This window comes from Glycine max, chromosome 17 (assembly GCF_000004515.6).
Source record: "Glycine max cultivar Williams 82 chromosome 17, Glycine_max_v4.0, whole genome shotgun sequence".
Classification (NCBI taxonomy): Eukaryota; Viridiplantae; Streptophyta; class Magnoliopsida; order Fabales; family Fabaceae; genus Glycine; species Glycine max.
In genome coordinates, this window is record NC_038253.2 from 40,622,591 (window position 1) to 40,765,233 (window position 142,643).

General features: G+C 32.3%; 16 protein-coding genes and 2 long non-coding RNA genes across 25 annotated transcripts; 10 read left to right on the plus strand and 8 right to left on the minus strand.

Moving 5' to 3' along the window:
* Positions 1-7,339: 7,339 nt before the first annotated feature.
* LOC112999981 (uncharacterized) lies at positions 7,340-8,598 on the plus strand. The gene has a single exon (XM_026126562.2). It carries the CDS (start codon positions 7,995-7,997, stop codon positions 8,376-8,378), a length of 384 nt encoding a protein of 127 aa, XP_025982347.1. The 5' UTR covers positions 7,340-7,994; the 3' UTR covers positions 8,379-8,598.
* A 6,533-nt stretch (positions 8,599-15,131) lies between these two features.
* LOC100791920 (probable methyltransferase PMT28) lies at positions 15,132-27,630 on the minus strand. The gene is made up of 16 exons (XM_003550331.5): positions 26,441-27,630; positions 25,814-25,963; positions 23,875-24,145; positions 23,683-23,775; positions 22,961-23,135; positions 22,273-22,515; positions 21,862-22,056; positions 21,132-21,327; positions 19,395-20,291; positions 19,064-19,179; positions 18,522-18,697; positions 17,381-17,571; positions 17,213-17,299; positions 16,097-16,254; positions 15,792-16,002; positions 15,132-15,703 (listed from the first exon to the last, which is right to left on the minus strand). Exons 1-16 carry the CDS (start codon positions 27,212-27,214, stop codon positions 15,551-15,553), a joined length of 4,086 nt encoding a protein of 1,361 aa, XP_003550379.2. The 5' UTR covers positions 27,215-27,630; the 3' UTR covers positions 15,132-15,550.
* Positions 27,631-30,526: 2,896 nt separating this feature from the next.
* On the plus strand, positions 30,527-37,492 carry LOC100814787 (5'-nucleotidase domain-containing protein 4). Its single transcript, XM_003549386.5, has 17 exons — positions 30,527-30,863; positions 31,908-32,224; positions 32,498-32,575; positions 32,718-32,938; positions 33,440-33,532; positions 33,733-33,816; positions 34,471-34,581; positions 35,003-35,108; positions 35,190-35,252; positions 35,415-35,468; positions 35,651-35,708; positions 35,994-36,070; positions 36,298-36,368; positions 36,455-36,515; positions 36,602-36,661; positions 36,750-36,812; positions 37,157-37,492. The coding sequence occupies exons 1-17, from the start codon at positions 30,776-30,778 to the stop codon at positions 37,277-37,279; spliced, it is 1,728 nt and encodes a 575-aa protein (XP_003549434.1). The 5' UTR covers positions 30,527-30,775; the 3' UTR covers positions 37,280-37,492.
* A 1,229-nt stretch (positions 37,493-38,721) lies between these two features.
* On the minus strand, positions 38,722-44,031 carry LOC100815313 (probable LRR receptor-like serine/threonine-protein kinase At2g16250). 2 transcript variants are annotated; one of them, XM_003549387.5, is made up of 5 exons: positions 43,338-44,031; positions 41,175-43,244; positions 40,665-40,790; positions 40,154-40,176; positions 38,722-39,842 (listed from the first exon to the last, which is right to left on the minus strand). In XM_003549387.5, exons 2-5 carry the CDS (start codon positions 42,998-43,000, stop codon positions 39,253-39,255), a joined length of 2,565 nt encoding a protein of 854 aa, XP_003549435.1. In that variant the 5' UTR covers positions 43,001-43,244; positions 43,338-44,031; the 3' UTR covers positions 38,722-39,252. The 2 variants fall into 2 exon arrangements, with proteins under 2 accessions (XP_003549435.1, XP_025982170.1); XM_026126385.2 differs by having other exon boundaries at positions 41,175-44,031.
* Positions 44,032-55,020: 10,989 nt separating this feature from the next.
* Positions 55,021-55,791, plus strand: MYB97 (MYB transcription factor MYB97). The gene is made up of 2 exons (NR_157113.1): positions 55,021-55,347; positions 55,569-55,791. It is a non-coding gene; the product is annotated as an MYB transcription factor MYB97 (long non-coding RNA).
* A 1,268-nt stretch (positions 55,792-57,059) lies between these two features.
* On the plus strand, positions 57,060-61,970 carry LOC100792444 (maf-like protein DDB_G0281937-like). 4 transcript variants are annotated; one of them, XM_006600126.4, is made up of 10 exons: positions 57,060-57,241; positions 57,308-57,379; positions 57,457-57,531; positions 58,124-58,207; positions 58,930-59,010; positions 59,473-59,542; positions 59,688-59,779; positions 60,709-60,750; positions 60,885-60,965; positions 61,578-61,970. In XM_006600126.4, the coding sequence occupies exons 1-10, from the start codon at positions 57,221-57,223 to the stop codon at positions 61,647-61,649; spliced, it is 690 nt and encodes a 229-aa protein (XP_006600189.1). In that variant the 5' UTR covers positions 57,060-57,220; the 3' UTR covers positions 61,650-61,970.
* Positions 61,971-63,342: 1,372 nt separating this feature from the next.
* LOC100816382 (3-ketoacyl-CoA synthase 4) lies at positions 63,343-65,439 on the plus strand. The gene is made up of 2 exons (XM_003549389.4): positions 63,343-63,545; positions 63,689-65,439. The coding sequence occupies exon 2, from the start codon at positions 63,689-63,691 to the stop codon at positions 65,228-65,230; it is 1,542 nt and encodes a 513-aa protein (XP_003549437.1). The 5' UTR covers positions 63,343-63,545; the 3' UTR covers positions 65,231-65,439.
* A 3,081-nt stretch (positions 65,440-68,520) lies between these two features.
* On the minus strand, positions 68,521-73,552 carry LOC100793493 (sugar transporter ERD6-like 6). The gene is made up of 19 exons (XM_014769742.3): positions 73,536-73,552; positions 73,107-73,393; positions 72,955-73,017; positions 72,637-72,726; positions 72,456-72,515; positions 72,212-72,277; positions 72,055-72,120; positions 71,879-71,954; positions 71,152-71,216; positions 70,975-71,067; positions 70,779-70,859; positions 70,565-70,649; positions 70,088-70,134; positions 69,939-70,001; positions 69,786-69,845; positions 69,566-69,631; positions 69,414-69,473; positions 68,980-69,094; positions 68,521-68,891 (listed from the first exon to the last, which is right to left on the minus strand). The coding sequence occupies exons 2-19, from the start codon at positions 73,296-73,298 to the stop codon at positions 68,779-68,781; spliced, it is 1,461 nt and encodes a 486-aa protein (XP_014625228.1). The 5' UTR covers positions 73,299-73,393; positions 73,536-73,552; the 3' UTR covers positions 68,521-68,778.
* A 3,675-nt stretch (positions 73,553-77,227) lies between these two features.
* On the minus strand, positions 77,228-81,815 carry LOC102667893 (uncharacterized). Its single transcript, XR_419265.4, has 3 exons — positions 81,255-81,815; positions 79,336-79,594; positions 77,228-78,646 (listed from the first exon to the last, which is right to left on the minus strand). It is a non-coding gene; the product is annotated as an uncharacterized lncRNA (long non-coding RNA).
* A 3,395-nt stretch (positions 81,816-85,210) lies between these two features.
* Positions 85,211-87,428, plus strand: LOC100816907 (U-box domain-containing protein 5). Its single transcript, XM_003549390.5, has 4 exons — positions 85,211-85,446; positions 86,294-86,479; positions 86,650-86,757; positions 86,918-87,428. The coding sequence occupies exons 1-4, from the start codon at positions 85,387-85,389 to the stop codon at positions 87,323-87,325; spliced, it is 762 nt and encodes a 253-aa protein (XP_003549438.1). The 5' UTR covers positions 85,211-85,386; the 3' UTR covers positions 87,326-87,428.
* A 2,086-nt stretch (positions 87,429-89,514) lies between these two features.
* On the plus strand, positions 89,515-92,216 carry LOC100794017 (uncharacterized). Its single transcript, XM_003550335.5, has 2 exons — positions 89,515-90,707; positions 90,993-92,216. The coding sequence occupies exons 1-2, from the start codon at positions 89,673-89,675 to the stop codon at positions 92,037-92,039; spliced, it is 2,082 nt and encodes a 693-aa protein (XP_003550383.1). The 5' UTR covers positions 89,515-89,672; the 3' UTR covers positions 92,040-92,216.
* A 1,209-nt stretch (positions 92,217-93,425) lies between these two features.
* LOC102661091 (proteoglycan 4) lies at positions 93,426-95,261 on the plus strand. Its single transcript, XM_026126373.1, has one exon. The coding sequence runs from the start codon at positions 93,426-93,428 to the stop codon at positions 95,259-95,261; it is 1,836 nt and encodes a 611-aa protein (XP_025982158.1).
* Positions 95,262-95,505: 244 nt separating this feature from the next.
* On the minus strand, positions 95,506-99,487 carry LOC100794899 (tubby-like F-box protein 5). Its single transcript, XM_006601253.4, has 5 exons — positions 99,149-99,487; positions 97,999-98,395; positions 97,770-97,857; positions 96,546-96,678; positions 95,506-96,457 (listed from the first exon to the last, which is right to left on the minus strand). The coding sequence occupies exons 1-5, from the start codon at positions 99,184-99,186 to the stop codon at positions 95,749-95,751; spliced, it is 1,365 nt and encodes a 454-aa protein (XP_006601316.1). The 5' UTR covers positions 99,187-99,487; the 3' UTR covers positions 95,506-95,748.
* A 5,273-nt stretch (positions 99,488-104,760) lies between these two features.
* LOC100795432 (F-box protein PP2-B3) lies at positions 104,761-108,023 on the minus strand. 2 transcript variants are annotated; one of them, XM_006601255.3, is made up of 3 exons: positions 107,639-108,023; positions 107,104-107,221; positions 104,761-106,798 (listed from the first exon to the last, which is right to left on the minus strand). In XM_006601255.3, exons 1-3 carry the CDS (start codon positions 107,876-107,878, stop codon positions 106,512-106,514), a joined length of 645 nt encoding a protein of 214 aa, XP_006601318.1. In that variant the 5' UTR covers positions 107,879-108,023; the 3' UTR covers positions 104,761-106,511. The 2 variants fall into 2 exon arrangements, with proteins under 2 accessions (XP_006601318.1, XP_025982177.1); XM_026126392.2 differs by having other exon boundaries at positions 106,599-106,794.
* Positions 108,024-113,559: 5,536 nt separating this feature from the next.
* Positions 113,560-115,142, plus strand: LOC100798264 (uncharacterized). Its single transcript, XM_003550344.4, has 4 exons — positions 113,560-113,735; positions 113,855-113,973; positions 114,190-114,320; positions 114,632-115,142. Exons 1-4 carry the CDS (start codon positions 113,684-113,686, stop codon positions 114,765-114,767), a joined length of 438 nt encoding a protein of 145 aa, XP_003550392.1. The 5' UTR covers positions 113,560-113,683; the 3' UTR covers positions 114,768-115,142.
* Positions 115,143-120,811: 5,669 nt separating this feature from the next.
* Positions 120,812-124,682, plus strand: LOC100795959 (uncharacterized sugar kinase slr0537). The gene is made up of 8 exons (XM_003550339.5): positions 120,812-121,424; positions 121,850-122,131; positions 122,488-122,559; positions 122,666-122,704; positions 122,941-123,048; positions 123,266-123,363; positions 123,497-123,608; positions 124,272-124,682. Exons 1-8 carry the CDS (start codon positions 121,266-121,268, stop codon positions 124,530-124,532), a joined length of 1,131 nt encoding a protein of 376 aa, XP_003550387.1. The 5' UTR covers positions 120,812-121,265; the 3' UTR covers positions 124,533-124,682.
* A 4,442-nt stretch (positions 124,683-129,124) lies between these two features.
* Positions 129,125-131,186, minus strand: LOC100797380 (proteasome subunit alpha type-1-A). Its single transcript, XM_003550342.5, has 2 exons — positions 130,707-131,186; positions 129,125-129,735 (listed from the first exon to the last, which is right to left on the minus strand). The coding sequence occupies exons 1-2, from the start codon at positions 131,055-131,057 to the stop codon at positions 129,232-129,234; spliced, it is 855 nt and encodes a 284-aa protein (XP_003550390.1). The 5' UTR covers positions 131,058-131,186; the 3' UTR covers positions 129,125-129,231.
* Positions 131,187-132,183: 997 nt separating this feature from the next.
* On the minus strand, positions 132,184-137,095 carry DFR2 (dihydroflavonol-4-reductase). Of its 3 annotated transcripts, XM_041010934.1 has the most exons (7): positions 136,892-137,086; positions 136,579-136,748; positions 135,357-135,551; positions 134,567-134,726; positions 134,030-134,222; positions 133,681-133,926; positions 132,184-132,363 (listed from the first exon to the last, which is right to left on the minus strand). In XM_041010934.1, the coding sequence occupies exons 1-6, from the start codon at positions 137,013-137,015 to the stop codon at positions 133,704-133,706; spliced, it is 1,065 nt and encodes a 354-aa protein (XP_040866868.1). In that variant the 5' UTR covers positions 137,016-137,086; the 3' UTR covers positions 132,184-132,363; positions 133,681-133,703. The 3 variants fall into 3 exon arrangements, with proteins under 3 accessions (XP_040866868.1, NP_001341095.1, XP_006601319.1); NM_001354166.1 differs by lacking the exon at positions 132,184-132,363 and having other exon boundaries at positions 133,516-133,926; positions 136,892-137,095; XM_006601256.4 differs by lacking the exon at positions 132,184-132,363 and having other exon boundaries at positions 133,561-133,926; positions 136,579-136,709; positions 136,892-137,087.
* Between the last annotated feature and the right edge of the window lie 5,548 nt (positions 137,096-142,643).

The following is a 142,643-nucleotide window of genomic DNA, read 5'->3' on the forward strand; positions in this document are numbered from 1 at the left end:
TGCTTGGTGAATAATTTTATCTTATAAACATGTAAACATGAGTTCGATTCTTAACTCATGCGTATAAAAAAACATATGTTAAAAGAAAGTCAACTTCTCAAATCAATTTTCATACTTCTAAAAATTAATCTTTAACTTCCAGTAAAAAAATAACGTAGTTGACACCAAAAATCTATAAATCATGCACTTTACTCAACAATTAATATAGAGCATATTTGAAAGTTAGAAGCTACAAAGGTAACTATTAAAGTAAAACAGTTTGCCACATGCATGGTCTATGATGAAGGGTTGGGGTTTATTAAAAGAATTTATGGTGGGCCTAGCCTGCTCATTCAGGTTGTAATGCTTGTGCCAAAGATTAATGGGATGCGGCTGTACGTTGAAACTACAAAAAGCTCAACCCACAGTTTATGCATCGAAGTTTTTTGAGTTGGCCCAGTTTAATAATATAAATAAGGTGGCATAGGAACTGCGGAATCTTTACAGATTATATTTTTTAAGAGATTCATTAGCGATGCAATCCCTTGATCTAGATTTAAAAAATTATTTAATACTGATATTTATATAATTTTGTTCTGGAGGTATCTTGGGCCTGTCACGTGATCCATAGTCCGCAATAGTTGCTTAACTAATTTTTCTTCTATCTATCATTATATAAGATATTTTATGCCTACAAATATGCATTTCAATAGTGACCTCTTACATTCTCTGACTTCGACATCGAAATGTATGTGCAAATATATGTAGGTCTTGTTGCTCCATCCCTTACTTATATATTTTAATGCACGATTACTCTTAGTGAGAGTCAACAAAAACGTGATCCCAAGATCAGAATTGATTTTGATACTATCTTAAAATGTATAATGTGAGAGATTTAACTTAACTCCAAAAGCTAACTTATAGAGTAAAGATTATCCTCACCTTATAAATTCTATTTTGAAACTATATCTAGTCAAAGTGAGATTTGGATATTTACCAATAACTTGAGTATCTCCCAATAGGATTATTTTGAACAATTTTTTTTTATAAATTATTAATTGGTTTAGTATAATAGTAGTAACTACAATGTACTATTTTTTTAGTTAGTGGGGTTCAAAAGCTAGAGAAAAAAAAAGTGTTGTTATTTAGGTTTAAAAAATTCTTATCTCAAAATTTGTTTTAGGCCTAAAAATATGTCAGATCGGGGTTAGCTTCATCCTATCTTTAAATATTTAATATAACACACGTACAAAAAAAATCCAGTAAAACTAGGAGCTAGCATTTGCTAGAATTTGATGGAACCCATGCAGCTTGAAACAGAGCAGTTTATTGTTCCGTGACGCTAGCTTCGGCCTTAATTAACATTAACACTAACATGAAAAATGTATGTATAAATTATAGCCAACATTTCAAGCTCTCAAATGCTCTACCAAACTTCAGAATATATGATCTCATCATAAAGTCCAATCAACACCGTGTGGAACCTCCTCCACTAAATCAATGCCTAATAAACGTGGTATATCCAGAAAATGGGTAGAGGGGATGAATTGGGATTTTAGTATTTTGATGAATAGTGGAATTGATTGCTCATTTTAAACTCCTAAATTGAAGTGAAGTTTGCAAGTTTAAATCCTCTTCCTGTGAGTTGTCTATTTAATTTAATCAAATAGCTAAATATTTAATAATCTTTTTTCAATAGAAACCACATGTATTTTCTGTAGAAGATAATTATGTTAAAATTAGATAAAATCATTGTGAGTATTTAATATAGTTACTTACATAAACCTGAAATGTGAGATCTTTATTTAAATTAAAATAACCTCGTATCATTTCAATTAATTCATACGTTTAGCAGTAACCAATCCGCTAAAACTGCAATTGAAAGAATCAATAATAAAACAACTTGAAAGTATAAATTGAGCGCAAATTAGAAATCGTTATCAGCATGAAAAGGTATGTAATCCCTTTTCCTTCCATCAAATACCAATATTTAGTTGTGTAAATCCCATAAGTATGATTAAAAAAAAATAATACATTACTAGAAATTCATACATAAACTTGATATGTATGTCGAAATTAAATATACTAGAACGATGAAGTATTGATGTACTATTATTTCTGAGTATTATAACTAATTACAAATTAAGAAGCATGATAAAATATCATCATTCATTGAAGTGATTGAACTATATAAATTAATTCATCAAATGAGATACAACAAATTTATGCTAGATAGTTGCACCTCTTTTGAATAAAATCCAAATGCACATGGAAGGGGCAAGATTTTCTTCGGATTCGTATTTTAATGGTCATGATGAATCGGTCCCACGAAATATAACACAAGTTGGGCTATGATAGGATTAGCCCCTACCAATTGCTCCATTCCTCAGTTCCTCCTAGAGGAAAAGTCCCACAAAAAAAAAAGTTGATTATCATGCATGGGACGTTGGAACTCCTTGCAGAATTGCAATTTATGATAAATAACACACCGATTATGCAATATTTGTCCTAGGCACTAGGCAACTAATACACAAGATCTAGGAGATTAAAATGAATTGAACTGTTTCAGTTCGATTGGTTAATATTCGATTAAATAGTTCATGTGTTGAACTAACCATTGGGCATAGATTATTTAAAGTTAAATTTTCTAGCTAGACATATATGGAGAATATGAATTGAACCCGGAGTATATCAACTTAAAAAAGATGGAAAACTTTTAACCTCGGAAACATGGTCATTCCTATGACTTAACTGTCACAGTTCATTGATAATAATATTTTTATTTCGATCTTTCAACCAAGGATTGGACCACATGCTGTCGATCGTGCAGTAGATCCTTTCTTAGGTTTAGCCCCTCTCCTAGATTGATCTTCACTGGTCGATCTAGTACCATGGCTGAAGAACCCTTGTATGTTTATGCTAGGAGAAGTGTCATATCATAAAAAGTTTGTGAGCCTTTGATTAATTATTGGACTCAGTATGCCAGCAGAGTTGTAATATCATAAAGAAATTATGTGAATTTTTAACAGATTTATTTTAATCTTGATTTTTTATGTTAATATTCTGTGACATAGGTTTACTTCTCCTACGTAAAAAATGTAGCCTAATTAGAGATATAATTATACACATAAGAGATAATGTTGAAAAAAAATCTGTAGTTCCTAACATTTATCTTAACACTAAGCGTGAACTTAAAGACGAATTCTGAAAACAAAAGTTTTCGTTTAAGTAGACAAAAGACAGAGTATATACATTGTTATTTTAACAAGAGACTACATGAATATGCTATATATATATATATATGATAACTTATACAAAATAATGAAGAGATTAATGAGGGTTGCTTGTGATTGTAAAATATTTATCAAACTCAAAGATAGGTTTTATTGCACAATTATACATTCAAGCATCCAACTATACTATATGCAGTGAATTTAGAATTTTAAAGGGAGAAAAAAATGAAAGAAAGGTGGAGTCACAAGTAAGGATGAGATGGATGCATGACGAAAGAAAGGATAAAATATACTTTTGAATGTATGTTTGGTTCTTCTAATTTAGTGTTTTTTTATTTTCATCCCTGTAAATTTATTTATTTTTGTTTTAATCTTTATAAAAATATGTTTATTTTTTTTTCTTAAAATGTTTTAGATAATATTTTTTTTTCACTGTTAAATTTTTTATTATTATTCAGAGTGTTATTTAAAATACTTCAAAGAAAAAAAATAAAACAAATATATTTTGTAAGGATGAAAAGAATTTTTTTCAAAGACAAAAATAAAAAAAATGTTAAATTACATTAAAAAATATATTTAAACCTAAAATATAACTTGATTATACACGGGAAATAATAGTGTAACATCAATTGAAAAAAATGACAAGAAATCAGATAAGTACCAAAACCTAATCAGACAAGAAACTAAAAATTACAATTTTTCATACATAAGAGAAAAATTGTAAAATGGAATTGAAACCACTATAAAAACAAATTATAAATTAAATCTTAAATATGTGTTGCATATATGCCTTTTGAAAATACTAGACCTAACCATTTAGGCCATTGTTATAGGTAATGTAAAAAAACATCCCCTACTTTAAGCAATAGGATGTATTACTGCGATACCATAAGTTATTACAACGTGGCCATCATATATTTCACACAAAAGTTTTATTACTGTGTGACCGTAAGTTATTACAACATGAACATAAGAAGAAAAATAATAGCTGCCCATAGAAAAACGCAATGACCACTTAAAGTCGTTGTTACCAAACCATCGTCTATAATTTTAGTGACGTTTGCATATACCAATGAGTCTTCATAAGCGTTCTGCGTACCTAAAGATTGCTTTGTCTGTATATTTATCTCCACGATAATCTTTGATTACAAAGCAAAGTATCGTTTTTGTCTTAATTATAGATCATTGGGGGGATTTAAGCCATTATTCAAAAAGTACACAATTAGTGGTCCTCTCTTCTTGCACGAGCTAGAGTACTTTTCCTAAACATTATAAAAAGATGTTATTTTCGCACAGCACATTTTTTATTATAATTTTTCTTCACTGTCTTAGTTAAATAATTAAAAAAGTGTGTTGATTATTTTTTTGGTCAAATTAAAAGAAAGCGTACAGGCCTAAGTGCCTAACAACACAGTACTTGTACATGGAAACATATACTTACCTTATTAACAGTGACCTAATAGTAGGTTAATATATAGTAGTATAACTGGAACCATATGTAAATACTTTTATTTTTAAGGACTGTCGATTAGTGATGCAAAAAACCACCAAGGCTCTTTATGACTCATATATTTTGACAAATCCTGAGTGTATAAAAACAAAATACGAAGCTTCGTTAAATGTTATTAGAAAGGTGCTTCTCCCCCATTTATATATATCTGAATAAGAGTGTCAAAAGCCAACACACAGCGTCATAGATCGCTAATTTGGTCCCGCAAAACAAACCACACACACTCGTGTGTTTTTTCTGTCGTCAGTTTATCATCTGCGCTATTCAAGTTGCCACAAAAAACATCTATTTTTTTTTTCTTATAATATTTCAATTGACTAGTGCCCACAACCAGAACAGTAAAGTACTCCCCTCACTCGTGCAAGCAGAAATTATTGAATAATGTTAGTTGGGTCATGGGTGGATGGAGGAAAGAGATAAAGAAGTAAAAAAAATAAGAGATATGAAGTATTAAATCAAAGTTACCAGAAGTACTGAATTCCGGCTTGATCCATCCGGAATAACAAACTCGTTCTCGTACAGACATATATATGTAGCGGGTTCTCAACTTGCATGGCACGCAAATTGTGTGAGTTTATTAATGGTTTTTCACTTCATCCACGTGCGACTCTAACAGTTTCGTCAAATATTTACTATATAAAGTAAAACTCAACGATCATATGTATGATATCTCCCATATGCTTAACATCTTCCTCGATCGTACTCTTAATTATATATACACTGAGACACCGGAATCCCTACAAGCTACGAAGCATCGACACGGACATCGGACACGACATGAACACGTGGACACCTGTAATGTCCAAAATATAGAACGTAGTACGGGTGTCGTGTCGGTATCGAATACGGACGCGTGTCGGACACGGGACATGGCAAAAAGCTGAGGTGTCCGTGCTTTATAGCCTACAAGTGACCACCGCATCAGAGTTCTCAGTCCGCCAGCTCCACTGCTTCATCACATTCACACCATAGCTAATCCAAAACAAAAAGTAGTAGGTATTATATATATGTGACGTGTGACGAGAAAGATAGAAAAAAAAAAACGAAGAAATAATGAAGTTAGAGTAAGTTGTAAGAGAATAAGATCTATATTTAGAATTATTCATAATTATTATTATTATTATTATTATTATTATTACATGCTACAAAATCATTATTATATGTGTCTAATTTATGCATAACATATAATTAACCCTTTTTTAATTTACTAAAAAAACTAATAAAACTCAAATGTGTTATATGAAGATTGTTTGAGACCAATGACAGACCCATGTAGAATTGAGGTGGTGCAGATGCACCCCTTAGGCCTTGACTTTGAGAAAACATAAATATATATCTAGGTGTTGTTATCCTTTTGCCCCCTCTCCTATTTTGAATCCCTTGCTTTGTGTTTAATTGGTTAATTTTTCGTGTTCTTAAGTTTTGTTCTCTTTTCATCTCAGTAAGTATTTTTATACTTTATTCAATTGAAATATTGGAGATTTTATTCCCTTTTCAATTTACTGTACTTTATTTTAATATTTATGTCTTTATTTTCATCTTCATGATAATAATATTTTTTAAAATAAATTTTCTCCATTAACTCAAGGTCCTACCTAATCTGCCACTATTTGAGACTATATATATTATACCCAGACATGTAATAATTCCTCCCTTCGAATGTTAAAACACTCAATCTCGTTCTCATGTTCCATTAATTTACAAGGCAAGACACTCTTTTAATTATCTATGTAAGCTTAATTAGTAGCAAACAAACCTAGTGATCCACAGATTTATCGGAACCCCGAATCTCTTATCAACTTGTTGGATAACTAGTCTGATCACTTTAATAGGTTAGAAATAAGTTAAAGTAGTATTAACAAGGAGGATGATATGTTAGTTCATTACAATATTTTGGCCAAAGAGGTCTCACATAAGTTGAAATTCTAATGACTCACTCTCTCACACTCTATTATAACTATGCCTACAAAACACAAACTCTAATAATTAATTAGCTGCATTAAGCTTGTGTCTCGTGCGATGCTCCTCACATCACAGTTACAACACTCAAATCCAAGTAATTAGTAGTACCATTTTGCATTGATCATGGATGGATGGATGATGTGTTGAATATTTTTGTATCGGGATCTAATCCAAGATATCTGATTCTGATTAATCAGAATCTGATGTTCTGTATTAGGATCAAATATAGTCCGTATAGTCAAATTATAGAGATAATTATCATGCGAATTGAGGATCTTGATGGATGGATGATTGAAGATAGAATTCACAGTCAAAATTAAAATGGAAAGAAAAAAAAAAGAAACAAGAAAGGGTGGTGCTCACACACTTACACTTACACACACTTGGATACACTTGTGTGATGACCCCAACATTTAAAGCTGCAGAAGAGTAAGGACGCGAAACCCGGGAAGCAACACAAGTGGTCAGACTGGAACACTGCGTGTGAGTAGTACAACACACACACCAAATCTGGCTACCTTACCCCTCGTAAAAACCCCACATGCCCTTTTCCCATCACCTCTTTGGTCCACACCCCTAACCATGGTTAATTGCTTAACTTTTCCACTCTCACCACACTTCCTTTTGGGTTAGTTTTCTAGTTTAGTTTAGTTTAGTCAAGGCTACCTCTTATCAATTCATCTTTGCTCTCTCCTCTGCACACACTGTCTCCTACTACTACTCTACTTTCTTCTACTAGCATAAGCAATTAAGCATACCATAGCTACTTTTTTTTTTTTTTAATTCTCTCTTTCTATTTTTAATTTATCTTTCTGATGTGTGTGGTGGAAAGAAAATAAGAAAATAACGTGTAAATTAGTTAGAATGACACACTAGACGGAATAATGAATGGACAAAAAAGGAAAGTGAAAGATGATGCTATGAATGGTTTATTTAATTGGCACCCGAATGAAGACCTATAGTCATTTTTGTTTGTTTATTCCACTATAGTTTACAAGGGCTCTTCGCTTTTATAGCGTTTCCAGAACCCGGATTCTGGTCAAAGATATTGGTCTTCTTGCTTTTTACTAACATATTGCAAAATAGTAAAAATTAAAGAGGGAGAGAGAAAGTGTGTGATGTGAGTATATGTATGTGGGTGTGTGTATTTTGCATTAGATACAGAATCATCTTCTTTTTTTCTTCCTATCCTATCTAGTGAAAATGAATTGAAGGGCTAAGGGATGAAAGGTTTGATATTGATGGTCTAGCTTTAGTAGTGATCTCTTGGAATTGAAAGTTTAGAAATTAGAAATTAATAGTGACTATTGATGATGGGTAAGAAGAAGCCACAAAAAACTAAGGAACTTTCCGTGGCAATAGCTGAAGCATCATCAGCAATTGATGAGAAAGAGCAACAAATTCAAGTTCAAGTTCAACCTCAACCTCAAGCTCCTAGAAAGAGAGGTAGACCTCGTAAGATTGTTTTAAAGAGGGAGGAAAGTGAAGAGGAAAAAACACAACTGATGATAGGGCAAAGAGGAGCACAAGGCACAGAGAGTTCAATGGAAAAAGGTACAACCAACGAGCAAGAAGGAACATCATCATCAGCATGCATGAGGGTTACAACAAAACAAGAGGAGATGCAGCTTCCAAAAGTGGAGCCATCGAGAAGCAGAGCTAGGAGGAAAAGCAAACCCAGAAAGAGTAGTTAATTAATATATATAATCATTGCTCCTTTTTTTTCTCTCTTCTCTTTTATAATTTCTTTCTTTCCCTCTACTTTTTTCATGAAGCAATTAATTCTTGGTTGGTTCCTTTGGTCTTGCCATGTTTTTATTTCATTTTCTTTTGGTGATTGACATTTAAAACTGATATTGTTGTTGTTGGGGAACACAAGTGTCAATAGAAACACTTGAAGTTATTATTGGTTTAGTTCTTTGGTGTAAGTGGTTTTTCTTATCTAATTGTGTGGACGATATGTATTGTGTTATGGTTGGTTCCATTAGTTCAATTACTCTTTCTGTAGTTGAACTTGAATATTGCTACTATTATTCATTGCTTCATTCACACGCAGAAAAGAAAGTTAATCAAGATGTTCTTATTTGAATGTGTTTTTTGCTAATTTATTGCTTGCAACTATTAACTAGCTATGCATAAACGATAATACTTATCCTATTGGGTATTTTCTTAATCTTCCAAACCAAAGTTTTCTCTTTTGCTCTCCTTTTTTTCCCTCTGTATAAGCTATTCCATCATCAGTTTGATGTTTGCATATTAATATCTAACTTTTTTTTTGTTGTGTTGTGTTTGTTGCTTAAAAGTAGTTGTGCATAAACTATAATAGTATTGAGCATGTTATTGATATTCTATAGCTATCTTTTTCTGTGTTTTACACCTCTATGCACTATACCATCATGGCATCACCATTTTGATATTTACAGCATATTGATTAATTATGTGAATATATATAATTTGATAGAGGGTATTTTTTACATTCCAAAAAGGTTTTTTTTTCATATACCTTACCTTCATGGCTTCATAAGCTTGATGTTTGATATTACTTAATTATGTGAATTTATATAGTTCGACTGCTACTATGGTTGTCTCTTGATAGATTCTACTTCTAGTTCCAGAAATTGAGGTTGTTGTTGTATTTTCTTTTTCTCTCCCTCTGATTATTATTCTTAGCTGTAATCTACCTTCAGTTCATTGATTGCAAACGATTTAACGAATGGGAGAAAGTTGGGAAAAGAGAAAGGAACGATAGTAGGACGAAGAGGTGAATTAACAAATGGAGTGAAAAGAATCAAACAACAAAAGGTCAACTCAAACAGGTAAGGTTTGTTTACCTGTGTAATCGAAACTAATGGGTACAGTTATAACAATGACTCATACAATTAGTATAATATAATAATATTTTCTTGCTAATTTTTATAATATCAGTATTATTTTTCATCATATTTTATATTTACTTGATGAAAGTTAAAAATTTCACGTAAAAATGACATTAAAGAGAGTTAGAGCTATATATCTGACTTCTCCCATCAATTGAATTCAATGTTCATCAACTCAGTCGTGGTTTCTCTCAGAGGTGTGTTACACTGTTGTTACTGTATGTCTGAATTTTATAAATTGATTTTAAAGTAAAATTCAGTATTAATTTTTTTAACGTGAAATCAAATGTGTAAAAACGAAGAGAGTGGGAAATTGTGCGAGTAGTGACGAGAGAAAGTCACGTTCCAATGAAGAATGTAGTAGCCGCCTCAGCGCACCAATGAATGATAAGGATTGTTCCAATGCTCTACGTTGGACGTGAACACCACTTCCTTGTTGTGTGCGAATTGCTCACACCAAACCACGTCTCCACTCGTCTTTTTATTCGACGTCCATCTTTTACCTTACAAGTTTGTAAGTACATGTTTGCTTTCAAAATTAAGATGGGAAGATTAATTTCAAATTAGGAAAAATTATGGTGGAGTTGGACTCGTATGATTTTTGTTTTTTGCTTCATCCAAATTAACTCTAAACTTTTAATTGTTATATTTTCTCTTGCCTACCTCGCTTATATTCTTCGATTAAAAATTATATTGTACTTTGCATTATGTTTCTTATTTGTACTTTTTGATTTGAATACCTTTGAGTTTGATGTTTTGCTAATTTAATACTTTTATTATGTATTTCATTCAATTTTAATGTTTTTACACGGGTTATGGGTTCTATTAAAAAATAATAGAAGAGAAATATACATGGACTCTAAAGTTTATTAGCAATTATGCATTCAAAATCAATTATGTTTTTAAGTATTTAAACAACATTTTCTTAAAAATTTACTTTTTGATCTATTATTTGTTATCCAAAAAAAAATAAGTTACTTCAAAATTAACTTTAATCATAATCAATTTTGCAAAATCTTGTTGATTTAAAATGAATTCTGCCAAACACACACTTAACTCAATTTGACCTTACAAAATAGACTAAGAAGAAGATTACCCATACCTTACAAGTATTATTTAGGTTATATATATATATATATTTATATATATAATAGTATCATTAAGAGATAATTACGGTCGAATTAAAATAATTATGAGTAATAAAGTTTTTTTGATTAAAAAAACAATATTTTAGTATTTAATGCATATTTAGAATTTAAACTCAATCACTAATTAAGGTATAGAATAATCGTAAATCAATTGATGCATGTGCATAATTATAAATAGTCAATAAAAATAAGAACAGCAAAAATTCATGTTTTTTAATAGCAAGCATTCCTCTGTTGGATATCAGGTGTGTATCACCTATCTTCAAGGCTGATGGTACCTTGTTGGAACAAGCACAACATTATAGTATATTGTTGTTTGAAGGATTTTACGTGGGTTATGCTGAAAGCACTTAGTAAATTGAAGAACAAGATATAAAAGTAAAAATCATTAACTTCTAAATGCAATTCTTTTATTATTTAACCAATCTCTTTAAGACACATCAGGAAGGTTCATTGTCTTTTCAACTTTTTTCTCTTCGACGATATCAATTATGATGATTAAGAATGATTACCATCATTTATGTTATATTTTGATTGCTTATTACTAAGCTCGCATTTTTCCACTTACAGAAGGATCGAGTAGTTTGTATTTCTCAAACCTATAGTTGGTCCATTGAATCAATGACAGATTCCGTCCATGGCCTACAACTAGTTTTCATTACTTTCCATCTGTATCTTCTTAAGTGACGTGTAACATTTTTCTCCTTTAATTTTACATGGCAAATGTGGCAGCATTGAAGCCGAAGTTAAAGGTTTGAAAGTCCAAAATTAAACAAAAAATTGCAAAGGGTGACTTAGTGCAATGCTTTCGGTAAGGGAACAAATTAAAGCTAGAGATGAAAAAACTGGTAGAAGCGTAGAATTTAATCTCAAAAGCATTAACTATCTTGATGTTAAAATCTTGACGTTCCGTGTGATGATGTAAACCTTTTAAAACATTTAACTTTTTTTAGGTTTCATGTTAAAATATTTAATAAAAATTAAAATAATTGACATGTCTAAACACAGGTGAGGCACCTTATAGTAATCGGGTGACGATGCCGTTTTAATTATAAAACACAATCATGCATACTACTTCGTAGCAAGGTCGACCATTCAGTGACAATCAGAAGATTCTAGATGATGGTTATCGTTTTTTTTTTTTTTTTTAAACCAGCAAAAGAATATATTAATCATGGTACCAGTGGTACCATAAACAAAAATTCTGATAACACCCCCAAGGACAGCATGCACGGTTAGGTTGTATATATACCCAAAGGATGAATATAGATACTAATTACACCAAAGAAATCTTCTACCCGCAACAAAAATACATTAATCCTTCCCGATCACCAAGCAAAGCCATCACACAATTATATGGCTTATATTCCCCTTTCCATCATAGTCTAATCATTTGTTTATTCTTGTTATAAGTTTATATTTTTTAGGTTTAATTATATTTTTTATCCCATTTTTTTAAAATTTTTTTATGAATTTTATTTCCAACAAATTAATTTGACACATTTTATTTCAATTTTTAAAAAATTTATAAATTTTACTCGTAATATAATTTCATTTTTTATTTCTAACTTTTTATGTTTTTGAAAAATTTTACACCCAATTATTTATTTTCTGACAAATTTTACTCCCAATTTTTGTGTTTATTAATGGATAAATGATTAGAATAAAATCTACAAGTTTCTTAAAAGTTAGAGATAAAATATGTCAAATTAAAAATTTAGGAGTAAAATTTGCCAAAAATTAAAAAAATTGGGGTAAAAAAAACTAAGCCTATTTTTAAGTGTTTGATTAGTTCTTTTAATTAATTTATAATTTATTTGACTAATTTCGGATAATTTTAATGGAACAACTCTCATGAATTTCTAAATATAATCTCATCTCTATCTTGAATGAGAATGTACTTAAAAGCTATTTTTTGATAGTATTTTAAGGAGGTTTCTTATATTAGAGTGTTTTTATGAGTTATTAACTTCTTCTTCTTATTATTATTGATTTACATGTTTTTATCATAATCTTATATATTAACTGTGTCTCTTTCACTCTACCTTTTAAACTTTTATTTCTAAATCAAATATTAATATTTTTTTAAAAAATGAAAATATATTTACATCACATTATAATTCTTTAATATAAATCCAAAGTATAATTTATATTTTTATTAAAGAATTAATTATAATATAATTTATATATTAAAAAAATTTATATTTGCTATTAGAATTGTTCTTGTAGTTGTTTTTTCAAGAGCATCCTCCACTGGAAGGATTTTTATAAGTTTATTTGAACAAAATAGAAATGGTAGATGAAATGTTTATTTAATTAGTTTATAACAATTTTTCAAAAATTAATCATTCATACTTAGAAATTATTTAATACTTTTCTATTTTTAACCTTAGTATTTCAATAAAAAAATCATTTCTCCCTTCCATGATTATACTATTTATTTTAATATAATTTTTCCTTCGATAATACATTACTCATTTTAATTATAACACGTATACTATTTATTTTATTTTTCTAATAAATTATTTGGTATTTCAATAAAAAAATGATAAAAGTTCAAAATTAACTAAACCCTAAAACTATAGTTACATAAAAATATATTTATCTATACGAATAAAAAAATTTATATAGATGTTTTCTATGTTATTTTTTATTTATTAATTAATAGTTCGTTTTAGTGCGTTTGGCCATGTCTTTTATACGAGTCTAGTGGTATTTTTAGCTTGGTTTGGTCAAGCTTGTAATTTATCTTTTGTCCCTATTGGAAAAAGATATTTAGATTTTAAAATTTGTTAACGAAGACGAACAGGGCGGTGCTGTCTGAGAGAAACTATTGGTTTACTTAACTTTGGGGGTCGGGGGACCTAGAAATGGTGTTCCTTGCAATTTGTACAGAGGGACAAGAATATTGTACTGTATTTCGTTCACGGAATAGACCACATGAGTCCTATAGACAATGCTGTTCAAGTTGAAAATAATTTTTCCAACAAGATTTTTTTTTTCAATTCACAAAATTCGAATCTACAGTATTATTTAAGAAAAAATAAACACGCATCACTTTGCTAAGAACATGCAAAAATATTTACAGCCTGAAAATGGATAGTTTAACTTTTGGGATTTTTTAATTATGTTTCTGATCTTTAAAATATATTTTAGATAAAAATAAAGATATTAGTCTTATAATCTGAAGTTGATGTAATAAATTCAATTTTAAGATTAAGATGTTAGAATTTATTCAGAGGTTTGCTGTCATTTTCTCGTTCATATTAATGAAAAATGAATCAAATACAGATTACTATATACAAGGACAAAGTCATGCTGCTTAGATAGTTCAATAATTTGTCAAAAGCAGGCAAATTGAAAGCAGGGAATCTATATGACCATCTCTCAGTTAACTAGCTTCCCTTGGGGAGTATGATTATGTAGTACGAAACATTAATATTTGAAACTAATTACGAAAGGAACCTACATTGAAGTGAATCAGATTTCAAATTAAACGATTCTATTGTGGTCCAAAGTTGTCTTCAGTCAAACGGACAGATAGAAAATGGATTATAAATTTATAATTGAAAGGGACTGCTAAGGAAAATTGACAGAACATAGTAGCGGCTGTATGAAAGCATGCTTTGGGAGAAAAGGGAAATCTGACTTGTAATACTAGCAAACCAAAATGAGAAATAATACTTCTCGCAAAACCTCCTGTGAAACCAAATTAGAGTAGAAGTATATGATTAAAATGAATAACACAAGACGGGACCAACAAGAAAATCACGCATGGTAAAAAGCGTGAAAATGCGATGTCTGTACAATGGTGTGAAGGCATTGAGGTAGCACTGATAATAGAGATGACTGATGAGTATGACTCAGCCAACAATTCTACAAGTGCATTGCATATGAAGGGAGTGAGTGAGAGAGTGACGCAGCATCATCCAGGAAGCTGCTTTAGATACCAATATTTTGACTTTAATAGTATATTGCGGGTGAGGTGGGAGGTAGGAGAACTTGATAAAATAATAAAAACTGGCATCAATTTCACCATAAAAAGTATGTGACATTAACCTAATTCTCTTAAAAAATTAACATTATTCGGGCCCCTCTAACAAAATTTGGCATTAATTAAGCTCCTCTCGATTATAGGAAGTTGGCATCACTTTAGTTTTTTTAATAAAATGACATTGATTTAATTTTTCAATCTCATCGTTTGTACTTTGATATATGATTTAGAGACAAATGATGCGATAAAATCTTTCAAGGACCAAAGATGTTTACTCTTGAACAAACAATGAAATTGTCAATAACTAGCAAGGTTGTTTATTTGTAAACCTAGATTTCTACATTAACTTGTGACAATAATATTCTAAAACTTTTACATTACTATTAAACTCTATAAGGAGGAAAAAACGAGTAGAGCGTTACTTTGAGATTTACACGTTCTACATGATTGCATTGTATTATAATATTTCCAGCTAATCTTCCTCTCCTGAAAGACCAACTGAGGAATTTGCTAAAATATTACAACAGAGCAACACTAAGCAATAGCTTGGTGCAGCAGAAGCTCAAACATATTCTTCTGATCTCAATCTCAAAAACAAATTACTTCTGTGACTGCAACATTGACATCCAAAGTACTATTTGTGGTAAATAAGAAAAAATGTTCTGTTCATTCAACTGCTGATTGGGAAAACAATGGGGCTTAAATACACAGAAATGGTACTAACCTATGTGTGAAGCCATGTATTACAAAACTGTCCTATTGAAGTATGTTGTATAACCTAGAGTTATACACTGAAGAAAAAAGATCAACAGGAAAATGAGTGTTGGCTGCCAAAGGCTCTTAAATGTCTAACCTGCTTGATTGCGGGTAGACTTGTGATGTCTCTCTTTCCTGTATCTCAATTGTCCTGGATCAAATCCACCTTCCTCTGATCCATAGACGGACCACGATGGTGTGGCAGCCATGTAATCTCTGCTGTCAAAAGTTCTTCCAGATGCCACCTGAAAATAAATTGAGGCTAAAATATCATAAACAAAACAATAACCCAAATTTGGTCCAAAAGAACAGTTGTAGGACTCAGATACCCACCAGATCATGAAATTTTTCATAGTCTATCCATGTATACCACTGGCCATCAATTTTGAACTTATTAGTTTTTGCTAAGAGGACACAGCACGAGTGAGCATGCTCACATGCAACTTCATACTCTCCTTGGCTTTTCAAAGCTAGGGCCTCAGAAAAAGCTTTCACATCAGCATGCCAAGGGACATTATCCATTGTCAATTTTGACGTAGTGGACCTGTGAAGAATTCATTGTCATTTGAAAGTGGGTCTCAGATACTAAATGCTAGCTGGAGTGCTGGACTAAAGGAGGGAAAGAGTGGGAGACTTACGAGCCACAATATGTAACTCCCTTGATTTCAACAAAGTCAGGTTCTCCTAAACTAAAGAGCTTAGAATAAGCATCAACTTCTTCGGTATTCCAGCCTTTCACCAGGGTCAGGCGGTATACTGTTCGCTGATGTTTTTCCTTTAGAGCAGTCAAGGAATCCTGGAACATAGTTATGAAAATACAGACAAGCTGATCAGGAGGACAAAGTATACATCCAATGACAAATAGTAAGATTAAATCCAACTTAAAAGAAAAAGAAACTGAATTAGCTTTTCTTTTCTGTCATCAAATAATATCTATTGCTAATATTGTTGATTCTTGTAGGTAGACAACTAATCAATTCCATTCTTTATAATGATAAAAAAACGGATTCTAACAAAAAAAATACTCCATCGGTCCTTTTTATAAGAAACAAATTGATGATCTAGCAGGTTCCCATCTTTTACAAAAAAGGAAAACCAACCCCCCTTGACATACATGAATATGTGTCGCTCAACATATCTGGAAGCCAAGGAGAACATTCTTTTGCAGATATTATTACCCATATTCAATATTATTGATAGCATTTATATACCCTCCCTATTCATTGCAGGTTGATTATTTTGTCAACACAGGTTTGCTTACAATGCATTAAGCCCCCACCCAAATAAGTATTTTACAAAGATTCTTCAAGGAATTCCATTAATAACTTACTATTTTGATCCTTTTGAACAACTCAGTGAATTTAGAATATTAGCTTAAAATCTGAATGGTCTTTTTAGAAGGCTTGAATGATCATTAGATCAGACCTATACAATTTTTACAGTACGAAGATTAGCTATTCACAGACTAGTAATACCCACTGTTTCTTGTTTGGGATTTAGCACTGACATCAATGCTTCAAAATTGGTAATCATGAAGGAAAAAGGGTATATTATCACCCACGAACTACAGATCCTAAAATAGAGCTCTTAGACAACAGAAAAAGGCATTTCTGTAATTCTGTTAAGCTGCTCCCTAAAATAAAAGTAAAACATACAGTTTCTGCTCCATCTTCATGCACTTCTTAAGACATGGTCGGATTCTACTAAGAAAGGATACATCTAAATTTTCACTTAGAGAATGGGAAAATACTTACAATGAATCGCTCCCAGAAATCTCCAAAGAGTGGTCTATCAATTGCCTTCAAAGAGTCCTTTGTTGCAGCATCTACACTTACATATAACTGCAAAGGGGAAACAAGAATATTAAGTTTTACTAGCATTAGCATAACCAACCATGAGTTTAATTTGGAAAGTCACAAAACCTGGGTGATAGGTTTCAGTGACTTAATTTTCTCTGGAAATTGTGCATTTGTAACTAGAAAAGTGGAAATCCTCCTTTTGTGCAGCTCATCCACAAGTGCATTTATCTCTGGATACATAATAGGTTCACCAACAAGCGATAATGCACAATGACGTGGTGAGAGACCTTCAGATAATCGCTCCAAGGTAACTCCTACAGGAAGAGTTAAATGAGCCAGTTTAGAAACTAATCACACAACACATGAAGACAATGATGTGCAGAAAGGAAATTAATCTGAAGCTAATCTCCCCAATATCAGTCAGAATTGATACATAACAGGGTACTTGCACCAAAAAAAAATCTTTTGATTTATAAAATTACACACAGCATGGCAATATGGAAATTAATGTCAAAATGGGTGTTGTCACCATATAAATGTACATGCATTAGGAAGGGCTATCTAGATAGAAGACAGTGTTGATATAACAATACAATCACTGAATAAAACATCAACACTGGAATTTTTTTTAAATGACAACATAATTTAAGTTTTCATTGAGGGCATGGTTTAAATGGAGAGGTTGTTTTTGAAGGGAAATGGAGCGACAATTAAATTTTCATTTTTGAATAGGGAGGGATATATGTGTTCCAAAGGGATGATTGAAAGGTTACATGATAATAGTTGGAAAATAGGTCATGATGTACCTAGAGTAGTAGCTTACATTTTATTTTTTGTCTTTTGTATACCTGCTCTTTTCAGAGCTCTGTATTTTGTACTTACCTCTCTTCAGCTTACTGAGTAAGCTAAGTTTTCTAATATAATAGAGCCTAAGTGTGGAGAACACACTTGAGGATTTCCATTCAATCATCTCTAGTTACATTCAAGTATAATCTCTCACTTAAAAAAGTTCTCAAACAGGAGAATATTTACTTGAAATGAAAACTATACCCTCCCCTTCTCTTTCCCTCAAAACTCCTTCACCATAGCACATCCTTAGTGTGCCCAATGCTTTCAATGAGAGCATGGTGATTGACAGTACACAAGACATGATCAAGGGCTACTTTAGCTACTTCACTATTGACCTATCACCTATGTGTCCATCAATCTGACAAATAGCCTTATACTACTTCAACATGATTGCATCATAGAAACATAAATTTACCAGGAACTCCTTTCATTTGTTTAATCATATTTGTATGCAGGTCTATTGCAGAATTTACAATCTCTATTGGATCATCCATCTGCCACTGCCAACTTTTCCCAACTGGATTTGTGTGATGCCTCCAGCAGAAAACACATTTATTTGCACAAGCCAAGCTAGGGGTTGCCTCCATGCATCTGTTTCAACTCAAAAAAAAAAATGACATTGTGAATTTGGCAGGTGAAATATGGTCGCCAACATATAAAACAATCGCTAAATCAGGATAAAGCCACCAACAGTATGGCCAAGCTTCAGATGATGTGGAATGGCAATCCACCACATTTTTCCAAAGTCAAATCATTATATTGCAGCCCAAAGTTATCTTCAAATAAAGGTACACCCATTTTAGTACCAATGAACTCCATCTTAAAATTCAGCAGGCAAGAATAAGGTAACAAATTCAAGCACCTAGTGTTACCAGCTAAAAGATAATGAACGAGTTGTAGCATGAAGCCTACCTAGACATATAGCATAAAATGAATAGCATGTCAACTTGTCATTACCTGTGACTCTCAATTCCATAAAACGAGTGCTTATAGCAACCACCTCGACCTCGAAGCTGCGCCTTGGTCCATCTACAAAGCTTGACACCACTATGCGACCCAATAATTTTATACCCCTGCAAATTGAAAATTGATAACCATGAAGGAAGCCAATTCTAATTAAGAACCTACACCCTAATTCAAATCTACCAAAGCTAATTCTGAATTAAGAACCATCACTAATTAAGCAACACAATAAACTCAGCAACTCTAACTCATGCAAACAATACACGAATTACACAAAGTGCCATGTGACATTATCACATAATTCATGTTATACATATATATATACCTGCTTCTCTAAATTTGCTCGAATCACCGGAGTGACCATTTCTCTACTGCCATTCAACTTCCCATTGCTCTCTTCCCCATTAGCCACCACCTTCCGCCGCGAAGGAGCTTTACCAGCAATGTCCTCAAGATCAACAATCTCACTACTTTCCACATCAGACTCCTCTTCAGAACTCGAAACCACGCCGCATTCCTCAGCACCATCATTATCACAGCTTTCCACAACACCAACGCCTTTCAAAACCGCCACCACCTTCTCACACCACCGATCGAAAACCGCGTCCACGTCATCGCCACCGTCGATGTCCCCTTCGGACAGGGGAACGGCCTCCGTCGCGCCGAGTGCCCTCAGGTGCATGGCGAGGCCCTTCGCGACGGCGTTGAAGGAGTCGTCACCGTAGGCCCGGCTCCCGACGCCGAAGACGGCGAAGCGGCAGCGGGAGAGGAGAAGGGAGCCGGCGCGGAAGTCGGCGGCGGCGTCGGCGAGCCACGTGGCGAAGAAGCGGGAGGCGGCGGGGGCAGCGCCGTCCTGCCACGTGGAGGCGACGAGGAGGATGAGCGTCTCCTTGGGGAGGTCCTCGGGCTCGTAGTGCTGCGCATCGACGAGGTCGAATGCGACATCGTTGGAGGAAAGGAGCCGGTGGAGGCGACGCGCGAGGGTTTTGGCGGTGCCTGTTTCGGAGAGGAAGAGAATCTTAGGGTTAGGGTTAGGGTTAGGGTTAGGGTTTAGGGAGAGTTTAAGGTGTCTTAAGCGGCGAGACTTGTAGAGACAGTAGAAGGTGGTGGCGGAGAAGAGAGCGAGGAGTGTGAGACGCGCGGGAACTGAGGATAAGGATATTGATATCGACATTGTTGGAGTTAGAAGATGGAGATTATGAAAGTGTGGTGAATAGTGATATTAACTAACTATTTATGTGTTGTTGTTATTGAAAAATGGGAGTGAAGTGAAGAGTGCATGATTTAGTTCGCTGATCTGTTTCGGGAGCGGTTTTCAGCGGCCAACACTATCGGAGGAATCAACCAAGTGTGGAGTTTATGGGCCGGGGTTTAAAGTTGCAGCTTGCAGGCCTGGTTCTTTTGTGATGGAATAAAGAAGGATAAATCATTTGAAAAAAAATAATTAAAAATGAAACAGAATTAAATTTAAATGAATTGCTTCTGTTATTTGAGTTCAAAATAAAATGAGATGAAATAGGACGGTTGCATTTTATCCTATTTTACTTTTTTTTTAAAGGAATTTTACTTATTTTTTATGAACTAGAAATATATTATTCCTTAATTTTTATTAAAAAATTAAAATAGTAAAAGAAAAAAAAAAGTATTTTACTATAGAAATTGTGTCACTTAAAGTTAGAACTACTAGCATTCATTTAGATATGAAACGTACCAATAGTAAGAACTTATTATATAAACTTGGTAAAACTTTTAAAAATAACTTATTTTTAGTTTATTCTTATAAATTTTATAGTCAAATAATCAAATTTATGAGATAAGAACTTATTAAATAAATTTTATCCAAATGTACCTTAAACTCCACATATTAGATCTTAATTATACGGGGAGGAATGGTTAAAATTGAACACTGATGGATTTGTCGGATGAAGGATGCCTCTAAAAATTCCTTCATATATATCATATTTCACGTTGAAGAACATGGTAATATAACTCGTACACACACTTGTGGTTGATGTTGATGTTGATGTTATACAAGAAGAAAATTGCATATAATAGAGACTCAAGGCCTCCACATAGTTTTCCGTGCACACAAGATACCCTCCTTGTCTTGAGCAAAAGTCATTCTAATCTCCCACTGCATACTTTTCAATATTTCCTCCAACGGATTTAGAATTTCAACTTTGTCACGTATAATTATCCAACCTCCTGGCCGTAATATACGGTCCATCTCGACAACAATGGTCACAGGCTGCTTGCACCTACAAAAGAATTGTTTCAAAAACATGTCATGGAAGCAATTTGATCACAAGTCTCACCTAGCAGGAGCAAGTTTTAAGGTTCATATTAAATGGAACATGCAAGTGATCTTTAGCATGTAGTTAACACTCAAATTGTAATATATAATTCTAATTTAACTACAATCCACATGAACCTATCCATTTAATGTCATGTCAGCATGTGGCACCTGTAAATCATTTTTAGATTCCTAAAATACTGATTTCAGATTTTGGAAGATGAAAATCAAAGAAAAATCTTCACAGCAACCAAAACAAAAAAATTTCTAAATTTACATAGACCAAAATAGTGATTTTAAACTTTAGATGAATGAAAATCAAAGAAAAAAGTTTACAAGAACCAAAACCAAAAGTGGTTTATTTTATTATATGGACTAAAAGCATACTTAAACCTTATAACTTTACTATAATCCACAAGAACCGAACCATTTAATGTCATGAAAGAACATCAAGAGAAAAAACATACATAAAACAATGTAAGACATTATCCAGCCATACCTGTTTTTGAGCCGTGAGAACAAATGATCAGCATGCAAAAGGTCATATGTTCTTGGATAAGTGCCAAATGATTCACACCAATCATGGTATATACCAATTAGTCCTCGTTCAAAAATGATGGGAAGCGTATCCGGTGCATGAACAGGTACAACATTCATCACCCAGACCTTTTGTTGAGAGAGAGCAACAGCCAATCTGCATTTTCAAGGGAAAATTGTTAATTTATTTTTACCATTGTTCCTAACATGTGTAGGAAATCATGCAATGAACATAAACATGTGCATTAAATATGTGTAATGTAAGCAAAAAAAATGCAGCTCACTCATTGATGCAACGAACTTATCCATGATATCTATACAAGCTCTAAGACTTTCAAATTTAGTACAAAATCAAGCTGGTTTTCTGGCATACCCTCCATAAACAGATTTCATGTCCATTACATTTCGGATACTTGTCCAGTTAATGCCCAACCCATTGAGATATGACTTATTAGCAACAGCATTCCAGTGGTTGGTGTCTGCAACCACTTTCTCTTTGTCGTTCACCCAGTCAGGATAAGATTCGAGCCTCTTGGGCCATTCCTCAGGCCACTCTGCTCCATGTAGTTCAATTCCAATTGGAATGGTGTGCAAACAAGTCTTTATGGGAACATACCTATTCAAAGAATATTGAAAAATAATAAGTCATACTATGTGATGAACCCAAGCTGTAAATGCAGTAAACAAACAGATTTACACATACAAACACAAAAGCCATAATATAGCATAAATGATGAGTTTGGTTTGGAAGTATCCCAAGCATCTAAACAACATGCAATTCAATAATACTTTTTTCCCAGTTTGGTTTGGAAGCTCAAATGATCGATTATAATCAGAGGCTGCACTATCATACTAATGTGTAATTACATGGCATTACCAGATTAAAGAAGTTCGGCTGACATGAAGTAACACAGAAAAATCAGGTTTGCATGTCGAAGATAAATACACATTTTGACATTAGCATTCAACTATAAGAAAATTATAACTGGACATATATTGTAGAAAGCAATGTCATATTACTAGAAGATCAATTTTGCAAAATAATATTTACAGTGGGATACCAGGCTGCATCAGGATTTTCATTTTCTTTGCAAATTGGTGGAACCTTCTTCCTTCTCAATTCGTAAATGTCATTTCCTTCAGGCTTTTGATATATTTTAACTCCAACTTCGCCAACATCATCACTTTTATGCGCCAGAACATTCCAACAAATAGATGCGGTTAATGTGGTCATGGCTGGAAGAGAAAAGACATGTAACTGTCACTTGTATGGCATTTCAATTGCCATGTAACAATGCAGAGCAAGGTTCATTTCTACACAAAGCATTGCCAGATCTTATAATGTATTTCAATATTTTCTGCTATAAGGCAATGTGCATCTGATCTCCAATGGTTAAGTACCAATGATATGGAACACACTGCAAATTTTATATCTTACAGGACATATAATGTGATCATTTAATGCTAATTTAATTTATTTTCCTATATTTATATTATATAATATTCAAAATGTATAATTATTACGAATTTGATCAAAGCTCAATGTGATCAAACCTGTAGACCATGATGATAAATGGTCCATTTTTTACAGAATAAATAACCTGATTAAATATCCTGCTTCAGTTTTGTTTAAACAAATGGTCAATGAATAGAAATAGCATCAAGTTAGCACTATCATAATAACCACACTTAAAAGCCAGGGTGAAAAAAGAAATCTTTGACAAGAAACAAAGTTCATTTATTTCATCTGTGGAGGCACTTTTGAATCAAATGTGAGACCGACCTTCTTCTTCTTCAATGCTGTCATGTTTAGTTGACATAATAAAGTATCCACCAGGTCGTAGAATCCGATTCATCTCTAATAGAAGCTTACCACCTGAAAAAGTGGGGAAATTTAACCTATTCTTCTACGAAAATAAATATAATTTGGAGAAACTATTTTCAGAAACAAGTGACAAAAGACAGCAACACAAACCATTGGAATGCCAAGGTATGCTGCAACCCCCACAATGTATAGCATCAAAACTTTGACTTGGAAAAGGAAGCCTCCTTCTACCTAAAGGACTAATCACTGCTGGGAAGCCCCGCTCAAGCGCCACCTGAGCTAAGTCCACTAGGTCATTCTTCAAGCCTAGTGATAATGTTAAAATCTCCTTGTCAAAGAGAGCAGCTGCCAAGCTTGAATCTGTACATCCAATGTCCAGGACAACACGAATATTTTTACCCCATTCAATGTCTGGTACCATCTATAAAATTCAGAATGAGTTTCAAAATGTTTTCAAGATGACAGCAATAGATAGTGGAAAAAAAATATTCTGTTAAGTTGATAGTTATTACTTTAGCCAATATAAACAAACATCAAAGATTGACATCACAATGTGATTATATAATACACAAAGAAATGAATAAATGTGCAAACAAAACCAAGTGCTGAAAAATAGTTGTGACAAAGAAAACCCAAGAAATATTCACTAACTTATTGAACAAACCATAACAAGACAATCCTAGAAATTTCATCTATATTTTCATCTTTTGGTATCTGTTACTGTTAGAATATATGGCAATATCCAAAAACATCTTATAATATCTTAAACTACCCTCAAGGATTAGCTTCCCTATTTCTTCATTATCTTGTACGATTAGTTACAATATTTTCATATCATATCATGATGTGTTTCCTTAATTAATTAAACTTATAGTTATAATTAGTATAAATGAGAGTAAGTACTGTAAGTTTTATGAATACAATACAATAAATAATATATGCACTAACACACTCATCCAATCACAAATTATTATGTATGATAAGTTTATTAACTATTGTAGCGTAAAAAAATTTACGCTAACGGTACATGCTCATTAACTCTTGCGAATATATCAAATTGCCAAATTCCCTAAAATTTGGAGTTCTACTTTAATTTCAAATTAATTGCATCTCATGCCATGTGAACCATCTGACTTCTCTTGGTGCTTTAACTCCCTTCCAATATGTGATTCCTTCATGCAAGTTCAGCCTTCTTCCAGTTGGGTCCTTAATTTAGATCATTTCTTTCTCCATCTTAGCTTCAACTATGCATTTGACAATTTTCCAGCTACTGTGTCCTCCTTTCAGTGGTCATTGATCGTGTTCTTTGGTACCATTGTGACATCTCCACCATGCCCTAACACTTGTGCATGTTTCTCTCCAAGTTCCTATCTCCCGTGTCATGCATTTTTTCGGCGCATGTTTCAAATAATCTCTAGTCATCGTAGCTGATCCCCCATTATTGATCATCTTTCTTATAGATTTTCCCTTTCTGCTTCAAATCATGCACTGAGAAAAGAAAAACATCAACCTACTCTCATGGCTTCCCCAAAGAAATCAATCCGGTCTTGTGACCTTACCAGAAATATCAAACCTTAGGAACTAAAGCAACAGTGAGACAGTGACAATGGCAGCAGAGTGTCATAATAATTGACATATTTTCATTATGCAAAATTAAAATGCCGATGGTTGATGTGCTAAAAGAATAAACAATGATTTTCAAGGCATAACACTCTGAAAATAAGAATTGAGCTTACTGAACTAGCCAGTATCTAGATCTAGAAATTATCTAACTACATGAAGTACTCACCATATGTGTTTTGTAGTGTTAAAAGAAGAGACCTACTATAACTGGTAATTTCCCTTAATTCACTGTTCTCTCCTAACAGAGAATCCTAGGTATAGTGAAAAAAGAAAAAAAAATATCAAATCAACAAATTACTAACAAGTTAATCTCTAATGTCATTAAGGTAATTCTGAGTTTATCATGTTTGAGAAATAAAACTCCAGCAGTCCCTCTTCTTATTGTTTTCATAGGTGCATCGATTTTGTTTGTCAAGAATCATGCTTAAGAGGTACCAAACATAACACACCCTAGTAGAAAACTTACCTCTTCAATGGACTCAAGATAGTGAAGAATCCCTCCCTTGAACTCAGATTGGTTTTGGGGAAAAGTAAGATACTCTCCAGACTCCATCAACCAATTATGCCTTTTTACGTATGCAGCTAGTTTCGGGTGTGCAACATTCTTGTACAATATCTGCACTGACACGAGATCTTACCATGAGAAAACAACAACACACCACACCAACATTTAAGCTTATGAGCCAGTTTGAATAAATTTCAAAGAGAAATGCTAGGAACACAATCATTCGAATTCACTCTCTCTTATTGGTTGAAATTTATTGAAAATCACAAAATTTTGTAGGTCTCACATCATATTTAATGAACCTCTCATAATTTTGAAGTTTTCGATAAATTTCAACTAGTAAGAGAGTGTGTGTTAGAGAGTGTAATCCTAGCATTCCACAATTTCTAAACAAACACTAAACACCTATAAGGCAAAAGAATAAAATAAATCAAGTAAAATGAATCAAACTTCTTGTAGGAATTAAAATCAACTTATCCACCTTACTTCTCTAGAACCTACCTTATCTAACTTGTCCATAATCACCTATAAACTTATAATGGCTATTTTGTAACTCAGAAATTAAACAGTTATCTCAATTTCATATACCTTCAATTTGCTTTCAGGCCAGGGTAGTGGAGACTCATACCCTTCATGAGGAAGAGGAACCAGACACATGAAGGGTGTCCTCGGGCAACTCCTCTCCGTGTGCCGGTAACTAGGTACCTTCCCACCACCAACTTCAATATCAATGCAGGGAATGTAATTATGCTTGCTTCTAGTGCTACACAGTTTCCAGCTATAGGTAGCATTTGGATCAAACAAGGGTCCTTTCACCTTTCCCTTTCCCTTGCTTGCTTTTCTCACCTCCTCCACATCTTCCACCGCCTCATCAGAGTCGCCCTGATCCACAGATTCAGCCAAATCGCCGCCGCCAGCATCCACATCGGCCTCACCCTCCACCTCCACCTCCTCTTTCTCTTTCTCTTTCTCTTCTTCCTGGTCATGTTGTGGTTGAGGATCTTCATTCCCTTGATGATTCCCTTTCTCCTTATTATTATCCTCCTTATGCACGTGTTTCTTCTCTTTGTTGTCGTTGTTGTTGTCTTTTCCCTTATGTTGTTCAGGGTGGTGACGCGTGGCAGCAGAAGGGTGTTTTTTAGATTCATCTTTCTTCAACTTTTGAGGCTTGTGAGAAGAGGAAGAGGAAGCAGGTTCTGCAATGTCCTCAAAGCTCTCCCTTTGGGTGGTGACAGAGGTTGAAGAAGACGAAAACACCCCCCACACGAAGATGAAGCAGAGACCCAATATGGTCACAGCTGTCATCTTCACCCACAACCCATGAGGCCGCTTTGCTTGCCGAACTAACCGAGCTATGGCCATATATATATCCCAATCCAAACAATGGAAAATATTGAAAATTGAAATTCAATAATCGATTTTCAGGCTTTCAGCTCTTTGAAATTTGAACTAGCACTTCCAAGTACCACCCTTTGGAAATGAATCTGATCTAACTCTATTAGTCCAACACAAGAGAATGAGAATAGTAAATGAATGGGAAATCGAAAAAAAAAAAAATAACTCGTTCAAATCTGAGAAGTGAAACAGAGAGGTTGGTTAGGTGGTGTTGCCTTCATCAGAGAAAAATGGTGTCTGTCTCAGAGTGACGAATGGGAAAGTAAAAAAAGAAAATTGAAAAAACAATGGAAGAGATGCGAATGGTTATTTTAGAAAATACACAAAGAGTTAAAGAGGATATGTTGTTCCTCGGAGCTTCGATCTGTATGTATGAGGTTGGATACGGAGGCACAGAGTAGATTATACGAAGTCAGCATTTAATCAACGGTAATAACTAATAGCGAGATTAAACACTTTTTTTTTCTTATAAAGTTTGAATTTGGTAATAATAATAACGTTGAAGCTTTTTATTACATGTAATTTGCTGATTTTGCTTTTTTTTAATCTCTATAAAATTATTTTGTTCATTTGAAAAGATAGTGTGACAATGTCATGTTTATGTAAATATATTTGTCACATTACGAATAAAGAAAAAAGTTTATATATCACATTATTAGACTTTTTAAAGTAAAAATATAAAAAAATAAATATTTATTTAAATAATACAATCTAAAAAATATTTATTTCGATATTATAAAATACTTTGTCAAGTGAAAAATCAAATCTTCTCAACTGATTTCTCACTAATTTTTTATTTATTTATTTTTTATTACTTAAGAAATTGGTTTCTTAGGAATTTATTGAAACTAATTTCTTGAGTAGTGTTTATTTTATAGACGCTATGAAATCGTAATCTGTGTTTTGTTTTTTTTTTAAATTATATTATGAAACTAGGAACCGATTTTATAACCATTTTTTTCTTATTTGTTTTTTTTTTTTTCTTTTTGTGGGGTGTTTTCTGCTATTTATGTGTGACTTGTTTCATCTGATCTAACAATAACAATGTCAATGGCACGTTTCTTTGATGTGACATGTTGCGTTGTTTGAGAAATGTGTTAATTTATTTTTCGAAATTATTACCTAAGGAGGTCAGAAACAGCGTCTAAGTCGATGACTAAAAAGATCTTCGATGAGAACTTTTTTGAAGATGAGAAAGAATTTAGGGTTCAATTAAGTTGGGTTTTTTTTTTATAAAAATAAAACTGAGGAAATATAGAGGAAAGGATGAGAAGCTGCTAATCAGTTTATATTTTCAAATTGCTACTTAAGGATATTGGCATTAGGATTTTTTTTTAAAAATCTAAATGTTTTCCTTAAGTAGAAAATTGTTTTTGTTGAGCAAAAGGACTATCTCTGCTAGGAAACCTGGTAACTTACTTATTTAATGGGATCCATGTACACTTGAATAAGAATATGTTTGGGCATCATAACCCAGAAAAATGTTTTATCATAGTATTTATCATGAATTCACTTGAAGTCATTTACAACCAACCAGAGCAAAAGTATTATCTACTCCACTTTATTATCCATGCCATTTTTCTTTTTGAAAACCTACTTGCACCTATAAGAAAACCCTTGGGGTGACTCTGTCAACAATGTTCACATTCGTCTACATAAGAAAAGGCACAACCATTTTCTTGCTTAAATTCGTGTTACTGATGCCTTTGGGGGGGAAAATCATATCCAAAATTATGTAAAAGTAAGGAAGAAGGATAACATGAAAAAAAAAATATTATTAATTTCATTTTGTAATAAAATTTTTGTTTTGTTTCATTATAAAATATCCAAACAACTGAAATGACATTTTTATTTATTTTCATTATATTTTAAATCATTTCATTATTATTATCATTTTTTTATATAAATCACATATTATTTATCAAAAACAATAATGTTTGAGTTAGACTAAATTATTCTGAATAATCAAACTCTCTCTATTTGATATAATTACATTCTGATAATTTAAATTTAAAATCTCTGATTAAATTGAAATAATATCAGTCAATTTATCTACACATTTAATAGTTATTGTTATCAATCAAAACATAACTTAAGGTGGCACCAGAAGTAAATAAGAATGTCAGTTTATTGGCAAATAACTTTTTGTAGGGTTTAGTTTTTAAAAATTTTAGAATTTATGTTCGTTCCTAATTTCTTTTTTGATTGGTTAACATTTTTTTCTTAAGTTTTTGTTAAGAAACTAAAAGTAAAACTCAAAGAAAAAAGAAACTAAAAGTAAAAAAAAAAATAGTTAAAAAAATAATTTAAAACTACAAAAATTATAGGAATTATAAAGATAGTAATCTTTTCTTTTCTTCCTGCATGTGAGACAAATCTTCTATTATGTTGCTAACGAAGACAGAAAGAAAGAAAGAAGAGATAATGGAAACATAAAGAGTATTCCCATAAACCTATCCATGTTAGAAATTATGAATGGTCACGAACCGATTTAATTTAATGAGAATAGAAAAACCCAATCAAAAAATTGAAAATTGAATAAACTGAAATTTGAATGTTTAAAAAATAAAAAAATGATTTTTTTATTGGATTGAATTGGATTTCAGATTTAATTTATAAAAGATAATTTAATGAAAAATTATTTAATTTATAAAATATAATTTAATAACAAATTAATCCTTAAATTTTATACCTTAATATTAAATTGATTTTCAAAAAATATAACTTATCATCAAATTCACTATTAAACATTATAAGTTAATAATAATTTGATTTCACAAATTTAATGATTAATTTGTTACATTTTTTATATATTTAAAAACTAAATTTATATTTTTGATATTTTAAAAATTAATTTATTACCGTGTCATAATTTCAAAGAAGAACTTAACTATTTAACCAATAATAAATTAGGTAGGGTCTATAATTGATAAAAGACAACTCCTATAGAATTTAGGTAGGGTCTATAATATCATTTTTATATCCACATTTAAAAAGAATACTTTATATCGGTTCGTGTAATAACTTTAATCTTTATTATGATACATTTGAGATATTTATAAACTCTCATACTCATGATTCATGATTCATATTTTTATTTATGTATAAAGTTAATAAATAAAAAAATTAGTCGTACTCATAACTCCCTTCTCACTTATATATATATATATATATCTTTGAGGATGGCTTGAGATCCATTTTGTGACCCCACTCTAGCGGCTGTCCCTACAAGAAATCAGCACAATAGGTCCCTCCTTCTCTTCCACGTGGCAGTGTCCCTTCCCCTCCTTCTCCAACTCCGCTCTCTTTATTTCATTTTCCCAACATTCTGAGCAATCCATTTCCAATTAAACCCGGCTTTTAATATTTTTTATATTAGTTACTTATCAATTTAGCTAGCAAGCACAATTTCAAAGGACATTATTGCCTTTCCTTCTCTACCCCACGCTACCCAAGGTTGCATTGCCATTCTGAACCTGCATTGCCAACTTGCCACCAATTCCGTTGCGTATATAAAGCAGTAGCGCGATGCAAAATCTTAACCGTTTCGTCTCGTTTTCTCTCCCCAACACTCGAATCTTCTCCTTCCCCGCACGGTTACACTCCGCGTCCGCAGGTTCGTCTTCTCCAAGGCTTGATTTCAGATTCTCTTGTTGATTAATTAATCCTAGTTCGTTCATCGCTTGATTCGTTGGACAATTGTGCATGGCGAGATATGGCGGGAGTGCTTGTTAGATAGTAGGAACTTGAAAGTTTAGTTCAATTGAGAGGTTGAGGTTTCTTGATTTATGGTGTTTGACTGTTTGTTTCCTAATCGATGGCTATTTCTGAGTGTGATTCCGAGATTTAAGGTGATTTTGTTCGAGAAAAAGGATTATCGTTACTACTCTATTTTTTCCCTGTTTTAGCTTATCGTCCGAGAATGTGTGTTTATATGTTATAATTTTTCTTATTGCTTTATTTTTTTTCGCTGTATTTTTCTGCTGTTAGCTTGCCTTATCGTGAGAGTGCACACACACAAAAAATAGTGTAAACTCTTCAGAATGTGCGTTTATATGTTATAATTTTTTATTGCTTTATTTTTTTCTTAATTTTTTTTCGCTTCATTTCTTCGGTTAGATCACATATATCTTACCTTATCGTGAGAGAGTGTAGGAATGTGCGTTGATATGTTTATAATTTTTTATTTTTATTACTTTACTTTTTTTGCTGTATTTTTCTGCTATTAGATCCAATATATGTCTTACCTTTTCGTGAGACAGTGTAAGAAGTGCGTTTATACTTTACAATTTTTTTTTACTTTATTTTTTCGCTGTACTTTCTGCTGTTAGATCAAATATATGTCTTACCTTACGCGTGAGAGGCAGGAATGTGCGTTTATAAAATGTTATAACTTTGTCGCCTATTTTATCCTGAATAAATGTATACGTCTGCATGATTTACAAACCGCAGGATGTTTGTACCACAATGGAATTATATTTACATGTTCAATCAATGCATTGATTTCTAAATAGATTTTGGACTAAAGCTTTTGGAGAAAATTGAGGAACTTCACTATTAATGCATTGGTTTGTTGTTATATGTGCTAAAGTCATTCCCATGTATTGCTGGAATATAATTCTTTGAACATTTTTGTTTTGTTGTGGATAAAATTAATCAGGAGCTAATCAGTGGCTTGCTCGATTTTCAATGGATGGGATCCATGCAATTGGTGCACGTCACCAAAACTCAGTTGATTTTCCTGACAGTGATAGTGCCAAACAGCTGCGTATATTGTCATCATCTCCTGATTTAGGACCTACAACTGATATAGGCAAGCAGATTTTCTGTAACCGGTCACTGAATATGAAAAACATTGTTGCTGTGGGATTTGACATGGATTATACTTTGGCACAATACATTCCTGAAACTTTTGAATCTCTTGCTTATCAACACACAGTTGAAAAGCTGGTTTATGATTTGGATTACCCTAGAGAGGTTTGTACAATTAACCTTGTAGTAATTATCACCATATTTAAGTATTTTCTGTTTTTTTTTTTTCCAGTGTCAATAATGATATAATGAAGGTATTGTATTTTTTTTCGGGGGTTTATTGACTTGTTTTTGGTTCACTTTGTATCCATCAACTTCTTGCAATGTAATATCCTTTAATCATGAAGGATTTTATTTGGTACCACTTTGTTTGTAGGTATAGTCAATCTTGCGTCATTTAGTTGCTATTTTGGCTAAAGGAATGTTTTTTTTCTGCAGTTACTGAGTTGGTCATTTGACTCGAATTACATGGTTAGGGGCTTGGTTCTTGACAAAAAGAGAGGCAACATCTTGAAGGTTAACAATGAACAAATGTTTTTTTTATACATCCACTCTTACCAGGGGAAAACTGTATAAGGGGATTGTATGGGAAACAATTATTTTTTTCCTTTTTCCAAAATTTCTGTTTGATTGTTGTATTGTTACCTCATATTTTTAGATGGATCGCCACAAATATGTGAAAGTGGCCTATCATGGATTTAAAGAGTTGTCAAAAGAAGATAAAGTTGGAACATATGAAAATACTTTAGTACATGATTCTTTCGATGGGCCAGACTATGCTCTCATTGATACACTTTTTTCACTTGCGGAAGCCTACTTATTTGCTCAGCTTGTTGATTTTAAGGACGGAAATCCTGGAAAGATTCAAGAGCATGTAGAGTAAGTCCTATTATTGTTTGCACAAGTCATTTTTTCCTACAGGAAGTCTATACACCTGCATTTTTCAAGTTCAATTGCATACTAAGATTAAGGCAATTGTTGATTTTATTTCATTGAAATTGGAGGCAATCTTTTGGTTAGCTTCTTGAGAAGCATTTTATTTAGGTTATCATTTATGATTATTTATTAGCTTCCATGTAGAGGTGTGCTTTTTATGGGTAGGGGCATATCTAGAACAGTATCATTAATCAATGTTGATTTCAACATCCGTACAACTTACAAGGCATTGAAAGGTTATGCTCATTTACTGCTAAACTTGTTTATGCAAAATTAGAGGACAATAAATAGTTAGTGACAGTTTTTCTGCATTAATATTAAGCAGGCAAAGTAAATGTATATTGAGCAGTGACTGTAATTTTTCTTAAAATGTCAGAAAATCATAGATTGTGATATAGAAATGAGTGCTTATTCTACTATACTTTTTATGGGTTGTCCTTTTAGTTATGCTCGTCTGTACAAAGATGTTCGAAATGCAGTAGATTTGTGCCACCGAGATGGAACATTAAAGCAAAAGGTTGCTATAGATCCCAAAAGGTATGACTGTAAAATCACCAGCACTTCACAATGAAAAAATGCATAATTTTTTTTTTTTTTTTTGCGTTATCTGAGATCTTTCTCATTAAAATATCAGATTCTTTATTAAATTTGTATGCTTTACTATAATAAATTATCTTTGGATTCTTGCTGATATTATACTGACGTGGTCATTTTTCTTTTAAAACCGAAAATATTAGGTATATCAATGAAGACACCTCCATAGTTCCCATGCTTAAAATGCTTAGAGATTCTGGACGAGCTACATTTTTGGTGACAAACAGGTACCGGTGAATTATCTATATAAACCAAAGTACAGGCTTAAAATTTATCAGCAAGTTGTCAAACCATCTTGTTATCAAAATGTATAAACTAGTTTGCAGAGCAATGCAAAATTATTTTTGTTTGGCAGATCCATTTTGTCAGTTTTCTTCAAATAAGAATTCCTTGTATTTGTTATTTAATAATTTAATGCTCAAATTATGGAACATGGTGGATTATCTTATATCTCTAAAGTTTTAAGTGTTAGTGTGTAACGCTAAAAATTATTTTTGTGCTTTCATCAATCAAATTAAGGCTTTCAAATAATTGGTTGTTGAGATGGCATTAAAGCTTGTATGACATTGTGGTCTAGAGTTTAATCATTTTTGCTGTTCTTTCAAATAAAAGTTGAATTTCAACTCAAGGTAGGGAGTGCCTGGCAGTATCCTCACTTCAAAGTCCGAAGTGCTACTTGCATGAGGTGTGTTAGAGAGAAATGTTAGTGCCTCCACCTAACAGTTAAATCTTTTTGCAAGAGTTGATTCATTACAAAAAAATATGGGTTGAGATGTTTCTTTACAATTTAATACGATCTTACAGAAAATATAAACACACTTGTGCTATGGTTTCTTTCTCTACAATTTACTAATATTTTAAACACGTCTCTAATTTTGCAGTTTATGGGACTATTCAAATGTCGTCATGAATTTCCTCTGTGGATCCAGTGAGGCAAATGAGAGTACCCAGTTTGACTGGCTTAAATACTTTGATGTCGTCATCACTGGCAGGTCTTGTTCTTCTCTTGGCATCTGCAACTAGTTAACTAGTTTTTGTTCATCATTCCGCTTAAAGTAAATTTTCCCATAATTAGGGGGCCATTGGAATTCCATAATGCTCGAATTCTATCACAAGTAATCAGGAGACCTTGCAATCATTTAGTCAGGTCCTTATGTCATTCAGTGAATGCATGACATTGTCAATTTCTTTTATCCCAACCACAAAATATGTTTGTATTGCAATTTTTATGATGATATGTTGTTTATCAGTCCATTATGCATTTACTAATTTTGTAAAAGAACATCAAAATATACCTGTTTTGCAATCTGTACTGGGTTCTTGAGCTGGTTGAGTTTCCAACAATTCAGTAATGTACACTATGTAACTTATAGATTTCCTTGCTAAATCTGATCTTGTCAATCATCCATACAGTGCAAAGCCAAGCTTTTTTCTCGAGGGAAATCATGCCAACCTGTTTGAGGTCGTCCCTGAGAGTGGAATGCTACTTAATACAGATAATGGCTCTCCAATGGCTCAGGTTGGCATAGCACATCAAATCATTGTATTGATTCCTTTAGTGATCTTGTTTCAAAATATTTCCCTTTTTTTCTTTTTAAAGGTGGGTAATACCTCTGCAAGAGTACTAAAGGAAGAGAAGGGTCATGCTCGAAAAGTTTTCCAGGTACATTAATCATTGTCTTATCTAAAATGTAATTCATTTTGGTTAGGTTTATGTGACTGAAAAATGTTGATGTTAATGTTATTTGATACTAGTGTCTGGGTCCTATAAAAGGTTTATAGCTCAACATTTTATTACTTTAGTGATTATACCCTTCCATTTTAGGGAGGCAGCGTTGGTCACCTACATAATCTACTCTCAATAGAATCAAGTTCACAGGTATTAATTTTCTTTTATGAAATATGTATATTGTTAGCATAAATAAATGGCAGTAAATTTTACTGTGAAATGTACTGTTGGTTTAAAGAGCTTATTATTATACTAGATAGTGTGACAGTTGGTCTACGAATTCTAAAACAGTAACATTTACTGAAGCTTTAAATAAAACTCTACACTTGTAGGTTCTATATGTTGGGGATCACATTTACGGAGATATTCTACGCAGCAAAAAGGTTCTTGGTATATTATATTAATCCTTATCACTCAAAATAGATGGATTATGAATTTTATTCCAATCTTCCAGCAAGCCTAAGTGTTACTTGTGGTTAAAATATTAGGGAGTATAGATACAGGAAAGGCAATTAAAACTTAAATGCAAGGCATTGATGAGGCTTAATAATCGTGTCTAATTATGCTTATTTATGTGTGGAAACCTGAGTAACTATTATATTCTTTTAAATTATGTGTATTTGTTGATTCATTTTTAAAATAACTTTGATCTTGATTTAATGTGCTCACGAGCAGGTTGGAGAACAATGTTGGTAATCCCAGAGCTTGAGAAGGAGGTTAAACTACTTTGGGAATTGAGAGATGCTCGTAAGGTGCTTGTGGATTTTATATATACATTTTTTATTTTTCATACAATAATGCTTAGCTTTCTAAACTAGTAAATGCTAAAAAAAAGGACATCATACAAAAGGATAGGTTTAATTTGTGCAGAAATGATATAAGGTTTGGGTTTTTGCATTCTCATTTTCTTCTCATTAGACAACTGAGAAGCTAATACACGTTTGGGTTATAAGATTTTCACGCAAGTATTGTTGTGCAGGAACTTCAACATCTGAGGAGTGAGCGAGACCGCATTGAGGATGAAATGCATTATCTGAATGAGTCTCTCAGGTTAAGTATAATTCTGGACCACATAAGTCCTGTCTTACTAGTTACTATCTGGTTCAATTCACAGAGAATAGTCTACAATTTTTCAGATTAAAGAATCCAGATGAGGATACCAAACAAAAGTTTAACTCGAAACTTGATAAATTGAAGGTTAGGCCTTTTAGGCCCATTCTCATTTTCTTATGTCAAGCATAGAGGTCCAATTATGAGAATTTATTACCCAATTCTTTTATCAGCTTGAAAGAGAGAGAGTACGATTAAGTCATCAAGAAGCTCAAAGAAAATTACACCAAAAGGTAGAAGAGGTTTAGCCTTTTCCCAATATTTTAAGTTCTGTTTCTACTGGTCAGGGACACTAGAATTCATGCAATTTACTTTATACAGTTTCACGAGCCATGGGGCCAGCTGATGAAGACTGGTTATCAGAACTCTCGCTTTGCACATCAGGTAAAATTTGACTTTCTTTGAAACTGTACAGGCACAGCATCACCGTTGGGTCAGACCTGTATGCAACAGGAACCTGCACTTTCAATTGTATTTTTTCCAGTCAGCATAGCATGGCTGTAAGGGCATTGCTGTGGTGTTAGATAGCATACTAACTCTTGCTAAATGATGCCTAAATATTATACCAATGCGTTAAGAACATGCTGGAAAATTACGCATTTTCCCCCCTCATTTAGAAGCTTGTGAAAATGATTGCATTTTTTTCCCACTTTCCAAATCATAAATACAAAATTGATCTTGGTGAATGGTAATTCGTTTAATGAACCTGTTTAATGTGCATGATGCAGGTTGAGCGATTTGCGTGCCTTTATACTAGCCAAGTATCTAACTTGGCGTTGTTCTCTTCAGACAAGTACTACAGACCCAGTGAAGATTTTATGCAGCATGAATTTAGCATTTTCGAAAGCTGAGCTCTTCTACTTGTGTGTTTTGTTCTGCACCCCTTCTCTTTTTTGGGTGGCATATATGGTGTTGGTGAATAGTGGTAGTAACATCTCGAGGTTTTCAACGTCTGTTAATAAGGGGAAAAATAGATGCTTACTGAATTTTAATATTAGTTTTGTTAGGTACTTTATGGAATTCAGTGGCCTTACAAAGCATAAGTTACTTTTACTTGGCTATAATTTCAGTTGTTAGCTAATGTGAGGCATACTAGTAAGTATTTTACACGTTTTATTTGCTAGCAACTTAATAAACCCATGAATAAACAAAGTATAATAGAACGAATTTTAAGGCATGCCAAATTTACCATGAATCAAGAGGCGTCCAACCAGTTTTCGGCTCAAAGGACTTCTTTCGTTCTTTCCAGGCTCCAGTGGATTTATTCGGTTATGATTCAACATGAAAATATTTTGTTTTTTTTTACATGTAATCACATCATTATTAAATACTACTTATTTTCGTACATATTTTTTTTTTAAAATATTGTCTTTAAATTTTCTGTCTTAAAATCCTTTAATCTTAATCTTAATTTTAATTACTTTATACTTTTCGCCAGGATGACTAATAGGAGACTCATGGCTGTGGAAGACGATGGTTGTCTCTGAAATTTAACTAATCAAATCTACTTGCTAAAACTTTTGTGCATGGCATCATCATAAGTCATCTTGTTAAGCGCACTTTAATTTAGTTCATTTATAGTAATCTTGATTATTTTTTATTTAAATATATTAGTAAAGTATTTTTTAAAAAATTATTGTAGATATTTTGATGATAGAGGAAGATATAAAAGTTAAAAAGAATAAAAGAATGTTGGGACGAGCGAGTTATTCACAAATTTTAATGATAAATTCTAAAAAAATTAAACTTAGTTCATTTATAAAAGAGAAGAAAAGTTATACGTTAAAATGTTTTACACAATCATTTAATTGTAATTCATCATGTATGATAAGTTTGTTTATTTTTAAAATAATTAATTATTTTAGAGTAGTTCAAATGATAATTTGTGATTGAATAATAATGTAAAACTATTTTGTAGGGTAGTATATTGACATTAAACTTTTTATAAAATCAAGTTTAGTCAAGCAAGAGATGGTTTGTTAAAACAAACGAGTTTGATTAAGTATTTATGAAAAGCACTCAAATAATGCATCAATAGCATAATCTATTCACACGTTGCAGCATATGTGATGGAATCCTTGAGGACTTTGTGCTGAGAAACGTGGTAGATATGATGAGAATTTGTGTAGAATGACAAATCTTTTTAAAACAAAAGTAGAATTACTGAATTGTAAAACTTGTGTTTCAATAATACGTCATGAGCTTACATAGAGAACCTCTAGTAGCACATGACTTCCTAACCAATCAATCCAGTACTAACTAATGACACATGCTAAAGAACTAACTAATAAAGTTAACTAACTCAACCAATTACCATTTTGTGTTTTTCTTAAGTGCAAAAAGATGAACTTTCAACACTTCAAGATTAGAGCAAATGCCACAGAGCTCGAGAAGATTTACAATGCTAAATACATATAACCTACCAAAGAAAACCTCGAGTGAGTAACAACGTTTTTCCCACCTACAATTACTCGTAAAAATGAAAACCCTCTCATTATTTTACATTTTGTCACACAACTTTTAACCTAGGGGAGGGCTGTGTGTTTCAAACAATCTATTGAATGAGTAAAATTATTCAGTTTTTTTCGGAGTTCTCATACCAGACATTTCAATCTGTACTGCTTAATCTGAGCTTTGGAAAGCAAAAGCTATCACTAGCAGTATTAAGGTTTTCCATTGCTTCAATACGGACCATAATGGATGCTGGGTAGTGAGTTTGATGTGCTAATAACAAGCAATTGCTATGGCACCACCAGTTATCTGAGAAAGTGGTAAAAAAAAAACCTCACAGACTAAAGAATAACCAAATCCATTTCACAAGTGCTTATCTTGCCACTCCTGTCTCCACATCTAGTATTTCCAATGGTTCGGGGAAAATTTCATTGGACGATCTTTTATTGGAAGAAGAGTGATCGTTTCCACTACTTTGAGAACCTACTTTTCCTGATTTTTTAGTGTCACTAGAACCCTCTTTGTTTGTGGCAACAACACTGTCTGATGAGCTGTGTCTCCAGCTACCAAAGAATGCAGTGCTCCAAGATTTCCTAGAAGAGTTTGATCTCAACCTTGCTGAGCTAGTATTTTCTTCTCTCACAATCTTCAATGGATTTTCCAATGCTTTCAGGACATGCCTCATAGGAGGGCGTTTGGAAGGCTTGGGATTCAAGCATGCATTGGCCACAATTGCCATAGCCCATACCTCTTCCAACAGGTCCTCATCCACGATCAATGATGGGTCAATAATCTTAGTCACCCGTTCTTTATCGTATATAGTGATGTAAGGCAAGGTTTGCTCTAACCACTCCTTTGTAGAGGCATCATCTAACTTGCTGACTTCAATGTTACCGGTAATGAGCTCAAGTAAAATCTTGCCAAAACAGTAGATATCATAGGCACATGTCACTGATGATTTACCTGTTCATTGGCACAACAGAAAAAGGAAACGTTGAGTATTTCTCTTGTAACAGTTTTAAACAACAAAAAGGTCATAAATCTTAATGCCAATATGTAAGTGCGCATGTCCTTTCCATGTACTAACATATGGAGCAGTCTAGCAGAACAGTAACGTTTAGTGTACTGCTGCACTTAAATCTCTTCCATAAAATGGTTCTTATTTTTCATATCTAGGTCTAGACCCTAGATATTTCTGGCCATTAAAAGAATGGATGCATGGATTAACAATCGGGTTAAAAACTAAATAGACATTTCTAAACCAATTTACTCACCAGAATCTGCTTGATTGGAAGATCTGCAAAATCACAACAAAATAAACAGTTGGTTACAACCATTTCTGAATATAAATATGAACAGGAAAATGAATTCAAATATCAACAAAATCAACATGCAGTGATAGCTCTGTTTGCTAGTGCTTTGTGTCACTTGATTACAAGAAGCATCATATCAATAAGAATGCAATCTTTTTATCTACAATTAATTAATTAGAGATACATTAATTTTCAGTGACTCGTGAATATATAAAAATTTAAATTAAATAGGTTGAATGACTATCTATACACAAATATGCACCAGAAAAACAGAAGCAACAATTGTACTAATTCTACCAAAGAAAAGTAATAGATCTACTAAGTCATTCTAGCTTATATAGGCATGATCAAATCATTTTCTGGCCAGTATATTTATAACCATTAAAAGCTTCAGTATGTTTATAAATCATCATAGTATCTCTTTGTTTTCATTTGTTACAAAACAGTTATGCTTTATGAATTCAAAACTTACGGTGGCTTGCTGAAAACCCTTGAGATGACTCCTTGTTGAAGATCTCCTTGGGCAGTAACCTCACTCAAACTTCCAAGTCGCACTTCAAATTTATCATCAAGTAGTATACTGCTAGCTTGGATATCTCTTCAAAAATTAAGAGTAAAATTTCAGTAATGCACAGAACTGCAAAAGTTCTTTCAAACATCTTCATGTTACACATTGTTAACAGTGATAGTGAACTTACAATTTAATGCAACATAATAAGTCATTCAAAAAAAAATTACAAGTGACCAGAATATGTTTATTTATTTATTTATTTTATGCCAATATATTAGTCAACTTCGAAGTTCTATTTCTAACATAGAAATATGCCTCACAAAGGTACCATGCTAAAGAAAATGAGAATCCAACATATTTTGACAACATAAATTCAATCAATTTTTTCCGACAAATTCAATTATGTGGCTAATAATATTTTTCTACTCATGGTAAAAGAACCCTAACAATTTGTAATGCATTTGGTATTACCTGTGGACAAGGGGAGGGCTGCACTCATGTAGGTAAGCTATGCCTTCAGCAGCTCCTATTGCAATTTTCAATCTCGTGATCCAATCCAGGGACTGTAATTTACCATCTGAACCGGTGACTCTGTGCAAGGAAGTAGCTAAATCTCGATTTGGCATGTACTTGTAAACTATGAATTTCTCATTTTCATTGTCCAAGCAGTGGCCCAGGATTGGGACCAATCTTGCATGTGGAACCTTACTTAATAGTCCCAATTCCACAACATACGATTCTCTCTTAAATAAATTCAAATCTACCTTTTTGACAACCACGGTTGCTCCACCTTCCAAGACTCCCAAGAAGAGGTCCCCAGAATGACCATGCTTTATGACATTTGCTTCAGCAAAATTGCTGGTCAAATGGAGCATTTGCTCAAAACTGAATGCATCTCCCACAGTCACAAAGACGGTATCCTTAGGAGGTATAGGACTTTCCCCTTCTTGAACAGGCCCCCCATCTTTGGTCCCCCTTTGAACTCCCAAGCTTCTACGATTGTGACATTGTTTTAGAACAAGCATGAGGACCAATGCCAGCAGCACAATAAAGCCAAGCCCACCAAATATTCCTACCAGTATGAATATCACCCGACTACGGCTTCCGGACTTGAGGAATCCAAAGGGTAAACTTCTATTATCATAAAACACTCTACAGTCTTCCAAATCCCTCTGGTTTGGAATCCTCTGTAGGCAATTTCTATCTAGACTAACATTATTAACACCACCACCTGGCACCTCACCTTCCAAATAATTACTTGATAAATCAATAATTTCAAACCTGTCCAGTGAAGTATTCAAAAGTCCATAGAACAAATTGTTTGACAGATTGAACACAAAACCAACAGAGCTAACATTCCAACTCGTGAAATTCGGCAGCGTCCCAGTGAGGTTGTTACTGGACACATCAAGAAAGTGCAATCTGGGCATTGGCCACAAATCAGCCGGAAGAACACCATCAAACAAATTCCCTCTGAGAATGAGAACCTTGAGTGCCAAAAGGCCAGAAGAAGATGAACCACCTGGCAACGACCCCGACAGAAAATTCATACTAAGATCAACATCAACCAACTTGGAAAGGTTACCCAGTTGAGAGGGAAAAGTCCCAGTAAAAGAATTCCCAGAAAGGTTAAAAAATTGAAGACTTGAAAGGGCACCCAATTCAGGTGGAACAGACCCAGACAAGAAATTATAAGAAAGATCAAGCCTTGAGAGGTTCCCAAGTTTAGACACAGAATCAGGCACAGTCCCTGAAAGAGAGTTACCAGAGAGATTAAGAACAGAAAGCCTTGTGAGGTTCCCAAAGGTTGAAGGCATTCTGCCAGTGAGAAAATTCCCTGAAAGCAACAAAACCTTCAACTTACTCAACCACCCAATTGAATCAGGAATCGAACCCTTTATAGAACAAAAGCTAAGGTCAAGCACCTCCAACACACCAAGGCTCTCACCCAACCACTCAGGAATAGACCCATTAAGCTTAAACCCAGAAGCATTAAACGTTTCTAACAGTGTGAAATTCACAAGAGAACCCACTTCAAAACTTGGGTTAAGCCTTCCCCACCTTGTTCTCCTCAAACCTGACACGTTTATGCCCACAACTCGACCGTTCCGGCACTGAACCCCGGTCCAGTTCCCGCACGGTTCGGCTTTTATTGGCCAATACTTTGCCCTAATCTCCAACGATTGTCGAAGCTCCCTTAACGCAAACCATTCCGTTCTCGAACTCATCCCCATTGTTAACCCAACCATCAACAACAACATTGTAACCACACTCACTGCAATTCCTTCCATTCCCATGAATGCTAAAACTCACTCACAAACTCAACTTCACTTTTTTTGCTCACAAATATCTTCTAGTCAGTATACAATCTTGTTCAAGTCAGATAAAACTACTATAAACAGCCACAAAACTCTTTCTCTGAATATTTAACGCAGAACACAGTTACATATCAGGACTTGAATTCCAGACTACTAGTTAAGCTGGAGCTGGAACTAGTTGATCCACCTAATCAATGGTGAAATGAACTTCACTTTACTTCATCTGCATGCATCAGTTTAGTTCAATTCAGCAAAATTGACACACACACCATAGATTTTTTTTTCTTTTTGATTATTTTTTTTCACTTTTGATTACCTGCACATGATGCTGTTGCGCTGTCTCGTCTGAATTCCAACACAATCCACAAAACGGATCCATTAAAGTCTCAGTTGGGAGGAATGTCTCTGTTTCTTTAATTTCCTCGCACGAGCGTGGATGAAATGAAACACAGGCTTTGTCATGTTTAAGGTTGTAGTATTGTATTGTATGTTTGTGAGACTGAGTAGTATAATGTTGTGGTGTGTTTTACATGACCAAAAGGAGTGATGGTTTTGGAACTGAGGTGAGGTTTGTGCAACTAAACATTAAATGGGGTGTGAAGAGAATGGATAGTGCATTAATGATGCACCCAACTGCCACGAGTCTAAGTTTGTTTCTAACTCACCGAAAGATATAAATGAACGCGCTTGAAATATATATATATATATATATAGAGAGAGAGAGAGAGAGAGAGAGAGAGAGGTGGTGGTGGTGAAGAATGAATGAAGAAGACTCTGTAACTGTGTAAGTGTTTTTCTGAAAAAGGTGGAGGGGTGTTAATGGTAGTTATGAAGAGTGTGTTGTGTGATTATTATTGAGGGTTGGTTTTGTAAAGAGATTGGATTGGAAAAGTTGGATAATACAATACAATACTTCAACACATCAATGAAGTGAAAAAACAAAATGATTGTCAATTTGTTATCAGAAGTTTCTTGGAATTACATGCCTTTTTTTTATGTTGGAGTTGAATTTTCTTTTCTGGTTTATGCTGTAGACCTGAAAAGGTCTATCAGATCAGAGTCTCAAGTTTTTTTTTTTTTTTCTTTTTTAGTTCAACCACCACTCAAATTTGGATATTCTGGTTCTCAAATGGACCCCGAGTTATGTTTATAAGTTTCAATTCTTTAGATTAATTATCAATTTGAAATTTAGTTATACATTCTTCACCTCTTTTCAAGAACCTATTATGTCGAAATTAATCCTCCCAAAAACTCAACTCAAAGCGTCAAGTTGTTGTAATTTGTTGTGTCTTCATATGTAGAATTTTCAAAGGGGAAACCAATTTTGAAATGTCACGCCTTCAAACCAAGGATCACATGACAACAGTTAGATCGGTCCAAATCCCGTAGTTTAGTGTAGAAAAATGTAAATATGTGTGCGAAATTGACGATGGGGCGTTTTGTTTATTCGGTTAATAATGGCTTCTTTGATTTAATTGTGTATTCAAACCCAGCCTTTCTGGTATTCAACTTTAGGTCAGTTGACAGATATCAATCTTGATTTTTATAATTGTAATGTGACATTGGTGACGAAGATTCCATTTTTTTTATTTATTACACGGATATTTTATTTCATATATATCCTCTGCTGTAGATTTTTTTTTTTAAATATAATTTGATCATCATCAAAATAATTTTATCCTACACATTTGCATCATTCGCTATAAATGAATTATAAATAATGTATAATAGAGTATAGTTTTTTTTTACATATATAAAAATATTTTATATTATCATATAGTTATAAATTCTTATTGTAATCTATTTATTGATTTTTATAGTATTTCAAAATTTATAATCTAATTTAATATACAAAATGAAAAGATATTATAGAATTAAATATAAATAGTGTTGTGTGTCTTATTCAAAGTTTTGTCTATGCCGTAAGTCCTCTATGATTTAATGGTTTTTCCAATTTGTTGAAGAAGCATATATAATTAAAAAGAGTTTTTTTTTTTAATCCAAGAACTTAGAGAGAAAGAAGAGGATATAGTATATCTTAAATTTAGGGCTTTTAATAAACGATTAATTAACTTTTAAATAAAATTAAATACAGTATAGGTAAGATAATTTTGTACATTTGAAAATTGAATTAAATAAGGGGATATCAAATTAAAAACAATAACGCAAAAAAAAAGTTAAAGCTAAAAATATTTCGTGTGAGTATGAATTCAAATTTGAAAATAATCTTTTGAATTAATTCATACAAAAACAAAAGTTTGCTCACCACTAAAATAATTGCTTTAAACCATCTTTAAAAGCTGAATTGTACAAGTGGCTGCACTTACGTTGCCATGCATACAAGGAAAGCAAATTGGCGGATTTAGACAATACCATACTGACTTGGACTGATCGTATATATTAATGCAAGTCTATGTCTTATTGGTGCAATTTAAGCTATTTACTTGATTTATTTATCATATTTTGATTGATTATTATAATATAACATTATAATTAAATAATTTATATATACATATATATTTTATTTTAATGATATAAATTTAAGCCATCATTAAATTATTTTGTTAAATGACAAAAAAATATTATTTTACTTATAAACAATTATTGTTTATATAAATAATTGAAGTCTAATTTCAAGGGATCTAATGTGACACGTAAATCATTTTCAATGATAAAAAAATAAATATCTAAATTAAAAAAGCGTTGGAAATGCTACTTGCTTATTTGTAAGCTAAAAATATAAAATAATTCATTAAATTTTAACTAAAAAGCATCTAAATTAAACAAGACATGACTTTAATCTTTTTAAAATATTTACCATAATCACAACAAATAGATGGTAATGTATGAAATTTATGCATTAGGAAATATTAATACTTTAGTTTTGTCTTTATTCTTGTTTTATTATAATCATTCAATTTGTTTGCTATAATTTTGTTTATTATATATATATATGTTTAATATAATATTTTACAAGTTATTACTTTTAGTGATAGTTAAAAATATTATAATTACTAAAAGTAATGATTTTTTATCGGTAAAAATTGTTATAAATGAAAATAAAGGATTAATACAAATTTCAAGATTAAAGAAACAAATAAAAAACAACCCTGAACAATTATTGTACTAATTCTAACATGTAATAATATTTTTTTTGAATAGTAACAATCATTATCTTTTGGGGGGTATTCTGTTGACTCCAGACGACTTGATAAAGAAGTTTTCCACTAAAATAAAGTTGTTACCTTTTATCTCTTGATGCTGGACTACGTAGTAAAGCACTCTCATCTGCCATCAATCAACAATTACAACAATAATTATATACCACAAGTTGAAACCTAACTTATTAAAAATATAATTTTAAAATTTCCAAACTTTAATGTTGAATTTGGGTGAACAATTTTAAGATTTCAATAAATTTAAGATGCCTGATATTTGAATTGATTTCAATTAAATTTCTTTTATTTTCTAAATGATTTATTTGGATAAAATAATTTAAATGTCTTAAATTTTAAATTCTGATATTAGACATAAAAATAATACCCACAAAGATTGGTTCAATTGATTAAAAAACAACTCATATCTCACAAGGATATGATTCAATTTCCATTGTTAATGTGAATATCTTATTATGGATAATATGTAAATAACTATGTAAGTAATTTTTCAGTCCTTAGACGTCCTGATGAATCTCGAATCTAACTTGCTTAAATTTTTTATGACGTCGACATACAATTTAATTTTCATTATGGAAAAAAGACGAGAGTAGAGACTCATGCATGTGAGAGAGGAGGAGACCAGAGTGAAAAGAGAGAGAAAAATTGGTCACAAATAATCCATATTTTTACTTCTTTTTTTTTAACATTTGAAAATCTAAACAAATTACTAGAATTTCAAATACCTTTTAAATACACTACCCAAAGAACATTATAAAAAAAAATCTCATTTAAATTAAGTTATCCACTTAAATTTCCTTATGCAAACATATCATATTTTTTTTTATTATTATCACTAAACACACCATAAATGAAAAACTAACCTTAACAGATATTAAATATCGTGTCCTTTTATCTCAACCCATAAGTTGAGGATGATTATGGACATGATCCTAAATTGAAGGGATAAACTATTTGGTTCTTTTTTTTATTTCTAAAAATTGATGTGAAATCATTTATAATCAAATTAAACTTGTTGATAGTACAAGAGATTATTTTAACTTTTAAGTAAACATAAGATTTTTTTTAATTAGAATATTTACATCATACTTTTCTAAAATACCTTTTAGAATACTAATATTTTTTCCTCATCTTTCTCTAACATATTAACAACCTTAAAAATATACTAATTTTTTAAAAATAAGGAAAAGTGTTCCATAACCATTTTTGGTCATGTTGGGCAGCACGTGGCCAAGTGGAAGACCATAGTACAGTGACCAGTGACGGACCTACGTTGAACTGAGGGTGTGCACTTGCACCTTCTTATTTTTTAAAATTCATTAAATTTATAAATAAAATCTTATATTTTTATATTTTATTTTATTTATATTTATATAATTGAACCTACTAATTTTATTTTTTATAATTTGCACCCACTGACTCAGGGTCTTGGATCCGCCACTCACAGTGATTGATAATAGTGCCGACCACCACTTCGTCAACCCCTCACTCACATTGCTTGCATCGCCAATGTGGCAAAGCCATAATAATACTAACAAACACAAAAATCATAATAATATTGTTTTTCTTCTAGAGGTAAGATGTGCACGTCAGGCACCGAAAATTATGAGAATAATCCTTGAGATATATAGATCATTGTATTAATTTTTATCTTTTTAATAATTTTTTTATATATACAATATATCGGATAATTTAAGTAACTCAATTATCTAGAAAGTATCTTAAACTTTCAAAGAAAACAGAAAAAGTTGTAGGAATAGTGACAAAAACTCCCAATGGTGTGCTATCTTTTAGCTTCGTGCGTTTTTATGTAATATGCCTTTTTCTCGTAGAAGATTCAACTGTTTCATACTTTCAATAGGACAACTGAACAAGAGTACAATAAAATGTGAAACATATTCCTACAAAAGTTAAGCTGACACTACTTCTCAGTGATGCAAATATCTCACGTTATATAATTCTTAAAAGATTCATTATTAACATTAGTTATGGAAAATACTGTTGTTGCAAACTTTTCAAACAACCTTAAGTAGTATAACAACCTAAGAAAGCCATAATTAGGATTTAAGTTCTTTATGGAATTTTGAGATATTTTTACAACCTTTAATCATTTGAGAGAATTATTTAATTATTCATCAATTCAGGATTTAGAGTATGTTTGGATTCCAGTACTCTATGTTGTTGTGCATGAATATTAGAATCACATCCAATACTTCAACACAAACGAAACAAAAAAAAAAGAGAGTTGAGATACGTTTACAAACTTTGGTTTGGTTCCAACATATGTTTGTAATGAATATTCAAACATGCATTTAGTCTCATTTAAAAGTTTTTGGTCTTTCATAAAAATATATTTTGTCAAAATTAAATTTAAGTTTTTTATAAAAATTTAATATGTGTTCTCAATTGAATCATACCGATTAATTACAATATTTTCTTTGTATACGAAGAAAAAAGAGAAAACATGTTAAGAGAAAAACGTGTGGAATATGGATGTTATGTCGGCTGCAGCCTATGGTCTCAAAAGTGACGATGGAAAGGAAAACGACCTTAAAACAATATCATTGACTGATTCCTATTTCCTAGAACAAAATGCTTTTGACCCAGTCTCTGAGAAACGTTGGGTCCTGTTTTTGTTGCATCTAGTTCTAGTGTGCTTCTATTATATTTACAAAATCTTTTTTTTTAACGATCAACACACGTAAGTTAAATATTCGTTTCTTTTAAAGTTTAGTAAAACTTTTAAACTTGTTAAAAAAGTGTTAAATATAATTAAAATGTGTTAAAGTCAATCTTAATTAGTTGTTATTTTTTATTTATCAAAACACTATATCTTTTTATTGAAAAGTATAACGAATAGTTTTATGACGATAAACCAAACAGGTGTTAATGGAATTATGTTAAAATGAATAATTGTATTAAAGCAAATAGTCACTCATTCGTTGATTTTGGATCAATAAAGTATGAATGATTGATTATTTGAGTGTCATCCTTCAATAATTTAGGTCTTGAAAGCCACTTTTCTGCTTTCCTTGTTTCCTTGTGCTTTTGCTAAAATCTCATTGCCTACCACTTATAGTTTGGCTCTACATACACGTGTGTTCTTCTTATCGTTAACGTGCAATTATTTGCTTCCACTCCCACAATAATATCTTCTCGTTATAATGGATGATACTTTTAATACCCTGGTTGTGTGGATTTGAATATTTTAATAACAAATCCTTATTCCTTTAATTAATCAAAATTCATTTACAAGTCATTTGAGTTAGTTATGTTTGAAAGTATTTTAAAAGGAGCAAATAAAATGATAAGAAGACACCAACCCTACCACATATGACAGACCAACACAACTGTTTAAATTGACAGAAAAAGTTAATCTTTTACAGTCTGATGAATTAAGATTTAAATCTTGATTATAAGAGATGTTTATATTTAGTGTTCAATGTACCTCAAACATGATTGCTTCGAAATGATATGCATCATCTTTCTCCTCTCTTGTTAAACGACTAACTAACTAACATGGCATGTTGAAGTTATTCTATTTCCATAGGAGTTAATCTGTACGAAACGTATGGATTCAAAAAAAAGTCAATGAAGGAGTATGACCATTCAGAAGGGATAAGATAACAGTAGTTTACCAATAAAAACGTTACACATGAGATTCATAAGCTTCCTTATCAAAATTATAAGGACAAATAGCTATAAATTATTGATATAGTTAGAACGTGATCTATGATGTAGGGATTAAATTTATATGATCAAATTCATATCAAAAGGAAAACTGAAACGTGAGTGTGAGTGTATTTCCATCCTCTTATTTTTAAAGTTATATATATTTCCACTTGTCTGTAATATAAAAAAAAAATCCACTTGTCCAATTTCATGCATTTTGTTTCGTCAAATTGTTAATGTATTTGTAACAGTTTTTATGCACAAAACAACAAGCAAAATATGGATAAAAATGAAAAATAATTGAAAAAGGAACAAGAGAGGAGTTATTTAGTTGCATTTTAAAGTGTTCTTAGTGTCTCTTGCTCTGTAACCATAATAACAACGGTAAAAAAAAATATAAAGAATATAGTTGAAAAGGCTCAATGAATCCCCTAACTCTGGCCTTTTCTTCCTACACCCAACATTTTTCTTGTATACCTAGCATTTAGGGTGAAAAACCAAAAATACCCTTACATATAACCTATACGGATTGTCAATTTATAAGGTCATTACAGATTCGCAATCCATAAGGTTATTACGGATTCGCAATTTGTAAGGTCATGGACCTCTGCGACAAGGTTGACGATGACAAAATACGCAGGCGGCATGAGGGGGAGGCACTCTGCGACGAGGTTGGAGCAAAGGGCAGTGGCGAGGAGCTGGCAATGACCTCACGAATGCCACGCCTACTCCCTCCCCCTCCCTGGCCAGCACTGTCACGAGGATCTTAGCAGCCTCGCGTGACTCTGATGTGGTGATGCCACTAGGCGGGACCAAAGGGAGGGCGATGGCCATGAAGGAGGTGGAAGTGCTACGCCACGTCAGAGGTTGGAGCAAAGGGCAATGGCGGTGGCGAGGCTGCAACACGACAGAGGTGGTGTAACGGAGTTGGTGAGGAGGAGGTGGGGAAGGTAATGGCCTTACGGATTTTCCATTACGGATTGCAAATCCCGATGAAGGATTCGTATGAATTGACAATCCGTATAATTTTTACGGATTCCATATGTTTTCAAAAAAGGATAATTTTGGAATATTACAAAAAATGTTGGGTGTACAAGAAAAATATGGGGTGTAGGAAGAAAAAGCCCGTAACTTTTGCTACCAGGCCAACAAAAGCAAATTGCATGCTTCAGCCCGTTACCTAAATGAAAAAGGTATAGCCCATTGAAGCCCAACTAGAAAAGAAACTGCATTTGGTTCGACTTTTGTGTTCATAATTAACCCATAGGGTTTTGGATATTTGGATACTTTGTTGGTTATATTGACCAGAGTAAATCCAAAATTGTCTAAGTACTCCAAATTTCCAATAACAAATTCGTATATACAGTGCCTTTGATAACTACAGAGTGAGTGTATCAACTAACACTTGTTTTAGTCTAATCAAAGATTTTGAGTTCGAATCTAGATATACAACTGCTTTAAATTATCAAAAAGAGAATTTGTCTCATATAATCCAAGTATGATTTTTATTTGATCAATACAGTATAAAAAAATAACAGTCTACCTATCAATTCGTATGTTTCAAGCAAAAAATTCCGTACTAAATAGCAGTTTTGAATTAAAATTGTCCTTGTAGTTGTAGCTGACAATTTGCTCCTGCAAATTTATATTCATTTCATTTTTATTTGCAGAACCACTTCATAAATAATTGCAAGGAAATAGTGAAATATTACATAATTAGAGGGATAAAAGTTTTAACATCATGATCTTCTATAAATGGCTTACCTTTTTATCGAGAATATATTGCAAAAATGACATCCAATAACTACAACAAGGTGCTAGAATTTTCATCATGTCTTGAATGTAATTGAGTCTTTTATCTGCGATTCTAAAGTATGAAGTATCAAACCATCAGTTCTGATCAGAATGAAAGACCCTACTCATCTATTACAACCTGGCAGAATTTGACCCCACGTTGTTGATGATAGCTAACGTGTATTATTATGTGATCTAAGTTAGACCAAATATCTAGAACTAAATTGAAGAACATGAAAAACTTGTTAAGGAATTTGAACTAATTCGTTTTCTCTTAAAGAAACGAGAATAAAACATGACAGTAGTATGGCAAAATATATATATATATATATATATATATATATATATCAGTAAAACGAGAACAAAAATACACCCAACCTTGGTTGCTCCATAACATTTATACCTTTCTGAATCAGAATTTTTCTTTTGGGTTTATGACTTTATGTCTCCTCCTTTAAAAATATTCAAATATTTCCTCACGGATGTTACGATTTGCTAAAACTTTATGGCAGGTAAAGAATTGATTGAAACCTGTTTTGGTGTAGTAAAAATCAGGCTTAGTCCATAATATATAAAATCAACTATCAAGGGTATCCAAAACCAGAATAAACTTGTTCAACTTGTGAGGATTGGACCTCACCAAAAGAATAGACACATGATGATTGGTGGAAGATAAACCCGGATGATAAGGATTCAAAGTGGTGTTACCCAATTCAAACCAAAATAAGATGATGAGTCACACCTAAAATACAATAATGCAATTTACATTTCAATTTTTTTCTCTTTTGTTTTGCAGTTTCTTGGGTGAATAAAAAGGGAGAGGAGGGGACAATAAAGGATAATAAATCCTTTGTTTCTATCTCTTCATAAAAAAAGTGTGAAGTAAAAATATGAAAAATCAGTTGTTGAAATAACATTTTTGAAACAATTTTTGCTGCTAATTCTCTTTGAATAGTGTCAGACAGAGCATCCAAACTTTGGAATCTATACATGGATCTCCCAATCTGCGGTTACAAATCAGTGTTGTGGTCCCAATTCCAACTTGTATTGGCAGTGGTGAGTGATTATGAAGCTTGTGAAGTCGAAATTCAGAGATAAATTCAGCTTGGCATATACGTGGGTGATAAGGATTCCAAATGTATCAACATCGCATCACCTCCAAGTTTCAAATTTTGTCTACAATGAACCAGAAATTATTACATGATACATGATGATATAGTTTCAACCAATTTTTACATGTCATGTTATTAAGTATCATTAACTTTTTCTTGTAATTTGAAAATTTTGGTTGGATGTTGCATTAAAATTGGCAGAGATAATAAATGTGATTTTCCGAGACTACGCAATAATTTTTAGGAATGAATACTGAATCCGGACCACATAGGTATTCGCAAGGGGAGAGGATAATTTACTCGCTTATTGGAGCTAGGGATGGGGGTAGTATTTATCCGCAATTTTTTGTGGGAATGAGTGCGGATACGAGTATTATATGTGGACTAATCAATAAGTGGAGAGGATAATTATTCACTTATTGATGGCCTAACATTTTCTTGGAAGATTGCTGAGTAAGAAGGGAGTAAGCACTGATATGAATTGCAGCCACTTTCATGCCTTATCCACAAACATAGAAAGAGAAATTGAAAACATAAAATGTGAAAAAGGTGTTTTTGTGTTTTTCCTGTCTGATCCATACACAACTTTATGAAGATCTTGGAGTGAAATTTTCTACACAGCATGATACCTGCGCCCGTGAACGTTTAATGGGCCCATGTTGTCATTTGCAATAGTACCAAATGCTACCATCTGAATGCAGCACAAGAGACAATGAAATATCATGATAAACCAACCTTAAAAAAACAGTTTTCAATTTAGTGTTCAATCTTGTGGGAACTGTGCTGCATAAGCATAAGTTAAGGTTTTAGAACTGATTTCTTTTGGGAATACAATTTATATATTGATATTCTAACTTAGAGATAATGGTGTGTTTGAGTTTCACTTGAGAATTTCCAAACCATGGTTTAGACAAAATGTTACAAGAAACAAGCTTTTGCAAACACACTAGTATTTCAATGTGATGTGAATTCAAACACCCAATTACAATACAACATGTTCGGTTTCTCATATATTTGTCCCCCCTAATGCACGTTCAAAGTGAAGCAAAAAGGAATAGATTATGACTATATTATAGATTTTAGCATGATCTCTTATCTTAAGGCACGTGTTGAATGTTGTATCAAACACAGACTTAGTATTACGGATTAGTGGTGATGTAAATTTTAGGACAATCTTATTTGAATTCTTTAAATTCCAAATGCCTTTAATTTTTTGTAATGGAAAGCATACATGTGAAAAGAAATTAGTAGAACGAGTAAGATTTACGGATGCAATAACTTTCTTGGTTAAATGAAAGTCAGCAAGAGTCATAAGTTTATTATTTGACTTGTACTAATTCTAGAGATTTTTCAAATACAACATTTCTTAACAAACATAATCTTATAGGTATATTCAAGAAATGAGACAATTCTTTTTTTAGAAACCTTTTATTCTCCCGGTAAGTATTTTATCATAGATTTATGTGTTAAATTTTTATGTTTAGTTTGATTTAAAATATATGACTATAAGTACAATCAAACAAACTATAGATGCGTATTAACTAGGAAAAGATGTTGTTGAAAGGAAAAAGTAATATAAAAATGAGAAATGGGTGAGAAGATTGCAATAAAAGTAAATAAAAGCAAATAAAGTTACTTGATGAAAAAAGTAAAATGCTTGAAATTGAAATGGTAGTTAAAAATATTGCCCTAACTCAAAAATCCATAAGCGTCGCATGTACTTGAAATGATATAAAAATGTTACATATTTCAACCCTTATTATAATGGTACAAACTAATATTTATAGATAATAATTCTTAACTACCTATAACTTTTCAAATAATTTCCCATCGTCATTTTCATCATCAATGACTTTTATCTTTGATCTTTATCCTTGATGACTTATATCTTCGATTTTCAGTGTGATATCTTCTATTATTATGATGCTTTCCAAATCTCCGTTTCTTCTATCATTGAACAATTAACCAAAATACTATATTTTGACACTTAACCAAAATAATCTATTAAAAGACTAATTTTTAATATTTTATTGAAGAAAAATTTTCAATAATTGAAAAATAACGATGTTAACACGTGTACAAGTGAAAATTTTGAAAATATTTGTTGGTGGAAAGCAACAACTAGCATGTGCAACAAGTACATAAACATAACCTACAACTCACTTTCTCCCAAGGCCATCCACTAGTATATAAAAGGTATCACCAAATGACAATCTCCTCATCCTCATAACTCTGCCATAATAACATTGGTTTCTCATTACCATTATTGCCTTCTGATTATTTACCTATACAGTGTCTCAATGGCCTCAAGCTCAGCTTGGACAACAAAGCAGAACAAAAAGTTTGAGAATGCTTTGGCCATCTACGACAGGGAAACCCCAGATCTGTAGAAGAACTTGGTCAGGGCCGTGGGAGGGAAGACGGTTGAGGAAGTTAAAAGGCACTATGAGATGCTCGTTGATGATTTGAAGCAAATTGAAGAAGGTCACGTGCCCTTGCCTAATTACAGAAATGTTGCTGCAACAGGAGGAAGCAGCATCAGAGGCTACAGTTACATGGAGGAAGAACAAAGGTTGAAATCAAATCCTTATTGAACCTCTTGCTTGCATATATATTGCTTAAGCAGTCTTGGAGAATTACAAAATCTCACATCAAACAAATAAAGATAAGAAAAGAAATATGTTTCACACCTCATTAGGGGCTATATATACATAGACTTATTTTACCTATGTAATTGTTCTTCCTTTTTCTAACATGGCTTGAGTCTGATTATGTATGTTCATGGTCATGCAGGAAGAAGGCTCTAAGCCTCCGCTGAAGTATAAGAAAGAGACATGCATGTTAGCTCATTGCGAACCAATCAAGCTAAGTGAAGATTAAAATGCATGCATGATGCACCTAGTTTGGTTTTATCATTATATGATAACAAAATCAAGTGTCATTTAATTTTGGTTGGTCTCTTATTTTTCTGTATATGCCTTGCATCCATGCCGTGTAATCCTTATAAATGTAAAAAACAATTACATTAAATTATCTCGAGGACATACCAAGAACCAACCAACCTTTTGATCAAGTTCTTTTTAATTTCTCTTTTGGATCAATATAGATGATGGAAAAGACACTGTACACCGTCCAAACTAAAACTAAGTGAGAGAGAGTAAAAAATATTAATAATATAAATTTAACCAACTAGAAAGTGTTCATATTGTCTAACTCAAACCACCGACCATAAGTTGAATTCATCATTAATTCATTACTGTCCGGAAGGTTTGGAACCATATGAAAAGATTGACCAAGTCAAAATACGCTACTTTCATAATTCCTACGTTGGAATGCAAGAACAATGCTCGTCAGGTTCTGAGCCATATATTTTAGTACTTTATTATAAAATATAAAGGTGTTTGGACGAGTGTTAGAAAGATTAATTTTAGTTAAAATTAATTTTGGGGTGAGATTATTTATATTTGAATGTTTTATTATAAACTTATATTAGAAGTAAAATTTGATAAAAAAAAATTGAGTTTAACATACAAAATTTTTCAAAATTATTTTAACTCATAATCAATTTTAAATTATTCTTTAGTGTGAAATTAAACATGTAAAGATGTATCTAAAATTAAAAAAATTTAGATACTAAATCAATCCTTTAAAGTGAAATCAAACACATTTTAAACAGAAGAGTAGATTAATAAAAGTTTTAATAGGCATCAATCTCCCAAAAGGATTGGTTCAAAAAGAAAAATAATAGAAAATAATTAAAAGAGAAAATATGACTAGAGACATAATTGTTTTTTTTAATAACAACTCTAAAGATTTGAATTTGAGATTTCTAACTAAATTAAATAATCTCATGTAATTGTTTTTGTTGTATAATAATTCTAAAGATTTGAATTTGAGATTCCTAATTAAATTAGATAATCTCATGTCAATTAATGAATGCGTTCAGTAATAAATAAATTAAATTTATTATAAGGTGAATCAATTAAATTAAAAAAAAATGTAATAGCATAATAACTTAAATATGTTTTAATTCTAATAAAATGAATAATATGTTTTGATTTTGTTCTATATGAAAAAATTACTTTATTTTTCATATCTGAAATTATTATTTTTAGTTCATATAAAATAAACGAATTTTATTTTTATTCTGGTAATATATATATATATATATATATATATATATATATATATATATTAAATTCATTAATTATTATATATAGGAAGTGAAAATACGTTTAAAGTAATTAAACATAAGTTCAGTTTTGTCATATTATTCAGTATAATCGTACAGTACAGAAAGAAACGGCCATAAAAGAAGTAAGAACAGATCGCAACACACAAAGTTGTAATTTCCAAATTCCAAATTCCAAATGTGGTCGCTTGCAGTTACTCTCTAGTTATAGCTTCCCTTCCAAATTCCATTTGATTCCGTCGGAGAGCTTGCGATGGACGCTTCTTCCTTCAAGGTACTATTACTGTTAGTTAGGGTTTCTCCACATTTCATTACTCACTCCTTCTCGTTATTAACTCAGATTATATTGGGCTCATCCTCCGTCGCGCGCCGCAAGATATTATCCGAAATGGGATACCTATTCACGATAATGGTTGCTCCATATCCTCTATGTTTCATCGTACCTTTAGGTTTAGCTTAGTTTTAATTTTCAGTGACTGTCTCATATAGACTGCAGATATTGATGAAAAGAGCATCCGAAAGGAAACTCCAGAAGACTTAGTTATGGCTCTCGCCGAAGCCAAGGTTTGTTTGTTTGTTTTAATCATGTGAATGAGGTGTGAGATTATTTTTTATTAGTAATTTTTCTACAAGACCTTTTATAAATAAATGAGTAATTATTTCTTTAAAGCCAACCGGAGTAATCCACCGTTTTAGTTCTCAAAGTGTATAACTCATTAACACTGTTACATTAGTTTCTGAAACTAAGAAAGTTCCAAATAAGAAAGTGCAATTCGTCAAACACGTTAATTTAAAATTTTTAAAAAAATGTGTGACTTAAGTGATGATGTTAATATATGTTTATGGACCAAAATGATAGTGTGTGATTGAGCTTAGGGACCTAAATGAAACAATTGAAAATTTCAGGGACTTATTTGGGGTTTCTCTACTTTTAAATTTGACAGCATTATATACTTTCAGGGACCATAATAGTGGTTTACTCAAAATAATTGATTCTGAACATGTACTAATTCTGCTAGAGTAGAGAAACCTTAGAAAGATATGCTATAACTGCTTTCTGATGTCAACTGTTTTGGTGCCGTTTCTGTCTTTTAACGGAAGGGTGTGCTTTAAGATCAATTGTTCTCTGATTATGAATGTGAATTGCATGTGTCAGGCCAATGCCATTATATCTAAACTTCAGACCACCACTAATCAACAGAGGGTTGATGAACCCACTATTTTAATTGCAGCTGACACAGTATGTTGCATTTCCCCTGGTTAAGTTTTGGTGGTTGTTAGGGTCTTTGTCACCTGGGCCATTTATTAATTGAGGACGTACAGTTTGTAGAGGATGTAGTGTGTACTTCAGTTTGTACATTACAGATCCAGGTTCTTTGGCCATTCTTAGGAAGAAATTAAGAAATATGAACCTTTCCATAAGTACAGACCAAATGCTGTCTGGTGAAATTACCATAAAACATTTCAGTTTTTATCTTTTCATTTCTCATCCGTATATCCGAGGGAACTATCAAAATTCATGATAGTATCCTTAAGCTACTTTTCTTCTAACATTTTGAATGAATATTGCAATGGTGTTCTTTGAAATTTTATACAAAAGTGGAGGTTTTATGCTCTTTACTTGTTGATATTGGGGTTCTGATTCTGTGTGCTTCTGTTTGGTTCAAGACATGTTTGCATTATTGACTACTCTGCTCCTTATAAAATAAGTTAAGAGCAATACCTAATAGCAGTAAGTTCTTGGGTATCATGTTGCTTGTAGTTTTTGACTGTCACGTCTGTGGTTTCTATTTTTTCTAAAAAAAATAAATCCATGGATTCAGTTTGTTTCATTCTCTGTTTGAAGTTGTCACCTGGTGAGGTCATGTAATTGTTACACATTTATAAAATGCTTCTGTTCTCTCATAGTTGTGCAGTTGATACTCTGGGACTTATTTTAGACACTCACAATTTTTTCCTTAGGCAGAAGCCATCTTACAAAGGCTCCCTGTTGATGACTACTTAAAGGAAGCTGAGCCAACATTATTAATTACCTCTGACCAAGTATACATCATATTCCTCTTATTACTCCTTTTCTAGTTTGCCGTTGTATGTCTTCAAAACATCACTATGCATAAGCAACATCTTAAAGAAATTTTTTTTGAAGGTAAAGTCAGTAAGAGTTCAATAATACTATCGTTGCTTCCTCCCTAACAATCTCCCTCCTTTCCCATGCTTCTGGTGGATGCTAATAAATAAGTTTTTTTTTTGTTCATGGGCTATTGACTAGTGTTTATTAATAATCCAAAATATGTCCAGTGTCTAAACGAATTGATTCCTTGTATTAAGAAATTCTAAATGACTTCCATTCTCTGTAATGCCCAAAATTGCAAGTTTGTGCTTGCTACCTCATTAATAAATGGCCTATGGTGACAAGACTAGTTTGTAGCAGAAATTGTCAAGTTTCTTTTTTTCCAAGTCAAAGTTTGCTTATGGCTTACATTCATTTTCAAATGTGATTTGGAGGTGGTGGTGTACGAAGGTGTGATTAGGGAAAAACCAACAAGCAAAGAAGAAGCTCGACAATTCTTGAAAGGTCTGCTTAATGTTACATTCCTATCATTTATCAACTAATAACTTGTTTCCTTTCTCTCTCTCTCTCTTTCTCTCACCTCTCCAGTGATTATGAACTTCTAATCACCTTCTATATTCATATTTAATGGATCTGTATACAATTTCAGATTATTCTGGAAGGCATGCTGCAACTGTGGGATCTGTACTAGTTACTAACCTCAAAACAGGATTGAGAAAAGGAGATTCGGATCGTGTGGAGGTGCTTTTCTCTCCTATCTTTGCTATCCTGGGTGGTTATTATTTAGTCTGTCTCCTGTTTTGTCCAACCAAAATTCCAAAATTGATCCTGTATCCAATGTGATACCAATACTTGTCTAATAAACAACCAGGAACGCTTACTCCGTGTCCTTTAATTTCAACTATGCTAATAATTAGGCACAAAGTTTCACTACTTTTCTGATAAAATGGTGACATCAAAACTCAAAAAGTGGTTCTAAGTTATAACCTTGGCTATTTCAATGTAAAATATCCATTTCCAAATAGCCAGCTGTGAATGATCCTATGTTGGGATAGCAGCTGGCTTGCATTACCTACATGACCTTAAATGAATCTAATATGAGCTTTGCTCTCCACCTTAAAAGGGATAAAATTTTCAACGTATTGGCTACAGTGAAAAGTCATTAGTAGTGATTAGTAAAGCAAGAAAAGATGGCATTAGGCGTGCTAGTTTGGAGCTATGAGCCATCAGTTTTTTAATTGGTGCAAAAAATTGACTGGTTCACTCATGAAGCCTGAGCGGCAAAAGTACAATATCAATTATCTACATTTTTCAAGTACTGCATGCTAAATGACAATCCCATCAATATCATTAATACCCTATGTGAGATTTTGTTTTCCCAGCTCCCACTATTCTGTTTCCATTATAGTTGTACAACTTGCGCTGCTTCATTTTCCCACTTTCCTGCTGATTTCTGTTTCCATAACAATTTCAAAGCCTCTATTATAATAACTCTTGATTATTCTGACCTTTTCTCACAATACTAATGAGAGAAACCTGTTTATTTCAAAGTTGGACCTGTGCACCTTCAGTTTTATGTTTCTTGGCACAGTAATATTCATGGCCACATATGAGTGTGCACTCTCCCTCGTCCAGTGTGTAAATTGATTTTTTCTTATGATGTTTTACAGATATATTTCAATGAAATACCGGATGAGATCATTGAGAAACTGGTATGTATTGTTTATTGTAATGGGTTGTTTTGTGGATGTTTCTTATACAGGCAGTGCTTCTGGTGGGAACTATCTTTTGTTGCTTAGTTGAGTAACTAACATAATATGCTTTTAATCCTTTTTTTCTTTTTTAGGTTGATGAGGGAATTACTCTCAATGTTGCTGGGGGGCTGATAATAGAACATCCTTTAGTATTGCCATTTGTCAAAGAAGTGGTTGGTTGACTCCTCCTCTTTCATACTTTGGAATGTCAGTGTATCTTAGTAGTAGTCATAGGGGGACATGCTGCATTGATCCTGGGGGACAAGGACAAATCAAACTCATGGCCCTGTCTGCACACTAATAGTTTAGTTTATTCCAAGCAATTAACTGTTCATTAGTATGAAGTAACAGTATTCCATTATTCAGTTTTCACCATTTAGAACTATATTTTTGTTGCTTTTAAAAAGGAATATCAAATTTGCTTAAGTTTTGCTGGTTAGAGATTTGTGTTTGGAGCATATCTAATTTAGCTATGAATTTCTTCAACCCTCAAACTGAAGCAAACTACGACAATGACAACCAAGCCTTTTCCCACTAGTTGTGATTGACTACATGGATGAATTTGCATGTTGATTATCCTGAAATCTTGGTGAAACTTCCATGTTTGCCTAAATTAATGTAGTTTAATAAATTAATTGGTATAAATGTGCTGATGGCCTGCCCAAGTCTAATGCAGGTGATGTGGCTAGCTGGTCTCCTACTGGGACAAGATTGCTGGCATTTTACTTTCTGGTTCCTATCAATAGTAAATGAATTCTAAATGAATTTGTATTTGCATTTTGCAGGTAGGGACAACCGACAGTGTGATGGGACTCCCCAAAGCTCTGACTGAAAAACTGTTGAAGGAGGCCCTGTAGCTTGAGCTACCGTTCCACCTTGTAGGACTGCTAAGTGTTAAGTATTGGCTTAATCTGTGAATCAGAATCTTAACCTTTGTTCTCAACATTTTTCGAAACTCATTGCTGTCTTTTCTGGTCATAGTTATGTGTAGGCTGGCATGTACCGTGTGGCAGTTACACCTGAACTATTATTGGGTATTCTGATCCTAGTTAATCAATTGGGCCATATTTTATTAGTAACATAAGACTGTATTGCGACTATTAATCGGTCTATTAGAATAAGAATTGCATGTTGACATCTCCAGTCATGGGAAATGAATTTATTCAGATTCAGATACATATTGAAAAATGGAGGCTGGGTGGTTTGAAATGCTTTCATACTGTAATTACGGATGTCATCGAAGATATTGTTGTAATTTTTTCTTCTTGGACACTTTTGGCCGCGGAGGAGTTAGTCAGATATGTCATCGACTGTGAAAAGGCAAAGCATGATTGAATTATAGAAAATCAAAGAATAAATTATGTATTAAAAAAATCCTCTTACGGCATATGATGGGTAACCCAAATCTTTGATTTTGGGTTCTTCTACATATTAATCATGCTCCCTTTTGAATTACTTAAAATAATTTTATGCATTTAAATTATGAAGGTAATTTGCCAATATTGACGCCGGTTGTTGGTATTTCCCTGGATTGACTTGTAAAGCATGGCGGCTTTTTTGTTGTCAAGAATCCCCCATAATTTAATGAGGTGACCTGTATTCCATTTTCTCTACTTCTAGTTCTAGATACCTCCTGGCATTTACTCTATCACATTTATTTCCAGTCTCTATCAAATTCAAAGTGCGATCAAGTAATAAGAATTACGTTATTGTTATTCTTTATCTTATATAAGAGTATTGATAGTTACGTTTACTTTATTTTTATTATCAAATTAAATTTCAGTAGATACATGTTTCTGATAAGTCTAGTCTATTGAAGAGTTTATGAAGGTAAACGTGTCATTTTTTTTTTAAAATAAAAAAAACCTCCCCCAAAAAAGTGTGGTTTATATATTATTAATTTGATAACACATTGAAAATGACATGAATGACGTAACGTTGCTGAACTTGTCTTCCCATAGATTTGAAAAAATCGTTTTGTCCTTTGAATCAACAATTTTCTAGTTTGGCAATTTAATTGAAATCAACGATTTCTGCTGGCCACAGTTTACTAACATCATCCCTTCCAAGGCTTTCAAAGTCCGGATTTTGAATTATATGGGTAACTTGTTTTCTTTCCTATATTTTTTCCCCCACTTGTGTATTAGTAGTAAAATATATATCTGGGCTCAGTTGAGTTCCTTGTCTCTGACTCGGTCATCAATTACCATACATTTATTAACCGTGATAGTTTTAATTTCAAAAATAAAATAATAATAAGAAAAACGTTACGGAAACAGAAGCATTTTATTAAGCAAGGGTCATTTCTGTAGAATAAAAAAAAAAGAAAAAGTGAACTAGATGAAAATTTGGAACTGACACAAAATGCAACAACCTTAATCACCTAATAGTCTAAATTTGAATCTTGGTTAATTCTCAAATATGAAACAAGTATCGTTAAAATAAAAATATTTTATTTATTTTATACAAATAATATATTAAAAGAAAAAAGAAATCTTGAATTAAAAAAAAATATTTAATTTTAGTGTTGATTTAAACGGACGGATCCCTAAATCCGAAAAAAGAAAAAGAGTGATTAGTTGCGTGAGGGTCACAGAGGAGCACATTGGTTTGGTTGGTCTCCTTTCAGTACCAATACCAAGCAAGCTTAGTGAAGAATGATGATTACTAGATTTGAGTCTCATCTCAGGTGCCACTCAGTGTACGGAACAGTGTCATAACCGTTTTCGCAACAGTCCAATCTCTGAACCTTGGTATTTCGGCAACGCTTAACATAACTTGTTTTTCTCTTTCTCTTTCTCAACCAATTTGTACTCGTCATTATTATTATTATAAATCAATAGAAAGACAGGAACCAAAACTAATTAAAAACCACATTCACATTATTCCTCCGAAGATGACAGTGACGAGTGGAGAAGAAGAAGGCGCCGTTGGAGGAGTTCAGATCCAACACAGGAGCAGAATGGTGCTCCCAGATTTTCTCCAGAGCGTGAATCTCAAGTACGTGAAATTAGGTTACCACTACTTGATCTCCAACCTCGTAACCTTATTCCTTGTCCCTCTTATCCTCGTCACGCTCATTCAGGTTTTTCAGACCACCGACATCGACCACCTCCGCCACCTCTGGCTCCACCTCCAGTACAACCTCCTCACCATCCTCACCTGCTCCGCCGTCCTCGTCTTCGGCCTCACTCTCTACGCCGTCACTCGCCCCCGCGCCGTCTACCTCCTCGACTCCGCCTGCTTCCGCCCCGCCGACCACCTCAAGGCCCCCTTCCGTAGCTTCATGGATCACTCCCGCCTCACGGGAGACTTCGAGGACTCCTCGCTGGAATTCCAGCGAAAGATCCTCGAACGCTCTGGCCTCGGGGAGGAAACCTACGTCCCCGAGGCCATGCACTCTATTCCGCCCCAGCCCTCCATGGCCGCGGCCAGGGCCGAGGCGGAACAGGTCATGTTCGGTGCCTTGGATAAACTTTTCCAAGGCACCAACATAAAACCAAAGGATATTGGTATTCTTATTGTGAATTGTAGCTTGTTTAACCCTACTCCCTCACTGTCTGCCATGATTGTTAATAAGTACAAATTGAGGGGTAACATTAGGAGCTTTAATTTGGGAGGGATGGGATGCAGTGCTGGAGTCATTGCTGTTGATCTTGCTAAGGACCTTTTGCAGGTTCATAGGAACACTTATGCTGTGGTTGTTAGCACTGAGAACATTACTCAGAATTGGTACTTTGGGAACAAGAAATCCATGCTCATTCCCAATTGCCTATTTCGTGTGGGCTGCTCTGCGCTGCTTCTCTCTAACAAGCCGGCAGATCGAAGGAGGGCCAAGTACCGGCTTGTCCACGTCGTGAGGACTCATCGCGGGGCCGACGACAAGGCGTTCCGGTGTGTTTACCAGGAGCAGGATGATGCTGGGAAAACTGGTGTTTCCTTGTCTAAGGATTTGATGGCAATTGCTGGTGGAGCATTGAAGACTAACATCACCACACTTGGTCCTCTGGTGCTGCCAATTAGTGAGCAGCTTCTGTTTTTCGTGACTCTGCTGATGAACAAGTTATTTAAGGCTGGTGTGAAGCCTTACATACCGGATTTCAAGCTTGCATTTGATCATTTTTGTATCCATGCTGGTGGCAGGGCTGTGATTGATGAGTTGGAGAAGAACCTGCAGCTGCTTCCTGAGCATGTGGAGGCTTCTAGGATGACCCTTCATAGATTTGGGAACACTTCCTCAAGCTCCATTTGGTATGAGTTGGCTTACATTGAAGCCAAAGGGAGGATCAAGAAGGGTAACAGGATTTGGCAAATTGCGTTTGGAAGTGGTTTCAAGTGTAACAGTGCGGTTTGGCAGGCTCTGAGGAATGTGAGGCCTTCTCCTAATGGACCATGGGAAGATTGCATTCATAAGTATCCTGTGGAAATAGTCACATAGTGATCATAGTTCAGTTCAGTTCTCAGTCACATACTCTGGCTGCTACAACTTAATTCAGGGTACCCTTCATTAGTTTCCAGATCCATTGTCTCTCTCTCTGTTGTAGATTTCATTGTGTAATTCACTGCCTCTTTTGTGTTTGATGATTGTGGATTTTCATTGGGTTAAATTCATGTATCTGGAGTAATATGATATGGGGAATTCCTGAATTTTTTTTCTTCCTGCTGATGCACTTATGAATTTTTATTTTTTTAGTCATAAAGTTGTGCCTTGGTAAGGAGTTGATTATAGGTTCGAATTCGAAAATACTCCTTTTACATATGTAAGGGTAAGGGTAAGACTGTACAATAATTCTCTCCCATATTTTTACACAACGAGGAACCTTTGAGCATCGGGATACATTAGTTTTGTTTTAGCCAAAAACATTGTGTTTGTCTCTCACTCTGTATCAAGTGCATTATAATATGAATATTTCCTGTCGAACTCCCTTTGGAAGTCTCATGCCGAAGGTTTTTTCCATCTTAAAATTGTGCAGCAATGCCTGTAATTACTTTTCATTTCTTTAGAATTTTCTTGCCTTGGTTGATGTTGCAATTTCCACCACAAATTTGCTGGAACATTTTGACCAAATCTTATTTAAATCAAAGTAGCGGTATAGTTTTCTATTACACGAGTCTCTGTAATCATACCACCAACTCATTTTTTTTTTCCTACTAAACTGAACCATGTGTATGATCAATTTGTTTGATGAAGTTTACATTTTGTCCCTTGAATTTTAAAATATAAAACACAGCTGTCACTACCTGTCTATCTAATAATTTCTTCAAACTTTTAATCATTTTTTATGATTTTGCTAATAAATGTCCTTAAAATATTGATTGTGATTGGGGCATTGATTAAAAATTAAAAGAAAAAAATATTGATTCTTAAAATTATAAGATAACATTAAAAAAATATGGACGATATAATTTTATGTATTTTTATAAAAATATTTTTTAAGAAAATTTATATTGGTTAAAATTTGCCTAATTTTTAACACCCAAATTAAGCATGCACTGGCCCCGAACTATAGAAATGTGTTCCGTGACCTGCCTGTATTTACGCATACCAATGGAATATTGTGTGAAAACGAGAAGGATCATTGGAAATGTGGATCACATTAACGTGACAAAGAGTGCTCATTCTCGTTTTAGGGTAAGTTGCAGACACCTTCATGCATGTTCTTTAAAAGTAGTAGTTACAACTCACATTTCCACTTCTAGTACTCGTTTGATGACGCGTTAAGCTACTGTGACGTACATTTCACGTGAATTCTGTAGTTGGAAGTAATGCAAACACACATCCCAATCCCATTTAACAAATATGTAACGTTTTCTTTCTTTTTCGGTTGTGTTGAAACAATTGTAAACCAAACCCATGCTTAAAGCCCGTTTGTTACAAATTTTACTTGCTGCAACCATAAAAGAAGTAAAAAAAAGAGAGGGGAAAGAAACTACATTTCATGAACAAAATAGAAATTACTGATATGATAAATAAGAAAAATATTTCTTCAACGACCCTTGAGTTATATACAACTTGAGAGAGAAAGAAAGAGATTAGAGATAAATGATTGATTTGATTGATAATATAGTGTGAAAAGAAAACAGAGAAAAAAAAAGAATTGTTAATTAAGTGTTTAAAACTTTTGGTTGTCAAAATATAAGCACTCAATAAATAAATGAGAAATAAGATAAATGGAAATAGACAAATAAAAATAAGTGAAAATATAGTGAATTTAGAGGTGTTTGATACAAATAGGAAAGAAATACAAATGAAACAGTTTTGAATAGCCAGATAATTAATGAGGTTGGTGGGTGGGGGTATGTTTCAAGGGAACGTTGGAGATTGGGATGAAACAAAAGAAGCACATAGATTGTATTCATCCATTTGTATGGAATGCATATGAGTGTCAATTGATAACACGATGTGCAAAATTGATTATATCATCATGCAAAATGGATTATAGATAGAACCTTTGTGCATTTCATCATTTCTTTCCATTTTAGCGTGAAAATAAAAATAAATTTGAGTGAGATTCATCCCTTTTTTTTTTCTTTCTCTTCATCCTGTTTTTATACTGCAAACATGTTCACTTTTATGGCTCCCTTCTATTTCCATACCTCTCCCTCCATTTCTTTGGCATATTTTTGCCACCAAACACTGAAAAATATACTCTTTTAGACACATTTTTTTTATTATTGCTTGATATTTATTAGAAATACAATATTTGATGACTCTACTTTTTTAATAAATTCCACTCCTAATTTTATAATTTTCAATAAGTTTTTCCCAAAAGAATAGGAAGTACTATGTTAAAAAGAGTGTTGTCCGAGAATTTATTGGTAATACTCCAAACAAAAGGCATGACTTGGAACACATTTCCCTTGAAAGAGATTGCTTACCTAGGTAGTAGTACGACTCCTATTTAATTGCCTCAAACCACAAAAAGAAAGCATAGCCTAAGACATTTTTCACTTGAATGATGATATATGGACACCATTATTTTACAAACACTTCGCTAATATTTATTATTATTATTATTATCTCTCTTTTCTAATACATCCATATCATATCTACAATTCTTTCTCTTTCTCTCCTTATGTGTATAGAATAGCATGGAGTGGTCCGTGCAACATTTTCCTTTTCACTTTGTTACAACTTTCACTTGCCGCAACCACCCAAAAAACGCAACCGGAAACACGTTTCCCTGAAGGATTTTTTTCCCTCCTTTAGAAGGCTGTTTAATTGCTTCCTACTGCTAAAATATACGAAGCCTTAGGGGACCTTCCTTATCAACCACGAGAGAGAAGTAACCGGTGGCATACTAGTAATGACAAAATTAATTGAATGTTCTTTTTTGCTTTTATAAATATAATGCATGAAAATCTAAATAAATACTACAATCTACAGTTTTTCTGCTTATATCCTGACAGGTTTTGAGCTTCACTAGAACGGTAGCCACACTAAAATCTGCACCTCCATTTTTAAATGCAACAATAAATTCCTTTAGCAATATATGGCCCTCTTGACACATTGAAATACATATAAAGTTCCTTAGCTGCCTTTGACAGTGTTCTCCAATTAGACCTCACTAATCAAAGCTGATATTTTAATGTAAACTTTTATTATGCAAATTATTGAGATGAAATTTCAATTCTGACTAGAGGGCAGTACCTAAAGCACATGAAGATTTGCATCTAAGTTTTGTGCAAAATTATACTGATTAGGCTTCCATTTTTGACAAACCAGAAGAACATAAAAATGAATTGAATTAATGAGGAACAATTCAAGGTGCATACAGCAGGAGCACTAGTCTAAGTGAATGTTCAAGAAGCCAACTCATACAAAAAAACATCAAAGAACTTATCGCCGGTACAGGATCCCCATTTTCAAGTGAAGGAATCAAATGAATACTTGGATCACTCGATAATCCCAGATACATTAAAATGTGAAATTCTTAAATCAGCTTGTGAAAGGAAAAAAAAAAAGCAACTGCTAGAGAAGGAAATTCATCTGAAAGACCATTGGATTTCTTCAATAGTTTTTCCCTTTGTCTCAGGGACCCAAATGGTAACAAATACTACAGTCAAGGCACATACAACTGCATATATGGTGAAGGTTCCTGACAAGAACAAAGGCAGCTTCTGGTTAACTAAAAAATAAAATAAAATAAAAATCCAAGGAAAATACATGCATTAATGCACACAAACCTCCAGAGCTCCAATCCAAAAGCATATTTGCTGTCAATGTAACCAACCAGGAAAACAACCAGTTGGCAAGTGTTGCCACACTTCCCGCGAGGCCTTTAATGTTTATTGGAAGAATCTGTGATATGCCATATTGAACACATTAACTTTGACTGCGACTTCAAATGCAACCAATAATGCACACTACTAATTCTATTTCCACAATTTGTGTTACATGCAACTGTTATAACCATACAAAAGAATTTTTTTTTCATGAAATACATGATCTGCAAAAAGATGTTAGTGACTTGTGCAGCATTGATTCATCTTCAAAATGGTAGCACATCATCTCTTGAGATTACTGTTTTACCCATAAGATTGTCACATGTATCATTGTTGCTGCATATTCCTATACTTTGGGAATAAAAGCCTAAAATGTAAAACCATAAAAATGGTACCTCAGACATTATAATCCATGGCATAGCTCCCATTCCAAGAGAGAATGCAATAACCATGGCCTGAAAGAATTGGAAGTTTAAGATGCAATAGTTAGGGAACAAGCAGTCAAAAACATCTTATTTTCATAATAAATTTACATGGATTTACATACCACGACTCCAACCAGCGACAAGGTGCTCAATATCCCATACAAGGAAGAAGTTTCTGATATACTAGCCTGGGATCAAATTTCAGAAGAAAAAAAAACATAAAAAAAGGTGGTAAATTGTTCAGAGAGGCTGTGGTACCCACACACATGAGCAGACACGTACATGATTATAATAAAACAGTGTATGATATGTATAGAGCAACAAAATAAAACATATTGTTACCTTTATGTAGAATGTGATTGCAACAACTAAGAGACTAAAAGACATTCCAGTTGCAGAGACCTGCAATACAATGAAAGATTTGGTCATTCTCTTTCTAATCCTCCAAACAAGTAGTCACACATGATTAAACATGATAGAAAAGTTCAGACTCACAATAAGGAGAAGCCGGCGACCAGATTTGTCTGCCAGCCACAAAGTTAGACTGGTGGCAAGAACCTGAATGACATGTATATATTTGTTAAGTTATGAATTGAGAATATTGGACAACAGAAAAAATAGTAGAAATCTTGTCTCAGCAGAACCTGAACAGCACCAACTCCAAATGTTGCCGCGTCACTTGAACTGATTCCTGTTTAATGTGTTGAAATGATGAGAAAAAAGGATAATTTTATTATATATAACAGATTGAAAACTGAAGCACAAACCAACCAAAAAACCATGCCTTTTTCCATGTGTAAGATCAATATCAATAACATGAGAAAATCCCAAGAAGAAATCAGAAAAATAAGCTAGGTTCTTTGTGATGACCCCATAAAAGAAAATTCCGATCATTAAGGTGACTATTAATTACCATACACTTGTAGGCTTCATTAACTGTTTTTTGAAAATTTAAATTAATCTCCTACAATCATTCTAATTCACTGTTTTTGACAGAAAAGAGTGTTATTGAAAGCCATAGAAACATGAGATATCAACTCTGGCCGAAATATTTCATGGTTCCCTAATATTGCTCCAGGTATATTACTTTAGATTATTAACAAGAAATCAGCATAGCTTACCAGCATTTCGAAAGATGGTACTGGAATAAAAAAGAACACCATTAATTCCAGAAAGCTGTTGCAAAATTAGCAGTCCAATTCCAATCTACAGGATATATGAGTTAGTAAAAAGTGGTTAGGCTCTAATAGTCATTGCCAATTTATTACGCAATTCAACTCCATAAAGCAGATGGATTTCTGAAACTAATGATTCTAGATAATAGATAAGGAATACCATTAAGGGAAGCCAATATCTTCTTTGTTTGAGGTCTGCAAATCGAACTGTAATTCTTGTGTTTGTTGAAGCAACAGCCCTCTGAATAAAATGACTCCCACATAAAAAGTCAATTTTAGGATACATTAAATGGTAAATAAAAATATAGGAAATATGAGGGTCATGCATTGGAACAAAACTGATGAATGCTTATTACCTTAATTTCATTCACTTCAACAGAAATATCAGTATCAAAGCCTCGGAGCACTTGCAAGGAAGTTTCAAATTCTTCTGTCATTCCCATTTTTGCCTATATTCAACAAAACAAATTCACTTTTAGAAACTGTCAACACATATTGGACGACACTCAAGAATACCAATTCATAAAGTTTACCAGCCATCTAGGAGACTCGGGAATGAAAAACAGGGCAGGTATCAATATTGTGCAGGGTAAAATTCCTGCAAGAGAGCAAGGACATAGAGGTCAACAAATGTAATTCTTTATTGTTCAGATGATTTGAAGCATTGCATGGGATTTAACCCTCCCAAGTCCCAACACTCCAAATTTGGACTAAATCTGAGAAATGTTCATATTGTGATATAATGACAACCGAGTTGACTAATATTCGAATTTGGACTTCAGATTTAACTACACCTCACAAAGTTGGCTCGCAAGATGAGAATTATCTAACCTTTATTATAAGGACTGCAATATTCATATCTCTAGAGTCTAGTCAATGTAGAGATCTCAACACCCCCCCTCACACGGAGCATGGACACATGTGGATGGCTCAATACCAACACCCTCTCATGCCTAGGAATATACATCTAGGGCATAGACAAAAATGGGTGGGCCATATAACAGAGATCTAAGATAGAATATGAAACCAACTTTAAATTTGAGCTTAGGGCCTAACTCAACCTCACAAAACTAGCTTGCAAGGTGAAGATTACCCAGACTCTATAAAGACTACATTAGTCATATACTCATATCTCTAGTTGATGTGTGACAATATCTAAAAATCTCCAAATTTAGTTTTATGACATTTGATAGTTACAGGAAACATAAATCCATTTTGGGTAATTTAATTACTGTGTTGCCTAGTCTTATAGTGTATTACCTATAATTGCAAGGATTCTCCATTCAACAAAAATCCCCAGCAGATATGCCAGCATAATTCCAATGGTGACAGAGAGCTATGCAGAAAAGAAAAAATAAAGATCACTAACCTAGGAAATGTTAATAACTGTTAAAATTTAGCATTAAATCATCAATGTCTTGGTGGTATCAACCAACCTGGTTAACTGAAACCAAACCCCCCCGCAAGTTTGGAGGTGATATCTCAGCTATGTACACAGGCACCTGTGAATTTGAAGTTTAAACACTCAATAATTGTGTCACACATAACTGAATTAAGCCCACATTAGCAAAAGCAAAAACATTTTAAAATTACCGTGTAAGATATTATTCCTACACCAAACCCTTCCAACAATCTTCCCATATAAAGAAAAGAAGAATCCTGAAAGATGAAAAACATGTCAACAAGACAAGCTCAGGATCATGACCAAATATATTTACTAAATAAGTGTGTGTTTGGATACACATTAAATCATCTAAAACCACATTAAAATACCAACTAATGTGATTTTGGGTAAATGAATAGAGGAAAATAAAATATTAAAATGATTCAAACTTACTTTTGCAAATGAGATAGCCAGCCAACCAATAATATTAGGAATGGATGCAATCATCAAAGACTGCAATTTCAGACAAGAAATTGTAACCCGTTGACCATTGAGTTAGTCTCATCCCTCAAACTCAAATATTGCAGTTAAAGGAAAAGCATACACATAGAAAAAAGAGAAAAAAAAGGGGTACCCCTTTGCGCCCTATGTACTCAGCAATCTGACCACTAGCAATTGCTCCAACCATGGCACCCACATTGGACAAAGAACCAAACAAAGAAAACTGCACAACAAAGTACAATGAAGTTGTGAAACACAAAAAACAAGAAACCAAAATGAAACAAATCAACACAAACTCAGTGATATAAGGTTGGTCTAATGGTGAGGGGAGAATGAAAGGGGGAGAGATCGCGAGTTCCATTCCTTCGCTAATTAAAAACTAACAATAGTGACAACTAACATTTGCCCATACAAAACTCATTCTCAAATTCTCATTCATGATTCAAAATACCTCAGAGACTGAGAGGCCTAGATCATTGATGATAGCAGATTGTGTAGGTGAGGTGTAACCAGCCTGTCATAAAATGATCAAAAATCATTTTTTTTTTTTAAGTTTCCCATATGTTTTTTGTCATTGACTTTGCAAGAAAAAGAGATTCTTACAGTGAAACCAAACTGAATTGGACCCAAAGCAACGATTAGAACACAAGCAAAGACAGAGATGGAGGAATCACGAATGGCCTGTGTGGAACCGAACACACTGGATTGTCTCCCACTCATACGATACCAACTTCCCGTGTGAAGAAATGGCTTCTTCAGATCCCTTCCCTCTTCATTGTCTTCCCTCAAACTCATTTTTTTTTTCTTTCTTTCTATGTATCTCTTCTTCTTCTTCTTCTGCTATGCTATGATTTGTTAATGTCAACCTCTTTCTTCACTCTAACACACATCTGCATAAGAGGGAAAGTGGATGACATGACATATTATAATGAATCACCCAATGAGTTGGCAATAAAACAAAGTTTGATTAGTATGCATCATGAGATACAGATTAGAGTGGATGTTCATAGGAATAAGAAAGAGAGATAATACCAAGATACTTTTTTCAACACATTTCTTTTATTTAGTATTTTTATAAGATGGTAAGAGGGTTTATAGAAAACTTTATAAAAAGATATAATATTGTTTTATTATTAATTAAAATTTATTAAAAATTATAAAGTTTAATGGATCTCATATTATATTTATCCATTCATAATTTTGTGATTTTTGATATTTTAGACAAAAATAAAGAATGTAGTAAAAAAAATATTATTACAATTACCACTCTTCTTAAAAATAATATTATTAAAAATATGTGTTAAGAGACCGCAAGTAACACTCTTACAAAAAAAAAAATACCACCTAGTATTATTACAATTAAAAATATTGCAATGCTAATATAACGGCTTAAATGACTTTTCTATTGATTGAGAGACAATAAGCTTATGGCCTTACAAGTCTCATCGAAAGATATAGATAATTTTATCTGATCAAAATAGAAATTAACAACTAGCAATATGAGAATGAAAAGTGATACTCGTACACAAATTTATAAAATATTATATTTTGTATTTATCTTTTTCATTTATCTTATTATCTATTATAATTTATTTTTTTTCTTTTTTCTTTTCTCTTTCTCTCTTAATTGTATATTTTATTGTGCATTTTGTTGTATAAGTATAATTTTTCAATGATAAAACTTCTTTTCAAGTTTTACTCCTTATTTAAAGAGTGTTATTCATATTTTTACAGTTTCTAAACTTTTTTTTTTAATTTCACCTCTTAATAAATCTCATCTATATTTTTTATTTTTTTAATAAATTTTAATGGATGATAAAAATATTGTAAATAAACGTGTTAGAAAATCTATTGTTATTAGTCTCTTACCATCTTTTACGAGTTCTTGTAAATAAATATATATACAAACCATAGACAATCCAATTCAACTTTTACTAGTTAAAACTTAGTACTACATTACTTCATCGTTATCTGTCTTCTAGATGTTCAACATTCACTATGAGATGGAGACACGTAAGCAACTCATGCTGCACCCATATCATCGATCGATGCTTTCTAAAAAATAGTCAAAATAGAGGTAAATGATAAATTATTATGCGATCCTTGTATTAATTAATTCATACTACTTTACAAGAGTTTTTGCCATTAGTTTTAGATACTTTTGGATATTTTTTAAGTAAGCTCCCTAACTTAAAAGTTAATGGTCAAGATCTTCTTAAAATAATCATTAATTAGTAATTACTACTTTGTAACAATATTGCAATTTCTTTAACAAACATTGTTTTTTTATTTAACATAAAAATATATTTCTTAGATAATAATTGAAGACGAATCTCTTTTGAAACAAAAAGATTGAAATAAGTATACATTTTCTCCCAATTCAAGTAAATGTTATTTCTCAGTTGTATTATTATTATGAATTACGAAATATCTATGATTATTAATTATATTTGATAAATTTTTAACCATATGGGTTTTTTTTTCCCTTTTTGACAATTCACTTAAGAGGCTTAACATTTTCTATCCTTCACAATAAATCTCTTACCAAATAGGAGAATTGGCTATAAGGATTATTATTGAGTTTGGCAATATTAAAATAAATAAATTATATTCTTAATACTTGAAAAAAAAATTGTTAAAAGAATTGTATTTGATATTTTAAGAATATAGAATATTAATTTTTGTTTTTAATTATTAAAAATTTGAACACTTGTTCTTCTACTTAGTTATATCACTTTTATCTTGAGAGACACCGTGACCAAACCAGAGGACAAAGGTAACGGATAATTGTAAAGAAAAATGTTATCAACATATTTTTTGACGCACTTTTTTAATATAAAAATTATTAAAAACAAAACATTATGAGTAAATTTTGTTAAATAAAAAAATGAGAATAATATAGTTTTTTAATTTATAATAAATTTTAATAAATAAAAAATATACTTAAGATGTATTAAAAATAAACTAATGAAATTATTGTTAGAAAATGTCTTACTATTTTGCCGAACACCGCTCTTGTTTTCGACTCCAAAGACTCAACGTTGGTGTTTTGGCTTCTACTGAATATCTCGTGCACCAATTCAACTAGCCAATCTTCGGTGGATTTTGAGAAAGAGACAAAGTTTTGATCAAATACAATTAAAGATGAACTAATAATTATGTTCTTATCACTTATTAGTGAACCCTAATAATTTGTCTTTACTCTTACTTGGATTGATTAGTGTTAGCAGAGAAATAGTTTTTTCTAAAGATTGTGATAAAGAGTAAAAAAAAGATTCTTTTTAAAAAAATTGTGATAAATTTTAATTGAAAATAATTTAAAATTAGGCAAAGTGTCCAATTTTTATTTGTTGTAAATGTTAGCTATCGGCAATTAAGGAAAACCGTATCTAATAATAATGAATGCGTACTTGCTTTCGTATCCGTTATTAGGGGATATATAGCAAAAAACTTCTAGATCCATGAGACATTTAAGGATAATATTTTTTCATTTTTATCTTTTATATTTTTAAAAAATTATTTTAATTTTTTATCTTTTTAAACTCACAAATTTTACTCATTACATATCTCAACTAATGTGGATCCCCTTCACCTTATTATCACTGTAGGACTAACCTAATGATAAAATTACTAAAGTCTAAGTTTTAAGTCTACCAAAAAAAGATTATTTGCTATTAATTTTATAAAGGAAAGAGACATCATATGTTGAGAAGAAGTTTATTTTTGTTGTTAAAAGAGACTTATTATATAATTATCACTTTGTAAAGTAAAATATTTTTCTTCAATTTTACTTTAGGGCTTATCGTCAGATCGACACTGCAGTGCTTTTCATGTCTAATCGATGGAAGAATCATTTTAAACCTTTTAAAAATTATAAAAGATCAAAATGAATAAAAAAACCAAATACATCGTTTGACCAAGATCTAAATAGTAAGCTAGGGGAATAATGACAATGGCTAATGTAACTAATAATTTTGTTGACGACAATTTTTTAAGTTAATTTGAAATATTTAAAAATCAAACTTAGATTGAAAACATTACTTAATACTTAAAAAAATAAATTTACGGACTTTTATATCTTCTTATAAATAATATCACATGGATCCTGTGTAATCACAACTATAATCGCTAATAATCATGTATGGGCCAAGACAATTCAACATGTGATCTACATCCCATTATTTTTAAATATAAGTTGCCAGCTTACATCCAATCCATTTGTAACTAGTGTATTTTTTTTATATTGAAAAATCCCGTCATTTGACTATGTTTTTTGGGATATTGGCACTTTGAAGATTCGGATTTGCTTATTGAGACATAGTAAACCCAGAAAAGTAAAATGAATGGCAAAATACATGAAGAAGAAATATACTTTATGATATCTTTACAACAAACTATACAGTAAAAGAGATAGAAATATAAAAGAAGAAATATTTCATAAATTTATTGATGTTATTTTTTTTATTCGTAAGAATTAAACAGGATATAAAGAAAATTTATAACACTCATATAATCTACCCAACTAATTGAACTAAATTCTCTTGATAGTTTATTGATGTTATGAAATGAAGTTAGAAAAATATATGAATTATTGAATTTAAGCACGATAATCTTTTATCTTGATGTTGTGCTTTTAGTGTAGAAGGTGACCTTCCATTATTGTATCTACAAGTACAAAGTGGTTGTGAAATATTTAGCATATGAATCACAAGGGATGCCACGTATTCACAGTTTAGCCAAATAAAATATTTATAAAATAATACAAGGCATGCCATACACTTTTTTTTTCTTTTTCAGGAGTGACATATTGATCAATCTATACATAAGAATCTTGGAATTACATGTACAGTGACACACCAAGGTCTGAAATACAGATGCTTCTGGACCTGCTGAGCATAATAAATAGACGGCCCAACAATCAAGTTTGTATATGAAAGCAAATATATAAAACAAATAGATAGACAGTTATTTAGACAAAGAGAAAAGGCTAATAAATAAAAATAACAATTTTACAAACTCTTCATTTTGTAGTACAGTAATAATATGTAGTCTTTTGGGGGCTGGAGATTCTTCATAGTAAGGATTTGAACACCTAATTTGCAGTAAATTGATAGTTTTGGTAGAAGAAGATCATATGCCACCAATAGTAGATAATGGGTATGTGTATACATGAAATTTGTAGTACTAATGGTTATGTATACATGAAATTTGTAGTATTAAAATATTTCTTTTAAAAAAATTAATGGATTAAAATGAAATCATTTTAATGGACATGTCACACTTTTTAAAAATAATCTCGCGTGTCCAATCTAAAAATCTGGCCAGAAGAACTTTTAGAAATACAATTTTTTTAACATTCTCAAAAATATTTGTCGGTATACAAAAGAATATTTTGGAAATGTTAAAAATAAAATTATATTATCTAAAGTAATTTCCAAAATTATATTATCTATAGGTGATCTAAACTCTTCTAAGTTCTATCCAACAATTAATTTGTCTAAGTCTCATGACTTTACTCTCACCAAGTCCCTATCAAGTCTATCGTTCCTATGATCGAATTCATACCTTTTAATCATGATACCTTTCATAGGCTTCTCTTTTATTCTCACACATTCTCACTATTTCTTTCTCATCATCCCTTTAAACTTTCACTCTTCACAATCACACTCCTATCTTGTATGTTCGGGGTGATATTCCTTTGCTCTTGCTGCTTGTCTTTGGGAGAGAGATTCTTGTAAATACTTTAATAACGAAACTTGTGAAAATTAAGCCAATAATTAATTGACATACTATAATTTTAAATATAACACAATCATGTGTCAAAAATGTTTAAATAATTATATAATGTAAAGTATTTATGTACAACTATTTATTGGCTTAACCTTCACATAATTTAGTCTACACAGCTTTTGTGAAACCATATCTATATCTCATGCTTAGGATGTTGCTGCAAAAGGAGTTTGTGCTTGGGGTGCTGCAGATGGTGCCTCAGATGCTGCATTTGTTGGTACTCCTATACGGGTGTTACTGACGGTGAACTTTTTGGTGCCAATTCTAGTGCCTCCGGAAGATTATCCTCTTCGTTGTAATCAGGTAAATCTTTCAGTGCCCCAAATGGTGAACTTCCACCATTGGCAATATTACTAATTTTGTGACAACAATAAACATAATTAATTTTTCAATAATCATGTATTTTAATCTTCTAAAAACATACCAATGTAACATTACTTTTTTTATTTAGAAATATTTTAAATTATTTTTATCATCACAATTTCCTATAAAACTAATGGTGTTATCAAGTTAGTTTGAAAAATATAAAATTAATGACATTAATTCATTATCATTCGTGAATGTTTTTAACTGAGATAAAAACATTTTATAGAAGGACAAAGAACAAGTTCAGGATTCCGTTTGGACCCTCTCAAAAGTACGGTGGGAGGAAAAAATATACTAAAATTACTTATCCAAAAGTACGTTTGACAGCCTCCAATGGTAATCCAACACATGGTTAAATTCTTTATGAACTGTTTGTATTATTTTCCAAACAAAATTGGAGTTTTGCCTAGGTGATCTGCATAATTTTTTAATGCAAACGTTTATTCTTTAGATTGGATTACCAAAATGAAATTCCAATAATCATTAAAAAGTAGTGCAACTAGCACATAAGGAATTACATCTAAGTTTTTTTTTCTTTATAAAAAGGCACAATATGGATAATGTAATAGCAAGTTTGGATTATAAATAAGTTAAATCAAGCATGTGATTAGTCATGAGAAACTTGATCGTGGTTATGAAATGTAAAAGAAGAGAAGAATAGGGCACATGGTCTTACCAGGCTTCTTGAACCCAATCATCCAAAGATCCTCCACCCAAGGCATCCTCAGCAACCTTTTCGGCAGAACCATCTGTTATAGCCTTCTCAGCCCCAAATATTGTATCTTCAGAGAGACCTGCTTTGCTTGCTTCGTCTTTTGCTTGGTCTATTACACTTTTCCATGGATCTTCCTGACACAAAACTTAATGAAATGGTACAACCACCACCAATGCAAATACCAAAGCTAATGATATCTTTGTCATGTCCTTATTGCTTCCTAAGAATCAAGAATTCAATAAACACCTTCACAACAATAACTAATAACATTTAAAAATAATAAAAGTCCAATATCTTTAGAAATACCCTACGCAATTTTGAATGGTGGCTAATGACATCAATGTTCAACGAATAATTGTTAATGGTGTTAATCTTTTACAAAATTTCACTGTAAATAACATTAAAATTTGATAAAAATTAAAGATTTTATTCGATAAAATTAACTCAAAAGTTAAATGAAAATTCAAAAGTTAGTTGGTAGTTGAAAATTGAAATCTAGTAATTGAAAGTTTTTAAGATAACTTACTAAATTATTTCGGTAAAATTAGTGGGTAAAATACTAGAAATTACTATAAAAAACAATACTTTAAGTATTATTTTAAAAAATACTAAAAATTACTATAAAAAATCAAAAACTAATTATAAAAACTTATTTATCAAGTAATTAAACAAATTTTTTAACTAGTTAAAAAATTAAAAATTAATTAAAATAACTTACTAAACATAGCTAAAGTAATATTATTTCCAGATGTTTATTTCTGTGATTTTTTAAAGAGGTTTTTGTGATTTATTATATTAAAGACGGTGTATTTGTCTTACATTATCAATTATTAATTTCTCTACTGTCGATTTCTTCCCGTTACATGTTGGGGGCTTGTTTCTTAATATTTGTTTTTTCTAAAAAATAAAAAAATCTTTTAATTTACTCTTTGAATCGTATTCCCCTAAATATCTTTAAAACGTACCTTCTATACTTTTCGAATTGGCTAATAGCTTTAAGAAGTAATAGGACAATTGCTAGTGACTTCGTGCTTCATTATTTGTTTTTAAAAAAATATCAAGCAAAGGGGAAATTGCTGAACGAAAAAATAATATTTCACATCTATATTTCAATAATTTATTTTTACTGCATTTCAATAAAATTTATGAAGTGAATAATGTGGTGTCTATTATTTCTATATGAAATAAGAAGTAAGAATATAGAGAACAGTGAAGAGGATGAGAGATAAGGAAAGAGAGATAAAAAAAAAACTTTGTATTTTAGTTTTACTTAATTTTTTATATATTTAATATTTATAAATTCCTGTATATACTATATAATCTTTGATATATATGTTTAATCTATAAATAATAACATGAGGTACTATTATTTACTAAACACCTATTAGTAAATATTAGAAAATACCAATGTGTCTTTGGATTGAGTAGAACATATAAATAAAATTTTAAATTTAAGTCTTATAAATAAAAAAATAAATATGGTTGAAATAAGTTTTAGATAATTTTATTAAAAATGATCAAATTTAAGTCCGGACATATTTTATAACAATATTATGCTAAAAAAAATTATAAGGAAATAACTCCATCTTTTAATATTATTTATTCATATATTAAAATCAAGATTTAATTGTAAATTTTACCATCAAATTTTCATTATTTTATGAATTTTACCATTAAAGACAATAAAGAACTACAACTTTAACAACACACGTCTAATCATTAAGATGAAATTTACATTTTTAATCTCAAGCATGAACTCTCTACTATTAAATCCAGATTTATTAATCCTCAACATAGGGAGAAAGAAACACACGCAGCCACAACAACAATAAGCATCATTGGAACAAACACTTAAAAATCGAACAAAAAAGGGAACTAACTAGTGTTTGCCCAGCCACGACAGCAACTTCACGAAGGCTTACGTGACGGTGGTGGCATTTACAATGATGGCAGCACAACTTTGATGGCGAGCTGGTGACAGAGGACTCCTACACGGGGAACAAGGCACGATGACCTAGTGATGGAGAAAGCTTGCGACGACGAGCCGGTGACGGAGGACTCCTAGACGGTGAACTGGGCACGACAGGGCCTTCGATATGACGAATTGGGCGCGACTGTAGAGTGAGTGAGGTGAGAGTGAAGATAGAGTGAAAAATGGGAGTGACTAAAACAATGCTCAAGTTACTTCGTTTTGTTGTGGGTTATTTTAAATTTCCGGCGGACCCATATTCTGTCAGAAATTCCACTGGTAATTTATGACAGAATCAAATCCATGGGCCAAAATTGGTTGGCAATAAAGGTTTTTCGACAGAATATCTAACTATCGGTAAATTTCGTCGGTAAGGTCAACATTTCTGACGGACGATAATCCGTCACAAAATTCTATCAGTAATGATTCCGTGTGAAAAATTTGGTCAGAAATTGCGATTTTTCTTGTAGTACACCCAAGTTTTATTTTTGTAAATTTTATCATCTAACTTTTAGAATTTTGTGGATTTTATCACTTCAGTTTTTTTCATGAATTTTACTATTCAACTTTCAATGTTTTACAAATTTTATTATTCAAATTTGTTATTTTTATGTATTTTATCATCTTATTGATTACAAAATGATGTAAAAAATCATTTTTTAAAAATTTTTGTACATTGGTTGTGCTTATAACTAATGTAGAAAAGTGATTTTCTACACTAGTTGTGGTTATATTCCATGTAAAAAATCTTTTTTTCCAATCAATATCAAAAGTTAAAATCATCCATCTTTAATAAATAATTTTTAAAAATACATAATTTAGTAAAAAAAATCCGTCAACGATAGTAAAATAGGTAAAAAAATGTAAATTTAAATAGTAAAATTACCTAATTAAAATTTAAGTAATAAAATTTATAAAATAATAAAATTAGTAATTAAACCTAAAGTCAATAAGAAGCGTTGGTCCGGTTTCCTGAAAAGCCTTTTGGGAATAATGTTACAAACTCCACGCGGTCGAATAGAAGCTTGAAAAGTGTCAGTGTTCTGTTATGCACATGGGCTATGGACATGGGTTATGTGAGTTTGTTAATTATCTTTTTGTGGTCTTCAATGTTATGATAATCTTATTCTAATATTAAGAAATTTTAAAAAATCCACATATTTATATTTTTTTTATTAGAACTTAATTATTATTTAAATAAAATAATTAATTCATTTTTTAGTTTTTATGTATACAAATAATAAATATGAATAATTAAAGAAAATTTTAAATATCAATTAAAAAAATTGATTGAGATTTTTTTTCTAGAACCTTCCACACCTACCTGCATAAACCTTTCTCTCTTTTCTCTAGAACCTTCTCCTCCAACTCCTTCCTCAAACTTCCAATGCCACCCCTTCCCATCATCTCTTCACTTTCCTTAAACTTCTCATTGAGCCAGCCCACTCGTCTTCCAACACCGTCGCATTTTCTCATCGCGCCACCACCCAACCCAGACCCCAACACCAATCACGTGCAACACCACCCATCACCTCACCACCCGATTCACGATACCGACATGTGCAATCCAAGATGTTCAAAATTGGTTAAAATGACATCGTTAGAGTCATGGTCACTATTCATATTCTGTTCACTCTCATTATTGGTACTCTTTAATTTGATTTGTATTTTATTTTGAAGTGAGATTACATTGGGTGATTTGATTTGTTTGGAAAAAATGCAAATTTTTTCATCTATTGAATCTAGTTTGTAGGAACTATTCATCTTCTTCCTTTGCTTCATCACTTTATTGTTCCTGGGATTGGGGAATACAAATTCTGACTATAATGGTTTTTTTTTTATTGATAAGAAACAATTCCTTATATAAGAAATGCACTCATTATGTCCCGTCACTTTGCTCCGGTGCCAAAGAACTCAAAAGAAATTATTCCTTAGGCTAAGAAACCAACAAAATACCTCTCCTTAGAAATATTTTTAGTTGACGAAAATGTCATAAATAATAAAAAAATAATATTTTTTATTAATAAATATTAATTATTAGTATTGTTATTTTTTTGAAAATGATTTGAACACAACACCAAGATAATTTATAATAATCACACCTTACTCAATCAAACCAAAGTTAGACTACTTGATATTGCATTACTATAAATTCAATATTGAAAAAAAGAAAACGGACAATTTTTAATACGTTCTTTTTAACCGGCTTTCTAGTTTCAAGCATTTTTCTCTCTCTTCTTTTTTTTAATGTGTGCAATAATTTTTCTTCCTCAGTTGACCCAGTCTTCGGCTTTGTCTTTACTCGTTTGGTGCATCTGCAAGGCAAATTCTATTTTCATTTATTTTAACTCATAATGAATTAATGATCAAACATTGTGGTCGCAGCATTTCCTCAATCTAGATTCTACAGACATACAAACAATTCCTTATTTGGTCAAGGCGTGAAAGCTTACAAACTTTAAGTTATTTATTGACTAGAATGAAAATTAACCAAAAAGCTTACGCGTTTATTGTAGAAACATAGGTAAACGCCCAAATGGCCAAAATATGTTAGGATTTGATTCAAGAAAAATCTGATAATTTACTGGAAATTAAGTAAATTCGAAAAATCATTTCATCTATAGTAAGTATTCAGTGCCAATTTTTTTCCTTCTATTTTTTCATTGGAGACGACGTTTTATCATTATTTTTTTATGCAAAACTGTTTGACTGCGTTTGCCTAGCCGAACACATACCCAGACCTGGGAACTCCCTTAGTCCCTTTCCCCCTTTTTTATTTCTGTATTTTTCATAAACTTTTTACTAGGAAGCTTGGACTTTTCTTCTAATGGTTGATCTCACGCTTTTATTTAACGTTGATGTTTGACTGGACCCAGATCCTTTTCTTTTGATTATTCATCATTGTCTAATTCGACCAATCACATTTGTGTTTGGGTTTTAGGTTTTAGACCAATCACAGTTGTTTGGGAAGGTTAAAATTCTTTAGGAAAAGAAATTGTTATTTATCAATAAATTGTAAAACAAATCTTAACAATTTACAATTACAAGAAAAAAAGAAGAAAAAATGTAGGATATAATAAATGGTATAATGATAAAAAGGTAAAAACAAAAGGGTAGCCGTATAAATTATTGTATGATTTTTTGTAATGAGTTTTTATAATACATCTAATAGCTAAAGTTAAGGTTATGATGGTTTAAGTTGAGCGGTATTAAGTATTTTAATCAAGATTTCAGAGGAATTTTGTCATAAAAAAATGTATTTGACCACCAAATATATGTGAATCAATTGAGTGAGATTATTTTAATTTAATTAATCATCTTGAATTCAAATAAACTGTATTAAGTATCTGGAGAAATTTTTTTGTCACTCATGTAAACAAGATTAACTAAAGTGAAAGATATATATGATCTATACAATAAAAAAGACATGTTTAAAATATATTTTTTTATTAAAAGTCATCAGCAAGTTTCTTTTAATAAAAATTAGTCGGAGTAAATATTTGATTACTAATGGTAAACCAAACACTTCTAAGAAAAACTGTCTATTGCCTTCCGTTCAGACTTCACTATCAGTCTTGTACACGAGACAAGAGTCAACAAAAACCAGCCAAGCCTGAGAGAAAATTCTCAGGGCAATAAAGGAAATTTCTAACCAAAACATACACTTTTTCATGTGCTCTGTTGGTCATGGCTTAATGGATAGTTATCAAAATTTTCTTCGTTGAGAAATAGGATATGGTCAGTCAGTAGGAAAAGCTTTGGAAACTACCCTTGTCATAAGGTATAAATTAATGAGAAAATGACATAAGAGGAAAAATCCAAAGGATACCATTTTCTATTTAAGTGCTTAAATGCAAAATGTCTCAATTATTAATTATGTATATATCTGCTGCTGTAAAATAAAATGTGTGTTTCTTTTAACGTGTGTGGCAGCTCAAGATATAAGTTGAGTTCAGAAGCATACTCATGAGCTCCTTAACCTTTCTTCTTCTCTCTGTTGCTCCTGCCATGTGCTGTCTCTGAGTTCAAACTCTACAGTTAAGATGTCCAGTAACAATGCAACAGCTTTGGAGATTCCAATTCTAAGCTACTGTAAAGTTAAGGTACCATCAAAATATCTCTGTTGTTTTGGTTATCATGAATGCCAATATCACTAACAAGTTTTAATTTCTAAGCAAAGGGTGTCTCTCAGTTATCAAATTTAGGACCGACAATCTTAAATAGCCATCTGATAATCCTAAATTGTTTCTAGGAACTGAGTTTCAGACAAAACTTAGTATGCTTGGGTAAGTTTATCCATAAATACTTTTAGAAAAAGAAAATAAGAAAAAAAAGAGTTTTTCTCTTAACTCAAATTAACTTATGGATAAGCTATATTAGATTAGGAAGAAACTCATTTAATTTTTTTTCTTATTTTTTTATTTATTTTAGAAGTGATTTTGGATAAATTTAACCAAACAGACTCCTAAACACAGTTCCATAAGTACTTTTAGGGCTATTCTTCATTCAGAATTAGAGTTTCACTTTGTTAATCTATGTTAACCTTTAATAGAAATCTTTATTATACAAATTACCAAGGTGAAACTTCAATTGTGATGGAAAAACAACTGCAAAAACCCCTTTGATGCATCTAAGTTCTGTCCTTGAATTCCAAGACTGAAAATGACCAATAGAAGAAAAAAAAAACTCAGCATTTTAGACAATTTGTATTGAATAGCAAAATTTTCATTACCTGATAATCTGATTGTAGAAACACCATAGTGTTCAATTACTAATAATAATGTTATTTATATATATATATATATATTAGATGTTGAATAAGTGCAGCTAAAATAGTTGATGAGTTAATATTATTTACTGAGAAACAGCCATAAGAGATGAAATTATGTAAAACATACGTATACATCACCATTATGTGATTATAACTCATTCATATTTTCATTTCCGCAGGTACGCGGTGCAGTATGCTTGGAGCTTCATAGACTCATTGATAGAATTTCGCATGTAATTTTAGCCATCGAATCTGCTCGACCAAATAGTACGTTAGCGGTGCAGGTGTTGTGCTCATTAAACTTCACTTTGGCTAAAGCCAAGTCAGTTATCAGACATTGTTCCAAGTGCAGTAAACTCTACCTGGTATCCTTTTGAACTTGAAACCTTGACTCTGATACTGAAAGATCAATTTTAACTTAATCTGATATATATAAATTGTCTGCTATAACCTTTGAATATTTCTTAATTAGTATTATTTTCCATACTAGAAAATGTTGTTTTGAAATAACTAACTTAATTTGCAAACTGGTTAGGCAATCACATCGCACAAGATACTTTCAAGATGTCAAAAAGTAAGAAATGCATTTGAATTTTATTTGGCTCAGATTCAAAATGCGGTTCAAACTCCATTGGCTGATGAGGTTGGTTATACTTTTTAATTAGCCTTTTACACCATTTGGAATATGTTATATGTTTATAGCTTCTTAGTATTTATTTTGGCCATATATTGCACTTGTTTGTATTTTCATGACTTGTGATTTGTGCAACTTGATAATATTTGAGCTTGGAATTGTCCTACAGATATCTGCAATACTACATGACCTTAGGGATACAGAATTTTCCCTGGAATTTGCAGAAGACGAGGCTAGGAAAGTACTACTTTCACTGCTTGAGAAGAATTTTCCAGATGCAGCTTCTATACAAAAGGAAGAACTTGAAGCTATTCAAATTGCAACTTCTAGATTGGAGATCAAATCCCCGTTTTCTCTCTTAGTAGAGAAAGCAACCCTTAAGAAGCAACTTGAAGAAGTCAGTGAAAAAAACCTAAAGGAGAAGGAGCTTCTACAATACCTTTTGTATCTCTTGGTCAAACATGGGAAATCCATTTGTCAGTTTCAAAATGGAAGCCACTCCCCGAAACATGAATGTCATGACCAGTCCTTTGAGAATGAGTTGGTTGTGGATGAATCAAGTCAATCACTCTCTTAAACCAAAAGTTGGAGATTTATGATTGTTTAGCACTTGAGGTTGTTTTGTTCGTACTATATTACTGTCTAGTGTCCACAGAAGGTGATTTGTGACTTAAAACAAACATTTCTATTTTATTCATTTGATAGGACCCCGAATTTTTTTATTTTTTTTTAGCATAGGACCTGGACACCCTCTATCTCAATGTGTATATAAAGGAAAAAAATATATAAAACGTAGAATCTAATCAAATCAATTTTATTTAATAAAATCAATTTTATTCAATAAAATCATAAGTAAATTCACATAGAAAAAAAGTTCACATTGATTTCACTGTTGTCAAATAAAACTTTTCAAAAACATTTTCGGTTCACAATAACATGCTCGGAACATCATGCAATTAAAACAAAAATTCATGTCCCAATGTCACATTCTAGTAGAACATTGAGTTCCGATATCCTTTAGCACGAGATTCCTTAAAGCAATCCACCTAATCATTTGCTCCCATGAACACAAGGTTCGAGATCATCAGAATATCTAAACACAAACAACACATAAGGACTCAGGGAATGAGTTATCATATTTTTAAATAAAATACGGATAAACAAAGACATAAGCAAAATACATTATGAAAATATTTATTGTAGAACTCAACTTAATACAATCTACGTCACTTCACCACTTTATTATTTAAAATTCATTTTTCAATCACCAATCACATTACACATAAATCACACACTTGACACAAAACATAATCAACACTCACCAATTTCATAATAAACAAATCATAAGTGTTATGCAACAATTATACTAAGATTCAAGCCATGCAATGTGGTACAATGTTAGTAAAAAATAACATCAGAGCGCCTAGGAGTATATAACAAAACACGTCATACAATGAATATGTCAGGTCATTCTTAGTAAGTGAAATTATAATTATAAGGTGATAAGTCAATGTCACTCTGTTTTGTGAGAATGCTCCAACCGTATTAGATCAACATAGACTTAAAGGGGCACTCAAACTGAGTGTATTTTACTCCCAAGGCCTAAACTCTGAAAAATCCGTTAGAGTCTCACCTTCCTAATTCATGTTTAATTCCTAAAACAACTTTTACACGTAGAGACTGCTCATGAATTATATAATACTCACGACCTCACACTTGTTTTCAAACACGTTTAACACATTGCGCTACAATTTAACACATCAGGTTCTTAACTTAGAACTCTACACTTTCCTTTTAACACCTTTCGCATAATCACTTTTCTCAAGATAAACACTAGTCAAATTATTGTATAATTCACAACACAAGTAATATCACATAAAGAATTGACCAAACACTTATTCACAACTATATCTCATGTTCAGAATTCGACATCTCACAATGTCACAATCTACTATCACATGTTCACATGTATCTTACAAATTAACACATGCTCAACTTGCTACTTATATTCAATCTCAATCACAATTTCATAATTTCAACACGACTTGCAATTACGCCTCATGAATCACATACACATCACATAGTAGTAATATTTATATGGTACAAAACACACACACATTTATATATCATACAATAACAACTGTAACACCTTATTTTTCGTAAAATAAATAAAAAGAGTTTTAGAAAAAAATAATGATATTTTTGTAATTAAATAAATGACGAAAAAATGGTTCTATTAAATAAAATAATAATTTTTTAAAAGAAGTTAAATATAGTTCCGTTTTTATAAAGTAAAGAGAGTTAAATAAATGATTGGAATGGGAGAGGAGATGGAGAGGGAGAAATAAAAATTAAAAACTCTAACTTTTAAGATAGTTCTACAAAAATCATCTTGGAATGACAACGATTCTAAGATGATTTTCGTCAAACCATATTCATTAATCAATCTCTTATTTATAAAATTGTTACCGCATTATATTCTAAGACGGTTTCGCATAACCATCTTAAAATGTGTGCCGTAAAAAATAAATATTTTAGTAACGTATGTGACGATGAGTATGCTTGTGAGACTATTAACTATCACAATCTCACATGTCTTTGATTGTCACATATAAAAAAGTTTACACAAAAATCTCACATCTACAAATTTTTTTGTAGATCAAGCAAGAGTGCAGATTGCAGATGTTTTAAACTTCAACTTAGTTGAACACTATTGTACTGTATTAAATTCCTGAGTATAAAATAAAAAAACTTCAACCTTTGTTGTTGGGCTTGAGCACATTACAAGCACTTTGGGCTTTGTAGTTGCAGACTTTCATTTCATTTGATCATTTCCTTCTCCGTCTCCGTCTGGAGAGGACTGAGTATCACTGTATCAGTGTGAGTGAGCCTCCCATAAACCTAAAACCCTAAATCACACTACCATGAGCTGGAGAACCCTAGCTTCCACTTCAAGACACACTTTCAAGAGACTCAATGCAATCCTACGATCCCCTTCCACCACCATCCCTTCTTCACGCGCCTCCTCCTCACTCTTCCTCCACGTGCCGTTCTCCACCACCACCCTACATTCCCTGCCACAACCCACCAACGCCCTCATCGACCCTAAACTCCTCGCTCCGCAAAACGACGCCGTCAACAACAACGACGACGAAACCACGAACGAGTTCTTATCTCGATTCGTGTGGATAATGCGGAAGAAGGTGAAGGAAGCGTACCCTGACTCCGACAAGCCCACCGTCGACGGCATGCTCGTCGCCATCGTCGAGATGGTCGTCTCGGAGATGGAAAAGGGTAGCATCGGAACGACGTCGTCGTTGTTTTGTTCTGCTGATTTCAGCGAGGATTTGTGGAGAACGGTGTGGGAGGTGAGCAGTCTGGTGCTGGAGGACATGAACAAGGAGATAAAAAAAGAGAAAATGAAGAGCTTCTTGCAGTGCGAGGAGGTTAAGGAGATGTGTAGATTCGCCGGAGAAGTCGGCATTCGGGGCGATTTGCTCAGGGAGCTTAGGTTCAAGTGGGCACGTGAGAAGATGGAGGAACATGAATTCTATGAGGGTTTGGAGAGATTGAGAGAAGAGGCACGAAGTGAGGGCAATGGAATTGGTGTTATTACTGAGAAGAAGGAGAAGGTGAAAGAGAAGGTTGTTGTTGGACTTCCCAAGAGGAGAGGGAACATAAGGTACAAGATCTATGGGCTTGATCTCTCGGATTCCAAGTGGGCACAAGTGGCTGATAGGATACATGAGGCCGAGCAGGTGTTTTGGCCGCAGGAGCCGAAGCCAATTACCGGGAAAGCAAAGATTGTTATCGCCAAGATTCTGTCCTCGAAGGAGGAGGATGACGATGGTTTGCAAAGCCTGTTGGCTGAGTGGGTGGAGCTTGTGCAACCTAGCAGGGTGGAATGGATGGATTTGCTCGACAAATTGAAAGAGCAGAATCATGGTTTGTACTTGAAGGTATGTCTGGCAATGGTTTGATCTTTGTTGTCATTTGAGACTATTATGTTGTGTGTTACTTATTTTGTCACTACTTATTTTATGGTTATGTGCTTATATGAATTACTACTACTTATTTAAGAACATGGATGATCCAAAGAATATAATTTCATATGCTACTCGTGAAAATTGTAGGAAGTTTCATGTCGTACATTTTTTTTTGAAGTGAATTACCGTGATTCAATATGGGATGACAATAGTTATTTGGATTTTGGGTTTAATTTTTGTCGAATCCTTTGCTTATAGGTGGCTGAAATGGTATTGGCTGAAGATTCTTTCCAAACAAATGTATCTGACTACTCTAGGCTTATTGATATCTATGCTAAAGAGAACCGCTTTGATGATGTTGAGAGAATGTTAAAGAAACTGAATGAAAATGGTCTACAAGTAGATGCTTCAATAGCCAGTACTTTGGTCCTCATGTACTGCAAGGGAGGCAATCTTGCACGTGCAACTGAAGCATTTGGAGTCTTGACAAGCCTGGGCTTCCAACCAGATGCACATGTCTACAACTCAATGATCATGACATTTGTGAATAATGGCCAGCCTAAGTTGGGCGAGAAATTGATGAGGGACATGGATGATAGACTTATTACAATCACAAAGGACATATACATGGCATTGCTCCGTTCTTATTCTCAACTTGGTGATGTTGCAAGCGCTGAACGAATTTCAACAACTATGCAATTTGCAGGAATCCAGCAGAGTACGGATAAGGAGACATGCACCCTGCTTGTTGAGGCATATGCACTTGCCAGTAACCCTGATCAGGCAAGAAGCCATTTTGACTGCATGATAAAATCTGGGCATCAGCCTGATGATAGGTGCACTGCTAGCATGATTTTGGCTTACGAGAAGAAAAACGACTTGGACAATGCTTTAAATCTTCTTTTGGAGTTAGAAAAGGATGGGTTTGAGCCTGGGGTTGCCACTTATTCTGTTCTTGTGGACTGGTTGGGTAAGTTGCAGCTTGTTGATGAGGCTGAGCAGCTTTTAGGCAAAATAGCTCTGCTGGGTGAGGCTCCTCCCTTTAAGCTTCAAGTAAGTCTTTGTGATATGTATGCAAGGGCTGGAAATGAGAAAAAAGCCCTTCAAAGTCTAGGCGTTCTGGAAGCTAGGAAGGATGAATTAGGTCAAGCTGAGTTTGAGAGAATTATAAGTGGCCTTATTGATGGTGGGTTTCAGAAGGATGCACAAAGAATATGTCAGATCATGGAGGCACAGGGTTTTGATGCATCAAGGGTTAAGTTTAAACTTTCGAAACCTGTCTCCAGAGCACCGAGTTTGAGATAGTTTAGTGGTCATGAGTAGGGCCATTTTAGTCTTTCTCTGCCAAGTGACCAACAAATACGCTGCCTTATTAAGGAAGCATGGTCTGCTGGATTTATCATACCATGTAACAAATAAGGATGAGTTTATGCTTGTCAGTTTTTCAGTTGTACTGTGTTTATGAATTTTTCCTTTGTCACAGTTTTACCAGTGCGCAGATTACTGATTTACATCTCTTATTTTTTTTCTTTCTTTTGAACTTTATCGTTTGTATATACAAATATCTTTTGTGGCATGTTCATGGCATTTTCTTTTTCATATATACAATATTTTTGTGGTGTGTTTGTCACTTCTGTTTGATTTGTTCTGATTTTACCCAGTCCTTGTATGCGTAGGATCAGTTGCATTTATAGTGTCTGAAAACATTTTCTAACCTATATATCAGTCTATGGATTGCAAGTAGTATTCTATATGCTCAAACAAACTATAATAATGGCTATGTTCAGCATCATTTGAGGTATTATTAAATTGCATGCCATGTCAAATTTTTACTTACTAGTAGTAAGTTTACTGTACAGTACATGGGCATTTTAAATTTAAATGAATTTTATAAATGAAGTGAATAATAGATATTTTCATTATTAATATTGAATATTTATTTTATTAAGTGAGAATAAATTAAATTGACATGGCTTTTAAAAAAATCCCATGTATGTGCCTTCATATGATGTGTTAGAATTTAAAAATTAAAATCAAAGTAGGATTGATGAAGATTATTACGATTTTGAAATCTAGTTTATCTAACAAAGTTTATACCACACGGCTGGTATCTCAGTGGCAGTGCCCTGAAGGCAAAAGAATAGCTTGCTATCATCGTTTACCTCGCGAGTTGTGTTATGATTATCTTGTTTCTGAATTATTTTCTTAAAGGAGGATATGAAGAAAGGCACTTTTCGGTTGCTTTTTACATGGAGTCGCTGAACCATGAAATCAGTTCCTAATAAGTGAATGAATGACTAAAAACCAAGAACTCCCTAACCTTTATCAAGGTAAAACACATACTGGAATTCCTTAAGCGAGAGGCAAGAGAAATTTCTTTCCTCGATGGTGACAATATTTGTTATTTGAACGGGTGACAAACGTTTGATTAGAACAATAATTAGTTATGGAAAGACACAAAAGAGAACTTCTCAAGGGGAATCAATGTGAAATGTTCCATAAGAAGCAATAAGAATTTGCTAGCTAAAGTCTACAGAATGCCCCATTATACATCCAAGGTATAAACACTTAAATTCTATGCATATTTAAGAGTCTTACTACCATTGCAACATGCAGAATTGCATTCAACCAGAACACCACAAAAATATCATCCTCTTCCCCTCTTTAGTAATCAAACATCATTAACCATCCATGGCACATAGAAGTAAGTCATTTCGTTTTAGGATCCCATGGCTATCAGTACCATCTGAATCATTCGCTCGTCGGACAAAAGAAAGACCAAGATCTCCACCCCACTCAGACACAAGTGTGCCAATTCATAGACCATCTAAGCCTTCTTTGGTAGTTCCTTCAGAGTTATCTCCTCCTAGTCCCACCAAAACTGAAGAAGCCCCAAGAGCTGAACCTCAAAAAGAGTCACTACCTCATCCAACACAACCACTAACATCTTCATTCAGCACTGAGTCTCCAGTGAAGGTTCAACCTCAGCCAAAACCACTTTCTCCGCAGCCGCCACTTCAACCTTCATCTCATGCAGACTCTCCATCTCAGGTTCATATTGCACCCTCATCCCCCAAAACTCATTTGGCCTCAGGTAGTGGAGTCATGAAGGTGCCAAAGCTTGTTGCTGAAGAAACCAATCCTCTTGCATCATCTTCCTCTGAGCAAGAAAAGGAAAAGATGGTCTTGTCTGAACCAAAACAACAAGAAGCCGAGCCAAAGGTAGAATCACCATTGAGAACAATCACCAAATCACCAGAAACCTCTTTTCAACCCGAGAGGATGTCAACACGGCCTGAAGACACTAAAGAACAAGTTCCTTCTGTGCCCTCTTTATCCTCAGTTTCAAAAACTGAACCAATCACTCATCCATCATCTCCTTTGGCCTCAAAGGACATCAAAACCGAAGAAACCACTCCTGAAGAGGAAAAAGAGAAGATGGCAGTGCTAGTTCCACAAGAAGAAAAACGAAAGATGAAGTCACCTTTGAAAACCATTCCCAAGTCACCGGAGATCTCTTCTCAACCTGAGAATCTGTCCACACAGCCAACAACAATTGAGCAAAGATCAACACCACCAAAAAGCAAGTCCCTTCAACCTGAAGAAAAGGAGAAAGTGGTGCATGAAACCACCAAGGCACGAGGAAAAGGCAAAGACACAACAACCACAGCACAATCAAGTGAACAAAGCACCATGGCATCTGCCTCAGGAACATCATCATCAACAACAACAAAGGCTAAAGATTCATTCGCCAAGAGGTTTCATGGAGAGAAGAAGCATCATGGAGCACGAGAAACCGTGGAGAGAAAAATAATGTTTGCCACAACCAACCCCATTGGGAAAGACACAAAAGTTGTGAGCTCAACAGATGAAGGCACAAGGAATGTGTCAAGCTCAAGCATATCACCTGAAAAAACTGCTTCATCCAGTGGTGAAAAGGCTCCTCCATTACAAAAAGGCATCAAAGATGATATCACAAATTTTGTTCACAAACTAACAGCCTCTGTGCACCCTACACAACACGTGGATGAAAAACAGTTTAGTGTCATAACCTTGGCTGGTGACAATAGAGGAGCCACAATGCACTTAGGTTCTGAGTCAGCTAAGAAAGAGGGTTCAATTCACATACACCGAGCCTACAAGAGTGATCCTGAAGATACCAATGAGGTCACCACTGATGGAGAAGAAAACACAAATGAAGAGGTGGGAATGGCATATGTCAATAGCAACATACAAAGTATTAACAACTCACTCATGTTTCATGGTTTAATCACTGAAAGAGACCCTGGTGTGCAAGTGACTCTTCCTCAAAAGCCCGCTGAGCCCATCAAGCCCGATGATAAGCCCAGTCCCGGCTTGGAAACTCAGAGAACTCAGTTCAACATCAACCGGGCCGAGAAGTCAACATACCAGCCCACGGTCGGAAGAAGCATCAGAGGCCCTTTCCTTAAACCAAATGACAAACCTCGCCGTCCCGGTTGCAACTTCAGTTGTGACAAGGATATTGAAGACATTGAGATTCTGTGAAGAAACAAGCACACAGCTTCCTTTCTAAAATCCAAAATAAGCTGTGTAGTGGAATATTGTAACACTGATTCATAGTAACAAAATAAGTGCTGACGACATCCACATTGTGTAATTTGTAATGTCTCATGCCATTTTTACTTTATTCTTCTTATTATTTTTATGTACCGTGTGATTTTTATTTTAAGTTGTTAATTTATATTAGAGGAAAATTATTATGATGGTGATTCTCTCATGTGATTGATGGTTGAGAAAATTAAGTTTAACGAACTTGTTTACAGTAGAGTTGCCATTAAACATCAATCCTAACAGCTAGCATTACACAAATTAAACTTGTGCATGCAGAATGAAAGTACTCATTAGAATGAGTAGACCTATTTAGTCCAGCTTCTCTCCTTCCTTATGAAAATATATACATCTTATATCAAGGAAGAGTGACATGACAGGACTAGTTGTCCGCAACGGGGATAGAGAAGTCATGATCATGCATTCATTCACAAGCTGGTTTTGTGTCAAAGCTGCTCAAGCATATTGCAAAGGCTTGGAAAGCTGAGAGGGGGTATCGGTAATCCATGGTGAATATGTCCTTCCCAATTTTTCCAAATTGTAGTATCACTTTTTCTTGTTCTGCAGCTGAAACATTTTGGCATGGTTCAGCAGCTGCTACAAGCTGGAAGTTCTTCACAGAGGCCACTGTAACCCTTCCCTTGAAATTCAAGCACCAACATTGCAGTTGTTCGTGCCATCTAGGAGCTTTGTTTTTCAAAACCAATGGTTCCCTTGCCCGCTGGATTGATTCTGGAGTATTGGCAGTGCCAGTTGAGTCAAACTCAACAACTTCTGGTTTCTTTCCTTTTGAGTCTGGTGTGGTGGTAGATGCATGCTCGGTGGTGGTAGACGCATGATCATTAAGATAATTGGTGGTAAACTTCAAAGGAGTAGGGGCGTTCCCTCCTTCTTGGATTGCAAATATGGGGATTAAGTGCATCATACACCGCATTCGCCTTGGACCTCTTGTTCGGAGGACATTGAGTTCATAAGATACTGTGGCCACTTTGTAGTTAGCAGCAGCAGCAACCTTGTTAGGAAGTACCTGCTTCAGATGGACTCTTTGCTGCAACTTGCAATTCAGTGGAAGTGAAGTTTCATGCGCGGGCTCGCCATCCAAGATTGTGAACTTGGTGCCCAGAAAATTAGACCTGTTCATTGCTTACAGATCAAGAGAACAGTAGAAATGTAGAATAGTGTGTCAGTTAAAGATAAGGAGCAGAGATATGTGAGACTAACCTCAGCTTTCCAACGTAAGTGTTGCTAGCCCAAGAGAAATCATCGGAAACCAATGATATTATAAATTCTGTACATGTTGCCCTTCTAATCTTCTTTGCTGCCAGTAAAAGTTTGCTCATATCACCAGAAAGAGCTGCAAGTACAAGAATACAAGTCTCAAAAGAAGTGCAACAAGAGCATAGAAAACATAATAGATTCCAGTCAAACATATTCAGTAATTTAGTTCTAAGGTGATTGAAAGAGAATATGAACCAAAAAGTAAGTAGAGCATTAAAACAAATCTCCAAATCAAAAATAGATGCAGTTCCTTAAGGGTTTTTTGGTAATGCTCTCCAATCAAAATATAACAGAGCTTTGCATTAAAGGTCAGCATAAGTTGCTGAGGTGCAACTTCAATTTTGATTGGATAACTACACCAAAAACACCTAAGGAACTGTATCTAAGTTTTGTCCATATAAAGTATTGTTGAATCTTCTTAACCGATGCTGCAGTACAGTAATATAAAATATTCTCGAATCATCATCCATCAATAGAAGTGCTTTACAATAAGAAAACATGACAAAAGTATTTATTAGGAATTTCTCCTTTCAAAACAGAAGTTTAAAAGAAACGTAAATAAGAAAATAGAATGATCAAAGAACTCTTTAAGGAAGAAAAAATTACCTAAAACAAAAAGATTCTCAAAGAGGGTGTTTCAATAACTGTAAACCGATTATAGATTCAAAGAGAAACCACATATGTTATACTGAAATTCTAACAAAACTATTTCCAAATGAAGAATAAATTATGTGAACACAAAGGTATTACCAATTTTCATCACGGTTGCTGCAGTTACATTTATAGCAAATATCCATGAATTATCATTTGCCAGTACAATTGCTATACAAAGAAAGAAAAACAAGTCTTTCTATTACGTATTAAGAATTTATCCTGCCAACCAAAGCAGACGATCCAGCCAATATAATCTTCACAAGAAGGTTTCATGAATAAAAGCTTCGGAAGTCATGCTTCACTAGAAACACAGAATGCTCAAAGAACTCTCAAACAAAGAAACTACCAAATAAAGGGAAAAAAGAAGATAAAGAAATACAGATTCTCAAGGAGGGTGATGATCCAACATCCAAAAACGGATTCTAGATTCAAAGAAAAACCCCAATATTTTACTGAAATTCTAACAAAACTATTTCCAAGTGGAGAATAAATTATGTGAATACAAAAAATTACCAGGGCTCAGACCGAGATATAAACAATATGTTGAAGTCATTCTTTCTCTCCTAATAAAACACTGGATTGGAGAGTCTCTTGGACCAGGCTGATATAAACAAAAGGGATCAGCACATAAAAAAAAAATACAAAAATAATAACATATTAGTACCATGTCCTTCCAAACCTAAATAAATAAAGTATAGATATAAATTACATAAGAAGAGATTGTCAAGAGAGTAAAAATTACCTGCTTTAGTGATATGGGGAAAGTGATAAAACCACACTGTTCTGGTGTCTTGACCACATCCTTTGTTATCTCTCTCCACAACTTACAAACTGAGGCACATGCCACAAGTGCTCTACGTGCAGGCCAAGAAGTTTCACTGGCTTCCAACCTTTGAATTATGTCTAATAGCAACTCGGGTGGCAAATTAGCCCACCGGCTCTGCCATGATGAAGATGAAGAAGAAGAAGAAGATGATGATGGTGGTGGTGGTAAGGAACATTCTGGTGCAATGTGAGATTTTCCATGGCGATGCACATGCTTGGCTTCTCCACCTCTTCTATACATGTTGCTAATGCCCTCTCCAATCTCCTTGAGCTCACGCACAATGCTCCTGAATGGCATTATGATAGGTGTAGTACTATCACAGCCATATTATGTTTGAAAAGAAAAATCAGACATCAAAGTATAGCAATTGTGAAAGTACAACAATAGTAGTAACATCTTTGCATGAGTTATGTGGATTTATTTATTGATGACAAAAGTGGTGAACGTGAAGCTATGGAGTATTAATTAATTACTAACATTGATGGAATGAGACACATATGTTATGACGCAGTGTTGGGAGGTAATTTAACTTGAAAGACAAGTTGTGTTTCAAGATTCAAAGCCTTGATCCAAAAAAACGGATTCCTATGTTGAGATTTTAAAGAAATGAATGAAAAGCTCAAAGATTCAGCGAGATATAAGGTTGGTCTAGCGGTGAAGGGAGAAGAAAAGAGATAGGACGTGAGTTTGAATCCTCCACTAACAAAAACTAACAATTAACATTTGTTCATTAAAGAAAAAAAAGCTCAGAGATTTAGAGGCAGATGCGTGTACCGTGAGACAAGGGCCTAGAAAGTGAGGAAATCTTGCAGAGAAGTTGGAGGACACAAAAAAAAAGGGGTGGTGAGTGGAATATGGAGAATCCTTCCAAGACTGTGTGTACATCAAACTCCAAAGCCAATGTCTTGGACAAAACAAAATGAAAAAGAGTGAAAGATGAGGATGAGGGGTGGTGGAGGTTGGGGTTGTGTGGGTTTATAGGTTACAAATACAAAGTTACAACTCACAAAACAAAGCTTGTGGATAAAACTAAAACTAGAAAAATGGGGGCATCACATCCTCATGCCTTTTTGTTTTTGTTTTTCCAAGCATCAAGCAAAGCATCCCTTCCCTTCTTCACAGCCACAAAGACCAAGACTTTGTTTGCTCTTAATTTGCAGTGCCACACACCAAAGCAAATATGTAAATGCTACCTGTCTAGCATACTACCACTTCAATTAAATGGAAACCACTTTTCATCTTCATCACTCACTACTGCTTGCAGTTGCACCATACTAGTACAAATTCCTTCTTTCAGTTTACCATTAAATGACTAGGATTTCACTATTACTACTACTTTTTGTAGAAAAAAAAATTGGTGTACTAATAATAGTATTTAATTTTATATATTCTCTTGCTTTAACTATGCCCAAGATCACACCTAACAAGTTTTGGCACAAAAATAGTTAATTTTAGTGGTACCCACCTGGATATTAATTTTTCCAAGATTGGTATCATGAACTATGTGTGTGAGTCAATCAAGGACCAATCCAACGGTCAGTGGCTCATAGCCAAACGTGCACCGAATATCTTAGTTCTATACTTTGGTCACAATGTAAACTGTGAACAGCTGTTTCTGTTTTCTCTCTTTTTTAAAAAAGTTTTTATTTTTTCCATAGCATAGAAAAAATCATACTAATAATATTGTTAAATGGACTGGTTCATTTATTCACCGTGGTCACATTAAAAGTTTGCACCAGTTTTGAAGATTCAATTCATTCACCATAATTGGGACTTTATGTGGAAGCAGGGAAGGGAAGTACGTGAAAGAAACTTTTTGCAGTATTCTGTTTGATCAAATAGACCAAGTGTCAAAATCAACCAACTACTACTACCAATTCAAGGCTACGTAGTAGTAGTAGTACTTGATTTAAACAAAACCATCATATGTATAAGTCCTTAGTCTTTAATATTAACACAGTTTCAATGGAAAACCACTTACAAGTTCCCTCTTCTCTATGGTCAAAAAGTAAAGACTGACCATTAAGATGTTTGTATGCGAAAAAAGTTGGGTGAGGAAAAAGATGGAAGCATATATGGACGATGATTGATGTCCCTTTCCCCTCTAACCTCTTTCACTGATTCATTCTCAAAATTTCTTCTTCCTCCTGGATTTAGGCATTGTTGGTAGATGGATGGATCCCATATGGCTTCATATTCACATTGCTATCTTGAAGGGACACATTATCTAAGCGTCGTGAATTGAAGAGACTTTCTCTACAAATGACTAGTAGTTGATGATAGCTGTGTCACTGTCACCACTCCTAAAAATGTTTTGAAAGAACCGTTCCTAGCACACGTGCCCGTGCCATACCCCACTTTATTAGTATTAGAAAAAAAATGTTGGCACACATTCTTTAATACTAATGTTACATTGATTCCAGATTCAATCTCTTAAACAAAAGTTCCAAGTTGGAGATTCTTGTGATTAAAAAAATATGGTACGGTTGAGAGAACAGATTTCACTAAAAACCAATAAGCTTATTGGTAAAAATCAGTCATCAACTGTGTTGTTATCAAATTAAAATTAGAAATTTACACTATTGAGTGATGTAAAATTGTTTATGCTTTATTAAAAAATTGAAGTTTAAGTCATGGACATTCATTTACATTTTAGATGAAAATTTTTGTTGACATGATCCTACCAACTACCCAATAGTAAGATGGTATTATTGTTAGTATTATAATTTTGTGAGTTGGATTCGGTGGAAACAGGAGGCAGTGGACTATTCAAAATGAACAAAATAAATTTTCATTTTGTGGAATGGACATGGCTATCTTTATCGATAAGTTTGCAAAGGTAGCTGACAGATAGATCAGTTAGCGTAATTGTACCGCATGGTCCACTCACCAACTTGCTCACTGCAATAATACAACTCAAATTCATTGATGGTCAAGTACTTGTTTTAATCACTATGGCCCGGCACAAAACCTGCTATTCACTCTCGGTCGTTATTTATTTGATACATCCATTTTTTATGCATGTACCTTATTTCTTAATCTGACACATCCATCATGCAATCAATTATTCATATTGTCTTCTAGTTAGTTCCATCTCTCCCCTTCAATTTCTTCATATCTATTTTTTTTTCCATAGTATTGATATAATTAATTGTTGCAAAACCATTTATCTAGCTGGGACTTAATAGGCTTTTTACCATTCATCTCCAAATGGATGTCACAAACTAAAATACAGACATTACAGTCCACCAACCAACTGGATCATGCATGTGTCAGCTCTGTGTGGATTGAATCCTAATATGGATCAATCAATCATATATGTGGCAAAAACATTATCCAGTTTTGGTATATGATTTCCTTTCCTACTTTTCCTTTCGTGATTTTTTTTAGGTAATCCTCATCAAAGTGAGATCACTAATTAAGCGGTGAATATGACATTCAACTTCAACAGTTTAATTTGATTCCTGCTACCTTGTTGTGCAGCTAACCAAAAAAAAGGTGCTAGCCATGATTCTTTGACAAGTTTGGTTTAGCTAACACCTAGGACAATGACAATGGTAGCAACTATGAGTAAATCCTAGTTTTGTGAAAACTTTTTTTTTTTTTATGATTCTAGTCAATTTTAATAAATTAATAAATAAAACTAATTGCCTGTGTATTAGTTTACTCACCCCCCTGGTCACCGTTGAGTAGTCTTTTCGTAACCTACTTTGCAATTGATACGCGTAAGAAATCCAACTAAAACGATCATGTGCTCAAGTTAAATTATTGATTAGTCTTCGTACGTACAAATGCTAATTTCATTCTATTGTTAATCGATTGTTATTATTTACACCGAAATTTCTTGTACAAATATTTTAGAAGATTTTTTTATGCAGACTTTTGTTAGCAAATCATTAACTCATTGCCATGCATGAAAATGTTAATCATATAATACTTGTATACTCATCTTTGGTTATATATGTAACAACAGAATTATAGAGTATATGTAGAACAAAAAATGAATAACTATAATTAATTGATAAAAAATATGTAAATATAATCTAACATGGAAGCATCATGTTTAAAATAATCTTACATATATTAATCTTTTTATAAATATTAAATGAGTAAATTGTACTAACTACTTCTGAAGTTTTTGAAATTACGTAAACTCTTCTTGTTTTCATCCATTTTCCCACTTACCTCTTTGAAAAATATACTCTAACACCACTATATATATATATATATATATATATATATATATATATATATATATATATTACTGTAAATATTAAACAAAAAATGTTGGTATAATTTCACGAAATATCATTGATGATTAATGTAATTTATCCATATTAAATAAATGACACACGTCAGCACGTACATACACATATATATTGTTCAATACCAATCTCAAGCTAGAGATCGAATATTCAAGGTGAAATCTCCAATGGCCTGGACGAGTCAAATTCTGATGGTGTATTTGCAGAGACACTAACACTCAAGTTTGCAGGAGGAGATGAAGTATCTACAAATTAGAGATAGTCCACCTTAAACATATTAGACTTATTTATATATTTTGACAAAAAAAAGGTTTATTTTTATCATCCTCTTTGGTTCCTAGGGTAAGTATTTCTTACACGATTAACAGTGGAAGGTACCTCTAGCTAGGTTGTGTAAATACTGGGATAAATTAAATTCACAAACTCACAATCTCACACACAACACACATTCACGTATACAGAGGAAGAGTTTCTTTTAATTCATTCACTCTATTGCATTCATATCATCCTGATGTGATACAGGGAGGTCTTTTTTTATAGGCAGAATATAATAAAACTTAGTGCCTAAGAATTGTCAATGACGGTGCCATGCATTAGTAAAACTATAAATAGTAAAATCTAGCTAATGTCGGTGCAGTAAAGCTATGTATCCTTCGACTGTAGCAGTTGTAATCTTTGAATTCAAAACTTCCAAACTCCCCTAGATTAATTTGTGATGATGCATACTTAAGGTTGAAGATAAAAGTAAATAGCTTGATTTAATTAATTTAAACGACAGGTTGAATCCCATTTTTTTTCTGCTTCTAACGAATTACATTCATGATCTTGTGTGTTTCATGCCTACATGGGTTTCTGATGTAGGATAGAAAGATTAAAATTATAAATAGTATGAGTTAATCTTTCATCTCTTCATATGATATGTTGAATTTAAAGGATATGTACATTTTTGAAATTGAGTTATACACACATTTTTATTTATTTAGTTACCACGTACGTAAAATTAGACGGTGAAGGTTAATTGACTTAGCACTTTCTATTCTTAATACTAGTACCATAATATGGAATTCTTAAAATGACATAACCATCTGGAGCACTCAAGTGTTCCACGTACACTCCCATGCCATTGCAGTGTGGAAGATATAATTGTGCTGAAACTATAGCTAGCGACATGCCTCCTTCATTTTGAATTTGATCACTACCATCACAGATATGATTAATTGGGCACCCAAACACTTTATTCTCTCCCATGACTAAGTCTCATTATTTTCATAATAGAAACTTTTGGCTTTTCAATCCACTTTTGATCGTTGCACCACCATCATCTCAAAAACATAATTGCATGCACAAACTGTTGCTTACTCCCATGTAAGTGAATGATTGGCGATATTTATCTAATTAATTCCCTTTTCTAATGCGAGTCTACTTTCTTGTATAAAATAACAACAAAATTTCCTTATTAAAAGTTGAAGATGGAAAAGTAGTGTGGCATGGGAAGTAATTGAAGAATTTTCTTTCTACAATGGGCAGAAACAGATCATCAGAAAAATTGTGTCCATATCTTTTTTTTTTTTTTTTTCTCTTCTCTTCTTTTCTTGACTATTTCTAGGATACCAATTTCAGAACGTAAGAGAAGCTCATGTGGGCTACTTTACTTTTTGTAACAGAAGATCAAATTTACAAACGCCTAGTGACTGCACAGTGCACACCCACTACATCACCAACCCATTCACAGCCATGGTGTGATGCATGAATACCTAGTTTCACTTCAGTTCAAGATCCTACAAAAAATTACATACATATACCTAATAGCAGTTTTATTCGCAGTTTCACCACACATACCTACGGCTTTGCTAAAGCTCGAATAATTTAAACAGTATGATTCAAATAAGAGAAAGGGAAACATACTAAACACAAATCATAATTTGACTACACTAATTGATAATTATTCCAAGAGTCCTTACAATTATGGTCTTATTCTATTTTTTTATTAAATTTTATGGCATGACTCAATCCTAATTGTCTAATGTCATTCTCATTATTATTATTATTATTGCATGTTTTATATTACTGATTTAGTCAAATTTTAACTAGGGGTAGCTACAAGCCCCACGCAAATGGGCCAACAAATAGACTTCACCGTCTCTCCTTTTCGTTTTAAGTGGTTGATTCAAAGAATTTGAGGCTATTGTTTCCTGCATCTTCAAATTACTTACTGCACCCTTTTTGTGGCTTTCGAAATGACTAATCTAGAATGTGAAATTAAATTCTAGATTAATTATAAATTTTGACTTTTAGAATGATGAATACAAAAGGTAAAAAAAAAAATAAAACATTCTAGAGCAGGAAACAACAACCAGAATTTGATTACACCACAGCCCAATTACAATTTTCAAGGATTGAAAAGAAAAGAAATTCACCAGCCCAATAATTCGAGCGAGTGATTGCCAACTTTTGCAACAGACCAAGCCGAATTGATGGAAAGAAACCATTTTGGTAAGGCATTTGCTATATCCATTTCCAATTTTTCTAAGATACGCTCTCCTTTTATTATTTCTTTAAATTTTTACTATTATAAATACTCTAAACCCAAGATACCTTTTTAACTCTCCTTATAGATTATAAAAATATAAAAACCCTATTCTCTGCATTCTATCTTATTATTCTTTAAACCCTTCTCATTCTTTCTCATCAGTTTCCCCTCCTTTCCTCTTTTGTATATCAAAGGTATTAAAATTGTACCTAAACATCATTCCATTATATTGACTTTGATCGTTAAAAAAATATACGACAATTGAAACTGTGAGAAATTAGGGAGTGCACGAAACTTTGTTTCTTTTCTTTTCAATTTTTCAATTTTGAAACGACAAAGCATTGTTTAATCCTTACTTTGAAAAGTCATTTTGGAATGCTGATTTAGATGAATTCCGGAAACTAGTTTCCAGAATACAAAATCTCTAAATACATTAGGAAAACTACCTTCCTGAAAGTAAATTCCAGAATGTCTAGGAACTACTTTTTGCAAAATTCGGTTCTCATTGCCATCACTGTAGGCCAATAAAAAGAAGTTGAGTTTAGAAAACAATCTTTATAGCAAATGATGATTTTAGATATAACAAATGTTGATTTCAGAAACAATCGCCCCTCAAAGAAAAAAGAAAATAATAAAACATAATTATAACTCTGCAAATCAAACAGAGGATTATACTTCAGTGTCTTGTTGTTATCATTCTAATGGCATTGAACTACATCAAACCAAGCATCAGGAGCACTTGCAATTGCTCTCCCAAAACACGAAAAACCAAACAACAAAAAAACGTAAAAAACCTTATAAGTCACAATCACATATCCGTTGGTCACACAAAAATGTTCAAAATATCCTATATTGCAAGATTGAACGTTCAATGTTCGATTTTTTTATTTTTTTTTACTGCTATGGAAACGAAAAGTGAAATAGGAACCTGGATTTGGAGGTATAAACGACGAATGTAAAAAATTTTGAACCCTAAGCAGATAGAATCGAAACCCAATGTGCTAAAGTTTAAGAGAACTTGCAGCACATGACACAAAACAACCTTAAAGAGAAGGGGGAGTGTCTCTTTCGTGAGAGAGTAAACAATTTGGGGAAGACAAATGGGATAAAAAAAATTAAAAGCAAAAGAGAGGGGGGAGTATTTTTGCCGTGAAAGGAGTGGATTCTTGTGCGGGGTGTGTGCCACAAAATGGAGGAAACAAGAGGTTCTTTGAAAGAAAAAGGTCATCTAACTAATTTGACTTTTAAAAAAAGGGAAGAGAAGTGTACATAGAAAAAAAGAGAAGTAGATATAGCAAATGTCTTTTTGGTAATGAGTGACATTAACCTCTTGGTGACTTCACTAGTTTTATTTGAAGCACTCCATTTTTTTTAGAATTTTAAAATTACTTTTTATGAAATGAGACTAAATTTCTATGAAGACAATTCTATATTGTTTCTAGTTTGATTCTGCACTCTAGCAAAGATCCTTCTTCCATCATGGTTAGGCCACACTTCCATATATGACTTGTTTTGTTTCACATATCAGACATTTTTAGGCCTAATTTCTATTCCTTCAAGAATGAAACCACACTTCCATATATGACTTGTTGTCTCCATTACTTTGATTTGCAAGAATTAAAGAACTCCCCCATCTAAATCTCCAACCACCCATCACTTCTCACTTTAGGACATTGTAGTTCTTGGAAGCGATGATTATCTTTTAAGTTGGGGTCCAAACAAACATATTTGGTATTGCTATTGCCTCCAAAAATGCCAACTGATAACACCGTGGGATGGTAGTGAAATCCACTGGGATTGATCATCTTGAACACTAGTGAAGCTGAATAATGAGTATTTGAGGACAAGGTAAGAGTGTTTATGCTCCCACTAATGTCAAACCAGCACACAGCCCGAAGCATAGCAACTTCTTGGAACCTGGCTACATATGAATCAATGGCACGTGGCACAAAATTAAAGACATTTGCAAAAATCAATAATTCAATTGAAGGTTTCAAATGGTGATCATCTACCATTACAACTACAATCACATACAGACAGTTATAAAATTTTGTCGTTGCAGTTAAAATTAAGGTTGCAAAATTAGTATTGTTTTTAAAACTCTAGGATCAATCAAATTTTTCTGTATCCGTAGGAATCAATGATACTGCTAGGGTTTAAAATAACTCAGACATCATGCTTAGTCAATTGAACTAAACCCTCTTGGTTTAGGATGAATCAACTAACTTGGACTCTGGCAGGCTTGTCCACTCCCAATGTCGAACAGTATCACCCCATATAATGGCCAGATTTCTAGCGGAAAGCATGTAACACTTCTTCCCGGTCCTTTTGCCAATTGAACACTCTGCATTAATTTCAGTGACAACACAATTCATTTACTCGAAACCAATAATGCTTTTTTTTTTTTTTTTCCTAAAACACCACCACCACAAGCAAGTCAGAAATTATGATATGGTTATAGACTAATTACAGTTTTCATCAATTTTCAAATGATACATAATCTAGCCTTTTTTGTAAATTGATAAAATTGATTATGTGCCAGTGTCATGTAACGACTAATCAACACCATAATAAACTAAAAATCCAGAATATTTTTTTTTTTTTGACAAATATTAATTTTGTTAACAGAAGAAACCGAATCCGCAACCTTTCCATTTTTTTCCTTTCTCTTTAACCATATAATCCACCTTACATCTTCTCCCAAATCATATAATAATTAATTTTCAATACTTTCTGAATGCAAAGGACAAATGACACTTACCTTTCTACCCTGATCCATGATGGTGGGGAGGTCAGAGAGAGTGAAATAGAGATCATTCTTAGATGTAGAGGAAGGAGGAATGAAGGAGGTGAAATCAGAGAGGAGAAAACAATCCCACACAGTGTCTGATTCAGCTGCAGAACGAAAGGCTATGGAAACTGAGAGCCTGCATGCATCCACAGGAGTGGTGTATGACAGTATTTTTGCAATGCATCCTTCTGGCAAATCTTGCAACTCCATCGATATCAACTATGATGCTGAAGCTAAGCTAGCTTCTACCTTATATTAATTAATTGTCTCACTTCGTATTTGGATGATTTTTTTCACAAACCGATTGGTTTGATTTGGTTTGCTGTTTGTATTTCTGAAACCGATCCAATCCGAATCAAATGGCAGCAATTATATTAACACTTATATTATTTTTATTTTATATATATGTATCATTTAAGTCTCAATAGTGTTATCTATATGAAATTTATATAATTATATATTTTTTTTTCATAAGATTTTTTTAAGATATGTTTAATTTAAAATAGATGAAATTTTATAGATTTTTATTGTAAAAACTTAATATATTAATAATTTTTGTAGATTATTATTAATAATTTTTTGATGTAATTTTATTTTTAAAATATGAAAAAAGTATATAAATTTTAATAAAACAATATTTTAATAAAAATCACAAAAACTAAACCGAATCAAACCATAAAATATTAATTTGGTTTGGTTCAAATTTTATTTTAAATAAAAATCCAGCCAAACTGAATCCATGTATTTTTTAAATTTGGTTTGGATAATTTATGGATGAAAAATCGAACTGCGAACACTCTAACCTAACATATGGTTAATGAACCTAACCACCAACCAATCGGAAACCATAGTCACTTCTCCAAAGTGATGGGAGAAATGAAAAATCCTCCATTCACTGCATGTCTATTAACCTTTGAATCCTTTGTAAAAAAACTAGCTCTACAAGATGCATTTGCTCCACTGCAGGCTGATTTATCACATGAATAGTTGACCATGAGTCACTTTCAATCCAAATCCTTGGAAGGTTTGAGGTCCAATTTTTTACTGTATATTTTAGTCGGTAGACCAATGAAATATCATAATTAATTAAAGTAAGAATAGTCCTAAACACAAATTTCTCTAAACTAAATTTTCAGTTAAGAAATACCAGCACACTTATAAATAAATTTAAATACATAAACACATAAAATTATTGTTCAAAGTATTAAACTTCACCATAAATTACAATTTAGTCTAAATACAAGTACTATAAGATAATCTCAAATTTACTCAAGGAGGCGTTTGATAGAAGGTTTTATGTTTGATGATCATAATTCTTGATAAATATGAATTTCGGAAAAATGCTTAAAAATTATTAAAATTTATTTGATTCGCCATAAATATTCTCAGAAATTATAAAATAAATACAATATTGTGCAAAAAAATAAAATTCTTGGAATTTTTTCTAAAAAGAAAAGTTTTTTCTGAAAGAAAAGTCTCGGAAATGTTTTACGGATATATTTTTTTTGAAATAAAACATTTATTTTCAAAAAACGTGTTACTTATTTCTCGGAAATGTTTTATGTATTTCTCGGAAAATGTTTCATGTTTGGTTTTAATAGAATGTCTCCAAATACGTTTGTTTTTTTTTGTCAAAAATATATTCTCGTAGAAATATAACTTCATTAGATATATGTTCATGTAAAACTTTATTATCTAAGTTTATAGTTTGTTAATTTTGCTTATGAAGTATTTAGGTGAGGAATATTTTTATTAGAACTTCAAATTCATCTCCTTTCTCTTTTTATTCCACGTTTATTATCTAGCGTTTATTCATATATAACACTATCTTATATATGAGAACATAAAAATAATTAATAACAATCATAATATAAAGATTAAAAATAATAAATGATTGAGATTAAAATATTTAAAATTTTAAATTAAAAATTAATATATCATCAAATCTCTAAAAAATTAACCAAACAAATTTATAAAGATATCAATTGTCAGTTTCTAAAATATCTCAATTTATCCATCACCATCATGATTGATTATCGCTGCCATTATCGTAATTGTCGCTATCATCACCATTATCATCAATCACCACCACCACCATCAACGACCGTCACCACCTCTGTCTTTGTCATCGTCATTACCACTATTGCAGTTATCACCATGATTCTCGTCGTTATCACCATCGTCATCAATTTTCATCACCATTGTTGTCATGACCGTCGTCGTCATTGTTGCCACCACCACTACCACCATCAGTGATGGTGGTAGCTACAACAACAACAACAATAATGACGATGATGGTGGTGTCAAATATGGTGATGGTGATAGGTTAATGAAGATTGAGATATTTTAGAACATGATTTGTTTGATGAATTTTTTAGAGATTCAAAAATTATATTATATTTAAATTTTAAATATTTTAATCTCAACCGTCTATTATTTTTATTCATAATCTAATAGTTGTTATTAGTTCTTCTCATATACTTACATAAAAAAGTGTTTTCACTTATTTTTTATGTTTGGTCTCTAATAAATTTTTGCTTTGTGATGAGTCTCTAATATTTGAAAAGTTTTGTCCGAGCTCTCTGCCGTTAGTCAAAATCTGTTACCTGCTTACGTGATCGTTAATTGGCCACATAGGCATGCTATGTGTAGTGTCATGTGTGATTTTTGTCTTGACTGAGATTACACATAGGATTTTTTTTAAAGTAAAACATGACGTTGTTGCTGCTGCTTCTCCAAAACCCCCCAAACCACCCCCACCAGTCCCTAACCAACTCTTCCACCAGCTCCACACCATCGTTGTTGCCACCCCTTCCCCCACCGTTGCTGCTTCTCTAAAACCCCAAAATAAGACCAATTTGGATTTCATGATCTAGTAGATGTTATAGATCACGGTGGCCGCAAAGTCAGTGTTGCGCCTCAGATCAAATGGACCCACCCTATTCCTCCCTTGAAAGCCCACGGCAACAACACAACCATAAACACTAACCCATTTTCTACTTTTTCCTTCTCTTGAACAATGACCCCCATGGTGACAACAAATCTCCTTCTCTCAAAAAACACTCACGAACACCCTTTCTGCAAAGAAAACCCTCATCTTTGTTTTCATCCTTTCCTTATCTTCCCTTCACCTACGACACATAAGTGGGTTTGGGGGCCAAGTGTGAGAGAGAGACTGAGAGAGAGACTGAGAGAGAAGTAAGGTTTGAGAGTTGGAGGAAGTTGGTGGTGGCGGCTAGCGATGGCGCAAGCAATGGCTGGTGGCAGTGCCAATGGTGGCCAGTGGTTGGGTTGGTGGTGACCCTTGAGAAGGGAGAACAAAAGAAGACAACAATGGAAGCAAGGATTTGCGAAAAGAGCTCGTGACTATGAAATGTCGGCGGCAAGTTCCGGCACCACTACTCCACTCAATTTTTCGTGCTCTACGCAATGGATCGAGCGAAATCGCGTTTTGGGATAAGGTTCTATTGATCCTCTTCTACCTATGAAACTGTTTTGATGTGTTCTCTTAGAAACCTTATCTATGTGAATTTCTTGAGTTATGAGTTGGCTTGATTTGATTTGGAAATGTAAAATTGATTGAAAGGTTCTGAAAATCGTTGGTGAGGACTTGTTCGCCTTGGATCTTCACGAGTGAGGAAGTCATAGTGATAGATCCACAAGGAAGGTATAGAAGAAAATATAGTGGGTTGTGTGAAAACGCAGAGGGATGTTGAAGAATGATTTTGTGATGCCAAAGGGACCAAGGAAAACAGAGAAACAAAAAGATTGAAACCATGCAATAAAGCAACGTTGTTTTTTTTACCTTTTTTTAATAAAAAGTCCTACTTGTAATTCCAGTCAGACAAAAATCACGTGTAACATCACACATGGCATGTTTGCATGGTCGGTTAACAGTAACATAAGCATATAACAGATTCCGACTAACAATAGGGACATCAAACAAAACTTTTCAAATATTAGAGACTCATCACGAAGTAAAAATTTATTGGGGACCAAACACAAAAAACATGTATTTATCATAAACCAAAAACATATTTAAGCCTATTATATATTGTAGATTCATTGTTAAAGAATCAATCTAAAAAATATTTTCCAAGATCAATTCTTAGTATGACCGATTTCTAAGGTGTTTTCTAGATTGATTTTTCAAGTGATATAGAATATTCATCTCAATATTATAAAATGTCATTGTATCATATATTATATCAATTTTTCATGATTAAGAGTAAATTGGAGTAAATTACTTATGTAGAAGATTTTTATGCTAGTGTATTCATTTTTCTATTTTTGTTTAATTGTTTTGTTGTTATTTAAGAAAATAAATAATTAGATAATATACATTTTAACTAAATACATTAATGAATGGTTGATATTTAATACAATTAACTAATAATGTTTATTAATAATTAGTAAAATAACAGTAAATTAATGTAAGAAACCATCGTAACCATTAATAGCTAGAATTTAAAGATTATCTAGAATAAAGTTAAAAGATATATATATATATATATATATATATATATATATATATATATATATATATATATATATATATATATATATATAGATAAGATATAAAATTCAAGAAAACCCCATACACTTTTCTCATAAACATACCACATTATAGTAAGCACCCCTTATACCAAGTTAATCCATTGATGCTTTCCTATTATCAAAGCTTTGACCTTTTTGTTTGCTGGTTAATGGTGGTATATATTTGAAAGCAGGACATAAAAATAGTGACAAATAATAAAAGCTAAAGTAGTGTTTGGTGGGGACTGGTGGGTGAGGATATTTTCTTGAAGATAAGATTATTTGGTTGAGGTGGATCCCATCTGCATAGGGCATCAAGATAGCGACAAGTTATCATTCATGGCAATTAGTAAATTACACCGGCATCACGCTCCTTCAAATCCAACTTTGAAAAATCATAATAATACATTAACGCCCAGCAGGTGTATCTGTTGACCCGAGTTAATATGCATTATTTGAAATCATTTTAATATATTACTCGCTATTAACAAATTTATGCATGCCAATTTTATTTTTAACAAAGTGAGTTTATATTTTTCAGTATAACTTATATAAAATGTACTTGTGATTAAAAATATATTAAAAATCATGTGAAAAATATGTTATTGATATTGTTTTATAAATTAAGTTCAATTACCATACTAAGTTGAGAGTAACAGCACATAATCAACGTGTTGGGTTGGGTGCACAATGCAATTCCTGTATGTAATGTCTTGTTTGTCGTGGTCATGCAGATTCAAATATGTAGAAATATTGACACCATGTTATCCGGTGTCTTTCTTAATATATTATTATCATCATTTTTGGTGAATTATTATCATCATTATTGTTAAATGAAACCCACAAATTTGAAATCAAGTTTAATAAAATTTGTACTAATTCTGGGCTTATGTCAAGCTTTGTACTAATTCTCATACTCATACTTAATTCTTGAGTAGTATTAGAATTAATCCAAACAAAATATGACTTCTAATTTTATGATTGCTCTAATAATCTATGGATTCAAACATAATATAGATAAAGAAAAATCAGCAATGACTATAACCACAAGGCATGCATAAGCTGTGCCCTATTACCCGTTCAAGACAAGCTTAAGGCAAAAAAGAAAACACAGTTAATGGTTAAAAGTTAAAACAAAAAAATTGCCGGTAAGATCGCCACATTGTCTTCTAATTCCGTGGGCTACCTTAGATAACTGAAGCCCAGAATATTCATTTACTTTATTCAATCGGAATCATAGGATCAGCATTGTATTTTAAGTGGGTCCCATTCCATCTTTTCATCACGCATTAAAAAATCAACAAGGGATAAGACCAAAGAAGAAATAAAGAAACTCATCCCCACTATCAACCACTATATAAAATATACACATACCTTTGAAGATGACAAAGTAAGTTATTCATCCACTTAGAGAGACAGTGTGGTTACCCATAGTCTCATATAGTGTCATACAGCAAAAAATTTCAGCAACACAAAACAATGGGTTCTCTTATGGCAGGATGGTATTCTACCCACATGGATCCTCAATCAGGTAAAGTAACAAAAAAATATGATTTGTGCTAAAGCCTTTTGTAAGGTAACCAATGTTAAAAGTTAGTGTAATTTGATTAATTTCTGATGAGGATATGCTTTTTAATTTAAATGTTTCAGCCACACTTAAAAGGAACCGCTCACTCACTAAGGATGAAATTGATGCTTACTGGAAATCAAAGAAGAAGATAGAGGAAGAACACCTTAGAGCTATTTCCAATGTGTCAGAGACTATTCAGGTTTCAGAATGAAACCTTTACTTGCCATTAATTGCTCCCTCATCTTTTGATTCACTTCTTTGAATAAACAATACATAAACCATCTAATTCTAAACTACTACATGATATATTAACTTTTGTAATAACTATTTTAAAAATTATATTAACAATTTCTATATACCTAATAAAATAATCTTCTTTTTTTGGTTTGTAATTTTTATGATGCACAATGGATAGGCTAGTAAAAACACAGAGCCTGAAAAGAAGTTGCAGAAGTCAATGACCATGCCAGTTACCCGTGCACGGGACTACTTAAATATGGTGGACATTGACACAAGTTTGGAGCAACTTATTAAGCGAAATGGCTGGTATAAAGTTTACTCTTTTCAGTTATTTATAAGGTTCTTGTTTACCATCAGTTAAATAAAAAATCAAAACGAAAAATTATTTATTATGTAAATTATAAGAAAATGTGAAAAAAATAATAAAAAATGTAATTTTATGCATTTCAATAAATTATATAATTGTTCTCTTGGTTTATTAATCAATATGCACTCATTATTACTTGTCAACTTATTATAATTTTGCAATTAATTCGCTTTTTTCCAGTAAAGTTCTCTTGATCATTAAATTAATATATATATATATATATATTTTGGATATGGTTGGTTGCATGCAGGTGGACCAAGAGTAGCTGGGCGTTTCTGAATGAGCCTCCAGTGACTGAAGCTGCGTCCAATAAGTATGCATCGCAGTTTCACGTAGCAAGCATGGGATCATCAAAATTTAACCCCCGAGATGGAATTAGTGCTTGATACATATGAATCTAACTAATTACTATATAAAACTACTCAACCATATATATATATATATATATATATATATATATATATATATATATATATATATATATGTTTTCACTAGTACTAGTGTTCGTATCTACATGAATACTATTATATAATATGCGAAGTGTTGAACCAATTAATAGTGAGCTTCGTTGGTCTCTAGTCATGTGAGGAATCAATTAATGTATGATGGATCTTGGTACTAGTTAGTTCTGTTTTGCTGGCCGGTCCTAGTTCTCCAACTTCACTGTGTTGTAATGTCTGGTTTGTTTGAAGAGGGTAATGATATAATCCAAAGTTCCAAACAGTTAATGAATGAATTTGATGTGCTAATTATTTTGCAAAGCATTGCTTGCTATTTGCCAGCTTCTTTATTACCCCTCTGTAAATAATTTCGAGAAAAATGTAATTTCACCTTGGTAATACTATCAGAAGATTAAAGCAACTTGGTAGAAAATACTAATCATTAACCATAATTAAGAAAATAAGAAAGTAAAAGTAATGTTTTTACTAATAAATAAATAAATAGTACACATATTAATCGGAATTGGTAATGCCAAAATTGCAAGCCACTTTTTTGGGTACAAAATTGTTAGGAGAGTAATTCAATTTACAAAATTGTTATGAAAAGTTCTTAGATCAAAGAAGTGCTATAAAGAGCTTGCATCTATGATGTACAAAATTATATCTTATTGTTTTGATCTAAAGTTTGTAGGTATTATTAGGCTCTTATGAATTTAAGGTATTGTCTCTTTAACTATTTCACTGACTATTACAATTTTATATTTTTATAAAAAACGTCTTGATGCTATAAGAGAAAAGAGTGTTTATAAATAACTATTGACTTCAACTTTTAAGATGGGAAACTTTGTAACTACCGTGACATATCTAACTCTACTCAGCCAATCCCTTGTGTCCCTATTCAGTATCTTTTGTTTTATAAATTTATAATTAAGAGTTTAATTAGAATAGGTTAATATTGTGAAGACTTTTTATATTTATTATCTAGTTATATATTTAGAAAAGATTCTTGTAAAATTTACTATGCACTTAGAAGAATAAAACTCAAACATCTTCGCCTTTTACTATATTGATGTTTCATATCATTTAAATTTGGCACCTAAATTTAGCTTTTTCTTTAAAAACAATTCCTTAAAATAAACATTAGAAAACAATATATGCCTCCCGTGCATTTATATTCATCATTTACTTCTTTTAGGACAATTGGTTTGCACAATAGAGAAAAGGATACCAATGATACTTTTATCTCTGGTATTTTTGTTTTTTTATTAACTTTAGTTAAATTTAAAATACTCATAATGTATGGGAAAATTATTAGTTTAATATGGAATAGATCATTTCCACCAAAATACCACCTACCATAGTATTTAATTACATATTAAAATTTTAAAACGTTGTAAGCATTTTTTTTTTAAATTCAATATTTTGAAAATGAATTTTTTCATACAATTAAAAATCGATATATCAATTGACATACTCAATTATATGAGAATCATTTTATATATAACTGAGTATGCATATATATATATATATATATATATATATATCGCTCATACAAAAATATGAACAATTTCAACTACTGTTATTTGAACAGAAAGAAGTTTTCTACAAATAAATTAATAAAATCGCACATAAAATTAATAAATACTAATTTACAATAATTTAAAAGGAATTTTGTATTTCAAAAAGTTTAAAAAATGAACTCCAAATAAAATTAAAATCTGATTTTTTTCATCCTTAGTAAACCATTTTAATTCATTTTTAAAACTTGTCTTTTTAATCAATTATTTTAACTAATTTTGAATATATATATATATATATATAAACTTGTTTCAGATTTAGATATAGCTTAAGTCGCCACTTCCAAACTAAGGCCCATTCCAATTTGGTTTAGATGTGCAAATTAAAAACGGACCTGAGATATTGGACTTAGTTTATCTATTGGTTTCAGTGTACAGTTACGCCCACAGAAAACTACAATCATACAATATAGTTTTAGTTTCACTGAATCATTTGTGCATCTAGGCATTTGAATTCTGCATCCATCGTCCACCTTCCATAGTATTTTGGAATGATGATTCTGAAATGTAAAATTATATTTTGGAATGGGGTTTTTAGAATAATAAAATGTATCTGATTCAATATTAAAAGTGCCGGAAATAAATGTCGTACATCTATGCTAAAAAATAATAAATACTAATAAATATATACTTAATATTGACTAGTCAATTTTATTTTTTTTGGATTACCTTTCATGGTAATCTTCCCACTAACGTATTTGTTGCCATGAGTCTCTTTTGATTTGTTTTGTAATAGGTGTGAAACTCAACAGGAGGCCATCATGCATCTTCTCAGAGAGATTTTTTCCATTCCAGACGAATTTGGAGTTGCACCAAGTTCGATAATGCTACTTACGTACACAATCATATGTTATGAGCTGGTTTTACAATAATATGAATAGCTAGGGATGAGAAAAAAAAAACACAATTGAACAGTTGTTGAACCACAATGAACTGATCTTTGAGATCATTTTGGTCAATGAATATTAATATTCAAGATTGTGGGGAATTACTACAATTACAACAGCTGAGCTGCATGGGATTTATCATAGCAAAATCATAAATAATATATACATAAGTTAATTTTTAAGTTGTATTCTAATAGCTTTTTTCCGGGGTCAGAGCGTAATGCAGCAACATTTCTATTTCTGTTTTTTTTTCTTCCCTATTCTCTCTCTCTCTCGTATTGTAGAAGAATCCAAAAATTATATTTAATAGATGTGGCACGAATCTTATTTTAATCATTCGAGACACAATGATTTGATACAATTCAAACATATTAATTTAAGCCTTATCGACTCATGGTCATGGGGCTAGTCTAAAGCGAATAATATCCTGCACGCCTCCTATAGTTGATTGATACAAAAATAAAACTCACCACCGCATATCGAATATCACTTTTTAAGTTGAAGCCTTATCACCATCGAAAATTATAGTAACTGTTAGTTGGGGTATAATATTTTCTTAAATCTAATTAGTTGAACAACTTAATTGTCACTTGCATAAGTAAATGAATGAAAATGTTCCTTATAACATGTGGGCTCAATGTTATGAATGTAGGGAATCCAATTAATTAATTTAATATTTAAAATATGAAATTCTTTTACTAATTATGTTAAGGTTAGATTAATTTTTTTCACTAATTTATTATTTAGGATTGATTTCATCCTCTATTTTTTTAATTTAATTTAATCATCTGATTTTTAAAATTGATTTAATTTGATCATTTCATCTAAATTAAATTAAAAAATATGTATTTTGTGAAAGTTTAAAATCACTTGGTGACAAATTTATTATTATAATATGAGATCCTTTTAACACTATTAACTTAATTTTGATGATAAGATCAAATTAAATTATTTTTAAAAATTAAAAAATTAAATTAAACTAAAAAAATAATTAAAGAATCAAATTGAATCTAAAAATAAATTAAACTATTAGAGAACTAATTTAATCTTATAATAACTCTAAAATTAAAGAAAAGTTCGACTAAAAAAGATTTGTTTAAGGGAAAGAACTTTATAAATCAAGTTTCACAATAAATTCCTGTTTTATCTAATGTGAGATTCATAATATTATACACCTCTTTAAAGAGTTGATATTTGTGATTATTTACTTCATTTTAATAAATATTGGTTTTCTTTTTTTTTCGCGTTACATTGCTATGGCTTCACTATATAGACATTTTGCTAGATTTTTCCAAGCCTAACTCTTCACGAAAGTACAAATTATTATTACGATTTAACAGATCGAACAACTAAAACTCTGCATGTGTTAGTATCGAAAAAAAATAAAACTCTGCATGTCTTCTTTACCAAAAGAAAACTATGCATGTCTATCCTAAGATGGTACCAACCAAACAAGTGCAGCAAAGAGAAAAGTGAATGGTGACCAACCAACCAAACCATCCATCGAGCCAGAGATTCGATCTTCTAAACGATGCCATTAGTAGTGCATGGAATTGGAACATATTAATGCGATTAGCCATCACTGTTGCCATCTCCAAGAAGATCACAATTGAATTATTAGCCATCACTGTTGCCATCTCCAAGAAGATCACAATTGAATTCACGCTTCACACATTCATTTACCGCCAAAGGAAACGTGATTGTCAAGACAAAATGCTGACCAAGCAAAAGGCCAAAAGGGTATCACTAATTAAAGCTAACCAAGTAGTAACATTTGTTAATGCTTAAAGTATAAAAGGCACTAAATAATTGAATCTATATTATCTCTTTAAGCATAGGGATAACGTTTCTTCGCCGGTCTTTAGACTTTAGTCCAATGCTCATTTGTTCTCTATCTGATTAATCATATCAGACCCCATGTGCCAAATTCCTAGTCAAACGCCAAGGAAACGTAAGCAGCTATGGACCACTTTTCAGAAACTGCTGAAGCTTAATGATTAAATTTTTAATAATAAACTAAATTTCACAAATATCCAATAATAAACAATATGCTCCTTTGTAAAACACATGTTCATAATTGTAATAGGACACCATTGATATTCGTCGTAGAGTAAGGACATGTGTATAAATTATTGTTTTTGAGGCCACCAGATGATGGAAGCTGATGGGAATCTAAAAGGGTTCCACAAACAAAGCCACAAAGTATATTGGTCCTCGATTTCAGCTACTGACACAAACAAAACTACAACAGAAAGGTTCTTGAACCGCCCATATCTAACCTCAATAATGACAATGATATCACTGTTGCCTCTTCTGCATTGTGCGCAGGACTGATAATGGCTTTAGGAGGGCATTGCACTATTTATTTATATCAGGGATGTAACATGGACTAATCCTTCTGTTAAAAAAATGGACTAATCCAACCAACCCTAATTTATATGTTGGGTTGAAAGTCCCAACTCAACTCAGCATATTAGGTTAAGATAGCTCGTCAACCCATTAAATATATGTTTGGATTAGTGCTTACAAAATTAAGTTTGAATCAAATTTAAATTTTCAAACTGAATTTTTAGATAAAGTTTTAGTCTCAACATGCATTTGAAGAGTAATCAAACATAATTACAAACTCATTTTCTTATACATACTTTTAGACTCTCACACAAAAAATTCAAACATATCCTAATTAGTGTAAATATTTTTATATCATTTTAGAAAAAAAATTCGACCTTTTAAAGTCATACCTTAATTAGTTGATAGTGTAAAAGTTGTAATTGATGAGAATTAAACTCATTAATTAAGACTTTTTAACGTTTCTATACATGATCCACTAATAATAAATTATGATTAGATTGTAAATGGATCATAGTGTAAAAACATTTATAAATTAAGGGCATAAACTATTTTCTCAATCTTTTTTCCTTGAATAAACACACAAATAATTAGTTATATCTTTAGCACTTGAAATTAATATGAAATCTACTCATAATTTGAAAAGGTTTAATTTCTATGCACATCAATGTAAACAAATTTATACTATTAATCAATCAAAAATAAAAATTCATAATTAAGCATAAACAAATTTAACATACATGCATGTCAATTATAATTTAATAATAATGGAAACTAATACACTATTTTTTATCTGTAAAAATAAAAAATAAATATAAAAAGATTTATAATAATTCATATACTTTTATTCAATCAACAGACTTAAATAAGATAAAAAGTAATAATAGCATAATATGTGCTTTTACTCAACTTAAAAAGTGAAACTCTCACCTTTTTCTCCCTCGATCAAGATTATGAATAGTTTCTTTCCTTTTTCCATTGGGTCTTCATTCCACTCTTTCAATTAGAAATTCATTAAATAATAACTTTTTCCCATGAAAGAAAACATATTGATCATTTATAATATCTTCAACACATGAACTAAACGTGAAATTAATTGATGAAAACATTATTTTAATTATATAAAAAAACAAACATGTATTTAATACCTTAGGTAGCCAAAATAATACAGTGGAAATGACAAGGCAAAAATCATGGTGAGAGTGTGAGACACACGCGGAAGATCAAAATTAAATCCACATGGATACGTAGAAAGTAGAAGAACAATCATACACAAACATTCATTTATTTTAAATATTTTATTAATATCTTTCATTTTTTATTTTTTTTCTTTTTATCACGTTATAAATCTTATAATATTTATATTTTTTCTCACTAATAAATACCTTTGCAGCATAATAAAGTAGAAGGATTAAATCAAACAGTCGAAAAACAAAGCAACAAAGGTGAACACCGCAATATCCGGGGTGATGCTGCGGCGCCATGGTGCGGTTACTGTAACATTGCTTATAATTGATATATACTATAAGAATCCAGAAAGGCTGAGAAAGAATCAATCATAAAATCACATTCACATATCAATAGCATCAACACACACATTATTAGAGAAGAAAAGAGTGAGAAGCAGAAAAATGGGAGCAGAACCTTTGTCCAAGAACGAGGTTGCACTTGCACAAACACAAGCTCCCTTCGTTCTTGGGCTCCAACCTTCAGCACTTGTTGACCACGTGGCACGTGTGGATTGGTCCTTGCTCGATCAAATTCCCGGTGAACATGGTGGCTCCATACCTGTACTCTCCCCCTATCACTACTTTTCTTCCTTTTTACTATATTTCTACTCTCCATTGTTTTTATTTTTTATTATAACTAGGTGGGTTCTTACTTCTTATAATCTTTCTTGTCTTTTTAATTTTCATTTTTTTGCTATTGATACATTTATTTTTCTAAGCATCGCTGTCACGTTCAATTTTTTAGTATAACCACAGTTTAATTAGAAATTTCGAATTTGAGTTTTGAGTGTATTATATTAAATATTTGGAGGAAGAATTTTGCTGTTTACAATTATCGTATCCGGCTTGAATAATATTGTGTTCAATGAATAATACACATGCTTTAGAAGAAAAAATTATTTAGTATAAGGAAACAATATTATGACATGACATGACATGTTTGAATTTAATTAATTGGGTAAGTAAAATACGTTTCATGGTGGTAGGTTGAGCTTGGAGAGCTTGAACATATACTAAGGGAGGTGAAAATTCATATTGTCTCATGCCATGACAATGATGATGATGATTATCCTTCTTCTCACATTAAGACCTTGGCTGGAGGCAGTGTTGCTAACACGATTCGAGGTCTAAGTAATGGGTTTGGGATTTCTAGTGGAATTATTGGGGCGTGTGGGGATGATGAGCAAGGGAAGTTGTTTGACCATAACATGAGCTCCAATGGAGTTGACCTCTCTAGACTCAGGAAGAAGAAAGGACACACAGCACAGGTTTGCCCCATGTCACAAAGATTAGGATAAAATTTAGACGCATTGTCTTAAGAGTTTTTGGTGTTCCCAAGTTTTTTTCTAATCAAAATTGGAGTTTTATCTCGGCCATTTGTTTATGTTTAATGTAAATCTTTGTTACGTGAATTATAGCCGATTCCACCTAGTGAGATCGGGCGTTGTTGTTGTTGTTTTGTTACGTGAATTAGAGAAATGAAATTTCAAGTTCTAATTGGTGATTACTGATTAGTACTAAAAGTAGTTATAAGGAAGGTATTTAAGTTTTGTCCCAAGTTTTATTTCATTAATAAATGTTTTGTGCAAAAGTTGAAATGTAACAACTTGACTGTTTGTCACAGTGTGTTTGTTTGGTTGATGACTTGGGAAACCGTACCATGCGGCCCTGTCTCTCAAATGCTGTGAAAGTTCAGGTACATGCCTCTGTAGTGTCTCAAATATATGCGTGTTATTTGGGGTGGAACATAAATAGGCACAGTTAAATATTGTTAAGTTTGACAATTACTCTGTTTTTTGCAGGCAGAGGAATTGGCCAAAGAGGATTTTAAGGGCTCCAAGGTTATTTTAGTGTCTTTTTTTTTTACTGTTACTCCTGTATGTTTCATTTGTTCATGTAATGTTCATTTAATTGTTTCTGTCATGAAAGGATTATATCATTAGTTTCTAGGACTGAATTAATTGTTCATGTATATTCCACCAAAACGGATCATAATTCATAGGACAAGGGTGAATTTCCCTTGTATTTGGTACTCTACCAGCATGCTAACGTAGTTAAGGATATGTTAACATTTCAGTGGTTGGTGTTAAGATATGCAATACTTAATTTGGAAGTTATTCAAGCAGCCATTCTTTTAGCAAAACAGGAAGGTCTTCTTGTTTCCTTAGACTTGGCCAGCTTTGAGGTATTCTACACAACTCCACATTCACCCTTAAGAACTATGATCTGAATCAACTCGCCTCTGTTACGAACTATGATATCATATTTTGTGTTTGTGCTGGCATGGCAAGTTATTGTGTACCAAGTACCAATATAGATGCAAAAATGGAAATTTTTCGTTTTCTACACATCAGTTATGTAAATTATGTACTAGTCTGATATGGTCTCTTTATTTTGGCAAGATGGTTAGGAATTTTAAACAACCACTTCTGAAGCTACTGGAGTCTGGGAATATAGACCTTTGCTTTGCCAATGAGGATGAGGCAACAGAGCTTCTAAGGTAACTCTATTTTTTACTTAACCCTGCTTTGTTCTAAGATATGCATTTTTAAGTTACTCATTGTCTTAGTTTCACTTAATAAGTAAATCTGTTGATTTTTTTTATACATGATGTCACTTTACTATGAACACAGGGGAGAACAAAATGCTGATCCAGCAACTGCTGTAGAATTTCTTGCCAAATACTGCCAATGGGCCGTAGTAACCCTGGGTCCTAATGGATGCATTGCTAAACATGGAAACGAGGTGTGTAAATTATCTGGGAGAATTATATTTCACCCCCAATTTCCATTTTTTTTTATATCTTGTTAGTTCAGTCAGTCTCATGTGTCCACTAGCCAAGTTTTACCATTTAAAATTCTGAACCCTTTTTTGTTAATATTCCAGATAGAAACCATAATTAACTAGATCAAACAATAGGTGTAATTTACCCAGTAGGAACTTGTTATGATGTTTTTTCTATCCAATATGAGGAGATTAAATATTAGACTAGTAAAACTTTCCTGTTGGTATGATAAGCTCAAAATCTGCTTTAGTAACAATAGTATATAACCATGGAACAAATATAGTGCAGAAAATTGTTTGACATTAATTATCTGTTGATGTGATGATTGTGATCCAAATGTAATTTAGTTTTACATTCATAAAACTTAGCAAGCAAGCATGTGAATAACGTTGTACCCTCTTTGAAAAAAAGCAAGTGAATAGTGTTCTATGATAAGTGCTGGAGCATGGAATGATTAAGGGCCTGTTTGGATACAAGGTAAAAGTGTTTTTGAGAACTTCTGTATTGGAAATATAAAGTTTTTTTACGAGTAGAAAAGCTCCCAAAAGGACTTTTAGCCTTGTATCCAAAGAGACTCTAACTTCAGTCATTACTATGAACTGTGCTTGCTTTAAATGTATCAGATTGCACGGGTCCCGGCCATAGGCGAAGCCAAGGCAATTGATGCAACAGGGGCAGGGGATCTTTTTGCAAGTGGATTTTTGTATGGAGTGATCAAAGGTCTGTCTCTTGAAGAGTGCTGCAAAGTGGGAGCATGCAGTGGTGGGTCTGTTGTTCGCTCTCTTGGCGGCCAAGTCACGCTGGAGAATCGCCACTGGATGTACAAACAAATGCAAATAAAGGATCTTCCCACACCTGATACAATCCAAATAACTAATGAATAGTCTCAATGAAAGAAAGAAAGAAAGTTGTTGCTTCAATGGGCCTTTTATTTCTTCCTTTTCATTTCATCTCTTGCCATTAAATGGCTGTTATTGTTCCAATTGTGAACTGGTTTGATTAATGAATGACAAGCCTTAACAAATTCCATGAAAGAAACGCAAGTATACCTAGCCTTGAATATATTTGAGCTTGATGCAAGAAGGATTGTCATTAGGTAATATCATACTTATGTCTTTGAGTTTATTATAAAATTTATTATAAAAACTATGGCGTGTTTGTTTTAGTATTTCTTTAGATAAATAATTGATCTGTTGATATTTCCGGTGGTTGGAGGAAATGTTCTTGCAAGAAAACAATCAAATGCCAATGTCATCTTGTCAGAAGAAACTTTGACAAAATTATGAATTTAAAGGCATAGGTAATTCTAGGACCACATGGGAGGTTTATCTCGACGTCAAGTATGTTTAGTTTGACTTCACCTTTGTCAAAATCGATTTATATTTTTCATGTTAAGGGCAAAACGAGTTTTGAGTTGTTCACTGCCAATTCAAACATTAGTTGTCATTGTCCTAACCACTAAGTGTAATCACCATGCTCTATTATCATGTCTGATTGTTTTGTAATATATATGACAAGGTTGGGGAGTAGCTCCTGAAATGGTGGAGAAATTGACCCTCCTCTTATCAAATGCCCTCCTAGCTTTTATTGTTGTCCTAAGACAGAACATGATGACCCAAGATTTTGAAACCTTGGAGCTGGAGCAACATGGGTGTGCCTTGAACTTGGAGTTTGAGATTTTTTAGCCTTACGAATAATTCATCACTACGGTCAAACTGCAAAACAATATTATAGACAAATGAAAGTTATTTACAAAGATACAACAATAAAGCTAGAAATATATTCACTTAAAAGCCGGTAGCATGAATGGACAAAAAAAAATACAAAAATATAACCAGAATGCAACTATTGATTTGTTTTTTTGTGAATGCAACTATTGATATTCACTGAACAAATATAACTTACTACTGTAAGTGTCCTTAACCTATTCAAATGACACATTTCACTTCTAATCATTGAAGAAAGGGAAAAGAAAAAGTAAAATAAATAATATTTTCACTATTATATTTAATTGGAAAACAAAAATAAAATAAATAATATTATCAAAATGATTGTATGGCCCACACATCACACAACTTCCATATTATAGTAAAATAGATTGTTAAGATTTTTTTAAAATGATAAATTTGATTTCAAATTTAACTTACTTAAAGGAAAAAATGTATAAAGTGAAAAATTAAAGATTGTTTTTTGATAAAAATAAAATTAGAGATATATCCAAAGTTAATTTAATCAAGTTATGTTTAAAATTACTTTTATTCAATCTAATGAAATATAAAGTCTTTTTTTTTTTACTTATCTATTCACTTTATATGAATACTTAAATTTTATTAATAATTTATTTAATAATATCTTTAAAAATAATAGTAAAAATATTTTTTTATTAAAAACATTATATTTAATATTTTGCCAATACGTCCTTATTATCATTTCAGTAAATATTTTTTAAAAATTATCAAATATATTAATTAATAATGATATTTATTGATATGAAAAAAAAAGAAGCATTAAACTAATGCACACATTTAAAAGTCAAGATTTTTTTTCTGATGTTATACATTTGTCAAGATTTGTATTCAATATTATGCATTAAACAAATTTAGTTAATTAGAAACAAAATACCTCTAATTAATTAGATATAATAAAGATTTTTCTAATAATTTGAAAGATTATAAAGTAATTAATTAAATTGAAAATGTTAAAAAAATAATTTATCTATGTCTTTAAATTAAAATATTTTATTACTAATTCTTTAAAAAAAATTGTCCCAAGTGACATATAATTTATTAATAATGATTCATTGAAAAGTATTTGTTATTGCATTAATTGGTGTGTTTTATATTCAACATTAAATTATTTAACACTAATAAATTTAAATCATTAAAAAATCTTAAAACATTTATATTCAAATTTTTACTTCATCCATCCCATTATAATTATAATTATCGTGTAAGAAAAAGAATTGATTCAATTTTAGCATTTCAATGAAATATTAATTAATTTTTTTACTTATATCCCTTAAATATTAATGATAAACTACATATCTAGAACCATGAAAAAAAGTAAAAGATCTTGAAATGAATTAATGATGATGTAAGATTAATTTTGTAAAATTATTATTCTCTTTTATCTATTTATTCATTTTTCTTACTATATGTAAAATAATAACCATGGACGACAATTAATTTGGAACAGCGAGAATACAAAATACATGTGACTTCATTGTTGTCATATTTAAAATATTATATAACTAATAAAAATATTCTTAATGTATTATGTAATATTGCAAATGTGTAATATTGCAAATATAATGTAATATTTTTTTACTGCAATATAATGCAATATTTCTTAACTTATTTAATCTACAATTGTTTTTTTATACATATTAACAATTCTTAAAATAGACATTTGAAACTAGTGAATGGAAAATAAGGGAAGTGAACATTTGCACACAACTAGAAAAGAAAAAATTAAATGGATAACCATTAAAACAGAAAAAAAAAAAGTAACCTAGCTTTCTCATTTTATATTTAATAAGAAAAAATGTAAAAAAAATTAAAGTTAACGTGTAGAGTAAAAAAAACCATTTAAAGAGATTTTTTTAAATTTAAATCATTTAAACTAAATGTGTAGAGTAAAAAATTGAAGTTATATCCAAAAGTCAATTAAATTTAAAATTACTTTAATTCAATCTAAGGATTAATAAATTCTAACTTTTTAATTTTACTTTTTTCTTCACTTTATATAAACTTTTAAACTTTATTGATGATTTTGTTTATTAATATCTTTAAAAATAATAGCTAAAGAACAAAGTTAATTTTTTTCATTGAAAACATTATATTTAATGTTTTACCAATACATACTTATTATTATTTCAATAAAACAATTTCAACAAAAAAAGTTTGTCAAACAATGTTTTGACGTCCAGAGTTCTTCCATTGACGGCGCCAATCAATACAGAGGAAGCATTCCAACGAGAGTTGGAGAAAGAAGAGACCAAGAGAGAAATAATCGCTAGTGAGATTGCATTGGCATGTGGACCAGAGCTTGAAGAAGAAGTGAGGAAGAAGATTGCATCAAATAGAGCATTAGGAATCCCGATGCAAAGATCGAAGGGGAACTCTTTTAATAACAATAAAATGTTTGATGGATCACTATAACATTTCCAAGGTTGACCTTCTATCCTAGTTCACAAGCATAAATTCATCACTTGCAAACATAGTTATCATATTTGGATTGGTCATAGACTTAGTTAGAGTATCGAGTCCTTGACATGAGTCAATCTAATGAGTTAATAGTTGACTCACATGATCCAATATGTAATAAATTATAATAAATTTTATATTCAGATTACGTATATATTTTATATTGGCTACTATTTTATTGAATAATCAACTTGGTTTAATGGTGTCGTTTTCTATTTAACCATGGGGTATTGGGTCCGAAACCCATACATGTTACTTTTAGTGTTTACTTGTTTTATTTTCTTTTTTCTAAATTCTAATGCTAAAGGATAAGAAGAGTAAAGCAATTTTTTTAAAAAAAAATTAAGAGAATTTTATGATTATTTATCATTTTATATTTTATTTTTAAACTATCAAATTGACCTTCTCTTCTTTCTTCTTCTCTTTGTTCCTTCAAAACTACAGATCCAAACATATCCCAAAGGAACAAGGGAATTGATTGATGAGCTTCGATCAACAGAATAGCTTCAATTTATTTGATACTAAAATATTAGTTCATACTCTGTCAAAAAAAAAAATATAGTTCATACTACGGTCATGCAACGTTTCAAGCTTATCCTCTTAACACAATTTATAAAAAGATAAATTGACGGTATCTTACTTTGTTCTCTTTCTCGTTCCCTTCCCTATGGGAACCTTCAAGGGCTTCTATGAAAACCCACCTCACGTGTTAATCCTCCCTTGAACCTCTCCCTATTATACTTTTAAAAAATAAATCATTTTTCATAATTTAAGAAATAGTGTTGCACATAAAAATATAATCTACGTGTTAGCCTTATAATTCAATCATAATTTAAAATAAATATAACTTTTAATATAATTATTTTAAAAATCAACAATCTTACCATACATAATTTCTAATTATGTCACAATGTAAAATTGTCATTGTATAATCTTTTTACTTTGAAAATAATAAACTTTTTAAATTTAATGATCATGCATTATTTTATACTATTATCCAATTACAAATCATCACTTTCATGATTTTAAAAATAATTATTATAAAAATCAAAAAAATGTCTTATACTTGTTGAATTCATTAGGTTATGATTGGATACACTATAAAACTATTTTCCACTATGAGTGTATAACCATTAGTCTCTAAAGAGTGTCCAACATTTTTTTCAGCCTGAATTTCAATTAAATATTGTAAATCACGAATTCAAGTTCATCAAGCAGCTATAAAATCGTTTACAATGATCAGGCATGGATGAATTGCAGAAACAAACAGATTTAAGGAAAGAAAATCCATTGAAGAGATATCTTGTCCCATGACACATGAAACCTACTCATCTTTAAATATCGGTATTCAACACCTCTAGTACTTAATTTTAAATTATTAGATGTCCATAGGAGAACCACCTTGGTCTACAGCAGCAGCAGCACCTTGATCAGCAGCAGCAGCACCCTGATCTGTGGGAGCATCCTGTTCGGCTGCTGGCTGAGCTTCTTCTTCGGCTGGAGCGGCTTCTTCCTCCCTCACAATCTCAAAAGTATCAATCAACTGTTGAACAGTTTCTGGATCCAAAATGTGGAAAGGCTCACCAACTCCAACCACAGCAATTGTGCACACAGAACTCCTGAGTTTTTCACCTTGCAAGGACTCCCTAGTTGCAATAAGTGCATCTTTGATCAGATCTTCTCTCGAAGAACCCACGAAATTCTCAAACCTGCGTTCCAAATATGTCTTAGCAGCTTGAGAGCGAGACCCAATAGCAAAAGCCTGATATTCAAAATAGTTTCCACTGGGACAGTTGTAATAGAGGTGAGCTCCTGATTCATCTAATCCAGCTACCAGGAGTCCAACCCCATAAGGACGTTTCCAAGACCGCTGTGTGCAAACCTGCAACCCAAAATTGCATCACAAATACAGATGAGAATGAGATATAAGTTCTAATAATAGTTGCAGATAATTCTTTCTTTCTGTCCTTTTTTGCCATATAATTCTGCAGATGCAAGGAGTAAAAGTTCAGCACACATTAGAGAAAGAAAACACATACTCAAACATTCATTCTGTATTTAACAACTCAGTTACAATGCCTGCACAAAGAACCAAAACAGACCGGTAGCACGCCAAAAGGTTTTCAAAATTAGTCCACAACCACGATTGTAGCCTTCATCAAGGATTTTGAAGTCTTCCCAACCGCAATACTAGCCACATCAACTGCATTTGTCCGAAATCATTCCCAATAGTAATGAAACCCTACCACAACCATGATTTTAAATTGCAATTGTGGTTCCGTCGAGTTCCTTGATATCACAGAATTTTACAGACAAATACAGTCAAACACAATTGCACTCAAACACCCCAAAAAACCTTGACATTATCGTGGCGGAAATCTTTCAAAACCTTACATTAAAAAAAAAAAATATCACAACTAACTCAAATCAGCATCGGTCTCCACCAATTTTGATTTGAAATTCGTGGAGCAGCAAAGAAAATTAAACTCACATTGTCACCATTCATTCCCAATTTGAACAAACAAACAGACCAAACAAGTTCGTTCACATAACCTAAAATCGAAATTAATAAAAAGTGCAGCCCTAGACGAGCCGTCGTTTCGATTCTAACAATTAAAAATGCAGCGAGATACTAATTATTAATATTACTATCAAGGTTTTAAATATCGGCCGTTGCGGCGTTGCAGTTTCGTCGCGTAATCGCGAACAAATGCAGCCAATGCGGTTCCAATTGCGGTCACGAACACTTAAAAAACATTGACGTTGCGGCCCAATCACGGTCGCGGAATTTTTGTTTTTTTTTTACAAAACCCTAGGCATAAGCAAATAGAGTAGACTAGGAAGGGCGGTGACCTGAGCCTTATCGGCGAGCTGAACGACTAGTCTGCCGACGGGGAGCGGCGACTCGTAGGTGTAATTATAGTTGATGCATTCGGATCTCATGTAGCGGGAGAGGACGCGGCCATCGGCGGTGAGGCCAGCGATGGCGACGCCGATGTGATTGTCGACCTTGAAGATCTTCTTCTGGTGCGAGGAGAGTTCGGAGTTGGCCTTGTTGACGCATGCGAGGACCACGTGGGTCTTCGATCGGAGCCCTATCGCCGCCGAGCCCTGCTTCACCGCCTCCATAGCGTACTCCACCTGGAACAGCCTCCCCGCAGGGCTCCATGTGGTCACGTCCGTGTCGTACTGGTTTCTGAACATTTTCACGATTCAACAACAAACACCAAAACCCAAACCCTCTCTTCTTCTTCACTCTCTTTATTTAGCCTCCTTTTCTTCTTCCTCAAGAACTCTCTCTCTCTCTCTCGCCCCATGCCTTCAGTGTTGTTGGACAAGTAAGTATTGTTTGATTGTTTAGTCCACTAACCCAATGGGCTCCCACAATTTGGACCGGCCCATCTGTTCATTAAGATTAGGGAGATTCTGTTTACACCTCCTTTTTACTCTTCGTATCTGTCTATCTATCTACTATATCTGTCTAGTGTCTATTTATTTTATATATATATATATATATATATATATATATATATATATATATATATATATATATATATATATTATATTCCATAAAATATATTATGTTATATGAATAATATTTGCATTTATCTGTATATTTATATCTATCAATCAATATATTATATAAAGTAAAGTTGTTCACTGTGTGTGTCTGTTAGAATACGTGAAAAATAATGGTTAATGTAGGTCTCGTGTAATTGCAAGCATATTTTAAAAAAATATATAGAACTGTAAAACAATAATATATTATAAGAATTCATACCTTTAGTAGAAAGAACTTGCTGAAGATGCAAAAATGCTAACCCACTCTGAACAATAATGAAACAAAAGTAGAAAAATAATGTGAAATCAAATTTCAGAATGCATTAAAAATGAACATAGAAGGAAAATTTCCGCATAAGTATAAAATTATAAAATTATAGGGATACACTCAATAATGTTAGAAGAATCCATAAAAATGGGGTGTAAAGAGTGAAATGGGAGAATAGAGAGCATTGTCCTAAAGATTGGTGGTCTAGTTTTGCGGCAAACCTGACTCTTTTTTTTCTTTTTTAATAACTAATAGTTATTGTATGCTACAATTAAGACATTTTGCGGTAAGTTTTCCTTTAAATCGCCATAACTAAAACAATTCTGTGAAGTTTTTCCTTTAATTGTGGCTATGAGAAGACAATTTGCAATATTAATTTATTTATTTTTGGTCGGTCAAATAAATATATTGATAAGCACAAGAAATGAAAAGGATTACAAAAGAATAATAGAGATCCTTAGATCAAAGGGAAACTGGTAGCTTAGAGTATACATGAGAAAGAAGCATACCCCAAGATACCAGCTCTAAAGGATTACACAAAATAACCACCCCAATAACAGAACCCCCACGATCAAACACAATCCCCTACTGTCCGGAATTAGCCTTTTTTGTGGCTGATGAGCATTTAATTATCTATGGCTTCATAGGCATTCCACTTGGTTGATTTCCCATGCAAAGTAGCTGCATTTAAAGGCAGGTACCCTCTCTTAGATATTCAAGAAGAAAAAAATTGAGGGGCAAAATTTATGAGATTGTGAAACTTTTGGGGAAGGGGGCAAAAAGTTTAATTAAGCAAAAAAAAAAAAATTAATCAATGTTTTAAAAATATATTAGATTTAATCGTTAAATTTTTGCAAATTTTACTATTTTTACAAATTTTTTTACCAAACTAAATGGTTTTGTAAAACTATATACCAAATTAGGTAGTTTCAAAAACTATTTATTAAAGATGAATAATTTTGATTTTTGACATCGATAGTAATTATAATTGATGTAATTTTTTTTTACATCGATTATAATCACAAAAGATATAGAAGGTCACTTTTCTATATCAATTATAATTATAATCGATGTATAAAAATCTAAAAAACGACTTTTATTTCATTTTATTGCCAAAATGATGGTAAAATACATAGAATTTAAAAAATTTAGATGGTAAAATTTGTTAAATGTTGAAATTTAGATGATAAATTTTGTGAAAAGAACTTGAGTGGTAAAATCTAAAAAATTATGAAAGTTAAGTGATAAAATCCGTGAAAGTACAAATTGAATGATAAAATTATCAAAATAATAAAAATTTAGTGGTAAAATTTGTAACTAAACCAATATATTATGAGTTGTTGGATAAGACATTCCAATTATATTTTATTTTGAATAGCTTATAAGTTAGTTTAATCAATTGCTTTATCTAATATTTTAATTTTACAATAGAGTTCAAACTCATTAATTACCGAGAGTTGATGTGATATTTCTTAATTAATTAGTCATTAATTTATTTAAGTATTCATCAAATTCAATGTCCATTCTTAAGATTTTTCTATTGACAATCTAAAGATAATACTATAACCACATGTGTATAATACCTATACATGTAATTTATTAAATTAAAATTTTATAATTTTACTGTTTATCATAATATATATTATATGATAACAAGTATTCAAAACTTATTAGATTAACAATTTTAACAAAGCAATAAGTATAATAGTTAAATAAAAAAATAATACTTAATTTTTTCATATAAACTAATTTTGCACGTTCATTTAGTCATAAATAACTATTAATATTACTTTTAAATAATCATTGTAAAAGTTAATAACTTATCTCATATAATGGATTGAAATTAAATGATTGTTATATTTTCTTTGACTATAATAGTTAAATAAAAAAAACAATACTTTATTACAGCTAGAAATTCATCACACATGATCCCTAAAGAAAAACAACACAAAAAAGAAATAATCATCACTTGATAGATGAGATCTTCAACATACATACTTATCCCTGATATGAAAGCATATTTATTTCTGCATAGTGTCATTAACTGTAGTTTCTGCAGGTTTAGGAAGAAGCTCATTATTAACTGTAGTTTCTTCAGGTTTAGGAAGAAGCCCTTTTTCTCTGCAGGTTTCAACGGCTCCAGTAAACATATCCTCTAAGCTGTACTTAAATTTGAAGCCCAAGTCTGTGATCTTCTTCGAAGAAAATTTAATAATGTCCAATTCATCTGGAATATTCTTGAACCTAAACATCAAAATACATACAATTTGTGTATTATTCATACATATTAATGTATTATTATTACTGTAATACTCTATGTACATGCAATTAACGAAACGAGTCTTACTTAGTAAGGACATTATACTCAGGGTATTTTTGGTTAAGCAGTTTTGCAATGTCATGAATGGTTGCCTCGTGTGAACAGCATATGTACCTCCCTTCGGCTTTTGGATTCTCGAACACGAATATATGGCCAAGACAAAGGTCATCTAAGTGTACGAACTGGCCCTGCTTTATGATATGGTAATGGGACTCATTTCCTGCCAATTAAAATTAAGTACCATTCCAACATTAAATATCTTGAATGAGTTGTTTCAAGAATAATGATATTAACTTGATAAGTATTATTAGGATTTCACGCATTTAATCAACCCACTTAAACTCCTGACTCATAAGCATTATGTATTCATTTGTTTGTGTGGACAGAAAAAAAATTGACAACAACTGTCATCTATCTAAATCTTAAAATAATTGCATATGTAGCAGCATTAAGTATCATTAATTCGTTGAAAGATGAATAATAGAATAAACTATACACAATAAATTAGACTTCACTATGTTAAGGTTTATTAAAATGACAACAAAATCCACGTATAAAGGGCACCTGTGATTAGTGAAAGAGCAGTGATTAGGCTAGGTGGCATTGTTGGCATAAGAAAGGGGCCAACGACAAGGGGTGGAATGACTGATATAAAGTCTATGTTGTGCTCTTTGGCATATTTCCACGCTTCTTGCTCCGCCAGGGTCTTTGAAACAAAATACATCTGCAAAAAATGGAAACATTATATAGAATCATATTCATCCACTATTAATTAATGTGAGAATATTATTTATTCTCCTCTGTTTTTCCTTTTTCTCTTGGAGGAAACAAACTCATAATCACTCTATTCTTTCTATAGTACACAATGTCATAAACCCCAACTCATTTATGTTAGGCCTTGTCTATCTTAAAAAAAGGGTTTTTGTCAAGTGCTGGCCGTGTGTTAACGAAGAAAAATAATAATATTTGGATAGCATTAAATTACAAACACTTCATTAATACTTAGTTTTGTTTTTTATTTTTTTCTATCACATTATATCCCTTATCATTTTGTATGTTTTTTAATAATCACTACTAAATTTTTTTTTTATCTTGCTAGGTGTGAAATGCAAATATATTGTCCAGAAATCATTTTTTGAATAAAGAAAAACTACAAGGATATATGACACAATTCTTTTTTTTTGGGTAAAAAATTTTTGATTATGTATTTTCGGTTAAACTTGATTTCAGCCATGGTAATTTCAAATCAATCAATCTGGTCCATATCCATAGGATTTAGTCTATGTGCATTGATGAACAAACACATATTTCATCCATTTTTTAATAATAGAAAGAAGAAGAAAAAAAAACTAACCCAACCAGTCATTTTGACCCTTGTGCAGAAGTCAACATCGCTCCAACAGTTCTCATCGATGACAGGGTTTGGGTGTTCCGTAACATCCACAGTTCCCGCTGAGGAAGTGAATACAAGCCTTCGGACAGTTTTGGCCTTCACGCATGCTTTCATGATGTCTAGCAATCCGTTTATTGTAGGCTTTATCACTTCATTCTGCATTTCCAAACAAATTTAATTTCTAATAACCATATTAGAATACGTTAACGTTGAACTTTTCAAGAATTTCATCACAACTTATTAATTATTTGCATTCCCTTGGAGAATTTTATATGCTGTACAAAAATGCAACCGTACAAGTTGTCATCACGATCATGCCACAATTTCAGTAATTTGACGAAATAGCCCCCAAAAAATATTCAAGAAGAAAAAAAAGTAAATATATAAAGACTAGGTTTGACTGGTAGCTAGTAGCTGCTGGTGGGGTTATATATCGTTGGAGTGTTGGGTTTACGAACTTGCATGTATCTCTAAAACGAACACGTCAACAAGAAGTCGTCCACATGAAATATGGTATTAAGCAATGGTGGTTATCATTAGTTGACTAATACTAATAACTTAATTGTGTTATTGGCCTTTTATCATAAGAACAATATATTTCAACACCTAAATGTTAGTTTACATCTAGTGAGAAAAAAAAAAACAAATTATTTGGTGTACACTCGTATGTCCATCAAAATAAAATAGATGAAAAAAAAAAAAAGTATAATAGGTAATAGAAAGAAAAAATATAAGACATTCATGTATTATTACCTATAAAATATATAAATATGATACGTGATTTCATATGATGAAAAAATAAAGAAAGATAAAAAAAATATTAATAAAATGTTGAAGTATAATTATTCTTTATCATATTGCATATGCCCAATGATATAATTGTGTCAAACAAACAAAAAAGTTTATGATTTTGGAGAATAATTAATCAGATCGAGTATCTGACTTCATCAAAAACCAAAACATATATGAGGAAACAACAAATTAATAATTAACATATATAATTGTCTACCAAATAATTTATCTTATTTTTTTAGGAATTAATGTATCAATTATGCGCATTATATATGCTTATGTTCTTGACTTCATGTTAGAGAAGCCTATAGGTTTCTTAGGTGAAGGATCATGTAACATGATGGTTCGTGGCAAGGAAGGAAAAAAATAAGTGTGAAGATGATCAACATACCTCAGGGTCCTTGGAGTCAAAATCCATGGGGGTTGCCACGTGGAAAACTCCAGTGCAGCCTTTAATGGCTTCATCAAAGCTTCCCTCTTGAGCAAGATCAGCCTTCCACAGAGACAATTTGGTCTTTGCACCTGGAAGCTCCACCAAATGCTTCACCTTCTTCATGTTAGCTGAAGCATGCATATAATAATAATAATAATAATGTAATAAATAAAAGTGTTATTATTTATTTATATTTTGTTAGTACGTGTAGTAGATTAAAAAAGTGATTTTAGGCATGAGATGAAATGAAAAATGATGTAATATTGGGAACCTGGATCGCGTACAGTGGCTCGGACCGTGTAGCCACGCTCGATGAGTCTCATGACAAGCCATGACCCGATGAAACCAGAGGCTCCTGTAACGCAAACACTTTCGGATGCTGAACTTGAACCCATGTTCTCTCTCTCGTTGTTTTGGTTTTTTTTTTTTGCTCTTATTATTTATAAGGCTTAGCTTGAAAATGGAATGGAAGAAACCGTATGAAGTGGGTGCTTTTATAGAAACAATTGCACAAAGAGGACTGAGCTTTTAAATATCCTTTTTATTGTTTATTGGTAAGAATTCAACACATTATTAAAAGATTTATAATACTCTTAAATTATATACATTATATGTTTAACTAATCAAACTAAATTCATTTGATTTTAAATATGTCTCTTTAAGTGTATGATACTAATATTTTAAATTTTTTGTCAGTAATTTAATATATTACAATTATAGCATTACATTAGCCTTCTGTAAAGACTAATATAACAAGAGTTTAAATTTTCAAAAGATTTTTTGATAGTAAATTAAATATATAATACCTATTTCTCTTTTCTTTTAGAATTTCTTTTTGAATGTGTTTTTTTTAGAATTTATTTTTCAATGAAAGCGTTTTTAGAAATTTTTATTGACCTCTTATCTTATTAAATCTATTATTTTCATTTTTATTTTTGAATTTAATTTTTTATATTTTTTAAAAGAGTATCAATAATTAAAAGTAATTTTATTATCACGAAATAGTTTTTGTAATAAATTTCAATATAATTTATATATAAAAAATATTTATTTATTAGAAATTTTAATTATAACATAATTTATATGTTAAAAAAATATTTATTTATTATAGATTTAGTTAAATAAAACAAAATTATCTTGTAGATGGTAAAGGATAAGATACTAGCTTATTGATTTTTTTTTTTATAAAAAACTAATATGGTGTCATGCATACAGATGACTCATTAAGGTTTTTAAGAAAAATACATTCATACTGATAAATGAAATATTTGAAAAATCTATTTTAATTAACATTTTAAAAATATTAATATGAAAACATGTGCTATTTTAAACTAGGAAATTCCAAATTAAAATCTGCTTTATTCTCACATGGCATAGGACAAAGACAATGCAGGTCCACATCGAAGCACATCTTTTATGGAAATTGGTTCATTATTATTTCATTGTGTTATTTTATGATACCTGTCTTTTACTCAACTCGTGATCACCAGCCGGTTATGTTAGGTACAACAAGTTAGCTGAACTAAAGAGCACGTGACTGCTGATTGGTGGCTCACTGACTGCTCACACATTTCATCCTTCATTTTTGTTCCTAACTTCTTATATATCTCTGCCTTCACTTCACAATAACAAACACAAAATCATACAAGAATTTATATGCAAAGAAAAATATTAATGCAATTAAGTTGGGCCCAAAAATAGAACAAAACAGAAAAAAGATAGAAGAACGGGCCAAGCTTGCTTCATAATAATAATAATAAATGACCTATCTAGAAAACAAAAATATTTACATATGAAATTAAATATTCATATAAAAAATGCTTAAATATGAAATAGACATATCTAAAAATTTGATGAGCTCAAGCTAACCTATTTGATAACTAAAAAAGTTGAGCTCGGCAAGCTTACTTAATACAAGCTAATTATTAAGGTTTTGGTTGACTTGTTTGAGGGTCAGATCTAACAGAAAAGCCTATTTACCTAATAGAACTTGTTTGAAAACTCTATGAATGATTAATGATGGTGGTGGCATCGTTATTTTTAGTTTATAAAACTTTCATCGTAGGGGTGACCTACGGTACAACTATCAAACCACCATCATCCAAGAAATCATAATGTTAAGATAAGATTGCACTTCATTGCACCATGCTTTGGGACTAAAGATCACTATTCATGCCTACACCGCATCAATCAACATGGCAAATATTACTAACACTGAGACCCAAACACGACCCACATAGAAACACAAAGAGAAGTCACCTTCTTGGATTTTAAGCTGGAAATTTATTCCCATTTCATATGAAGGAAGTTGTGTATGGTTCGATTAAGCGTTCAAATACATGCTAACATTGATTATCTCTCTAAAAGCCGAGAAGGGTGGAGGTTTTCTTTACCAACTAATTCAGAAGGACGGAATGGAGCTATTGAAGGACAAAAAAAAAAAGGAAAATGGAATAGAATAAAAATAAGTGTGGATATGAGTGTCAGAAGGAGACAATCCGATGTTCAGACATTCAAACAAGTTAGACTAATGTTTAAAAATTATCTTGTAGTAAGTAAATGGATTAGGCTTAATCCCTACTAATGTATTAATGTAACACTTTTGATGATTAGACATTATTAATGTGACATTTTATAACATCATCATTTACTGACGTGATACTTATTGACGTTTACAACCATTAAACATGTGAACAATTTAGATGATCTCTGTCTTTCTCACATATTTCTGCTTGAGGAACCAAAAGTAGAAGGGAGGTACATTTGCAGTGCATGTGACGCAACCATTCATGACATTGCCAAATTAATTAACGAAAAATACCCTGAGTACAAGATCCCCACGAAGTAAGTCTCCCAACTACTTTATAAATATCATACTAATAAAAAGAAATCGATTTAGATTCACCAGTTGATATTGGTCAAGTTATTGGTTCAGATATTCACCGTAACAAACCAAAACTAGTGCCTTATATAAATGGAAAATAATCTACTAAGATAAGAAGTTTGTGTACCAAATAAATTTATTTTGATCTATGAAACTTATGAATGAGTTAAAAGAAATTCATAAGTTTCTCAAAAGTTTTACCAAACATAACTGTTAACATTTGAAAAGATCATTCTAATGTTAAGGATTTGAACTCTCACGTAAAGGGGGTCTTCTCTTAGTAATTAGAGAGAACTAATCTCGTAATATATATAAAAGGTGTAAAAATTCTTTGAAAATAAAAAGAAAGTAATTCAGTAAAAACATGTATAAATAAAGCATATATAAAATTAACTATAGGTTGGACTAATTGTGAAAATTGGACTTTTAGGTTCAAGAATATTCCAGATCAACTGGAGCTTGTGAGATTTTCTTCCAAGAAGATCACAGACTTGGGATTCCAATTTATGTACAACTTAGAGGACATGTACACTGGAGCAATTGACACATGCAGAGACAAAGGGCTTCTTCCTAAGCCTGCAGAAAAAGGGCTTCTTACTAATTAAACCTGCAGAGAAACTCCAGTGAATGCCATCATGCAGAAATAAATAGGCAGCATTCATATCTCTGTGTCTGTGATGGCTACTGTGGATCTTGCTTTTCTTATTCTGTTCTTGGTTAATGTTTATGTTTTATGAAAAATTAAAAGTGTGAGTGGCTTGTAAGGTCAGGTTGTCTTCAAATAAGTAAATAAAAAGCCATCTTCTAAATTCTAAAGTCTTGTTAACTTGCATAATATTTTTCTTACAGTATATGCAAAATGTCTGGATGTTTGAGGCTACTTCATAAAACTACGGTTTTGAAGTGCTAAAGGCTTAATTAAAACAGGAACTCCATGAGATTAAGTGGACGTATTGACCTTGCTTTATGATCGAATAATGGCCCTCATTTGCTGCCAATTTTTAAGTACCACTACTTCGGCATAATATATAGAAACATTTTCTTTAATTAATTCACATGTTTAAGAATCATAATATCTCTAGGTGTAAATGTAATTTAGAGTTGGGTGTGTACCAATTATTTTCCTTAATTTGCATAATGTACCTGTGATTGGCTAGGTGGCATTGTTGGCATGAGAAAGGGACCAACGACAAGAGGTGGAACGATAGTGATGAAGTCCAGACCCTGCTCTTTGGCAAATTTCCATGCTTCTTTCTCCGCCAGCGTTTTAGAAACAAAATACATCCACATTCAAACCAAGACAATAAAATAACTATTTATTGCATATAAAAAAATTACACTCTTAACGAATCACAAACAAATCGTTAACATAATTTTTAAGTTAAATATTATATGCATGCTTGATTTACTGTTGTCAAATTTTTAAAACCTGTTTTATTAAAATCAATAAACTTATTATATAAGATAATTTATGATTTTTTTTCTTACCATGATAATAATGTCAAATATTTATCTTTTTTCTAATGATTAATTTTTGTAAAAAAAAATTATCATCTTTACTAAAAAATTTCTTTCAATCACGTTTTTTTTTTATTAAAAGAAAGTGTAAGAAATTAAACAGGATGGCAGTCATATATAATACTCACACAACAACTCATGTTTTTATAAATTGAACATATATATATATTTAAGTAAAACATTATTTATGTATCTTTTAATAACAACTTTTATGTTCTTGAGGGTGACGGTTAATGACATGCTATCATAATCCTCTATTAACAATCATCATAACTCATAAGTGAGGAGATAAATTACTAACCCAACCAGTCATCTTTACTCTCCGACAAAACTCAACGTCGCTTCAGCAGGTCTCGTCGAAAACGGGCTTTTGGGGCTCATTAGCGTTGAGGGTTCCGGCTGAGGACGTGAATATTAGCCTTCGGACAGTTTTTGCCTTCAGGCATGCTTCCATGATGTCTAGTACTCCGTTTATTTTAGGCTTTATCACTTCATTCTGCACTTGCCATGAATCAAATTTGTAACAACGTGTCAGATCCTATCTTCATCAATACTAATATTATTGCATGCACATTTCACGATCTTCATATAACTAATTTTCATCAATTATACATTCTGTGAGATTTTTATGTGGCTCTAGAGGTCAATTATACACAAATACCCTTGTCTCTCCCAAGCAAGTCTCACCTCCACCCAATGGCCAATACGACTGTTGATCCAAACATCGCTGCCGCAACCGCCCTACACCGTCATCGACGATCCTTATGTAAAAAGAAAAAGCGCCAACGAAGTTGAAAACGAAAGTGAGGTACAAAACTTTGACCTATTCCAAAATAGGTCTTTCCATCATACTCTAATTTTTTTTACACTTTTAGAAAATTCTTTCTCAAATAATTTTTCCAGAAATATATTTTATACTTCCGGAAAGATCTTTTTAGAATACACTAATTGTTTTTACATTTCTTGAAAAGTCTTTTTGAAAGTATAAAAATTTACTTTGAAATAGTTTTTCTAAAAGTATATAAAATACATTTCTAATTTACTTTGAAATAGTTTTTCTAAAAGTATATAAAATACATTTCTAAGAAAATCTTTCTGAAATACACTATTTTTTTTTTACACAAGCATTTCCAAAAGTATAAAAATTTACTTCTAGAATAATCTTTCTAAAAGTATAAAAATACACTTTCATAATACACTAATTTCTTTTTACACTTTCGAAAAGGCCTTTTTCAGACGTATAAAAATTTACTTCTAAAATAATCTTTCTAGAAGTATAAAAAAATACTTCCCAAAAGGCATTTCTAGAACACACAATTTTTTTTCATTTCCAGAAAAAGGCCTTTTGAGAAGTATATTTTATACTTATGGAAAGATTGTTCTGGAAAAGTGTTTGGGAAAAATAAATGCTCAACCTCCTCCTTGCAATGGTTTGCTTGCATGCTTCTTAGGACTTCTCCCTAAACCATTTTTCTCGTTCTTACATAGGAGACAACATCATCAGTGTCGTGTTGCACTACCAATCTACCACCCATCATCCATACTGCACCGCCCCTGTAGAAGCAAATATGATATGAAGTTTTGATGATGTCAAAGATAAGCGCTTCTCACGTTTGATCCA

Bases quoted from the DNA above. Each gene is read 5' to 3' on its own strand.
- LOC112999981 (XM_026126562.2), top strand. From the start codon at position 7,995: ATGATGGGTAAGAAGAAGCCACAAAAAACTAAGGAACTTTCCGTGGCA.
- LOC100791920 (XM_003550331.5), bottom strand. From the start codon at position 27,214: ATGGCCATAGCTCGGTTAGTTCGGCAAGCAAAGCGGCCTCATGGGTTG. The intron at 22,057-22,272 runs GTATGCCAGAAA...TTGAAAATGCAG, and splicing joins ATGAAATCTGTTTATGGAGG to ATTGGCTGTTGCTCTCTCTC. The intron at 18,698-19,063 runs GTAATGACAAGT...GAGTTGAAACAG, and splicing joins TATGGAATTGAGAGTCACAG to ATGCATGGAGGCAACCCCTA.
- LOC100814787 (XM_003549386.5), top strand. From the start codon at position 30,776: ATGCAAAATCTTAACCGTTTCGTCTCGTTTTCTCTCCCCAACACTCGA. The intron at 34,582-35,002 runs GTCTTGTTCTTC...TCATCCATACAG, and splicing joins GATGTCGTCATCACTGGCAG to TGCAAAGCCAAGCTTTTTTC. The intron at 35,109-35,189 runs GTTGGCATAGCA...TTCTTTTTAAAG, and splicing joins ATGGCTCTCCAATGGCTCAG to GTGGGTAATACCTCTGCAAG.
- LOC100815313 (XM_003549387.5), bottom strand. From the start codon at position 43,000: ATGGGAATGGAAGGAATTGCAGTGAGTGTGGTTACAATGTTGTTGTTG. The intron at 40,791-41,174 runs GTAATACCAAAT...TAATTTTTGAAG, and splicing joins AGCCCTCCCCTTGTCCACAG to AGATATCCAAGCTAGCAGTA. The intron at 40,177-40,664 runs GTAAGTTTTGAA...GTGATTTTGCAG, and splicing joins AGGGTTTTCAGCAAGCCACC to ATCTTCCAATCAAGCAGATT.
- LOC100792444 (XM_006600126.4), top strand. From the start codon at position 57,221: ATGGACGCTTCTTCCTTCAAG. The intron at 59,780-60,708 runs GTGCTTTTCTCT...GATGTTTTACAG, and splicing joins GAGATTCGGATCGTGTGGAG to ATATATTTCAATGAAATACC. The intron at 60,966-61,577 runs GTTGGTTGACTC...TGCATTTTGCAG, and splicing joins TGCCATTTGTCAAAGAAGTG to GTAGGGACAACCGACAGTGT.
- LOC100816382 (XM_003549389.4), top strand. From the start codon at position 63,689: ATGACAGTGACGAGTGGAGAAGAAGAAGGCGCCGTTGGAGGAGTTCAG.
- LOC100793493 (XM_014769742.3), bottom strand. From the start codon at position 73,298: ATGAGTTTGAGGGAAGACAATGAAGAGGGAAGGGATCTGAAGAAGCCA. The intron at 72,516-72,636 runs GTACCCCTTTTT...CTGAAATTGCAG, and splicing joins AGTACATAGGGCGCAAAGGG to TCTTTGATGATTGCATCCAT. The intron at 71,068-71,151 runs GTAAACTTTATG...TGTTGAATATAG, and splicing joins CCGAGTCTCCTAGATGGCTG to GCAAAAATGGGAATGACAGA.
- LOC100816907 (XM_003549390.5), top strand. From the start codon at position 85,387: ATGTCCAGTAACAATGCAACAGCTTTGGAGATTCCAATTCTAAGCTAC. The intron at 85,447-86,293 runs GTACCATCAAAA...TCATTTCCGCAG, and splicing joins TAAGCTACTGTAAAGTTAAG to GTACGCGGTGCAGTATGCTT. The intron at 86,480-86,649 runs GTATCCTTTTGA...CAAACTGGTTAG, and splicing joins AGTGCAGTAAACTCTACCTG to GCAATCACATCGCACAAGAT.
- LOC100794017 (XM_003550335.5), top strand. From the start codon at position 89,673: ATGAGCTGGAGAACCCTAGCTTCCACTTCAAGACACACTTTCAAGAGA. The intron at 90,708-90,992 runs GTATGTCTGGCA...CTTTGCTTATAG, and splicing joins ATCATGGTTTGTACTTGAAG to GTGGCTGAAATGGTATTGGC.
- LOC102661091 (XM_026126373.1), top strand. From the start codon at position 93,426: ATGGCACATAGAAGTAAGTCATTTCGTTTTAGGATCCCATGGCTATCA.
- LOC100794899 (XM_006601253.4), bottom strand. From the start codon at position 99,186: ATGCTTTGCTTGATGCTTGGAAAAACAAAAACAAAAAG. The intron at 98,396-99,148 runs GCATGAGGATGT...TGGCTGTGATAG, and splicing joins GGAAAAACAAAAACAAAAAG to TACTACACCTATCATAATGC. The intron at 96,679-97,769 runs GTAATTTTTTGT...TTGTACTTGCAG, and splicing joins ATATCTCGGTCTGAGCCCTG to CTCTTTCTGGTGATATGAGC.
- LOC100795432 (XM_006601255.3), bottom strand. From the start codon at position 107,878: ATGGAGTTGCAAGATTTGCCAGAAGGATGCATTGCAAAAATACTGTCA. The intron at 107,222-107,638 runs GTAAGTGTCATT...AAATTAATGCAG, and splicing joins TCATGGATCAGGGTAGAAAG to AGTGTTCAATTGGCAAAAGG. The intron at 106,799-107,103 runs GTTAGTTGATTC...ATTCATATGTAG, and splicing joins ACAAGCCTGCCAGAGTCCAA to CCAGGTTCCAAGAAGTTGCT.
- LOC100798264 (XM_003550344.4), top strand. From the start codon at position 113,684: ATGGGTTCTCTTATGGCAGGATGGTATTCTACCCACATGGATCCTCAA. The intron at 113,974-114,189 runs GTTTCAGAATGA...CACAATGGATAG, and splicing joins ATGTGTCAGAGACTATTCAG to GCTAGTAAAAACACAGAGCC. The intron at 114,321-114,631 runs GTATAAAGTTTA...GGTTGCATGCAG, and splicing joins CTTATTAAGCGAAATGGCTG to GTGGACCAAGAGTAGCTGGG.
- LOC100795959 (XM_003550339.5), top strand. From the start codon at position 121,266: ATGGGAGCAGAACCTTTGTCCAAGAACGAGGTTGCACTTGCACAAACA. The intron at 122,132-122,487 runs GTTTGCCCCATG...TGTTTGTCACAG, and splicing joins AGAAAGGACACACAGCACAG to TGTGTTTGTTTGGTTGATGA. The intron at 122,560-122,665 runs GTACATGCCTCT...TGTTTTTTGCAG, and splicing joins CAAATGCTGTGAAAGTTCAG to GCAGAGGAATTGGCCAAAGA.
- LOC100797380 (XM_003550342.5), bottom strand. From the start codon at position 131,057: ATGTTCAGAAACCAGTACGACACGGACGTGACCACATGGAGCCCTGCG. The intron at 129,736-130,706 runs GTCACCGCCCTT...TTTGGGTTGCAG, and splicing joins AGCTCGCCGATAAGGCTCAG to GTTTGCACACAGCGGTCTTG.
- DFR2 (XM_041010934.1), bottom strand. From the start codon at position 137,015: ATGGGTTCAAGTTCAGCATCCGAAAGTGTTTGCGTTACAGGAGCCTCT. The intron at 134,727-135,356 runs GTTAGTTTTTTT...CATTTTTTGCAG, and splicing joins GGGTCAAAATGACTGGTTGG to ATGTATTTTGTTTCAAAGAC. The intron at 134,223-134,566 runs GTGCCCTTTATA...TTTAATTGGCAG, and splicing joins TGCTCTTTCACTAATCACAG to GAAATGAGTCCCATTACCAT.